Here is a 142,909-nt window from a genome sequence, read left to right on the forward strand (position 1 = left end):
CAGGCAGTATGACAATTCAACAGGATTCTGTAGTACTGGCCTTAATAAGCAAGATGAAAGTCTTGACTATTGATGCACATCTGGAGGATGGATGAATGTATGTGTGCGAGTATCTTTGAGAGGAGTGTTTGAGAGATACATATTTAGAATTACTGTCAAAGAAGAGTTGATGGGTGCAGGGGTGTTTAAGTTGAAGGGAGAACCCCATAAGTATCTTCATCTACTTTAGGGATTGGCACATAGGAGAGGGATGATGTATTACCAGTGGGCAATAAAGGGAAACAGATTTTAACTCAACTGAAGAATGCATTTTCTGAAACTGGACCTGTCCAGAGACAGAACAAGTTTGTACAGGGCTGAGCTGGTCATTGCAAGTGTGCAATAAGGACTAGATGGTCATTTGTCTGCAGTGGTAATGAAGGGGAGGATGGACCCAAAGAATAAAATATTTTTATTAAGATTTGACCTGTCTAGAATTCCACACATCCTGTGCATGCATGATTTCTACATTTTGCTATTTTTTCTTTTTAGATTTGATACTTCTTAAAGTATTTATTAGCTTTTGTAAACAATGGCTTCAGGCAATAGGAGAAAATAAATTACATAGCCAAATACACCAACTAATTACACTTAAAAAAAAGGAAACCTTAACATTGAAAACATTGACACATGCAATATCTCAACATTTATTATAATTGTGTACATTAATCTGGGTTAAGCAAATGCGATTAAAACACTAGACAATTAAAAAGAAGCAAAAGTATAATGCAACCACCTCTCTTAAGTCTGGAGAATTCTGTGCCTTTTTAGACATGAAAGAGGCTGTTCTGAATAGAAATCAATATTGATCTTACAAGCTATCAATTTCTTGCATATTGGTTCAAAAACTCCGTTAAAGGCAGAGTGTATATTAAAGGTGGAGAAGTCAGCCTATCTTGGACCTCTTTACTCTGTACCCACCAACTGGGTATATACTGACTCAGGGTCAGAACCTCCCATACTAAAGAGCAGCGTTTCTTTCCCTTTTACTCATTCATTTAGCACCTATGTATCAGTGCCTCCCATGTGACAAGTCCTATGCTGTAGACAAGGAATACCAGCTCACATTTAGTGTTGGTACATGACATATTGTACCACTTTCCCCCTCCAGAGCAAATCTAATGCACATCTATGCAAATAAATGCAGTGTTCCTCTCTGATCATTTGGTAGGAAGACAAGTCCACTAGCCAATGTGCATAGGACTCAACCTGGAGAGAGATGGAGACACTTTCTAATTAAATCAATAGAAGAGACCCTCATTTTTCATCAGAAAAACATCTCAGGTTGTTTTTCTCTCAAGGACCTTACACAGTGATGCTGGTCCCAAAGGCAGAGGAGCTTAGTTGAACCTGAACAGAGTATTAGCTTATTGCATGGATGGGCCTGCAATCCGTTTAGACTGCCAACAGGTTTCTGTGTTCCAAGTACTTGGGACCGCAGCAGTTGCTGCTATCTTGGGACAGTCTGTAGTGAACAATAAGTTACTGAAGGACCTGGGCTCAGATCAGCTAGCTTACTGAAACTTTCCCTGGGTTGACAAGCTCTCCTTTGGGAAGGTCTGTGAGTCAAATCTCTACTCAGCAGAGAAATCTGAGTTCAGAAGAGCATCTTAGTTCAGAATTGTTCTCATGGAAAGGGGAGGAGAGGGAAGGCGGGCAGTTGGCATTTGTGGTACTTAATGGGGAGACCTAGGATGCCCAGAGGAGAGGAATGATTTCCTACTTTCCTCTCTTTGTAAGAGTATTCCTCAGGGGAGGCCTGAGGAGGGCAGTGTTACCTATTAAAATGAGGTAACCTCTACACAGTGCTTGGTACACAGTCAGTGCTAAATCAATGCTCGGTGTTGTGGTTACTGTTACTGAACAGAACATGGGTTCTGGAGAGAGACAGCAATGGTTCCACACAATGCAATGACCATCTTCTGAGCCTCAATATCTTCTTTGGTAAATTGGGGACAAGAATACCCTCTGCCTAAGATTAGTATGAAGATTAATGCCACCACTCTGTGATAATGCCTGATATGTAATAAGGCCTTAAGAAATATTAGCTGCTTTTCTCCCTTCTGAATCCTGCTAGAGTCTATGTACCCTAAAACTTACTTTAGAAGATTTATGTGTAATTATTAGGAATTGAGGGAAAAGGTATTAATCCGCAATCAAGATTCAGACACAGATGTCCCTTTGGTCAGTGGCCTCCTAAGAATTTAAACTTAATGGTATAGATTTTCTAATACATGCCCACATGCCTGCAGGAAAAACAAAATGTCTCAATTATAGTGAAAAGTGAGGAGAAGATAATTAAAATCTGATATAATTAAATCAAAAGCAACTAACTACTTTTAAATGTGTATGGAAAGTTAAATATATATATATATATATATATATATATATATATATATATATTTCAAATAGACAAGCCAAATGTTAGCCTATGCCAATCACTAGCATTCAATGTCTGCAATTCACCCACCGGACATCATCAAAAGTCTTCAACTTGGCCCCTCAGAAGCTTTAGGGAATCTCTTGCTTTCAATTCCCAAAGGTACACTTAGAGCTGTGGCCTAGAATGTGGGTTTGCTCTTTGTCCCAAAAGTCAGGACACACTGAAACCCACACTCCTGCCTATCATTCCAGGCCACCTAAACTCATCAGGAGGCCAAGCTGTCTTAGGAAAGCTAAGATTAAATTTTTGTTCAATCCTTTCTTTTCCTTGGGCCTGAAATAAGATCATGGACATAAAGTGCTTTCTAAGCTATAAAAAGCTACACACACAATTAATTATCATAGCATCATTAAGATACTCTACTGGATGTAAGCAGTTCAACTTGAGAGGGGAAAAACATGAAGAAATCAAATGGGGAGAGAAAAGAGTGAGGGAAGAAGAGCCAGCAACTTGGGGCAACTGGGGACAGCCAAACTTGTCCAGGAGTCATCAGCTTCTTCTCAGCCTGGAAGAGCTAAAAGAAAATAGTAGTAGCCATGAGATTGGAAATACAGATCCAATCCAATAACCAGTCAGAGGTTCTTGAGGTGGTTGATGTCTCCAAGCATTAGGAGTAATATCCAGGTTAATATGTCTTCTAGAGAGAATGCAAAACAGGCTTGTAGCTGGTGGATAGCCTGATTGCTACCCATTCCCACTGCCTTCAAGGTAGATATTCTGCTCTGTGCTTCTAGCTGAGGAGGTGTTAAGGAGGAGGGGCTGCCAGGATCTGGAAAGGCAGTGTCTTATAGGCACTGGGACCCATGCAGCTCAGACACGGGTCCATTCTGCTGGCGTTTAGCATTCAAACCTGTCTTCAGGCAGTGTTGAAAATGCAGTCCAGAGGCTGCCCAAGCAGCCCTTCCTGGTTAGGCCAGCTCCAGGATGACACCATCCCCTCCCACATATGCCCACTTATCCTGGCCTTTACCTGCTGCTGGCCACCTACCTGTATCTTGTTTTACTGAATACCTTGGTTTTTGAGTCCTGATCTGATGCTATATAAGCAATGGTGGAGGTGGTCCAAGGGAATGTAGCAGAGAGCCCTGGATTTGAATTCGAAGTCCTGTGTTGAGATCCTGATTCTGTCATCATCCAGCTAGGTATTTCCCCAGACCATTTTCCTTGTTAGGTCTTTATTTGCTTGTCCTCAAATGAGGCTAACAGCATAGGCCTGGCCAGCATCCCAACACAGCTGGAGGGCTCACCTAAGGTGGTGCATGGAAGGTGTTTCTTGAAAGAAAGAGACCATGACCCCTGTAACTTAGAAGCATCTGTGGAGAGGGTCTTTGTGCCACCTAAAATTTCAAAGTCACAGGGTTTCCCTAAATATAAAGGTTAAGACAGCAGTATCCTGGGTTGAGACTTGGGGAGAGACCAGGGCACATTTCCTTTCCCTAATAAGTTTCCTTGCTACTTGGCACCCACCTAGAAGAGCTTCTCATAGCATTTTCCGCAGTGGATGGTGTCATGGTGAAGGAAGATCTGATCCAGGAGCTCACCCATTGGTTTACTGCAAATCCCACACTGAAAAAGAAAGCAAGCTAGAAGTCAACACTGAGCTGATGGCACATCCTGGACTTTGAAGCAGATAATAAAAAACAGTAGAAAACAGAGACAAACCACAAACAAACAAACAAACAAACATTCACATAAATTGGCAGGCAGGGTGATCACATAGTAGTTAGGAGCCTAGGCTTCAGAAATGGGCCTGGATTTTGAGCCCTAAATCCACTACTTATTATCTGGGTGAGCTTGGGCAAGTTACTGAGGCTCTCTGAGCCTCTGTTTCTTCCTATATAAAATAGGCACACGGGGATCCCTGGGTGGCGCAGCGGTCTGGCGCCTGCCTTTGGCCCAGGGCGCGATCCTGGAGACCCGGGATCGAATCCCACGTCGGGCTCCCGGTGCATGGAGCCTGCTTCTCCTCTGCCTGTGTCTCTGCCTCATTCTCTCTCTCTCTGTGACTATCACAAATAAATAAAAATTAAAAAAAATTTTAAAAAAATAGGCACACTGGAAAGTTATCATGAGGGTCTGGTGAGGTAGTCCACATAGGGTACTCAATCTGAGGTCATACATAAAGTAAGTCATTGCTGTCATAGGAGGGCTGTAGGACTTTAATTGTGATGCGTAAGGTCCAAAGAAGGTGATACCAAAATCTAATAAAAAAGGAAGGCTATTACAGGAGTGTAGCTCTGCTGTCCTCATGACTCTTAGACCTGACACTTTAGTGAACACCTAAAGGACAAGAGTGCCCTGGGCTGAGTCTTCTGGTTTCCAGTTTGCAAAGGATGCTGAGCACAGTGGAGAATGATTGCTGGCATCGTCAACCCCCTCTGCTCATTCAGCTCCCAGTCCTGCGAAGGATCTGATGTGGAGCACAATCACACAGAGATCAAGACTTCTTTACACTCTTTGATCCACGAAGCTCCCTAACTCTGGACAATGTTAGCAGCACCACCCTTTTTCCTTACCTTAAAGCAATAGTCATGGCAGCAGATGCCAAGATGCTCTAGAGTAATCTTTGGACAGTCTCTGATCTCCTGGTTGCAGTAAGTACAGATCCCTCCACTTGGTCTGTGAGATGAAAAACAAGAACCTTGCAGTCAGGCTGGCATGCAGACTACTGATGTGATGCAGCAGGACCTGGCTTGACACAGCTAGGCCTAGATGCCTAGATTCTCAGGCTCCTATCTTTTTCTGTAGTGTGCAATTAATTGCATATCCCTGGGCTGGACTGGGCCTCAGCCCACTATAGACCCTTATGATATTTCCATAAATTGGTCATATGTCTTTACCCTACTCATAATCATATGAGGACCACAGGACCTCCTGGTATGATTCTTATTCCAGACAGCTTGCCTCTCCCTGACCCCTTGCCTAGCATATTGGGGGCACTACTTCCCTCTAGAACAGGAAGACCCATGTCTTCTTCTAAAGGGACATGCCCTTGTATGCCCTATCTGGTCTCCTGTTTTGATCATCCTTCTCTTCACGCATGAGACCACTAAACTCTGCCTCTTACACCCTATACTCTTGGATCCACTCTGCCCCGTGATACTTCAAGGAAAATCACAAAGACAGTCTGGCTGTAGAAACATGGGACCTCATATTGAAGTTCTACACACTGACTTCTAGGTTGAGTATCTCCCCACTTCGAGGATCCCTGCTTTTTTTCCTGAGTCACCCCTGATTTTCCTCCTCAGAGAGAACCTACTAAAAGTGCCTGCCTGCCCTCATCCTTCAGGTGTAAATTGGGAGTGCTTTATTCCAGAGATTGGGGTATGCTTTTGACAGGAGCTAGAGGTGGTGCTATCAACCTGGAGTCACACAGGCTCCTCCCTTCAAGGGCCCAGAATTACCATGAGTATCTCAGGTTTAGTCCCTCATCATGCCATTGGCTCAGGGCTCAATCTCTTGACAGTGTTGCTAAAGACTCCGACCTTCATCAAAGCCCTGTTCCCCCCATGTATTTTACCATCATCAGTTTCAGCTCATAGTTAGTCAGATAACACAGTAGAAATATCCCTGACCTAGGAGTAGTCAGGGACCTGGCCTTTTTGTCCTGGCTTTTCCACTTTGCAAAGACCCTTTTTAGGTCTTTATTTGCTTGTCCTCAAATGAGGCTAACTCATGAGGGGAGATACTCAACCTAGAAGTCAGCATGTAGAACTTCAACTCACTGTGTAACGTAAGTCACATTATTTATTCCTTCCAGGCTTGTTTCTTCCACTGTGACCTGAGTGAATTGCATCTCTAAGATCTCTTTTTCTTGTATTTCATGAATTTTAAAGTAAGACTTCGTGGGATGCCTAGGTGGCTCAGCGGTTGAGTGTCTGCCTTCAGCTCAGGGCATGATCCTGGGGTCCCAGGATCGAATCCCACATGGGGTTTCCTGCATGGAGCCTGCTTCTCCCTCTCCCTATGTCTCTGCATCTCTCTGTGTGTCTCTCATGAATAAATAAGATCTAAATAAAATAAAATAAAATAAAATAAAATAAAATAAGACTTCTTTATCATTAAGACCACCCTATGACCACTGTCATCTAGTGACAGCTTTTGAAACTGCTGAATGGAGCATTCTCTGCACCTTCATTCAATTCCAGTGAATGGCTCTCTCTTGGTTTCTTGATGATAGCAACCCACTTTTCTTCTTTTTCCACCCACTACTCTCTTTTGTAGTTTACTTTTTTTTTCTTTCTGGTCATATGTGCAGGTTCATTAAGTGATCATTTATGTTCAAACCCAAGGGCCTCTCCTGCTAACATGAGCTCCCTGGGCTTTCGGACACCACCATTTTGCTTGTCAGTAGCCTTCCGAGTTTGCCCTCTGGTCCTAGGTAGACTCAAAGGTTGCTACAAGTGTGACCTCCCAATAAGGGAAGCACCATCCAAGCAGTGGTTTGACATATCTGCAAGTGGATCAGAAGCAGCCAATGAGAAGACAAAAGCAAATGGATTTAGTGTGGAAATGTCCCTCAGCTGTTTCTTCTCTGTAGACCTGAGAACTCCCTGGTAAGATAGTAGACTTACCTCTCAGAGTACAGAGAGCTGTCACATGCAGGTTTCTTCTCCATGTCACATGAGTCCTCGATGCTTCTAACACTGCAGAGAGTGTGATGGGGAAGAGGAGGGCAGAAGATGGAGCCAGATGACTACCACAGTCATGAGTGGAAATGCTTTGCTAATATTATTAACCTTGTGGCCACAAGCTGGGACATGATTCTGCATGACCCACCATCGTGTGTTATGCTGAATGGCAGGGGAAGCTTTGAACTTCATGCCAGGAAAGCGTAATTCTCTTGGAGAACATCCCTTGCATGGGGAGCAAAGAATACTCTTATGCTGAGGAAGATGAGAAGAGGGATGGTTATGATTCACTGACCAGTAGGAAGGGATCAGGGCTTTTGTTCCCACATATATATCTGGGGTATAGTGTGACAGTCACCAGGAGACCATTCACAGCAGAAATCAGACATTAGAAATGGGAAGAAATAAAAGAACGAAACATTCTGACGTATTACCTGTGCTTGAGTTACAGGGGGGATTGAAGGGTTTTCTTTTCCTTTTTGCATCTTCATTTTTCAATAATATGACTTTTGATAATAAACACAAATGTTTTAAAAAAACAAAAAACAAAACCCTATTGCCAGGAAAGCGTGAGTAGCTACAAGCCACGGGACACACTTTAGTGATACTGCCATTCTTGCAGGAGCCATGTGGTGGCCCTTAGAGGTAGCCAGAAAAACTGCTGCTCAAAACAACTCTGTGAGGTGGATACTGTCTTTAACAAGTGAGGAAACAGACACAAACAGATGGAGGGATGTGCCTAAGGTCACAAATGCTTTGGTGCAGGACTTTTTATAAAAGTGCTGTAGGTAGGAAAAAGAGACGTAGGAGGCCAGTAGTGGCTTGTGGGGTTGGAGCAGTCCGCCAGCTTGGCCTACCGCCCCCCCACACCTCCACCCCTGAGTCCAGGGCATAGCCGTCTGGCCTGTCCAGGCTGCTAAGGAGGGTGGGAGACCTACAGCGACTGTTTTGCACTTGGGGAGGGAATGTGAAAAGTTGCCTCCTGACTTTCCAGCTTAAAATCTAGAGTTGGGATGCATCCCTAAAAAGTCACCGCCCCCCCCAGCCCTAGTTCATCCCTTCAGAGCCAGGCTGCCAGACATTCCTCCTTCCTCCATCCTGCTTCACAAAGCCTTTGCAAGGAAAATCCCACACCTTCTCAGCTGCTCATTGTCATGCCCACCTCATTTTCAGGAAGTTTCCCTTTTATTTTGCTCCAGCCCAGCTCTCTACAGTCTGGTTACTCTTTTAAAATGGAGATGGGGGCAGCCCCGGTAGCTCAGCGGTTTAGCGCTGCCTTCAGCCCAGGGTGTGATCCTGGAGATCCAGGATCGAGTCCCACGTCGGGCTCCCTGCATGGAGCCTGCTTCTCCCTCTGCCTGTGTCTCTGCCTCTCTTTCTCTGTGACTCTCATGAATAAATAAATAAAATCTTTTAAAAATAAATACATAAAACAAAATAAAATAAAATGGAGATGGACAGGGAAATACAAATCAAAACCACAATGAGAAAAAAAAAAAAACACAATGAGATACCACCTCACACCAGTGAGAATGGGGGAAATTAACAAGGCAGGAAACAACAAATGTTGGAGAGGATGTGGAGAAAAGGGAACCCTCTTGCACTGTTGGGGGGAATGTGAACTGGTGCAGCCACTCTGGAAAACTGTGTGGAGGTTCCTAAACGGTTAAAAATAGACCTGCCCTACGACCCAGCAATTGCACTGCTGGGGATTTACCCCAAAGATACAGATGCAATGAAATGCCGGGACACCTGCACCCCGATGTTTCTAGCAGCAATGTCCACAATAGCCCAACTGTGGAAGGAGCCTCGGTGTCCATTGACAGATGAATGGATCAAGAAGCTGTGGTCTGTGTATACACTGGGATATTCCTCAGCCATTAGAAACGACAAATACCCACCATTTGCTTCGACGTGGATGGAACTGGAGGGTATTATGCTGAGTGAAGTAAGTCAATCGGAGAAGGACAAACATTATATGGTCTCATTCATTTGGGGAATATAAAAAATAGTGAAAGGGAACAAAAGGGAAAGGATAGAAAATGAGTGGGAAATATCAGTGAGGGTGACAAAACATGAGAGACTCCTAACTCTGGGAAACGAACTAGGGGTGGTAGAAAGGGAGGTGGGCAGGGGGTGGGGGTGACTAGGTGGCAGGCGCTGAGGGGGGCACTTGATGGGATGAGCACTGGGTGTTATTCTATATGTTGGCAAATTGAACACCAATAAAAAATAAATAAATAAATAAAAATAAAGTAAAATGGAGATGGAAAATAAAATAAAATAAAATAAAATAAAATAAAATAAAATAGAGATGGGATTGCCTCTTCCCACTTCAGGCAAGAGCCTGGGCTGCATTTCTTTCTCATTTTTTTTGGTCAAACATATGCGTTTTTACATTTTTTCGTTAATGGGGGGGTTGACATCTTGAATAGAAATGATAGAAACAAATTAAAGCAGTGGTCATTTTTGAGTGCACCTTTTTGCCTTTCTACTCCCTGGGTTCTGAACACTCCTTGGGTGGGCTGTGTGCCTTCCCCCTAAAGACTGTGAGCCTGGAAGATTTCTAGGCTGAGTAACCCCTGCTGTTGCTGCTGCTCCTCGGTGTCATCTTCATCTTCTCTAATCTCACACCTCTCTGGAGCCAAAGCCAGGCCAGGCCAAGGCAGTGCAAAGAGTTTTCCTCCTTGGAGTAGACGCACCACTGGGTGTGTGCATGCTGGTGCATGCTTGAGGTGGCCCAGGATGGCAGCAGGTGCCCTTGTGGGCTGGAGCCCCCCAGGGGTGATTTATTTGACTCATACGGTGTGTAAAACTTTTTAATGGGGAGCTAACATTAAAAACTCAATTTCACATAAAAAAAAAAAGAAAAAAACTGCAGCTCAGGGGTTAAGTGACCTGCCTAAGGTCATGCTTAGAGTAAGGAGTGAGCTAGAGTTTCAGCCCAGGTTCTGTTTTTTTTTTTTTTTTTTTTTTTTTTTTTTTTTTTTTTTTTTTTCCTGAGCGTTAAGCTTATTTCTAAACTTCCTGGGAAGGTAAAGCAAAAGGGAGAATCACTTTAGACTACACAATTGTCCAATAAAGAACATTGCTGCTTTTTTCATAAGATATAACATTTTAACTGAATGTAAAATTCAATTTTAAAATAAATTGTCAGACTGTAAGAATTAAACTTTGCACAGTGGTGAGAATGGTAGAAGAAAAACCAGGAAATAGAGTACAGTCAAGTGACACTCATAGAGGCAAATGCTAGATGGCAAGGACAGTTCCCTTGCATACATTATTTCTAATCTCAAAACCTCCCTGAAAAAGTCATAGAGACAGAAAATAAATCAATGGTGGCCAGGGGCTGTGGCTGGTGGTGTGGAGGGTTGCTAATGGCTATGGAGTTTCCTTTTGGGGTGATGAAAATGTTCTGGAATTGGATGTGGGTGATGGTTGCAAACATGGCGAATGTACTAAATACCACTGAATTATACACTTTAAAGAGTGAATTTTATGATATGTGAATTATATCTCAATGAAGTTATTGACAGAAACTACCCTAAGGAGTTAAAGATGAAGAAACTGAGGCTCAGAAAGATTGAGTATCAAAAATGACCCAACCAATGGGATCAGGCTAGGGCTCAAACTTGACACCCATGGTCATTATATTCTACTTTCCAGTGAAAACTGGTTCAGAATCCCCAGAGGCCCAATCCTGAAATAAGGCCAGGGTGCTCCCCTCTGTTACTAAAAATCCTCATCCTAGCAGTGAGATGATATGTCATAAAAAAACATTCCCAGAGGAATCCTGTCCCAGTGTGGATTACTTTTTAACTGAGGTGCATGAACGTATCTTTCCATGTGGCACCAGGAAGCAACCAGATGAAGAGATGATGAGTGAAAAGTGATGCATATATCAGGACCTTCAGTCAAATGTGAGGCACCCTGGCATACTGGAAAGAGCATGGGAACTTAAGAGAGGAGCCCTGTGCTCTGAAACAGGATGGAATTAACTAGGTAAAAAGTCCCTACGGGCCTCACCAGCTCTGTAAAGAGCAATGCTCACAAAATTATACTAAAGAAAGCTTGTCTACCAAGAAACAAAGCTAGGCAGAAACAGATGACATGGGAAATGGGATGTATAATGAATTAACAATAGAGGGGGAACACAAAGGCACTGACTTAGGTAGAACAGCTTGAAATTCATAAATCATATCTGTGAGCAATTACATCATTCATCCATTCAATAAATGATTATATGGAAACAACTCTGGGCCAAGCCCTGGATGAGGTACTGGGGATTCAGGATCATGGAAGAATCTGGGACTTGCTCTTACCTGCCGTAGCATGAAGATGCTGCCTTCCCGGAGGATACCTCACTAGCATTGATGTATTCCTTCACAAAGAGAATCCCTTTGCTGTAGAAGGAACACAGTACAACAGAAAGAGGTATACTGAAAGATTCCAGGGGACTGGGCCTGGCCCAAAAGAGGGGTCCAGGGCTGGAAAGGGTTCCTACCTGGTTTGAAGGAAATAAAGGAGCTAATGGTAAATCCTAGGCGTAGAAATGCTGATGGGCTGTAGCCACTACCAGGCAAGGAAATGGCAAATAGGAGCTCCTGCACTGCTGAACCCTCTGTAGACTGCGCTGGAATTGAACCTGTGGGTTCAGCTTGCTATGTGCAGATTTGATAACCCTAGAAGAAGCTCAGTACACCTTCCTTCTTCATGCAGATCTCTGTGTTGTGGGAAGCTTGTCCTCCACCTCCCCAGGCTACAGTACAGTGAACTTTCCATCCTCCCCTGACTGCATTTTCTTTCCTTTTACCCGGGCCCAAGAGAGCCTCCAAGCTGCAGCCATAGACTGTTGGTCCTGGTCACTCTGTATGACTCTCCACCAACAATCTAATCTCTCCCTTCTCAGTCCTAAATAGGTCCTGGTGACATTGGAAGTCAGCCTCATGTTGCGCTCACTATGCCCTTGGATTTGGCCTTTACCAAGCTGGCTTGATGTTTTCAGAGGGCCCTCTGATCTCTCTGCACCCCCTCCATCTCACTCAGCCTCCCTGCAGCTAATATTTCAGGAGAAGCACTGGTACACCTCTCCTCACAATGAGTAATGTGAGAGAGACAGACCCTGGTCTCAATGGGCTCTCTCTGGCTTTTCCCATACATATTCCTCAAGAGATATTATCAGCAGGATCCTACAGATGGCAGAGCACTAGAGTGCCACCTTAGCTTCTCATTGGGATAAGGGGAAGGGGATATGATGGGACTCTGTCCAGGCCCACAAACAGGACTTTTTTTTTTAAACAGGACTTTATATTGGAGAGGTTTGGGCTACATCATGTGGCCCCTTGACCAGTGAAATTCTGGGAGTCAGTGCTAACATCAGGGAAGTGACATGGGATAAAAATCAAGTCCTTTAGCTAAGATATAGCCCAGAGAACATCTCCCAGGTTGTGTCTTCTTACCTGGTTGAACTGGAGTCTAATTCACTTGGGGAGGCTGGGATGTAAACATGAGGCTGCTCAGTAGAGGCAGTGACAGTAACAGTGACCATACAGCTTGAGGGGTTTCTCACCCTGAAGGAAGTAAATGGAGGGGTGGGCATGTAAACACTGAGAGCTGACATCCTCCATGGTCAAATAGGGTTTTGGGGGCTTACTCCTGAGACTGCCACTTCAAAGAGTTTTAAAATATGCCAATGTTTTTAAACAACTCATGCAAATCACCAAGCTTGTGTTTTACAAGGCTCCTGATATCAGTGGGTAGAACCATTACTTTACAGATAAGAAAATCCAGGCTCAGTGACCCAGGTAACACTGTAAGTCAGTAGCAAGACCTTAGTCTTACAGTATCCTCCTCTATTACAGTCAAAGGCTTTGGCCTGTGAGTCACTTGGTTTGAGGAGAGCATGAGGCAACCAGGGACTTGACAGACAGTTCAGCTCACCTCTTCGCTGGGTGGGACAGCCCCTTGCTAGAATCAGTTCTACCCCCCATCCTCCAGTGAACTCTCTGGAGAACAGAACACCAAGGGAAAGAGGAACAAATGAATTTAGGCAGCACCAAAGAAGAGACTTGGATGCACCTCATTCTGGAAGGCATCTGCCATGAGCAGAGGCAAGAAACTGACAGGTATGATGGTTTTTCTGAATATCTACCACTTGGCTGCACATACAGCCCTAGGCCTGGAATATGACCTCCTAGCTGGCTCACAAGGTTTTTCTCTGGCCCAGCCCTTACTTGCTCTCACTCTGCCTGTTTCTGGGTTACCAGTCCCATACCAAAAGCTGCCACAGCTGCCCGCTGCAGTTGAGGGGATTCTGTTTAGAACTACCACTGCCCCCTCATCTTGTGCCATCCACTTTACATATACCCACTCTCCAGTGGTCTTGGGAAAGCTCTATGAGCACACACTGTCCTGAACTGTATTTGCCTTCTCTCCAATATATTGCTGCTCAGACCAAGCTCTGGATGGGGCTGCTTCTACCTGGCCCAGGCTCTGAGGCACCATTCCATTGTTAGATAATCTAGTGCCCAAGATTTTAACTAGTTTAAGAGTGGGGGGTGGGGAGAACAATCATGATCTTGCCCTTGCCTAGCTCCCCAGTCTCTTCTTCTCATAATTTGTCATATGTACCTGAATCTTTAGCCATACTGACTGATCTGTCTCATACCTTTGTACATAACACCACCTTCTCCTGTGGGAAGCCCTCTGGAGTACTTGCTCTCTCATCCCAGGCTGGGTGAAGTATCCTGTTTCAATGTGCCCAGTCATCCTGTGCCTATTCCTATGTCACCCTATGATATAGGAATGAACCATTGAAACTGTAGGAGGTGGACTGTAGGAGATGGACTGTTACAGGTGGACTGCTCCCTCGGCTCTACCATCCCTCTAATTACTGTGCTGAAAGGTAAAAAAAAATCCCATGGGGATCCTTCTAGGACTGCCATGTGAGCAATGGCAGACCTCCACTAGGAGGGCTCCTATCCCTGGTCAGGTAACATCTCATATCCCTTCCATAGCCTCCTCCTTCTAGTCTACAAGGTCCAGCCCTGGCCCTGCCCACCTGGTCTCCTTCCCCCTCCTCACCTCATTTCCTACCCTCCAACCACAAAGCCCTCTTTCAGTCTCTTATCCTTAACTCCCTTTCCCACTGGTCTCTGTACCTGTGTCTTCCCTTCTTAGCAGAAAAGCTTTCCCCAACCATCCTAGCTTCAACACCCCCTGTCCTGGCTTCTCTCCATCACAGGACCCAGTTTCCTTCTTTTCTGGGCTTATCACAAATGGAAAGGCAACAGATACAGCACAGCGATAAACAGGTTCTGGACTCTGTCCGCTTTCTAATCCCTGTTAGGCCACTGCCTGGCTGAATGATTGTTGGCAACCTATTCAACTTCCCTCTGTTTCAGTTTCTGTTCTGTAGATCTGAGATAACAGTACCTCCCCTAGATGGCTGGGATGAGAATGAAGTGAGTATACATAAAGCGTAAGAATAGTGTCTGCACATTTTTACTACACAGCAAAAGTTCATGGTTATCATTATGATGTTATCGCTATAGTGTTTATTTGTTAGTGCACCATGTGCTCCCTGAGGGGGAGTGGGCAGGGACCTTGCCTTCTTGTTCAATGTGTTTGTGGGTGCTACCTGCAACTGGCTCACATGAGGTACTTATATATTGTGTCTAGGCCCATAGCTCTTGGTTATTTCCAAACTCATAGCCGTCTTGGGGGAAAATCTCCAGAGAGTAAAGGGAGCACCCAAATGTTGCCATACAAGGCCACCCCGGCTGGCAGTGTAGCAGTGGAAGAAGAGTTCATCCAACATCATTTATTTGTGGGGAGCTCCCATCCACACCAGGACACACTTTCCTCAGAGACCTTCCATTTCTGTTAATAGCAAAGCTATTCCATATCCTCTCCTGACCTAGGTTTTCATGCCCCAAATGGCTGCCGTAAAACATGGTACTCCGTGCACTTTTTCTGTTCCAGGCTTGGTCTAACAGATTCGATACTATAGCTCCAAACTGAATCCCATGAAGATCTACCCCTAGGGCATTCATTGCTGGTCACCTTCCCACTACCTCCTAGCCACTCATACTTAAAGAGAGTAACAGGTTTGCCTAACATGTTAGGGTTTGTTCTGGGTGGCGGCCCATGCAAAAAACCCGGGCTGTAGCAGGAGCCCAGCACAGTACAACCCTTACCTGCTGGCCTGGCTGTGCAGTTCCACAAGCTGCTCAGGTCTTCTGGGGCTGCTCTGCAGCTCTGGGGTTCTGGGGGCTTCAGGCTCCTGGGAGGGTGCAGCTGGGTCTTCCTGGCCACTTCTCAGGGATGTGGGCTTTTCCTCCCAGGTCTCTCCCACCTTGGCAGCTACATTCTTCTCTTCAGAACCAGCCAAGATGCTGAAGAAGAGTAAGTATCCTTATGGAGCAAGTGCTTTGGGACCAGTCCTCCCTTACCACTGCCTGCTGATGTCACCTCCTACAGCCATAGTGGGCTCCTCTTCCAGAGAATGGCAAGAGAAGAGCCCATCATGACCCCCACCCTAGAGACCAATCTTTCTCCTCTTTGGGAGAACCCCAGCACCACTGCTCCCTTCCCACTTGAGAACACATAATGACTTCAATGAAGTTTTAAAAAACAGATTTTTTTCTAGCTAGAAACAGTGGAATTCATGTCTCCCTATTCCCACTGCCATCTTTCTTTTCTCCAAGTGTTCCCCATCCCAGTCCCTCTGTCCTGACTAAAAAGCCTCAAGCCATCCAGTCTTCAGCCCAGACCCTGGAAGACTTAACACAGCCAGCCCCACAGGGGCCCAGCTCTCTCGGAAGGAGCTTCCCCCCTAGACCCCCTTGGCGGGCTAGGTGAAGGTGACAAAAGGGAACACTGCCACATGCTCACTGATTTTCAGAGGCTGGTGACCCCACAAATGAGTCACCAACACCTGAAGACTCCTAATCAGACCAGAAATGTGTGACTTGGCCCATTTGTGATCCTCGTGCGCCATCTGGTGGACAGCACGGGCAAAAGTGCAGCACACTCCATGCCAAGGTCCATTTTGCCCAGGGCAGCCATTTTCCTTATTGATTGTTACATGTCCCAGTGGGCACTGCAGTCAGAGCTCCAGGCTGCAGGAAATGGTGGCGCATGCCGATGCACACAGGCTGAAATGTGTAGGAGCCCGGCACATGCACAAGCAGGTGCAGACGTATTGGTGTGGCAGCTTTATTTTCACAGTGAGGAGTAATTTGTTCTTTATTGCTAAGTAATCACAGCTATTATTACGAGGCAATAGCATTTTCATCTTTTTTTTTTTTTTTTGCATTTTCATCTTCTTTTTACAGATGAACAATTTGGGATGACAGTCCCTTTGTAGCTCATAAATGGCAGTCAGCATGGAATTTCAACCCCCTCCTGGTGCTCAGTCTGACCATATAGCCAGTTCTACACTTTCCATCAAGTGAAGATGAAAGTGGGGTAGAAGCAGAAACAAAAGTTCATCCCTTTATTTTTATTTTTTTTAAAGATTTTATTTATTTATTCATAAGAGACACACAGAGAGAGAGAGAGAGACAGAGACAGAGACAGAGACACAGGCAGAGGGAGAAGCAGGCTCCATGCAGGGAGCCCGACGTGGGACTCGATCCCAGGTCTCTAGGATCATACCCTGGGCTGAAGGCGGCGCTAAACCGCTGAGCCACCCAGGCTGCCCAAGTTCATCCCCTTAATATTCCATTTAAAATAAACAAAAAGGCCCCTTTCAACCTCGGTTTCCTCCCGGACAACAGCCAAACATTAACAAAGAGCTGTCTACACTCACTCTTGTGACTTCTTCACTCCCTTTTCCTTGTTAACTCTCCCCTGAAGCTACTACTGCTTCCCAACATCCCAAATTATCTATGCCTAGTGCCACTATGTGGTCCTTTAGGCCCCTCTCCCCACTGGGAGCTCTCCAGAATCTTGGGGATCCCAAAAGCAACCATGTGATGCTGAGAAACCTAATTTGAAATGCTCTGGATATTCTATCCAGGTAGATGAACCTTGGAGACACCCCAAGGGCTGTTTCTTCTTGGTCCATCACTCCAAACTTAGTCTACAGTCTCCATACAATTACTATCAGGACAAAAAAATAGTCTTAAAAGCCACCTTCTCTACAAATTAGTAGGAAGCTTTAGTCTTCACATTGAGCAGGTAACCTCAATTTGTCCCATCTGCCAGAAACACAACTCTCATAAAAAAATAAAGTGGGGCAATGGTGAGAGCCAATGCTTATAAAACCAGTGAGTTCTGGGTTTCTGTGTTTATAACTGACTCATGGCTGAAAATTTAGAATTAAAGCTATGAGATCTCTTTTCATGTCTGTCTGAATGTTTATATATATATATATATATATAAATATATGTTATATATGTGTAATATTTTCCTATCTCTGGAAAGTATACCAAGTTCACTTACAAAGCTCCTTATCCAAAAAAAAAAAAAAAAAAAAAAAAAACAAAGCTCCTTATCCTCTATTCCAAATGACTTAGAAATAAATAAGCACTTACACAAATTAAATATTAATAAGACTTTCATAAATTAAACAATTTCTAATACTTTGAATGTAAAAAACCAGTATTCTTATAAAAACTATCCCAAATGTTTTAAAAATTCAAGGTCAAAACCTTTAGCTAGATCTTTGGGAAACAAGACTAGTTTAATAAAAACAGCCATGTCCTGTGAGTAATCAACCTTACATATAATACAAGCACATATTTTTATTTTACTGGAGTATAATCTTACTAAACTTAATGGGTTTACTAGCCAAATAAGCTAGTATTACATCTACTAGATGCTAAGGATTACAAAAATATAAATTAGCTTTTAATCAAACTGAGTCATTATTCTGACAAACTCTATTTCAACAATAATTATGTTTTATAGTATGTCAGCTTAAAGACAGTTTCCAAGATCTTTTTGGAAATGTAAAACCTTACATTCATGCTAAACTAAATTAACAGATACTCACTAACTATCTAGATCATTTCTAGGTGAGATAAAATACTGAAACATTAGTTACTAAGCCTAAGTTTAAGTTTATATACTATTTGCTGCTTATTTTTTATAGTACAGAGGGGCTGTAGATAGATTTGTTAAAAAATTCTTCATTTGCCCACACTGAAAAATTATACTATAAAAAAGTATATAACTATAAAATGGTATGAGATATATTCACAAGCTTTACTAGTCTATTGTAAAATGCTGGTATACGAGAAACATTTCAAAATGATCTACCTCTTAGTTTTCTCTGTAAAATAGAAGTTACTAATAGTTAAAATTGTAATCAATATGTATAAATGACGGGATCCCTGGGTGGCACAGCGGTTTGGCGTCTGCCTTTGGCCCAGGGCGCGATCCTGGAGACCCGGGATCGAATCCCACGTCGGGCTCCCTGCATGGAGCCCGCTTCTCTCTCTGCCTGTGTCTCTGCCTCTCTCTCTCTCTCTGTGACTATCATGAATAAATAAATAAAATCTTTAAAAAAAATATGTATAAATGACATTACTAAAAGTAATAATGGCAAAGGAAAACAACTTTGTATGTAAAATATGCAAATAAGTTTGTGTTAAGGAAAAGGAATAGTTTTGTCCTAAAATAAAATAACCAGTGGTTTTAAAAATTTTGCAAGATGAAATATGAACGGATATTTTTTAAATTATAAAAGGTTTACAGAAAAGAAATTTTGTTTTTCCTGGTCAAAATTTATTTAAGTTTAGTGAGATTACTTATAATATTTTCAAAAAGAGCTCTAGTATCAAATATTGTAGTGATACAAAACTAAAATTTGGCTTTCTCTCTGTTAAAATAGCAAGATTTTCCTGGGGCACCTGGGTGACTCAGCTCAATAAGCATCAGACTCTTGATTTTAGCTCAGGTCCTGATCTCAGGGTCGTGAGATCGAGCCCCATGTCAGGCTCTGCACTCAGCACGGAGTCTGCTTGGGATTTTCTCTCTTTCCCTTTCCTTCTTCCACTCCTCCCAATAAATAAGTGAAATCTTTAAAAAAAATTTTTTTTTTCTTGGCTCATTGGCCTTGTCTTAAATAAAAGGCTAATAGTCTTTCTTTTTTCCTCAGTAATCTCTTGTGGAAATTAATAAAGGGAAACTGCACTAAAATGGAGTCAGGAGGCCAGAAGTGGAAGTGCTCATGTCCTACTGTTTCTTCCCACCTTTGAAAAGCAACAGGAAGAAGCCTGTATTTTACTACTCCAGCAGGAGGAAGATTTCTCCTTGCCTAGCAATAGCCAAACCCATGACAGACTGTCACAACTCAGCCAATGAGAAGCCACTACACTTAGAAGTCGCAGTTTATTCCAATGGACTTTATATATATATATATGCCCTCCCACTATGTTTACCTTTCTTCTATTAAAAAAAAAGTAGGGACACCTCGGTAGCTCAGCAGTTGAGTGTCTGCCTTCAGCCCAGAGCATGATCCCGAGATCCCGGGATCGAGTCCTGCATCGGGCTCCTGCATGGAGCCTGTTTCTCCCTCTGCCTATGTCTCTGCCTCTCTCTCTCTCTCTCTCTCTCTCTCTCTTTCTCATTAACAAATAAATTTTAAAAATCTTTTTTTAAAAAAAAGTGTTCCTCTCCTTTGTTCTCAGTCTTGGTTTTGCTATAGTTTTTGTGTCCCGAATTACAATTCTCTGCTATTCCCAACTAAACCCATTTTGCTGGTAAAATAACTGCTTATTTTATTTTCAAGGTTAACACTATCTAAAAAGCTAAGTTTTCATGTCTTATCAAACTAATGTCCTATTCTTTATGTTGACATTATCATGTCTTCAATTTTTTTAAAAGATCTTATTTATTTATTTGAAAGAGAAAGAAAGCACAAGCAGGCAGAGGGGCAGAGTGAGAGGAAGAAGCAGGCTCCCCACTGAGCAGGGAGCCGCACATGGGGCTCCATCCCAGGACCCTGAGATCATGACCTGAGCCAAAGGCAGACACTTAACCCCCAGAGCCGCCCAGGTGCCTCTGTCCTCAATTATTTTTAAAAGGCCTTAATTTTAAAGGAGCTAAGGGTCTTTACAATCATGTTTTCTCCTGTTTACTTCAAAAATTTCGTCACTTTGATTTAATAGATAGTATTATTTCTCACTATCCCATAATCTTAATCAAATGTTCAAACCTCCTGATAATATTTGACATTTTGCCTTCTCAAAATCAAGTCTGAAATATCTTTTACACCTAAAACTGACTTTGGGATTTCCCAGAGGGACAGTTTATTTGTTTCTTCACTTTTTAACAAGAGAAATGGTAAAAACTAATTAGGTTAATTTAATATTGTATAAATCTTATGGGAAGCGTTGTCAAATCCAAAAATAATAATAATAATGAGACTTTCCTAAATTAAATTTTAAGGAGTAAAATTTAAACTATATAAATATTTCAGAAATCATATAAAATTCCTAGAGATTTGTTAGTCCCTTCAGTGTCCATGATATGCATCTATTTCTCAGAGTCCTGATGCTGCATTGCCCAACATCAAACAACAACAGCTCAATGTTACCAGTCGTAATTTCAATCATTTTTAAAATGTAACTTAAATATGTTCTTACTATCATATATCTGTTCTCTCACTAGCTTGAAAACTCCCCTTTTAAAAGGGCCACTAGAAGGGGAGGTGGGCGGGGAGTTGGGGTGACTGGGTGATGGGCACTGAGGGGGGCACTTGGTGGGATGAGCACTGGGTGTTATGCTATATGTTGGCAAATTGAACTCTAATAAAGTAAAAAATTAAAAATAAATAAATAAATAAAAGGGCCACTAATGTTGCTAAACTTTTGTTAGAACAAGTACACTCACATGGGGGATTTTGGCTCTTTCAATTGACTCAGGAATCCATTTTGTCAGTTAAGTCATCTAAGAAATCCAACAAGTTCTTCCTCTATCCCTCAATTTTGGTGTCCTTATCATTGTTGGTCATCTGAAATGCTAGAGCTAATGAACTCTAAAAATTAAAGCTTGCCAGGGCACCTGACTGGCTCAGTCAGTGGAGCATAAGACTCTTGATCTCGGGGTTGAGAGTTTGAGCCCCATGTTGGATGGGGAGATTACTTAAAAGTAAAATTTTTAAAAAATTAAAGTTTTGCTAAACTGAAAGAAGAACTCCACCTCCCATGGCCTAAGAGTTTACACTTAGCACTGACTGTCCTCTGATCCTCTTCTGCTGGGTTACACCAACTCTCCCCATGTGAAATAATATCTGGCCTACCCAGGAGGAATTTCTATTCTGTATGGGCTCTGGAAAAGTTTAACCTGGTCAATTCAGACATTCTAAAATACAAGGATTTTTCCAATCCTCTGTCCACTCTTCTTACAATTCTGCTGTTACCATTGCCTACATCCCTGCAGTTCTCCCTCTGCCTCCCTCTGCACTTCCTGGAATCTCATACTAATTAAGCCTTGTCCACCAGTAGGTTTGCACTGGCTGGCTTTCCTCCTGGTGCATGCCGAGACTGGGGCTGAGGGACTGTTTGCTACTTTGGACTGTTAGCAGTAGTGCTCCTTAATCTCTTGGCCCACAGACTCCAAATGGCACTCTTCCTGATGAGCCTAATCTACTGAGATGCCATAAGTGGTCATACTTGAAGACTGGAAATAAAAAAGCCAGCCAGTTCTAGAAAGAAGACTGTCTATAGTTTTACCCAGCACACTCCAGGATTTGGACTACTAGGAGGAAGAAAGGAAGGTCACTTGCAGGGTGTTGCTGCACATCTTGGAAATAAAACAGTGTTGCCAGGGCAACTTGTCCAGGCTGGCCTAGGCAGAACTTTCATCTGCAAGCCAGAGCCTTGCCTCAGGTGCCCTTGTCTGACAATTTGTTTGAGTGTGCTGCCTTGGCTTGGTATCTCCACATACTGGGCATTTGCTCTGTTGGCTCCAGGCAGTAAAGTGGTATCTTGGAAATAACCTGCCCACAACCTGGGCCAGAAGGGGTCACACACTGCACCTTGGCCCATGAACCACAAATATGGCTTTCTGACCTAACACTTTCCTTTCCCTCACTGCTCCCTCAAGTCTTATCAGTTGCCCAATTCTGAGTCCATTATACTTATTTCATACTTCTGTCTCCATATCTATAGCTAGTAACTGAGTTGGGGCCCCTTCATCTCTTATTTGGTGGGCTGGAACCACTTTGTAGCTCTCTTCCTTGCCTCCACTCTTCCCACTTTCACTCTAAAGCACCACTCTGACCATATCACTCCTCTGCTTAAAACTTTTCTGGCTCTGTATATAAGAATGTAAAATGGTAGAAAATAGCCACTGTGGAAAACAGTAAGGCGGTTCCTCAAAAAATTTAAACATAACAATTACTCTATGATCCAGCAGTTCCACTTCTGGATGTATACCCAAAAGGACTGAAAGCAAGATCTCAAAGAGATATTTGTACACTCATGTTTATTGCAGTATTATTCACAATTACCAAAAGGTGGATGTAGCCCAAGTATCTATTGGCAAATGAATGGATGAACAAAATGCAATGTGTCTACAATATGCAATACTAATCAACCTTAAAAAGGAAAGACATATTGGCATATGCTACAACATGGATGAACCTTGAAGACATGATGACAAATGAAAGATGTTAGTTACAAAAGGATACATACTGCATGATTTCACTTCTATGAGGAACCTAGAGTAGTCAAAATTCATAGAGACAGGAAATAGAATGGTGGACGTCAGGGGGTGGGGAGAAGGGGGTGGGGAGTTACTTCATGGGGATAGAGTTTCAATTTTGCAAGACAGGAAGCGTTATAGAGATTGATCATACAACATGAATGTACTTAATGCCACTGAACTGGACACTTCTAAATGGTTAAGATGCTAATATTTATGTTCTGTGAATTTTACAACGATTTTTTAAAAAAACTTTCCTGACTTCTTGTTCTCTGCACAAAGTCCAAGTCCTTATTAAGGCATAAAGATCTGACTCTGCCCATCTGTGATCATGTGCCTTTTGTCCTTTATTAGACTGATATGGTGTGTTGGTGTCCCTAAGATCACCCCCAGGGTCAGTGATTCACTAGGAGTACTCCCAAGACTCAACATATAGTCATCCTCAAGGCTAAGATTTTATGACCATAAAAGGATGCCAAGCAAAATCAGTGAAAGGAAAAGGCAGTGCTTTCATTCACAGCTCAGGATTATTCGTGGAGACTGGTCACATGGGCACCTTCTGCCTGGCATGTACCAAAATTCCCAACTCCCAGGAAGCAAGCAGAGATTCAGCATAAAGTACACTGTTTGCACTTTTTTTTTTTACTGTTTGTACTCTTACCTTATCTCTTATCATTTAGGGAAAGGTTCATATCAGTGTAGAGAACTGTTTATCTTTGCAAGTTCCCAGAGGCACATATTGCAAGCAGCCCTTTCTAAAGAGAACAGCCCCAGGCCTGCTAGCTTAACTATTGCCTGTATACCCTCTGCCCAACATCAACTCTTCCACTGCCTTCTCACCATAAACTACAGCCATATCAAACCACAGGGTGCTTCTCAAGCAGGCAACACTGCCATCTATCCTTTAGTACAGGAAATTCCCATTATTCCTGGGCCCCTCCCCTTCACCTTCTCGCAAAGTTCTTCAAGAGGAACATCAAGTTGTCACCTCTGCAAAGCCTTCTGTGATTCAGTGAAGCCAACCAGGTCACATAGTCCTACTCTGCTGCTATTATACTTTACCCATACCTCCTTGAGGTCAAGGACCAAATCTTATTTGTCAGTATCCCTAGTACTTAGTACATGATCTACTAGTCATTCAGTAAACTTTGGTTTAATTACAGATTGTGTGGCTCATTAACTTACAGAAAAAATCAAGTAGCCCGCATTACTCTGCATATGCCTTCCACTGCCCTCCAACCTACATGTGCACTCATCCTTCCCTCCTGTCTCTAAAATAGAGCCATCTCTTTCCTTCCCAAGGCTCTAGAACATACCACCCTAAGCCCTCACCATAAATTCAGTGACATTTCACCTTTGGGTTTGCTCACTCTTTCTTCAAATATCAAACTCTCTTTACCCAGAGTGTATTTCCTTCCCTGGGCACATAAGCATACACTTTAGAAATGTATCCCCATCATCCTATAACTGATTTATATGGTCACGCACCCAATCTCCATCACTTCCTGGCCAACATTTCAGAAACAGTTGTACTCCTCCACCAACTGCACCACCTCAGTGCCTACTTCTTCAATCAGCTGTAAGTCAACCGTAACCTTTCTGCTCCCCTGACCTGCCTCGTGCTTAAGGCAGCCATAAACTCCATTTTAACAAATTTGTGGGCTTATTTAAGGGCCCATAGCATATTGGAAAGTTAGTTCAGTCTGCCTTGGTTTCCATGATGGGACTTTTTTCAGGTTCTTCCATTTGTCCAAAACTTTCCTTCTCAATATCCCTTTTCAGGTCCTCTTCTGTTACAAGACCAATCTCTCTCTCTCTCTCTCTGTCTCTCTCTCTCTCTCTCCTCTCTCCATCTCTGACAGGACCATTTTATACACACAAATAACCCCCATCCTACTTGGGATGCCCATCCTGGGAAACCTTCTTCCTGCTCCACATGTCAGGATTTAGCCAAGGTTTCTTATATCTGGGTGCATACATATGCTCCTATCATAGGCACTATCCCAGCTATTTGCACCACAGGAAGCCCCTCAACATTGTTTCATATGCAAGGAATCACCATCCTAACTCTACTCATGGGGCAGAAGTTTAAGCATCTGGGTGTGTGAGTGCCAGGCACTGGCATAATCATGGGGTAAAACTGGATCCCACCCAGGGCACCTGTGTGGCTCAGTCATTTGAGCATCCAACTCTTAGTTTCAGCTCAGGTCACGATCTCATGGATCATGGGATTTTTTTCTTTTTTTTAATAATAATTTTATTTTTTATTGGTGTTCAATTTGCCAACATACAGAATAACACCCAGTGCTCATCCCGTCAAGTGCCCCCCTCAGTGCCTGTCACCCATTCTGGATCATGGGATTGAGCCCCACATTGGGCTCCACACACAGTGGAGAGTCTGCTTGGTGATTCTTACCCTTTCCTCTCCTCCACACTCTCTTAAATCAATCAATCAATCAATCAATCAATCAATCAATCATTTAAAACAAAAGTGAGTCCTACCTGGGTCATGGCCCCTGACATAATTTCAGCTCAGGCAGGCAAGGGCCCAGAATAGCATTAACCTTACCTGCTGGCCTGGCTGTCGAGTTCCACAAGCTGCTCAGGTCTTCTGGGGCTGCTCTGCAGCTCTGGGGTTCTGGGGGCTTCAGGCTGCTGGAAGAGTGCAGCTGGGTCTCTCTGGCCCCCTCTCAGGGCTGTGGGCTTCTCCTCCCAGGTCTCTGCCACCTTGGCAGCCACATTCTTCTCTTCAGAACCAGCCAAGGTGCTAAGGAAGAGTAAGTATAATTATGGAGCAAGTGCTTTGAGATCAGTCCCCCCTCACCTACCACCAGCTGATGCCACCTCCTGTAGACATCGTGGGCTCCTCTTCCAGAGGATGAGGAAGAGAAGAGCCCAGTATAGCCCCCACATCAGAAACCAGACTTTCTCTTCTTTGGAAGGATCTCAGCATTACTGCTCCCCTTCCACTGACAAAAGCAGTCCTAATTCATCCTAGAGAAAGCCTGAACTTCTTATTCTCTTGCCATCCCCTGAATCTGGTGAGGAAGAAGTGGCTTCTCAGCTATCCTACATGTCAAGCTCTATGGGAGATCTTTCTTCCTCCCTGGCCTCATGTCACACCTACACTTGCACAGCGTTCTCATCACCATCCCCATCTGAGGTGCCTCCAAGGGCCTTGTTCTTTTTCCTGGTGCCTTCTCCATGACCTCTATGTGTGATGGCGCTGCTGCTGGGAGGCCTCGAGGATGTTATATGCCCACTAGGCCAAGGACATTGAGTCGGGTTATTGACAGCATGAGCCTAGCATTCTAGAAAATAAAAATCTGGGGATCCCTGGGTGGCTCGGTGGTTTGGCGCCTCCCTTCAGCTCAGGGTTTAATCCTGAAGACCTGGGATCAATTCCCACATCGGGCTCCTTGCATGGAGCCTGTTTCTCCCTCTGCCTGTGTCTCTGCCTCTCTCCCTCTCTCAGAAGAAAAATCTAGTTCACCATCACCTTGATCCTGGCTCAACCTGAACTCAACCCTCTCCACATCAGCAGCATACCTCCAATTGCTGGTGGGGCTACCCTGAGACAAGAAGATAACACTACCAGTTACCTCTAGCCCTGGGACTCTATTCATAGAAGTTAATCCCATAATAGGTATGCTCTCTGCCTTCAAGCTGAAATAACAAGTGAAGCAGTGGCCATGCTTTTGGAGTATGCCCTGGAAGCAATGTGATTCTTCAGCCTCAGCCTCAAGTGACATGAACCTAAATGCCCCAGCAGGGATAATAAGCTTATTACCACTTCCAGATGCCCAGGTAGATCTGCAGGCAAGTGGGTGTTGTGCCTCTTTGTGATGCTTCTACCATGATGGTCTGCTGCAACCCAGCCAGATACCAAAAGTGGTCTGCTCAGACAATGCTAGTCACTTAGCCTGTAGGATATCCTGACACACTCACCTCACCCCTACCTGTGACATACATGTTTGAGCCAAAGACAGATCTAGAAGGCCTAAAGAGTTTGTTTCCTGTCTCTGTAAGCCCTGAACTAGCTTTGCCATGGATTTAACCAGAATCCTGTCCAATCTCCTGTCTTATAGAATTATGGTAACAGAGGTTGTCATCAATTTGTGAATCAAGTCAAGGTTTTCTGCAAAGAGTAATTTAGGCATCTGTTGCAACACAGGGACAAGTGAATGAATAAGGTTCCCTTTCCCTAGGCTTCAGAGCAAAGTCATTCCTATTATAGAAGGTATAATCCATGTGACCTATAAAAAGGAAAACTTAGTAAAAGTGTCAGAGGAATCTTACTGAGCAATGTAATACCCAGGAGGCCTTCCATACCCCTGAGGAATTGCCTGAAAGTCAAGTGTTTAGAGAGAGACAAAGTAATACTTCTGGCTGTACCTCGATCAAAGATTCAGTAGCCTAATACAGCTACTGCCAATTCTGGACACAGTCACACTCTACACATGGAAGATAACACCCTCTTCCATTCTTACACTACCTCTAAAAGACTCCTCTGCTGGTTGACAATGGTTGCCCACAGCGAATATACGTGCTTAAAATTTATCTGTTCCTCATACATAAAGAACATCAATGTGGAAAGCCCAGACATGCAACATAACAAAGAGGAAAACAGTCTATGCTTTAGATGCAAAAATACCAAAAGTCTGGTGGGGAGGGGATGAACTATTCTGTGTCTTATTAAAATAAATCAGGCCAACAAAACTGTAAAGGGGTACAGCTGCCAGCTTTCCAGTGTTTTTGAATAGCTCTAGTAGGAGACAATCCTTTGGGGCTGCTTTATTTAGCTTGAAGTTTTTTGTTTTGTTTTGTTTTTGTTTTTTGTTTTTGTTTTGTTTTGTTTTTAATAAAAGGAGAGTTTGACATAGTACTTTGTGCCAGGAAATGTCCTACATGCTTTACACAAAGAAACTCACTTAAACTTTACAACAACCCTGTGTGGTAGGAACTACTATTACCACTATTCTATAGGTAAGAAAATTCCAACAGAGCATAACAGGAAGAAGCTTACCATGTGTGAGTCCATATTGCTTCTATTTTCCTTGCTACTGTGACGTATAGGTTAGAAACTTCTGTTCAGTCCTGCATATAGGCATCCTACAGCTAAGATTGAGAACCGTTGTTTACTCAAAACTGTGCATGCTTAACTCCATCTCCTCTTGGTTCTCCTTTTAGCTAGCTTTATTTTGCTTATTTTTTTTAATGAAGCTTGAGTTCCATTACAAGGGAAGATAGTTCCTTAGGATAACAGTCCACCATATTCTTGGTTTGCTGGCTTTCCTGATAAAGTCACTTTCCTGACCCTAATATTTTGCCTCTCCACATAGTGGCTTATCTTGCAGTAAGCAGAATGAGCCTGGATTTGGTTAGAATAGATGAGAAGATACCCAAGGCCACATAGTGAGTGAGTTTCCATGTGAGCCCAATACACAGGAATACATGTTCTTGATGACCACACATAGGACTCTTCGTGCACATGTAATGAAGCAAGATCAAGTTAGAATAGGGAAGAGTTCCTCAAGTTTTGGACAGTTTGCTTCACCAGATCTCCTTGCCAACCCCTCTCACCCTTCATCACCCAACTCTTGGGAATTAAGCCATCTTTCTACAGAGCCACAGAGCCCTGCCCTGGCAGATCTGCCAGGCGATCCCTCATGGATGGAGGATCAGCTGCCCTCATCGGGTGTGCACAGCCCCTGCCCCAGGGCAGCTCTGAGATCAGTGGCCAATGGCCAGAGGCCAGAGACTACCAAGTCCAGGTCACCCTGCCGAACAGGAGCCCCTTTCGGCTGCTAGCGGGCACTCAGCTCGCTCCCTCTCTCCCGCCTCCGCCGGGACTGCGGCGATGGTCCACACAGGGTGAGAGGGGCCTGCTGCAACCCCACGGTCGCTGGCACCACCACAGCTCACCAGGCCAGCGGGGTTCAGGGCAGCCAGAGCCCCAGGCAGACGGTCCGGCCCATTTATGATCCTCGCGCGCCATCTAGCGGCCAGAACCAGCACGGCAGCAGGAGAAGCTACACCGAGGCTGTTCTAGTCCCGGGCGGCCATTTCGCTTGAGGAAGGTCGCATTTCCCGATAGGCACTGCGATCTGAGCTCCGCGGTACAGGAAATGGCGGTAGGCGCAGGCGCAACACAAGCTTCAGCGAGCGAGCTCCCGCTGCGCAGGCGCGCAGAAGGCGGTATCGCGCTCCACTAGGCGCGCGCCTCTGAGTGTGCCAATCAGAAGCGCATGCGCGAAGCCAACAATTAGTCTCAACCTAGACTGCACGTGAAAATAAACTAAGAGCTTTTAAGAAGACATTGATGGCGTAAGCCACCCCACAACAATTAAATGTAAACCTCTGCATGGGGCTCATGACGCTTTTTTTTTTTTTTTTAACACTTTCCTGGTGATTCTCAAGGGCAGAGTTTTCTCCATTGTCATATTGCGTAAGAAGAAGCCAGATCCTGCCCCAGGTTCGGGGAATATTAGATGACATCATGCAGACAGGGTGCTTTACACGTTAACTAGCTATGAGTTACTGGCTCTGGATCTTGAGAATAAGGTTCAAACAACAAATTTCATAAAATCGGTTTTTTAAAAGTTTTTCCTTAAGATTTTTTTTAAGAGGCTCTTGCGTTGTAACTCAGCTTTGCCACTTGTAAGCACTTGGGTAAGTCACTTAACCTCTCAGTTTCCCCAGCTTATTCATTTCATAGGGTTGCTGGAAAGATTGTAAAGCATCCAGCCAAGCACACTATAGGTGTCCATTATGATTTTCACTCTGTTAACTGCCAATGCAATTTGAACCCAAAAAGCCACATAATAGGACCTCATACCTCATAGCTTACAAAAGCCCTGATCCATTCATGGTCCCTGTCACTGGTTAGGCTCTAGCCACTCTATGCTTTGGAACATGCTAGCATGCTCCCACTTTGAGGGTTGTCTGCAGTTCTGTATCTGCTCTCCTTGCTCATCCTCGAATTGATTCCTTCTCCTCTTTACAAGAGCTTGCCTGATTTACCACACATAAATAGTAGGCCTCCTGACTGCCACCACTCTACCTCAGCACCCTATTTCTTCCAGAGCACTGTTCTTCCCAGGAGGTACAGATACCTAGGTTCCAGACTTTTCTTCATCATTCTAATTAGGTGCGAACCTCACAGAATTGTGGGGGAGCACTGTATAAGACACAGTGAGTAGAGAGATTTGCATACATTACATGAACCAAAGTTAAGTGGTTGTTGTCTTTAACGGTATCTGGTATTTTTTAATTATTTTTTTATTAGAGTTCAATTTGCCAACATATAGCATATCACCCAGTCTGGTATTAAAGGCCAATCAACCCCTTCATACCTTGACAAGCCTTCTATTCTACCACTACCCAAGGATCCAAAGTAGTAGCCACCCTCGACAACATACAGTGCCCAGCAAATAGCAGGGTGTTTGGAGTTCTTTGCACATCCTGTTCCTTTTGCTTAAAGGACCTCTATTCACATTTCAGTATTTGGCTCAAAAGCCACCTACCCTACAAAGCTGTCCTGAGTCTCCCATTTCCCTGCTCCTGCATAATGTATTATTCCAGTCTGGGCCAGGCTATGCTTCCTATCAGCCATATCTGTGTGCCTCCAGCACAGGGCACGTGCCATTTGAGTGATTGTTGACTGAAAGAATGAGTGACTTCCTGATTATGGAAGACTTCTTGGATGGTGGCAACAAGGCATAGTAGAAAGCTTTGTGGCCCCAGAGGCAGAGGCCAGAAGATTCTAGCTGGGGCTCTAGCTCTTGCCACATGCTTCTGGCCAGCTCAAAGGCCTTGCTGGCCTCACCTTCCAAGCCAAAGGCTAATGCATACCTGAGCTGCTCAGCACTGTTGCCTGATGCCTTACCCTTTCAGGTGTGCCTCCCTATCCTCCAGGTCTGCTGGACTGTCACTCTTCCAATCAGCTGGTCCAATAGAGGCCAAAGTCACACTGGAGCTGAGGGAGGAAGCACACATGCCCAATAAGACCTCAGACCAAAGGATACTGGGGGCCCTTCCCACTTGCCTTCTCACAGGAAAGGAAAGGGGAACCTACATCTGCCAGTAAAGGATGGCCTCTCAGTTGTGCTCTTAGTGTGGTATAGATGCCACTGTATATGATAACATCTTGTGACCTGTGGCCTTAGCACCTGAGTTCAAGATCAAGCACTTGGGATTCCTGGGTGGTTCAGTGGTTTAGCGCCTGCCTTCGGCCTAGGGCATGATCCTGGAGTCCCAGGATCAAGTCCCACATCAGGCTCTCTGCATGGAGCCTGCTTCTCCCTCTGCCTGTGTCTCTGCCTCTTTCTCTGTGTCTCTCATGAATAAATAAAATAAAATAAAATAAAATAAAATAGATCAAGCACTGCCCCTGATCAGCTTGGAGGTCCCTGGGGGACGTCTTATCTTGGTCTTGGGTCCTAGTATCCTTGCCTGACCTACATCTCCTGGGGCTGTGTGGGAGTACAAGAAGATTGTTCCTTACTAAATGCTCCACACACCCAGAGCAAACTAGCCACTCCTACTGGTGGACTGGTAGGTGAAATAGGACAGAAGCCTGCTGCATAGGACTGTACAACCCCTTCCCATTGCACCTTAGCACCTCTGGAGCCATGTGCCCCTCTCAACCACCTCCCATGCTGCCTCATAGTGCAGTTGGCTGTCCCTGGGATTCCTACTCCTGAATCCTCCTTTGTGGGTTGGGCTGCAGTCCCTACAGGAGCAACCCTTCCCAAGCTCTGCCTCCCAATGGTGTCCCCTCTGCCACTTCAGCTTGGATCCTTGTAAGTAGGTGCTGGGATTGCAAGGCTGAGAGTTGGCACCATGTGCATCCTGATTACGCAGGAAAGGGGAAAAACAAGTAGCTGAACAGTCTGTAGAATGATCCAAGCCTGGTCTGGGTTCAGAACTTTGTGTCTGTATGTCCATTCCCTCCCAAAAGGATGGCTTCCATCTCCCAACAGATAATGAGAGCTGAAGGCCTGCTCAAACAAAATGCTCAAGGCACAAGACTCACTTAGATCCCACAGCTGCCTGAGACTGGGGCACTCTGTAGGCTCCCTGGAGGCACACTTCCTGGGTTCAAATCAGCACTTTTCTACCTCCCAGCTGTATGACCTTGGACACATCACCTGATTTCTCTGGGCCTCAATTTGGTCATCAGTGAAATTGGGATGATAATTGTGTCTGCCTTGTAAGTGTTCCAAGAAGAGTAAATGAGCTAGTAGACACCAAGTACTTAGAATAATGCCTGAGCCCTAACACGTGCTAAATTGTTCTCGTTATTATTACTGGGGCCTGTGGCCATTTATAGAAGCAGCATCCCTTTGTATTCCATCTATATCCATCAACTTGATACAGACTGACCGACTGAGCTGCTGTCTTACACAGTCTTCTCAGGAGTAGGATGCATTCTTTATCTCTCTGTAAATCAGACACACTGATGCTCACAGCATGTTGAGTAGTCACAGTTCATAGAGCACCTCATTGCCTGTGTAAGCCTGCACTTGAGTAGCACACTCACTAAAAACTCCTCATGTTTGTTCCCAAATCTGTTTATCCCCGTTGTACTTGCAACCATTACTACTAAATTCAATTATTAAACTTATAAAAGTGAATGGAAAGGGAGTGGTTGTTTTCTGCACGAGAAATAACATTTTCTGGGGCACCTGGATGGCTCAGTTGGTAGATCACATGACTCTTGATCTCAGGATTGTAAGTTTGAGCCCCACATTGGGTATAGAGATCATTTTAAAATAAAAAAAATAAGATCTTAAAAAAAGAGACAACATTTTTTTTGAAATATAATAAATGCCAGTTTCTTAAAGATAAATGTCAAAATAAGAATAGGATAAAAGTCATAAAAATCTAGATTATTCTTCAGATTATTCTGCAGCACTATTTGATATTTTATGTCATTTTAAAGAAACTGAAAGCAGAGAGCAAAGACTTCATTTATGAAGATGTGTAAGCAAGAAGGATAATCTGGATCAATATTCAAACATGAAGCAGAGGTCTACAACAGCTTCCAGCAAATTCAGTTAATCTGCACAACTGTGCTGACCGGCACACAGTGAGGCAGGCTTCAGGATGGGCTCTCAGTCCTCTCCACTAGTGGCAACTCAAAGAGCCAAGGTCCTAGCCCAGTGGCCTTTCCTTGCCCCTCCCTGAATCACCTGAGAAAGTGGTCCCTGACTCCACCCAGATCCAGAAACTGAGAGCCCAATCAGACGTGCTTCTTTTCTCAGAGGGACCACTGCTTTTCCTCTCACTGAACCACAGAGAACTGTCCAGGGAAGGCTGGTGGGGCAGGAAAAGGAGCTTTGGGGTTTCTGGAAGGGAAAGGAGAAAACAGAGGCGAAGGACCTCCTTCAATTTGTCCTTAGAGCTCAACAAAGAAGAAAGAAGGCACAAATTCATCCGTCGTTTGGTCATTCATTTGTGAGTTTGTCCCTTCACTCATTCCCCACACATTCATCCTACCTCCAAGTGCCTGCCCAGGCAGGGGCTGGACTTCCAGCTGCAAGTGGGCCATTGTGCATGCTCTGGAGGATCTTGAGAGCCAGTGGCAGAGGGTAAAAGGAGCAAGATTCAAGCATAGGCAATTCCCATAACTGGAAAGCCCAAGGACAAAGGATGTGGTGGAAGCCACTGGAGAAGCAAACTAGACAGAACTATGGGAAATGACCAGTGCTCAGTCCCCAGCAACCCAATCAGTTTTGGCAGCTTGACCCTGGCCTGTCACCAGAGACATGAGAGAATCAATAACTTGGGACCACTTGCCTCCCCTAGGCAGCTTACCCTCCTATCTCAGAGCCAATGTCTGTTCCAGTTATGCCTTCAGATGGGAAGCCAATGGCTCTGGATCCCACATTGTCATCATTTGACTGTGCACTTGACCTGTTATGGGAAGAGAAGCATTTGCTGACCCTGATTAGGTTTTAATCTAATATAACTAAGATGTCCTGAGAACAGGGCTCAAGGACTAGAAGCCCAGGCTCTCAGCTGCCACCCTGTGCTGTTCCAACTAAAGCCAACCTGACATCAGCAAGTATTTCTGCTCTTCTTCCAAACTTGATGGACTGGGAGCAAGAGTGGAACCAAAAAAATAGAGCAAAGTGACAACTCAAGAGGAGGCTGGCACAGTGGAGGGATCAATGGCTGACAGAACAAGGGGCAAGGCATTGGGGGCTATTAATAAACCACAGAGCCCAGACATCCTGGGTTGCCTTCTCTCATTTCCATGGCTGAGTCCTCACTGAAGGTCCAGAACTCCACACTGAGAAAATGGTGGCAGGCAGGCAAGGTTGTGGGCTCTTACCCATTACTGGCTACTAGCATCCCATTTAAGACATATCTAACTCTCAGCCACTGCTCACCACATCCAGGCTTTCACGGTATAGCTTGGAGGACAACTCAATGAGATGGTCATAGGATGGCTGGGCACAACCATCCCTTCTGGACTCATCATCCCCCACTGGCTCTGCCTCACATCCTTGCCAGCCTCTAACATGTCTTCCTTTAACCACAAGTCATCCTAGAAGTCCATGTTAGATGTTCTGTTGAAGCTCATGCATCTTTTGGTCACTGACTTCCCCAAACTGCTCACTTGGCAGCCTTGCCAAGGACTGTGAAAGTTGGGCTAAGGGCTGGGGTGGGGGTGGTCTGGCCTGGAGCTTTGTCCAGCTCTGCAACTGACTCCCTGAGGGATCTTGGGAGGGGCCTGCCCCTCTCCAGGCCTCCTGTATTCCTTCATTTATTCTTTCAACAAATATTCACTGAGGACATGTGCTGCCCCAGGCAGTGGGGACACAGTGGGGAACTGAGCAGTCCTGGTCCCAGGTCCATCCACTGACCTTAGACCAAGGGCCACATCAGCTCTATGTCCCTGCATTGAGTTACCTTTCAGGATCTGGATTGGGGCCTTTGCGGATCTCCTCACCAACCGAGTCTCTCTTGGCTTCTCTAGGGCTGGGGGCCTCTTTGTCTTTGGAGCCCAGGGAAGAACTATGGAGAAAAGAAATATAAGTTAACCACCCAGTAGCCACCCACACTCAGATGAAGGCAGTTACCTCATCCCTAAATGCCAACTGTCTCCAAGGAACTTAAAACTTGAGATTGCAGGACTGGCCAATTCTCAAAAATCTCATTACTAAAAGCCACTGTTGATTGAGGGTCAGACTCCATTCCCATAATTCTGCATGCATTAACTCTCCACATAAATCCCAATATATGAGTACTATATTTACCCATGTTTACTTTCCAAATAAGTGAATGAAGGCACAGATATCCCAAGCAATTTGCTCCTAGTTCCTCAGGTAACAAGGGGAAGAGCTAGAATTGGAACCCAAACAGTCTGATTTCAGAGTTCTTGACTATAACCTTCCATATATTAAGACTGCTCTGAACCTCCTAATTCAACCTCCCTCTGTTCTCTCTGACCTAGTGGGCCACTCCAGCCTTCTTTCCCCCACCTGTCTGTCATAACTCTGTGACACCATCTCCTACTTTCTTTGCCATACCTTCCCAGTCTCTTTCACCCTTTTCTCCTTTTCTGCCTGGTAATTTTGGTGTTCTCAGCATTCCTTTCCATGTGCATGCTCCACTACCTTGCCCACCCCCTCTGCTCCCATGGCACTGACTACCACCCGCAAACCAGTGATTTTCTTTTATTTTTTAATATATTTTATTTATTCATGAGAGGCAGAGAGAGAGAGAGTGAGAGAGAGAGAGAGAGAGAGAGAGAGAGAGAGAGAGAGGCAGAGACACAGGCAGAGGGAGAAGTAGGTTCCATGCAGGGAGCCCAATGTGGGGCTCGATCCCGGGTCTCCAGGATCAGGCCCAGGCCGAAGGCAGCACTAAACCACTAGGCCGCCGGGGGCTGCCCAAGCCAGTGACTTTCGCTTGTTCCCACCTCTCTGTGCTCCTGACCCATACCTCCAATGCCTTTCAGACTGGCCCTCGGGCAGCTCACCCTCAACATGGCTAGAACTGACTGCCATCCCAGACACCTTTAGAGGGCATGACCAGGTAGTTGCTACCTCCACGCTGGGGTCTTTGCTCTGCCTGCTGGCCCTTCTCTCCTTCTTCCCTTGATATTGTACCTTATGTAAACACTGACATGGAATTCCATTATTTCCCTTTCATCTGTCTGCATATAACATGGAAATTTCTGGGAGAGTCCTAACCTCTCTCCCAAACCTCAACTACAAACCCTCAAATGTCTCCTGGGAATGTGCATTTGGCTATTCACAAGTAAACTCATCATATATTCATTAAAAAATACCAAGTATTTATATCACTCCTCCTTGCCCCTTCATCCTGGTCCCCAGTAGTGTACTGAATTATGGAGCAAAAGGCGCATAGTAGGAGTCAAGCAGCCTGGGTGAGAGTCTTAAATCTGCCTGTTCTTAACCATATTACCTTGAGCAAGTTACTTGACCATTTAGAATCTCAGTTTCTACACCTGTAAAAAGGATATCTGGGGATATCTGCTAGACTGACTGTTGGGACAGGGAAGGGCTTGGTGAATTCTAGCTTTCCCTCTTTCTTCCTTCCCCAAATTGATTCTCCCACTGGAAAATTGGGGAAGGGCACCCCATGGAATCTCAGTTAGTTGTTGTAGCTTTGCTAGTCCCAGACAAAGTACCAGAAGCCCTGTGGGTTCTGAAGACAGGAGACACAGCAGGGATGTTCATTGGAGGCAACTTGGCTTCCTCCTGCCTCTCTTGATAGCACTTTCCCTTTGTTTCTCAGAGATTGGTCAAATTAGGGAAATCAATGAAGCGGCTTCCACTGTTGTCCTATTAAAAACATCATCGCACTGGATGATGCTCAAACATTACAGTAACAAACACTCCCACATTTCTGTTCTGGGCCAAAAGGAACCTACGGAACACTTAGCTGCAGCCCCTGCCCTCCAGGCACTCAGAGTTCTTGGGGAGGACTGATCTATGAATGGGCAACTGTGCACAGGTGCCATATGGAAGCCTAGGAGGCTGGAGCTGAGGGCCCAAGGAGGGAGGATATATGAGGGGTAGTGAGTTCAGGCTGCAGAACCCAATCAAGGTAGGGGGCATCTCAGGGTTTTCCCCAGGGGGCTGGCATGACTACTTCTGCCCTTTAGAAATCTCACCCAGATAGAGATGTGGAGTTAAGGGTAGAGAACCCAGGTTCGGGGATCCCTGGGTGGCTCAGTGGTTTAGCGTCTGCTTTTGGCCCAGGGCGCGATCCTGGAGTCCCTGGATCGAGTCCCACGTCAGGCTCCCGGCATGGGCCTGTTTCTCCCTCCTCCTGTGTCTCTGCCTCTCTCTCTCTGTCTATCATAAATAATCTTTAAAATAAAAAAAATGACTTTAAAAAAAAAGAGAGAGAACCCAGGTTGACCATGTCTCTCGCCAAGCAGCCCATGGGCCTGATCGTTTGCATCCCTTCCCTGCTGACCTCATCTTTAAAATAGTGCAGAAGGAGCCCAGAAGGGCCCCCATACCTCATTCCTTCCAGGTCTGGGGCCATCAGGCGGAGTCCTGCCCCAGGTGTCATGATCTGCAGGCGGACAATCTCCTCACCTCTTGTACTGCAGCTAAGGAAGAGAGCCAGGGAGTTGCTGGTAAGAGAAGCCTCGCTCTTCCCTATCTGTGCCAGGGGTCCAAGGCCATTCTCCCTCAGGAGCCTCCTGGCTAATGCAGTGGGATACTCAGACCCATTGCCTTTTTCTTTTCCTCTCGTCTCCTCTTTGGCCATAAACTTTCTTGGTGCTACAGCTGAGCATGGGCCACTGACCTCCAGGCCCCAGAGGAAGGAAGAGTGAAACATCCTTTTACCAGTCCCCCACCCATGAGCCTAGACCTCTTCAGTCACAGCAAGGGGCCTTCTGCATAGAAATGGGATCACCCAGCTCCAGTGCCCTCTCTGTCACTACTGCCATGATGTTGCCATTCACTTGCAAAGGTGAGTCCTGGCTGTGGTCCCACTGGAATGTCCAAAGTGGTTATTTGTGAGGCCAGTGCGATTTCTGGATATATGGACTGATGGGGACTGATGACAAACAAGATACTCTGGAAATCTACAGACCAAATTGGGGTGAGATAGGATATCAGAGACTTGGGGGAAAGAAAGCAAGTGACCAGGTGCCTGTGAGCTGGAGCCCACAGAGGACCAGAAATTCTCAACACTCAGAGGGCCCCTGTGAGGATCCCTGTGCTCAGAACCTGGCCCACAAGTGTCCACACATATCCCTCCAAGTCTGATGTGCTTTTTGGTTCTACTTCAGGGTCTGATACCTAGCAGGCTTGTGCCATGGTGATGGCCAGAGCCAGAGAGAATCTAGAGCTTTTTGGCTTTGTGGGAGTGCTCTTCATCCCAAACCTCCCCAGGTCCACAGAGTGAGGCCCAAGCCATCCTTTAAGACTCAGCGCACTTATACGAACTCACTCCTTTCTTCAGCTACCTCTGGGCACTAGGCTGGGCACTGGGGCACAGATGAAGAGGAGCCCCAGGCCTGCCCTGGTGAAGTCCCCAATCCAGTGGTGGGCAAAATGTGGGCACAGTGGCATGGGTCCTGAATGTACTAAAGTGTAAGACTGTACACAAATCCAGTTCCAAGGACACCTGAGAAGCTTCATGGATATATAGCCTCTGCTAGAGGTGAAGGCAGAGAGATAGCTTTGAGTGAGCCAGAGTAGCTTGGCTGCTCTCCTTGGAAAGTCACCTTGGAGTTGATTCTGACACCTGGCTCCAACCTAAACTAGGAGGCCTTAGAGGACCGAGTTCAGTGGGCTACTTGTCTATGTCCTTTCTGGGACCTGGCTGAGACCTAGCCATTGGAGATGAGGGAAATAGAAGGGCTCCCAGGGACAGGGCGTCTGGTGTATAAGGGCAGCTCTGATTTCTGTCTGTCTTCCCATGATAGCAATGATGACAGCATAAAGCACCTGGTTGGGACAGACCCCATTTGGGAACATCACAGGCAAGGAAAACATTCTTCTTCACTGGTGTTTTTTGTTATGTCAGAGAGAAAATAAGAACAAGGTGTCACCCAAGTCTGACCAAGCTAGTGTCTCTTCTTTAATGCCATCCTCCTTCTTTGTCACCCCCTTGAGTAATTCTTTCTTGAAGGCTCAGCTCAAATGGCACTTCTTCCAGGGGGCTATTATGGGTGGCATTGTGTTCCCCTAAAAGATATGCCAAAGCCCTAACCGTACCTGTGAATGTGCCCTTATTTGGAAACAGTGCCATTGCAGATGTCATTAACTTAAGGTCATACTGGAGAAGAGTGGCTCTTAATCCAATATGACCGGTGCCCTTATAAAGAAGGGACATTTGTACACAGACACATGGAAGGAATATAGCCATGTGAAAACAGGGGCAGAGATTGGAATGATGCATCATAAACTAAGAACCAACAAGGATCGCCAGCAATACCAGAAGCTAAGAGAACAGTCCAGAACAGATTCTCCCCCCAGAGCCTTTGGAGGGAACATTCAGCCCTGCTGACACCTTGATTTAGAACCCCTGGCTTCCAGAACTGTGTGAGTATAAGTTTCTGTTGTTTAATCCACCCACTTTGAGATAACTTGTTACAGCAGCCCCAGCAAATTCATACAGGGGCCTTCCAGCCTCTTCTCTGGCAACAGTCCACCAGCCTCACCCCCTTACCAGACCTTCAACCACAGAGAGCTCTAGTACAATCAAGTTCTCAGCTAGGCTGGGAGCTTCTGGAGATCAGGGGCACTCATCTAATGAGGCCCCAGCTGCCTGTGGCAGTACGTCTTTCGCACCCACAACTGCATTTCCTTCAGAGGCTAGCAAGGTGGCAATATTGGTCTCTTCATTTGAAGAAGGCCATGCAGATGAGCAAGCCTATTCGTGGGAGCATCTAGGCACTGTACCAACGACTTTATATGCACTATCCCATTTAGAATTTGAGGCAGCCTCAGGAGGTAGGTATCACTATATTCACTATTATATATATGAGGTAACTGAGGCACCAGGGGTAAAGTGGCTTGCTCAAGGCTAGTATAAGGCCTTGTGCCAGAAGCTGTGCTTTTACTCACTGTTCTCCAGCTTACTGTTCCATACAGCATGCTGGGCTACAGCCCACAGGCACTGCCATTACTGGGTGAGGCAGAAAGCCAAGGAAGCTTGGCCAGTGCTGTGATGGGGAAGCAGCCAGGCCTGGGGGCCCTTGTGCAGACCAGTCTCTCTGGAAGAGGGTATTTGAATTAGCTCAGTCCACAAGGTGGGTAGGAATTATCCCACAATGAGAGGGTTAAAGACAAGATGAGCCCAAGAAATCCAGCCCCACAGTGCATGGAGGCAAGGCCCATGGTTGAACAGGGGGAGTTGGAGGGGTGACAGTAGAGATAAGTAGATCAGATGTGGACACTTGGAACTGAAAGGCTTTTGGGATGCCAAGTAGGTCTGGTGTCTAATGGAAAGAAAGTGACAGGTGGACAGACCCAAGGACACAGCCCGTGGATGTCCTTGGGTGGCACTCTTTCCGTCACAAACTTTCAGCCCTCCCTGAAGTCCCTGAAGGGTTCAGCACCTAAGACAGGGGCTTCCCGCCTGATTGGCCTACTTCATGAGATGAAGAACCTATATCAGACTTGAGTCAAGTGGGGTGGGGCAGGAGCAAACCTAAGGAGCGGGCAGGCTCAGCAGGGTCACGCCTGAGGACAAGGCTGTGATGCTCTCTTGCTCCAGTCTACCATAAACCAGCTTTTTCTGAAGTGCTATATAACCCAGAATTTGGCTGAGCTCTCCTCAACCACTGCTCCCCACGGGGCTGGGCTCCTTCAAGGCCACAGCCAGGCCAAGAATTCTCAAATAACCAGGCAGACCAAAGCTGGGTGTAGGGAACTGATGGTGGCTGCCTCACCTGATCAGTGTAGGACCTGTCTGATGCAGTGGGGTCAGAGAGGAAGGCCACCCAGGACTAGCCAGCAGCTCACCTGGAAGCTGTCTAGGGGTATTGTAGAGATTTTGTGACTGCAAAATCTGAGGGAAGAAACACTATGAGAAGCATTCTAAGCCTTCCTGACCAGCCTGTTCAACACTTCTGATGAGAACGCCTTCCTTCCCGTTGTGGGCTGCCCTGTTGTGGGCTATCTCTGGTGTCTGGAACATTCCATAATCTCGTCCCAGTTCTGCTTTCTGGGGCCTCACAGGCAAGTTTGACCTCAGACTCCTGGCCTCCAAAACTGTAAGACAATATATGTCCGTTGTTTGAGCCACCAGTTTGGGGGACTTTGTTCCTGTTGCACTAGCAAACCATTGCAGCCACCTTGCTATGACAGACAGATGATGGGTATTAAACATCCAAAGGAATTTTCTGGAATAAATGTTAAAATGACTCTCAAATACATGATATAGCATGACCTAATTCTTCTATGTTCTCTTTTTAAAAACACCTGAGGGACGCCTGGGTGGCTCAGTGGTTGAACGTCAGCCTTTGGCTCAGGGCATCATCCTGGGTTCCTGGGATCAAGTCCTTCATCAGGTTCCCCGTGAGGAGCCTGCTTCTCCCTCTGCCTGTTATCTCTGCCTCTCTCTGTGTGTCTCTCATGAATAAATAAATAAAATCTTTTTTAAAAAATACAGAAAAAATTATTTTAAAAAACCCATCTGAAACCATTCATTGCTTCCCTCACCTCTCCCCCGCACAAAAGACAAATAAGGAGAAATCAGAGATGTGCACTGTTTGGAGATGAATTATGTCCTCTCCAAAACTTATACGTTGCAGACCTAACTAACCCCGGGACCTCAGAGTGTAACCTTATTCGGAAACAGGGTCATTGCAGACGGGATTAGTTAAGATGAGGTTATACTGGAGTGTGGTGGGCCCCTCATCTAAAATGACCGATGTCCTTGTAAGAAGGGGAGATTAGAACACAGACCACACACACAGAGGGAAGCGCATGTGAAGAGACACAGGGAGAGATGGCCATCCATAAACCAAGGAGAGGCCTCAGAAGGAACCACCCTGCTTACTCCTTGATGTTGGACTTCTGGCCTCCAGAACTGCGAGACAATACACTTCTGTCCTTTAAGCCACCCAGTTTGTGGTACTTTGTTACAGCTGCCCTAGCAAACTAAGCCTCCATGCCCTATCAGTGCCCAAGTCCCATCAATGCTGCCTTGTGAAGAGCTCTCAAATATTTCCATTTGTTTAAAAGTTCTCAAGGACAAAAGTTCACACACACAGGGAGGATCAAGAGAGGAAGGCAGTAAAGAAAAGGGGCAGTCCTCCTGCTGGTGCAATGACCTCAGGCTGGCCTCACACTCCTAGCTTCCTCTGAGCAGAGAAGGTCTGCAGCCTTACTGCCCTCCACCAGACTGCGCTAGGGCAGGCAGCCCTATCTTTCTCCTGGCACAGAGGAGGTGGCCCCAAGGGATCAGGGTCACATACAAATGGTTGTGAGACTTGAAATGGGGAGGGGAGTAGGGGCTCACAGGGCATTACGAGAGCTGGAACAGTCCCTGAGGTCCCTGAAAGTGACCTGTAAGGACAGGCACTCTGCCCCTCTAGCCTCGGGATCTTCCCAGGGTGCCATGGAAACATACCACTTAGAAGACTTGGATTTGGTCACAGCTGCCAGGCTAGGCAGGAGCTTTAGACAGCAGCAACAACAGGGAGGTGGCGCTCTCAACAGAACTTAGCTCAATTCACTGTGAAGTACAGGGAGGTGTTGATTGCTCTCCATTTGCAGACAAGTGAGCACCATTATTTGCCCGGACACTCAGGGCTCAGAAATCAGAACAAATCGGGCCAGTCTGCAGTGAGGTCACCAGTCCCATGAGCCCAGTCCCAGTCCCAGACCCTCCCAACTGACTGGCTCCCAGGCCAGAGCCAACTCATGGCACCCACCTGGGTTCCCAGCTCCTTGCAGAGCTGGGCAGACTCGGCATGCGCTCAATCCAAATGGCCCGAGACACTTTGGCTCCACCTCCATCCGCACTGGCAAAGAAGGCAGCTGTGAGTGGGGCTGGGGACTGCAGAGCCTCCTTCCCCAACAGGAGGCAGAGGACACAGCTGGCAGGTTGACCTTGGACAACTTACAGCAGAGCTATAAACAAGCCCAAGAACGGCAGGGCTAGGGCTTCAGAGGTTAAGCCTTCTCAGACCCTCTGGTTAGCACATTTTCCTAAGATGTTGTGGCTGTAGTTGCATTCACATGACACAGATGAGCATTAAGCAGACAAGAGTGACATACTCTCTCCCTGGAGGCCAGGCTGTTTTGCTCCTTTCAGCCCCAGGACATCCAGCCAGACAGCTCTTACTGCTTTCTGTGCCCCATCTTGTCACTGGGCACATGGGGACACTGACCTGAGGCCCTGCAAGGCAATGACCTGGCAAAGGTTCTACAGTGACAATTACAGTGACAGGGCAAGTCTTGCGACCACCAGCACCAGGCAGAGATGATTTAATAATTACCTGCTTGAGCCAGGAGGGGATCTTGCTAGAGCAGGTGGGTCCTGGCTCTTCTCAGAAGGCCTGTCTTCATCCACCACCTCAACCCTTTGGGCAAGAAGAGAAACAGATGCACTGCCTGTCAATGTGGCATGCTCAACTGCCCTAGAGCTGGATGCTCCTGAAGGACATTCAGTGGTATCTATGGCTATGGGGTGGCCCAGTCTGGAGGCTCAGTGATTCCAGTTTGGGAGAAGAACAGCATATCAGGTTGAATAGTGTGCCTCCAAAATTCATGTCTGCCTTGAACCTATGATGTGAGCTTATTTGCAAACAGGGTCTTGGCAGAGGTGATCAAGTTTAGATTCGGTCAGTCACACTGGAGTAAGGTGAGCCCTAAATCCAATGACCAGTGTCCTTATAAGAGGAGGGAAATTTGGACAGAGACACAGAGAAAAGAAGAAAAGAAGGTCATAAGATGGCAGAGGCAGAGGGGAGCCTGGGTGGCTCAGTTCATGAAGAGTCTGCCTTCGGCTCAGGTCATGATCTCAGGGTCCTGGGATTGAACCCCACATCGGGCTCCTTGGTCAGCCGGGAGCCTACTTCTCCCTCTGCCCTTCCCCCTGCTTGTGCTCTCTCTCTCACTCATTCTTGCTCTCTCTCTCTCAAATAAATAAATAATATCTTTAAAAATAGATGATAGAAGCAGAGATTGGAGTGATGTGTCTACAAGCCAAGGAATGCCAAGGGTTGCCTGTGGTCACCAGAAGCTGAGAGAGAAGCCTGCAACAGTTCCTCTCTCAACAGCTTCCAGAAGGAACTAATCCTGCTAACATCTTGATCTTGGATTTATGGCTTCCAGAACTGAGATACAATACATTTCTGGGGTCAATGCCACGCAGTTTGTGATACTTTGTTACAGCAGCCCCAGGACTGGTTGAACTTAATACAACCAGTAAGAACACACCATTATCTGTCACTTCCTTTGTGCTGCTATTACCCTTTCCTGGCTGGATTCCAGCCTTCAGCTTGCTGTTCCACTTCATGATGGATGTCTTCCTTGTTTACCTCAAGGAATATCCCAAAAATCCTACTGTCCAGTAGTTTCTTTTTTTTCCAGTAGTTTCTTATCTCTGTTCCCCAAATATTCTCCTCTCTCAGAAGATGTTCTGTTTCAACTAATGGTGACACTCCTCCTTGACTCAGCCGGAGTGTCCTAACATCCTGATCATCCTTTGTTGGACCCTTTTCACCCTTTAGGGCCCATCTCCAATGTCACTGTCACCTCCAAGGGCCTGGCCAGGCAGAGGCTCCCAAAGACAAACCTTTGGAGCCCAGCCCAATAATCCCTCCTGCCAAGGCATTGTCCATCCTGTCCCTGGTAGAGTGGGACGGAAGGGAACAAGTCCTTTTTACCCTGGTAGCTACTTTTGTTTCAAAACCTCAGAGGCCCTTGGAAACACTATCAGGGGTCAGGGGCAGAGCCCTGTTAGCAAATGGAAGTTTCCAGCCACAAGCTATATTCTATCAGCCAGATCCTGCCTAAACAGACCCAGCCATTGAGGCCACAAGTGCCACCACAGCCACCTAGTTGCTCGCCTGGCCTCCAGACAGAAGCCGCCAGCCCCTCCTAACTTCCCGTGCCTGGGTATGGTGGCCCCTTCCCACTCTGCACCTGCTTTCCACGGTGCCCATACTCCCCCCCTGCCGGCCCTTCCCTGTAACCAGCAAGAGGCTTCCCAGGCTTCCCTTGGTGACACTTACCTCTTCGCAATGAACGGGGCCTGCATCTCTTGAGTAGGGCTGCTGGAAAGGAAGCAGAAAGTCAACATGTTGGACAGAATCCATGGACAGGCGACATCACGGCCACTTTGCCTTACAGGGTCCCGGGCTTTTCTCTCATTCCCACTATGTCACTAGTCCTGATGGCCGGAGCCAGACCTCTCTGTCTTGCAGAAGGTGCATGTCCAGATCCCTGAAGGTCCGGCTACGAGGGTTCTCTCAACCAACCCCTCACTTGCCAAAGGGACACTGGAGCACTGAGGAGAAGTGAGCCACACGGTAGCTGAGCTGGCCTAGACAGCAGGCCCTACTGTGTCTCCTGCTCTGCGACTCACCTGGCACTCTTCTTGGCTGCAGACAGAACATACGAGTGCTCCCGGGGAGCCGTCTTCCTCACCACACTGCTTGCAGCCTCTGACCTGCGGTGGTACAGGGAGGGGGCATCTAAAGGCATAAGGAAGACTCACTCTGCCAGCCCAGCCCAGCAGCTACGGGGCCACCCCAGGGAGGCAAGCACAGGAAGCCGAACGAGCACCTGAGCCCAGAACTATGCAAAGGAAACACAGAGACCAAGGGAAGGGCCGCCCACATTGACAAGGCCCAGCTGTGTGCTAGACACCGCCAATGCATGCTGAAACACTGAATCCTTACAACCCACGAGGGTGGGTGTTTAGTTTCGCCCACAACTTACAAATGAGGAAACTGAGGCATGGGGAGCTTTAGTGACTTTAGAGACCACACACTTAGCCAGTGGCAGAGTGGGCAGTCAATGCCCAGCAACCTGCCTCCAGTGCTTCTGGCTCTTGCCCTGTACCTCCCAGGCTCAGGGACCTCTGCCCTTTGGATGGCCCATCTGCCAGACCTTCAGCACAGGAGCTCCACAGAGTTCCCTAAGGCACAGAGAGCTCGACAGACATTAGCACCGGGGTCAGGCCCAGCCCATGGGACTTTATTTCCTTAGGGCCCAGCTGCTGCCAAAGCACCTGGGCCTCATTTGGGGGGCGAGGGGCACTGGCACATCCAGACCCTGGCCCTGCTGCCCAAGCACGCAGGCCCTGCCCAGACTCTGTACACACAGCATACACAGAGGGCTCCTTCCCGGGGCCTATTTAGGCCCAATTTGCTTAGAATCCTTTTTAAGAAATTGATATGAAGTCCCGAAGCACCTCCCTCCCTATACTCGGTACATTTAGATTTGAGGCTTTCCCCAGACCCTTATTACCTAGGTTCTGCTCCATAAAGTGTTCCTAAGAGGATCCTGTGAGCTGGCCCAGCACTGACTGGGTGGTTCTGGGACTCAACAAATGACACCTGTTGCTGGCAGCCACATCTCCAGTAAATGGGTCAGCACTGACATTATACATGCTGTGAATTTCATCACCCCAACTGGCACAATTCCCATGTCACCAGTGCACACAAATCTGGGCCCCTGCCCTACCCGTGGGATGCCCAGCGGGCACCGTTACCTCCGTTTCTGCTCGTCCGACGAGAAGGGCACCTCCTCCTCTTCAGCAGCCCCAGATGCTGAGCTGCGCCTGACATTGTAGGGTGCCCTGAGGGAGGGGAGAAGGGTGGAGAATGCTGTTGGTCATGGCCCCCCGCCCCCTATCTCTGCCCCTGCTCCCTGTCACAGGCTGCCACCCTCGGCAGCTTGGCTTCCTGACTTCAACAATAGCACCTGTTGGCATTATTGCCTCTGAGCCTTTGCTCATGCCCCTTTTTCCTCCTCAAGACCAGCCCTCTTCTCTCTCCTTATTCCAACCCTAACTGTCCCCCAAGACCCAGCTCCAGCCTCTCCCCTTCTCCAAAATATTTCCCAGCTGCTCCATGTCATGGGATGATTGTGACAAGGGATATAAAGCAATATGAAAATGTGGGACCCCTGGGAATTACAGGCACAACCTGCACCTCTGGCCAGGATCCCCCCTCCCTGAGCACATAATGGGGGGGCTTCTTTGATAGGGCCCAGAAGGGAAGCCCCAAAGGTTTATGTCCAAGGAACAGCTCTGATTTCAGCACAGAATGCCAATAACTGATAGGCTGCCACAACCATCAGGACACTTAGGGTCATCAGGCCCCAACCCAGCCTAGCCTGAACCCCAGATGGGTGAAGAGGCAGTCCAGGAAACAGAGCCAATCAGCAGCAGCCCCAGAGCCATGACCCATGACTCTTTCTCCAGATCCACCGGCCCCTTCCATAAGCTTCTTACAGTGACTGCTTAGCCTCAGATCAGAAGTGCAATGTGTACGGCTATCCGACTTTCTGGGGTTTGTCACCCTCTTGGTAAGCTCCAGGTCACAGTGGCAACTGGCAGGGATGTCAGGCTGGTGGGACTGGCACTCCAAGGCCACACTCAGAGGCAAGCAAGCAGCTGCCCTCAGCAGGCCTGGTGTTTGGGCTGGTTCTCGGAGGAGAGAACTGAGCTGGGTGTGTGATCGCATACTTACAGCTTCTTGTAATCCTCGGTGGTCATCTTATAGCCAGAGGAGGAGGGGCGGGGTGGTCCAGTAGGTGCTGCTCTCAGCAGACCTGTAGCACTGGAGAGGAAAGGAGTCTTCATGTGTCCACTCTCAGGCTCCCTCTTGCTTCCTAATTTGGCCCAGGGGGCCCAGCAAGCATGTGACTGGTGGCCTTTCCTCTTCTCTCTCCAGCCGCCCAGACACCCAAAACATCTGTGCCATCCTAAGCAGGACCCTCCTGGGAGCTCACTGTACCAGCACTGCTCTCCAGGGCCCTGACCTCCACAGAAAGCCAGCTGCCATCTACCACCCCTCTTGCCCTCACCTGCCGTGACAGGCAGAGTAATCTCTCTGCCATGAGCTTGGCCTAGGCCCTCACATCTGGTGCTTGGCCTAGGCCCTCACCCCATGGACACACACCTTTTTGAAGCTCCATTGGCCTTGGGGAAGTGCTGCTGGGGTTGACAGGAGCTGTCTATGGGCTTGGTGAACACTCCCCTAAAAGAGAGCCCAGAAGTCATCCAGTGAGCTCCCCTGTGCGGAGATGGGGAGCAGTGTGGGCAGGCATGGGGAAGTGGGCGGGGTCCTGTGGTCACCTACCGGATGATGTAGCCAGTGGGAGCCCTTGCGCTTGGAGACCTACCAGGGAAAAGAAGGTATGAAGTGAAGCCAGGGTGCCCTACTTTCTCCTGCAGCCAACGATAGCAAAGTGGATTGGCTGGTGGGTGTCCAGGTGCGGTCAGAGTGAGGTGAGCAAGAGTGGCTGGCTGCTTCCCAATAGGGGCAGCCACCCCTTCACCCCACAGAGCGTCTCTTCTGCTTTGCCTATCTCTTTCATGCTACCCAGGAAAGGTACTTATGGCTGATTCTTCCAGGACTCGCTCAATATGGTCCAGGCTCACACTAAGTGCCTAGGAAGGTGTAGTTCATGGCTGAGCATTTGCTGAAGAGGAATCTCCTCCAAATCTCAGCTTTTCCCTGGCCTGCCAGGTCCCAGCAGTCCCTTGAGAGAGAGGGCTTTTGGGATTGCTGACAGCCCTCCGACCCTCTACTCTCAGGACTGCAGACTCCATGGTCAGAGGCCCAGGGCTGAGACATGGCAGGGAGCGCCCAAGGCCCCTGACCTGACACCTCTACACAGCCTCCTTTGGAGAGGTTCATGAGAGCCCAAGAGGTAGAACTAAAGCCAGCTGTCCCTCCCTTCCTGCTCCTTGGGACCTCCCTCTTCCAGCTCCTGAGATGCCCACATCACAGTCTTGATCGAAGTTTGGGACCAGAGGGCATGGCTGGAAAACGAACCACAGAGACTGGGCGCCTCCTGCTTGGGACAACTGAGGGGGCCCAGAGGAATGGCTGTGAGTTTGGGGAGCAAGAGCAGGAGACAAAGATTTGGTAGATGGCCCTTCTGTCTAGGAACAGAGGAGTTTAGGGCTGGAGCACGGGGTGTGGGTAGTGGATCTAAGGGAACCCTACATAAGCAGGTGGGAGGGGCATCAGAGAACCCCAGTGTTCTCCATGTTGACAGACCCTGTCCTAAATAGGGACAGCCTTCTGGAAGTAGCAAAGTTGCATGAACACTTGGGGTGGGACCTGAGAAAGAAAGGTCACTCTCGCCCCATCTGGCCACACAAAAATTTTTGGCTAAAGTACCTGTGCCTAGGAGAGAATGGGAGCCAAAGTCTATGTAGACTTTCAGGTCTCCCTGCTGTGGCCCAAGTCACGGTGCCCCAGGATGTGCTTTCCACATATACCCCCGAAGAGAAGCCCAGGGTGAGAACACCACCCAAAGTAAACAAGCTCCTCGCTGGGTAGCTCAGCTTCCAACCATCCTCAGGTCTTCCCCCAACATCACCAGCTGCAGCAAACACAACCCATGATTCACCTTTCTATGTTCATCTCTCCACTCGGGTCATGCTAACATGACAGTTCCCTGAGGAGTGAGCTGTGTTCTCTGTGCCAAGCCCAGGTCCTGGCTGGTAGTGGGTGCTGAATCACCAAATGGTGGCGATGGTCAAGTCCACAGTAACCAGAAGCAGCTCCCGGGACTTAGCGATGAACTTGGACCCCTCCCTTCCAGCTGCTGCTACTTCCTCGACCAACACCCGAGAAAGGCCCTGGCCCTGCACTTGCTGCCAACTGCCAGCTGTGTAACAAGGCTCAAGCAAATGCCGCACTCCTCGGCCCTCTTCTCAGGAGCCTCAGAGCATCCCATGACACCGCTATGCAAAAGTCCTCAAAATAGAGAGGTGATGGCCTGTTCCCTTTGGCCAGCTGTCAAAAAGGTCATCCTGAACTTAGCAGACAGTTGGAACAAACGTGTGAGTCTCCTGTGACATGCTGATTACCAAGTGTACTCAGCCATCAGGGCTATCTATGGGAGAGGGTCACGCGTGACTCTCAAAGCTGCCTGAAGCACCTCAGAGATGTTGTCTCACCCCTTATGGGGGCTTCTCAATGTCCAGTAGACAGCCAGAACCATGGAGGCCCATTAGGCAGTCAGCTTCAAGGTCACACAGCCAGGCCAGGGACCTGAACCCAGCAATTCCTGCATTCCCTTTCCCAAAAGGGTACAGAGCAGAAAAGCCCGTCCTTCCTGTGGATTCGAAATGACTCACTGCAAACCATGACATCTCTTCCAAGCTTGGGCTCCTCCTTATCCCCTGAACACTGCAGTATGAGCCCCACCCACCAGCCATCTGGGCACCACCTCTTACCTGGCCTTCGGGACTTCCCCAGGGGATGAAAAGGATGTGGCACGACTCCGACCAGTGGGCAGCTCTCTGGGGAAAAAGGGTCGCGATGATCCGAAGCAGGTGAAGTGGGGTGTTGTAAGTGCACCTCAATAATTTGGCCCACCATTCCCATCTCACCTTCGCCTTCCCTGGCCTGCCTCCATAGTCCACAGGCATGTGTGTACGTGTGCACTCAGCACCCAGGGCTTTCGCATCCCATGACCTTGGTTGAGGCTGGGCCTCAGCTGTATTGCCTTCCCTTGCTCCGCCCACCCGAGCTGGCCTGTGGCCACATGGCCTGGCAGAGGTCTGAATGGTAGAAGCCCCTGAGCATCCCTGGGTACTGATGGGCCCCTGTGGGTCGCAGCCCCACTGCACTGCCTTGTCTCTGGCCTCCCAGCCTCCTGCACTCACAAGGTGTGGCCGTCCGATTCATCCTGCTTGATGATCCAGCTCCTGTCTCCCTTCAGCGTGGTTCGAACCTTCATCTGCCTGAGAACATTCTTGCGTTCCTCCTCACCTGGTGGTAGTGGCTTCCCTGGAGGGGGCAGGGCCAGGCAGCCTCAGAAGGGGCGCTCAGTCCCAGCACCCTGAGGCCTCCCAGTCCTCCCAGTATGTCGCTCTCACTCTGCTGCAGGGCTTGTGGCCTTTGCAGCGCAGGCTACACACCAAGCTTGGGACAAGAGGGAGCCCAGGCCTCACCTTTGGTGCCGCCTCCAAGAGCTGAGATACTCATGGTGCTTGCTCTGCAGATCCCTTCTCACTTGATTCAGTGGGGCTCCTGGGGGCAAAGGCAAGGACATGGCTCGTCACTTTATACATTTATAATGGCTCACAGGTCAGCATGTGGTCCCTGACACACCAACAAACACCCAGATTGTGCCAAGCCCAGGCATGGGGAAGCAAGAGTTGGTGGAGTTCTGGGTGGTTGGCAGAGGCTAGGGAGTGAGCATGTGTTGGATCTGCCACTGTCAGGCGGTATATCCACCTGTCTGCCCAGAGCTGCTCACCTGAGGAACACGGCCTGGGCTGCCAGGGCTGTCTGTTCAAGAGATAGCTGATAAGGGCAGACCACAAACCCTCCTAGAGACCTCTGATGGTCAGATTCCAGGACCAGGTGACTGTAGGAGGGGCAGTGGCAGCTGTGGAGCCTCCACAGGGCAGGCTTCCTAGGGGCCGGCCCTGATGGACTCAGAGAGAGGAACTAGGGGAAGGGGGGGATACTGAGGGACCGACTGCTTTGGGTTGGACCATCATTCTCACTCTTGAGTAGCTGTCTGACAGGCCTTGGGCTGGTCAGCTAACTTCTCCAGTTAGCCTCAGTGTCGTCATTTGTAAAATGGGATTTTACAAAGTCTGCCCTTCAGGACTGCTATGAAGGCAGAATGCACCAGGGTTCTTACAAATGTCTGGCACCACCCGGCACAGCAAAGAGCTCAGGGCAGTTGGACAGGAGCCAAGCAGTGGTGACTCTCAACCTATCCTCACTGGGAGAGGGGACTGTTGGCGGTCTTCAACCTGAGGGGGTGCAGCTCTGTGTGGCTCAGCGGTTGGTTCCATCTCTGGGGGGGGAAAGCCTGGGGTCCCTCTGCCAACTTCTAGCTGTCCTTGGGGACCAGGCGAGGGTGGGGATCTGCTAAGGACCTCCTGCTGTGCTCTGCTTTCTCTTCTTCTCTGTACTCCTGCCCTACTCTCCCTCCCTGCCTCTTCTCTGCCCTTGAGCCATGTGCTTCCCGCCTGTGGCCATTGAGGGGTGGCCCATCATGGTCAATGAAGGGGCTGGGGCGAGGAAGACAACTCTCCAGGCTGAGACTGGCCCAGCATTTCAGGGAGATGGAAGGTCCATGTGGTGAGTTTAATCCCAGCCCTGGCCTGCCACAGCTGGCTCCCCCTGACCTCAAGAAAAGGGCTGGAGATTCAGGCAAGTGGGCACGATGGGAAGGAAGGGCTGTGGCTCTGGCAGCACAGTCCTGAGGCAGAGCGGTCTTTCCCTTAGGAGCTGCCACCCTCTGAGCCCCTCCAGGGCCAGGCCCTGCTTCCAGCTGGCAAGGCTTGCTCATGTTTCCTTAGAGGTCAGGGGCACACTAAAATAGGTAAGGCAAGGGCCAAGAGCAAACCGAATTTGCTGCATCAGCAAGAGCTGGCTTTCCCATAAACCACACTGAATGAGCAGCCCAGGAGGCCCAAGCCTGCTGCGTGCCAGGAATGGCACCTCATCACAGCGAATGGCAGCCCCACTGCCCAGCCCCTGACCAAAGCTGCCACGTCAGAATTTGACTGAGCAGAACTCATTCCATAGGTGATCCTTGGACCTCACAGGCCCAACTGTCCCATCCCAGCAGCCCATGGAGTAGCCATACTGGGCAGGGCACACAGACAGAGTTGCCACCTGGGATCTTGGCCCTTTGGTCTCCTGGAGCTTTAGACTGACTGTGAGACCTTGGGCAAGTCCCTCACCTTCTCTGGGCCCCAGCTCAGGGCCTCCTACTGCTGAGTCTCGTTCCTTCAGGAACTCATCAGTTTCACCCTGACAAATCTGTTGCTCACATTGCCTGGAAGTTTTCTGCTAAATCAGAACCAAAGAAGTCACCTCCGAAATCAGGACATATGCACACACACACAGAATGACAGAGGCAGAGGGGCCACTGGGAACCCCCTGGCCAAAGGGGCAGGTACACACATAAGAGCCCACAGCAAGGGAGGCTGGAGTTGCCTTAAGTCCCATCTTTACAGCTAAGACCTGAGCCAGAAGACTCAAGGCTTATTGCCCCACATCACCAGGCAAAGAGCAGGGCTGATGCTGCATCTCAGAAGTCAAATGTCCTTTTTAGATGGGACAAGAAATCTAGAAGAGTGAGGAAACAGAGTCTTCCCATTGGATTGAAGAAGGTAGCTCTTGGAACAAGGAGCTTTTAAAATGATGAGCCCCAGGGGATCTCTGAGTGGCTCCGCGGTTTAGCGCCTGCCTTTGGCCCAGGGTGTGATCCTGCGGTCACGCGATCAGGTCCCACATAGGGCTCTTTGCATGGAGCCTGCTTCTCCCTCTGCCTGTGTCTCTGCCTCTCTCTCTCTCTCTCTCTCTCTCTCTCTCTCTCTCTCTGTGTGTGTGTGTGTCTCTCATGAATGAATGGATAAAATCTTTAAAAATTATTAAAAAATAATAATAAAAAATAAAATAAAATGATGAGCCCCAGCCAGACAGGTGGACACATGAGGTATAAATTCACGTCCCAGCTGCACAATGGGCTTTTCCCTCCTTCACCACTCCCTCCTCTCCTTGCTCCACACAGCCCTGGACCCCTGCTTTTACCTGTGCCTCATTCCTGCAGCTCAGCCCACATCAGCCCTCGCTTCTCACTTAGCTTCTGCAGGATCTCCACTGTGTCGAAGCCCAGGGGCAAATTCCCAGTCCCCTGACCCAGCTACTTTTCTCACAAATGCCACTCGATGTTGACATTGTGCTCCAAGAAGACCGCGTGATTCAACATCCCTGGAAAGTGGCCCTGCCATGGTAATCCCCATGGCTTTGCTTACACTGCTCCCCACCCCGCCAGAATGTCCTCCAACCTCTTCTGCTGAGCTAAGCCCTGCCCCTTCCTCAGGGGCCCACTTGTCTTGTCTCTTTCTGCTCCTATTGGGCTCTGCCCTCTTCTGACCTGAGTGCCTTGCACTGTTGATCAAAGTCTTCCCAGACAAGACCTGCTCCCTCTACCAACGTCATCAAGGACAGAAGCCAGGCATCCCCCTCACACTTCCAAAATGCACCTTGCACTGATTACCTGCACTGGAGGCCACCCCTCCTTGGACCCAGGTCTCTCAGACCCACCATTCCCCCCTTCATCCCCAATCAGGAGATAGCTGGGAAAACCTTCACTACAGACAGGCAGCTCCCATGCACTGCTGGTAGACAGGTCAATGGATGCCTCTTTTTGGAAGACAAATCTCTATATGTATTAAAAACCTTAGAGAAGGTAAGACCATTGGTCTTTCAGTTCCCCAATCACAGCATTCTCTCCTAAGGAGACAAATGTGAAAGCAGAAGAAAGTATGCAAGAGTGGAGACATCCCAGTATTGATACTCAATGGTGAAAATTAGGCAATAATCTAAATTCTTAACAGTCATATTTAAACATATTATGATCCATTATTCAAGCAAATACTATGTAATCATTATAAATGATATTGATATATAGTGCTATTTAACAAGCCTTCGTGTATATGGTTTTCTTATACAATTAAGTGAAAGCTTAAAAAAAAAAAAGATGTGTAGAGGGGGACCTGAGTGGCTCAGTCAGTTAAGTGTTGACTCTTGCTTTTGGCTCAGGTCATGATCTCAAGAGTTGTGACATCAAGCCCTGAGCCAGGCTTCACACTCAGGGCAGAGTCTACTTGAGATTCTTTATCTCCCTCTCCCTCTGCACCTCCTCACCCCTGCTCTCTGTCTCTATAAATAAATAAATAAATAAATAAATAAATAAATAAATAAATAAATAAAATCTTTTAAAAAGATGTGTAGGATGGTGCCATTTACTTAAAAATCTATGTACCAAAAAAAATCTATGTACATTACAATGCACAGGGAAAGAAACATCTGAATGGATAAATACCAAAATATTTTGCTCTTCTGTGTATTCTATTTTTCCTATAATGAATGCGCATTGCCTGTGTGATAAAGACTAAACAAACAGGAGCTTAACCAAATGAAATGGGAGCTGGGGCTGTTTGGAGAGCTAATGATGGATCTCAAAACTTGATGCCAAGTGAGCCATGCCAAGGAAGGACTGGGAAGTGAGGAGCCAACGGATGCAGTTGGGGAATTCTCTTCCCTCCCCCAGGGTAGACATCCAGGGGGCATATGTGCCCTGGGCCTCTTGAGTCCCTCTGTGCTGCTCCGAGAAGACCCTTGCTACCCATGGGCACACACATGACTTCCTCCAGGATCCTGGGTCCTCTTTGCCCACAGCTCCCATGAGAGGGAGAACAGGCATGTGTTTCAGGTGTGTCTCCCACCCCCTACTTCTAATTTTCCTCTTCTTCTTGGCACTTGGGCTCCTTTCAAACCCTCCTTGCCCCCCTGGGCCTGACAGCTCACATCTTTGCTGTTCATCCCTAAGTGGCTTCACATGGCTGTGACATTGTCCCACTATCTGGGCCTCAATCTCCTCATCTGTAAAGTGGTGTCATGCCACCAAGTTCATGACCTACTCACTGGGTCTCCTCCTGGTAGGATACCCCTAAGCCTGAGCACGTGTCACTGCCTAGAATTTGGTGCCAGCTCTTTTCCATCTCATAGTTTGGGTATCCTGATGTTGGTGGTTGTTCTCAACTCCAAAATGGTCTGTGAGAGTGCATTTCTAGTCAGGACAGCCTCTCTGTGTACCTTTTCAGTGTACAGCTCCTGTTCCTACTTTGATATGGAGAAGTCTCCTGGTACTTTAGGAATTGCCATATTGCCCTGCTTAGGGGCCTGGCCTGGGCCACCAAAGGAGCAGGTGGCTTATCTGCCACCTTTTATCTTAGCTATGCCTCATAGAACAACTCCTTGTGTCAACTCCAAGCAAGGCCCTACACTCACACTATAGCAGCCTGTCCCAGAGCAGCTCAGGACCAAGTCCAAGTCCTCCTGAGCAGACCAGGCCACCTCAGACACTAGATGGGTGCCTCCAGCCCACTTTCTTGGCTCTTCACACCCTTCTTTCTCCCTCTTCCATTAGCTTGCAGATGTCTCTTGGGGCAGATGGGGGGGGGCATCCTTAGCAAGAATGAGTGGGGTAGATGGGGACAGGCCCTCCCTAATGGAGATGACCTCCGAATGCACCTTCCTCCCTACTGCCAAAGCCTCTCAAAGACTTTCCAGCAACTTCCCAGGAAGGGGCCTCCAGCCCTGATTAGATAGAGAGGAGCAAAGAGCCAATGAGGGAGCACAAGGAGCCTGTTTCCCCCAGGCCACAGCGAGCCTGGTGTGGTCAGAGAGTGGAGCTGGAGCTGATGCCAGCAGGAGCTGATGCAGGCAGATTAGCAGGAGGGAGGGAGCCAGGGAGTTGGAAGACAGTGACGCAAATGCTTGGCTGATGCATAAGGAGACAGAGCTGGAGAGAGAAGCAGCAGGAGGAGGGGCGTCCCATCACCCCACAAGGACAGGGCGTGCTCTGCCTCTAAGATTAGAAGACTAATTCAGAGACAATTTTCCAGAATTGTTACCCTGTTGGACTTTCCATGTTTGGCCTGCCCCTTTTCTCAGGCAGGTTTCGCTATCATTGCCCTTGCAGCTATCTCCTTGCCAAATGACCTGGAGCCTCAGCCCAGGCAGCATCTCCCAGAGGAGCCCTCAAGTCCCACAGCCCCTTGACCAAGGAACACGGCCCGGTCCCATTGTTAGTCATACTGCATTAAAAATGTCTGCATTTTCCACTGGCCTAGAAGGAAAAGGGAACCATAGGAGGAGAAGAAGATATAGAGGTCAGAGAGCACACACAGTAGGCCTGGAGGGGCATCTACCCTGGTGGCCCTATCCAGCCCCTGGGTGTCACCCATCCTGGAGCCCTTACTCTAGAGGTACTGCTGTGCCCATGACGGCCTCCTGCCCCCAGGACTGCAATGCCCTCCCCTGACCCCCCAGGCACAGCTGGGACAGGCTGGCTTCCTCCACACAACTGGGGGAACACCAACCAGATGGCAAGGCAGCTGCGCTGCGAACACAGGCAGCCCAGCCCTTGTTCCAACCCCAGTCCCCGGGACCCTGGCCTGGGATCTTCCTGCCAAGAGCTTGTGTGAAAGATGGAAAGTCAAGCAAGTGGGTGGCTGGGGAATGGGGAGTGCTGGGTGCCAGGCAAGGGCCTCCTAGGCAAACCAGGATGGAAGAGGAACAAAACACCCTTAGCTTCACACACGAAGGAGCTGCAGCCAAAGTATACAGGTGTTGGGGCTTGTCTGAATGTGTGTGTGCTGGGCGCTGGCCATAGTGAGCAAGCATGAGTGGGCACACCACAGACAGAAGAGCAAGGGGCAGGACTTCTTTCCCAGAGGTGGGTTTTGACAACCTGTACCCAGAGGGCTGAGAGGGAGCCCAGCTATGTTTCCCTTCGTGTACCAACTTCCTGTGCAGGGATCCCCAGTAGGGATCACATGTAGTTCTGTCTTTTGGAACCCAAGCCCACACTTCAACTCTTGGTTGACCCCTTAGGTGTAAGTTAGGGATTGGCTCAGGAAGCAGTGGGATAGGACAAGAGGGCACAACCCAGAGCATGGCCCATACAGTCAAGCCCAGTGACCAAATACGGATGTGGCAAGTGACATGTAGATAAAGGCATCAAGGCCTTAGGCCACCCAGTGCATGGGCCCATTGCCAGGCCAACTTCAGCCCATGTTTGAGTAAAACTCTGTCCCTGAGCATTTTCATGGGGCTCCAAGGCATGGAGCCCTAACAGAGGCAAAGCCCCAGAATCACTTCAGCAAAAACATGAGTGCTCCCATCTGGGTCATGAGAGAAGAGGTGTAATGAAGAAAAGCCACATGTCTTTCAACAACTTGTTTCTAAGATGGGTAAACCCAGCCAGTTCTGATCCTTCCACTGGGCACTGTCAGGCAGTCTCAGAGAAGACAGCTGGCTTGGCAGAAGGAGACTCCTTGCTCCCATGGAACCTTGGCTCCCCATCATTGGGTGAGGGTGTCAATGACTAATCTATGGAAAGACAAAACCTGCAAGCAAAATCCCAGCTGTCATACCTGTATCCTCTTGCCTTCCTATAACAGCCTGAGTTGGGCTCTACAACCCCAAGGATCTGGGCTGCCAGGGCCCACGTGGCTCCCCAGGCCAGAATCCCTCCATGCTTCCCTTCTGGCACAACTGGTGATGGGGGATTCTGAGCATGGGGAGGATGCCCCTGCTCATTCTCACTGTCAATGTTCCCTTTGGACAAACGGCCATCAGTGGCCCCAGGATGTGGGAAAAGATGCAAAGAAAAGACCCTGGGCCTTAGATCCACTTTCCAGAATGGGCATCTGGGTCCCTTTTGGGTATGTTCCAGGCAAATGCCTTTGAGCTTCAAGGTAACAGTCCTCCCTTGCGCATAAATGCCCATGAAAGAGCCCCCTCAAACTTCTTCATTTGGGGGTGGTCTGGGTTACCATGGGAGGGTAAAACGAACGTAGCCAAAGTCTACCTGCTAGAGAACCCTACTTGCTACCTTTTCCCTCTAAGCAGTAGAAACAGAATCTAAGAAGGGGGTAGGAGACAATGCTTGTTCAGAACACTGTAGAGCCAAGCCAGCTGGGCTCATTATCTGTCATTTCATGGGTGGGGCACACTCATGGTGTTAGAGATGAGGAGAACTTGGCCAACACCAAGAAGGCACACATCCATGATGTCTCTTTCAACTCAGGTGCAAATGAAAGAGAACTAGACAAGGAGTCTGAGTCCTAGTTCTGTTAAAACAAGTCATGGGACATGTGACTTACTCTCTGGCTGAATTTGAAGTCCCTAGTCATGGGTGGGGGAAGGCATGAGATTCAGTGCTCCTCACCAGGGCATGGGACCCCATAGTTTTTTCAGAGCACTTCCCTTCTTGTTCTGTCTTCCCTCTAGAACATCCCCTGGGGTCAAAGGCCTAGTGTCTCAGGGAGTGCCCAGGCCATGGCTGGCACGTACTCCACATGCCAGGCTGAGAAAGGCCTGGACAGAGAGATGAATGGAGTGAGGCCACAGGCAGCATATAGCACAGAGTGTGAAGGGGCTTCAGACACCAAAAGTCAGGGAATGTGACCTCCCCCACCTGCTTGGGTGCCCTCCCCAATCCTTTCTGAAGGCACTTGGCCTAATCTCTAAGTTTAGACCCAGGCTAACAACACCCAGGCCGCCAAGGGCTGGAATGATCAAAGGCTTTATGAAGCAGCCTCCTGAGGCCAGACTTCACAAATGAGGACATTCTGATTTCCAGTGTCAGCATCTGGCAAGAGGACAGTACCCAGACAACTTGCTCTTCTCCAGGAGGAGTGGAGTGGGCAGTGCACTGGTGCACCTAGGATTCCCAGGATCCAGAGAGTCTTGGCAGCACTCCAGGAGTAGGGGGCCCTGCAGAGGCCCACCAGAGAGAGATGGCTGAGCAGCTGAGTCATGTCAGGCCCCCTGCCCGCTCAGCATGGAGCGTCCAGCAGCCCCAGTGGAGCAGAGCACCTTGACTGCACATGATGCTGCAGTGCCAGGAACTCCGGCATGGAGGCTCCTAGGGCAGGAGGAAGGAGGCGCACCACGTGGAAGAAAGAGCTGGAAGAGACTTGGATGACAGAGGGAAAAATGTAATGTGGAAAAAGAATGCGTGTGTGGGGGGAGAGTATTTGTAAATGTGCTTTACAGGTAAATGACTTCTACATGAAAGTCTGGAATTTCACCTTCCCCCAGCCCACCCCCAACATCCCAGAATCTAGACTTCTCGGCGTCAGTGCTGGAGGGCCCAGGGAGGCAGCTGTCTGAGGGTGTGAGGAGGGCCAGCTCTCTCCAGAGGCAGTGGAGAACTCAAGCCCCAGGGGGGCAAGGGAGCCATGGCCGAGGGGCTGGGACTTGTCCTGGCTCTCCTGTGCCCATCTTCTAGTTCTCTCCAGGCTGGATACAAGTGACTGCTTGGGGTGACTGAGCCGTTTCAGGGGTGGCTTAGCCTCAAGGGCCAGCAAGGGCTTCTGGGCAGGGCCTTCTGAGATGCTCTGTGGAGGCCAGGGGTCTGGGCAGGGCTAAGATGATGGGGACAGCAGAGCCCATGAGGCCTCACTGCAAATAGAACCCCTTGCCGGAGCCACCCATATCAATTATTCCCAGTGTTCCCAGGGCCTCCACCTCCCCTGCGGTGGCATGAGAAGGGACCCCGCAGAACCCTGGGCATTCTTCAGGGCCTGGGCTGGCTCTGTCCCCCACTCCTTGCACCCTTGTAGCCTGGGAAGCAAGGTGTTCTGAAGCCCATCCCAGTGGAGCAGAGACAGTATCCCTGTCTGCACACAGACACCTAAAGGGGTTGGAAGGGACTCAGGAGATGTGGGCCCACTCCCATCCAGCTCGACCAATGGCTTCCTCAGGAACAGCCCTGAACCTTCACTGTGACCACCTTCTCAGCCTTTGGCAGAGCAGGCTCGGAGACCAGAAAGTTCCCCCTGCCCCAACTTGCCTCTGACTAACATTGGTCAAAGATTTCCTTTTGTCCTAGTTACAGGTGATCATGAGTAAAGCTCAAGAGGAAAAGAGGTACCTAGCCCCCTCTCCCCAGCCAACAACACCTCCCACCCAGGCCAACCTCAGACAGGCCTCCTCCCAGCTATTTTCTCCCCTCCTATCCGCCCCAGACCCAGTTTCCCATACTCCACCCTTACCTATCACCACTGTCCCCATTTTTCTATAAGAATATGGAGACTAAGAGAGGAGAAAGCATTTGCCCAAGGCCACATTTTCATGTATTCAACAACCACTTATGGAAAGTTGGCAGCCAGGCTGGGTGCTGGGCCTACAGATAGACAGACAGAAGGCCAGAGCAGCCCTTCCAGGGCACTGCCAGAGTGCTACATTTCCCAAGGAAGTGCCCTCAGCTCAGGCCTCCCCCAGAGAATGAAAGAATGACTTAGGAGTTCACCAGGCAAAAGCGGTGTAACAAATCCTGGGTTTTTGTTCTGTTTTTTTTTTTTTTTTTTTTTTTTAGTCTAAACCAGGCACTGCCTGATGTAAGCATTTTCACTCGTTCTTGTGATTGGAACCCCTTGCCACGTCAAGCTCTCTGGAAAAATGACCTAGTCATCAGAAAATGGTGTGCTGAGCCAACGATCACAGGAACCAGACTAAGGGGTCCAAGGCCAAGACCACCACCAGTGACAGCCTGCAGCAGCATGAGGCCTGTCCACCACTGGCCCCAAAGGCCAGGTCTCCTCTCTGTCCCATGGCATGGCCCTGAGGCTCCACAGCCACTTCCACCACCACCACCACCACCACCACCACCACCACCACCAGCTCCACTTCTTGGCTCTCTCTTGAAGTGGGAAGTGAGCAGACTTCCCACGGGAAAGACCTAAATGGTGCTCCTGAAAGTGGCCTCTGGGTCCCTGTAGAATCCTGCACCTCTGGGATATGTGCTTTAGCTGGAGGCTCCTGCCTCCCCACATTAGACTTTGACAATGAGCCTCTTAACTTTTCATTTGCCAGGCCTCTCCACCCAGACCTGTCCCTCCTGCTCTCTCATCCCCACCCTTCTCAGTTCTCACTCACTGCTGTGCCCCAGAGCCCAACACAGGCCAGCAATCAGAAAACACTCACCAAATGTGCACATGCTCACCTGTGAGCCAAGGGAAACTGGCTCCATTCCTAATCCTCCAATGAGTCTTGAGCGAGTACCCCTCTGTGCCTCAGTTTCCCTCTTGGAAAAAAGAACTGACACCAGCCCTGCCCACCCCCAACCCCTCCAATGGCCACTCCTCCACGAACGTTACTGTCACTCAAGTGCCACCATGTCACCTTCCTCCACAGCAGGGAATCCAGATGCGGCATTGAGGGAGTTCTTTGTACCATTCTTACAACTTTTTGGTGAGTTTTAAATCGATCCAAGATAAACGGTTAAAAATGAAAACGGCCAACATTAAAAAAGAAAGCAAATCAGATTTCAGGAGGCATCCAGAAATGATCTACGAATGAAGTGTGCTGTAGCAAATAATTTAACTGTAGGTAGATACTATATGCATCATCAGAACAGACTAGCAGTGATTTTTAAACCATTTTTTGCTAGGTGGGGAGCCCACATTCCTCCCAACCTGGCCCCAACCTCACCCCTGGCCACCATGGCCCCGGAGGAGGACACGGCGGTCCTGGCTCAATCTGTGCCCCTGGCTTCAGCCTCCCTTCTGTAGAGGTGACAAAACCGAGGCCTCCGGATGCTATGTGATGTGCTCGGGTTGCACAACTGGACGATGGCTGAGCTGGGGTGTAAACTCAACCTGACCTCTGAGCTGCTCTCTTACCACTGGGCTGTGAAGGCACCTCCCTGTCCCATCACACAGTCTCCCACCCTTCACCTCCCCGCTCCACGTCGTGAATCTCCGGCCAGCTCACGGGCCCTCCGAAACAATGATGCCAACCTCTCCTGAGCGTCATGCTCAGGCACGTGGGCCTGCCAGGTGCGCTGCCCCAGTCCTGCCATCAGGCAGCTCTGTGCAGCACAGTATAAATGAATGCAGAGTCCTGGGATCCCGGTGGATCCCAACCACAGGAGCCTGGGGCACCGTGGGGGTTGCTGTGCGGAGCTCCGAGTCATGGCAAACAGCTCTCCTCTCCTCCAACCACAGTCCTAGCCCACCCTGGGAGGGCCTGGCAGTGGGGGCAACGTCAGAGCCCAGCAAGTAGCAAGCAAGCTGGTGTTATGCATGAGCTGGCACCTTATGGGCTGTGGCTTGAAGCAAGATCCACACCAAAGGGATCAGTCACCCGTGGAGGCTGAGTGGAGAAGGAAGAAGGCAGGCTTCCAGTTTCAGAGTGCACTGAGCCCGTTTTGGGACTTTTCCTGGCATGCGACCGAAGACAGTTCAGGAAGCAGGTGCTGATGATGTCTGCCTGTCCTGCTAGATCTTAGGAGGGCACCCCTGGGATCACTGCCCTCAGGCAGAGGACTGTCTGAAATCTGGACCCCGACTGAAGAGGAAGTGAGGTGGGGACGTTTCGATGCTGGTGGTAGCTCCCTACTGAGTGGCCATCCATGTCCCCAGCTAGACTGTCACTCCCTGGGGCAAGGCCTGCATCTGATTTCTCTCCAGACCCCCACAGCCCAGCTCTGGGTAGAACATAGGTTTAGGAAGAACTGGCTTTGATTGCTTGGGAACAAGAGGGAGGCTAGACTCATGCAGCTCCAAAGGATATGTAGACCTTGACCTGGCAGCCGCTGAGCTCCTCCCCTTACTTCCAACCCCTCCTCCTTCAGGAAGCTTTCCCTGATCCTCCCAGTCAGAGCTGCTCCCTTGCTCCAAGCTCCCACAGCCCCTTGTGTTTATGCCACTCAGAGCTGCAGCACCTGACATGGTCACGGGCCACCTCTGTCACTGACTTGTGAGTCTCCGAAGGGTGGAGATGAACAGATCTGGAGCACCTGCTGTGTGCTGCTCTGGGTACCTTCCATTAGCTTTCCACAGCTGACTATAGAGCCCTCAGGCAGGCCGGGGCATCTGAAGTCCAGGCCAGGAAGGCACAAGCGCTGGGGCTGACAATTGATGGAAGGAGGGAGAAGGGCAAGTGAGGTGGATCTGCTCCTTCCCATCCTGGGATGGCCCACAGGTAATGGGACAAACAGCACAGGTACACCCAGCAAGCTGGCCCCTGGCCCATGCATCTATGCCCCAGCTAGATGCTTCTAAGTGGCAAGCAGGGCCTCGGAGCTGGCCTCTGGGCTGCCCCTGATTTTTCAGATGGGGCAGTGGAGGCCTTGGACCGTAGGACCCTCCCCTGCTTGCCCTTCCCCCTAGATTTGCCCTGCAGCATTATGTGAGCTGGTAAGCAGGGAACAAGGAATCCAGGGTCCTTCCCCACAGCCCAGGCTTATCAATCAGCCCAGGGCACCCTGCTTCCTGTCCCCAGCCAGGTACCATGACCAGAAATCTGAAGGACCATGAGAGGAAAGCAAGAGTGGGTCCAGGTTCAGGAGGCCTCAACCACTGCTGGATGGATGGGGTGTGAGGGGCTCTCTCTCAGGGTTCACAGATCGTGATCCGGAGATGCACAGTGTTCCACAACGTCCAAACTAAGTGCAAACAGCCCAGTGAGAACACAATTCCTACCGCACCTCAGATGTTCCAGAGCCCTGTTGCAGTCACACTGACCTCATCTGAGCCCTGGGTGGAAGGAGGCCCCGTGTGTTATCTCCTTGGACTGACGGAGCTGCCCAGGTGCCCCCCGCCCCACGCCGGGCTCACAAGTGGCAGAGCAGTCAGAGATGCTGAGGGTTCAGTCTTCCCGAGGCCAGGTATCACTCTGCCTCTCCAAAGAGGACAAGGCTCTCGGCTCCCCTGCCCCCATCGAAACAATTCAGCCACAGAGCCAGCTTGCTGCAGATCCCGTTGATAACACCCAGTGACACTTGATTCGGCGCCTTCTGTCTGGGGCAGCTACCATTCTGGTAGCCCTCCAGGAGGTTGCCCTGTGCCCAGCACATGCTCATCACAAGCAACCCTCAAGTCCTCTGCTCTGGCCTTCAGGGTGAGCCAGCCTCTGGGTCTCAGTGTTGTTACCTATAAAATGGACACGGTGAACCAAGCTGATCTGTAGAGCTCTGACTCTTCCCTGCAGTCAATGCTCAGAGTACCCCGGCCCGGGGCAGTCACTAACAATCAAACCCCCCTCTTCCAGACAGGTCGAGGAGGCCAGCCTTTTTTGACTCTCTACCTTCGTCTCTTCGCTCATGGTGCAAACCAGAAAACCAAGTGCACTGCCTCCTTGCTGGAAACCCAAAAGGAATGCCTGGAGCCGGGGAGGGTCATGGCAGGGGAAACTGAGGCCCTGAGCTGTCCCTGCCGCCTGCCGGGGCAGGGGCCAGGAGCCCTCCCACCCCCACCCGGGCCCAATGCCTCTCGGCCGGGCCGCCCCGACGGCGACTCGACAGCCCTACCTGGCACAGGTGCTCGGCTCGCGGGGCGGGCAGGGGATCAGGCGGGCGCGGGGCGCGGGCTCCCTCAGGTGGACAGCGCCCAGTCGGGCCGGGCCGGGCCGGGGCGCGGGCGCGGGGCGGCGGGCGGCGGGTGCAGCCGGGAGCGCACAGGGCGGCGAGAAGGCGCGGACTGGGCTCCACCCGCAGGAGAACAAACAGGTTTTCACCGGCGCCCAGTGCCTCGCCCCTCGCCCCTCCCCTCGGCCGGCCCCCTTCCCCTGCCCTCTCTTGGGGTAGGTAGATGCGCCTGGCACATTCCGCACATTCTCCCGCCAGTGTCCTCCGCCCGCCCGCCCCTTCCCAGCCCCGCCCCGCGGGGCTGCTGGAGAAATCAAGGCCGGGGCTCCCCACGCCGAGCCCAGAGCAGGCTCCAGAAGCCTCTGCCGCGGTGGAAAACTTCCAGGCAAATTCCTTCGGGCGCGCGGCCCTGGGCCGGGAGGTCTCGGCCACATGAAGGGCCCCGGCTGCCTATTGCGCACCCGATGCGATCTGGCCCCTGCTCAGGGCCGATGACTTCTACAGATGCTGCGGGTTCATTCTGTTGAGGACTACTGTTCCTAGATCCATTTTACAGATGAAGATCCCAGACAGGGGCGGGGAGGGGGGCCGGGGGGCCAGAGGCTGAGATCATACAGGAAGTCCTAGAGGCTGCGAAGGAGGAGAAGAAAGTGAGGGAGCCCGGGCAGCTCACAGAGGGAAGGAGGGAAGTTCTCTCCCTGGGAGGCCACACCAGGAGCACCCTGTCAGCAAGCTGGGCCACCTCACAGTTGACACTTGCAGACCCCTGGGGCCAGTGCAGTTTGACAGGTGTCATTCATTCATGCTCTTTGAGGATGTGTGTTATTGAATCATGCTTACTGAGTACCTGCTAGGTGCAAGGCACCAGAGCTACGTACTAGGAAGGAGGGAGCATCAAGGGAAGCCCCCACCCCAGGTGTGGGTCCAGGGAATGCCTCCAATGCGAGGGGCCGCCACATCAGTCCTACAGAGGCATAGAGTTGGCCAAAAGTTGGCCTATCAAGCTGACAGGATGGAAAGGATGTGTTCTGGCAGTTCCTCCTTCCTCAAGCCCCATCAAGTCTGTATCCCAAATGGCCCTCTGATCCATAGACTTGTGCGCATGCCCACTGCCACCCCCTAGTCCAGGCCTGCTTACCCTGCCTCTCTTTTGCCTTCCTTCCCATCCAGTCTCCACACAGAAGTCAGTCTCAGGGTTTACATGCTTGCAACTCTTGGATGGCTTCCCATTGCTCTCGGGATAAAAGCCAAACGTCAAGGGGGCCCAAGGATAGGTGGTGCCCACCTCTCTTTGCAGATCAGCCACGCTCCCCTCTTGCCTTCCAAATACATCATGAGTCCTATCTCCTTGGGGCACTTGCTCCTGGCACTCAGACTGCCTACAGTGTCCTTTGTCCCCTTGTCTTAGTTGTTCTCCAAACCTTCACTCAAGTGGCTGTAGATCTTCTGACTGCAGCCCCCCCCCGCCCCCCCGCCCCCCCCCCCCCCCCGCCAGGGATGTGGATTGCTTCCCCAGTTCCATCCTCTGACATTGATCTAGCATAGTGGTCATGACCCTTTATTGTTCTAGATGGTGAGCTCCAGGAGGGCAGAGCCTGTCTGACTCATCCCTGGGGCACAGAGACAACACAAGGGGTCAGAGAGGAATTGCAGAAGGAGGGGCCTGAGGGGTGATTGAAACTCTGGAAGCTGTTCTTATTTTCTCTTCCTGGCCTTTGTCAGGTAGGGAGGAGGTGACCCTGTGTCTGTGTGACTATGTGTGGAGGGGTGGGGATGGGGGAATTGTATATAAAGTCTCTTCAGTTCATCTGTCTCTTGCCAGTCAGCATTTTTCTGCTTCCAGTCGGGTGACCAGCATCTAACACCTTCCCATCCCCCACCTTGGGCTGCTGGTGGCCATGGATTTGGCTTGGCATCCTAACTCCTAAATAACTGTATGACCTAGGGTGTGTCACACCCCCTTTCTGGGCTGCATCCCTTTCAAGAACCCCTAGCTTAAAGATGTAGAATGTAGAAGGCATGGTGACGGGTTCGATGGCAGGGTGAGGGAGAGGGTGGCCCTTCCCTCCCAAGGCCACCCATGGGAAAGGGCAAGCTTGATCCAGACCCTTAAGTGTGGGTGCACCAGCTTGAGAGTACAAGGAGAATGGGGTCCCAGGACACCAATGGCTAGTCAGGGAGGTCAGCCCTGGGGTGGGCTGCCCTGGGGCCTTGTGCTATTCCCATGTCCCAGGTGATTCAGCCCTTGCCCAGGCCAGATATGCCACAACAGTGCCAGTCTAAGAGACCAGCCTTTCCTCAACTCCTCCCTCCCTCCCAGGCTGCCAGGCCCTGCAGCTGATCTCACCTACAAACGGGTTTGACTCGAATGGTAACTGCCTTGCCCTACCCTGCCCTGCCTTGCCCACCCGTTCACTGCCCCAACAGAACCCCCGACTCCTGCCAGGGCCACCCCCAGCCACCTCAGCCAGGCTTCAAGGCCCAACTTCATCAGCATCTTCTTTGACTGCTTGTTGTCAGACACCCAGGACCAGACACACCAAGCGCTTTCATACCACTGAGCCCCCTGCACAAGGTGTCCCCTTGGTGGTGACCTTCCACTCACTCTCAGCCACAACATTGGCTCCTTCATGAACTTCACCTTGGCCTACAGCTTGAGGGTCAAGACCCCATGGCTACCCCTGCCTGGCCTGAGCTTGGCCCTGTCCCTCTCTGTTCTCAGCTCAAGCCTCCAACTAGGATGGGCTTGAGAGCAGGGTTAGGCTGGGCTGTTTGGGTAGGCAAAAGGCCTGGAAGGTAGAGGCAGGAGAACGCAGGTGACAACCCCTCTGGAGGGTGTGGGGATCACAGCCCATGAGCAGGGAAGAAGACAAATTCTCTAGGAGAGCGGGTCGAAGTAAGCAGATGAGTAGGGGGTGAGTGGCTGTTTGAAAAGAACTGGCCAGCAGAGCTCCAAAGCTCTCGGGAGGCTCCAGGGCTCAGAACAAAACTCAGGCAAGCCAGTGTAGCCAAAGAGTTCCCAGGCTAGGAAGGGGAGTAATGGGTGGGGCTCTGAAGGCTGACAGGCTCCAGAACCAACCAGCCCCCCAGCAGAGTGTCCTCATATTGGAGGGGACTGGAGACGATACACTGACACAAACTCTTGCCATTGTACAAATGGGGAAATAGGCCCAGACGGGGATGGCATCTAGCTGGGGCCACGACACAGCCAGTCTGCGGCAAAACTAGGACTAAAGCTAGGTCTCTAGTTACTCTGCAGGGAGCCCTTGTCCAGGTAGGGTGCTCAGGTTCCCGTGTGGGGAGGGCAGGGTTCCCGTTTGCACCCTAATCCCCTTCTTCCCTCCCTCCTTCCACGATCACTGTGCTGCCTCAGCCTTCTAAGCTCTTCAACCAGTTTCCACTTGCTGGGTGACTCTGTCAGCTCCAAGCAGAGTGGGTTGCCTGGGGGCAGGGGTCGCCAGGTGGGGCTGCACCCACGGCAGCCCCTACAGAGCTCAGAACCTGCAGGGCCAGACCTCTGAATCTGGACCCAACTCTCCAGGTTGCTGGGAACCGGTCCGATCTGTCCATGAGACTCTGCTGGCCCAGCCTTGCCTTCGGAGGGCGGTGGGGGGGTTGGTGGGGAGACCGCCCTTCCCTCAGCCTGCATTCTGAGGGGCTGGTCCCCTTCCCTGGCACGAATGCATACTCTCCCTCACCAAGTGTCCCCTTTGGGCCTCCCATTCCCCACCACACTGCCACACCCTCCACCCACTTAGACACCAGTCAGACCCAGTCCTGGCTTGGAGCAGCTCCCAGTCCCATGGGAAAACCAAACCAGTTCAGCTCCAAGGGGCAGAATCCATGCCTTGAGGTTTCTTGCTCTGTGGACAGTGGCCCCAATGGGAGCAGGGAAGTCAGGTCATGCAGGCAGGCCTCCGTAGGTCAGGTTGACATCCCTCCCCCCCCCAGGGTGACTCTCTACCGCCTTTTGGATCTACTATTTTGAATGAGTCCGGGAAACAGTCTGCCATCAGTTCTGGCCTATGTGACCTGATGCCCCAGAACTCAGACTGCTTCTCGTCTCTGGCTCTGAGGCAGCCCCAGGCCAGGCCTCCAGAGCACGAGTGCACAAGCTGAGCCAAGGCCTCGCTGGCAGATAATCCCCGCATGCCCTGAAGAATGGCTTTTTGCTGCTGTAAGAATCATCCACAGATCGGAAAAAGAATGTTCTAATTGGAAAACCTCCCCGCCATGGTTTTCCGGAGTTTTAGTACAGTTGGCCGGCAAGGAGGCTCCTGGGATGAGGAGGAAGGGAAGTCATGAGGAGGAGACAGTGGGCTCCCTGCCCAGCGCCCCCTCATCCCCAGGCTCAGCCGCTCTGGGCAAGGGGCCATGCTGAGGGTCCCAGTGACAGGGGAATGTGGAAGCTGTCTGGCCCTGCTGGGAGCCCCTCCCCCAGACCAGTTCCAAGCCCTGCCCCTTAGAGGCCCCGCTGGCTGCCACAGAAGCAGCCCAGTCTCCCAGGACCCTCTTGAAAGATTAATTCCCACTGGGCATTGTGAGCACTGACCCAGAAGAGAAAAGGTGCGGAAGCTAAAAATAAATAAATAAATAACCTGAGAAGGCCAGAGTCGGTGTTGGGGTACATGTAGTGCCCCTGACCTGACTGGTGCCCTGCGCTGGGAGACCTGGCAGCAGGGGATACAGGCTGCAAGGGAAGACTGACTTCTGGGCAGCTCGATCTGTCTGGGAGGGATGGGAGCTCTCCCTCAGGGACTCTGCTAAGGCTGGCCTGGCTAAACCCCTGGCCAGTAGAGCTGAAGCCACAGCAACCTGAGGGCCTGGCTGGGTGCAGGAGTTTCCAACTTGTTCCTTTTGGTTAAGCATGGGCTTGCACTTGGGAAATGCCCACCTGGGAAGGGAAAGTACAGTGGATCCTTGAAGGTCTTTTACACAGGAGAGCCAGGTTGCTGTGATTCATCTCTTTCAGGATGTCTGCTTCTCTAGTAAGGTTTCTTTTCTGGAAACCTTCCTGGGTGCTCAGTTGCCTTGATCTCCTCAAGGGGACCAGCCTTTGAGAGATTGGAGGGAACAGTTCAGAGGCTGTCTCCTCATCTATCTGAGCAGGATCAAGGGGCCACTGGCCAAAGCCCCCTTTGGTGGAAACCCACATCTTCTCAGCATAGTGGGAAGGGTCTGGCTCTCATCACAACAGGATCAGAAAAGCCAGGATGTGGGGCATACCTGTCCCCTGTCCATTCCACTTGGGCCCAGTAACCTCTACCTGTACCTTGACCAAATGGCTCTAGGCTCCCCGGCATAGTGTCCTGTGCCCCTGCTCATCCTTCCCAACCTGCCCAGTTGTGACCTTGAGGACTGCAGCTCCCTAAGCAGCACATTTGCCTAGAGCTCTACTAGCCATCACAGTGGCCCCTGGCTGCATGTGGCTATTCAGATTCAAGTATTTGCAATTAAATAAAATTGAGAATTCAACTCCTCAGCCACAATAGCCACATTTCAGGTGCTCAATAGCCACATGTGGCTAACAGCTCCTGTAGAGAAAGTGTTTCCAGCATGGCAGAAAGTTCTATTGTACAGAGCCACTCTAGCTGCTCCGCTTCTACTTAGAGAGAACCTCTCCACTTCCTCCTTAACTGAAATAAGTGTCCCTGCAGCCCAGTTCTGTGGGAGCTCTTCCTTCCCCCACACCCCCTCTACCTCTAGATAGACTAGTCTGCCCTCGGATAAAAAGTTCTGCACGGTTCAGGCCAACGGGCTAACACATCATCCAACATGCAGGCAAGTGTTTGCACCTGGCTCATCCTGATTTCCCACCCAGATCACATGGATGTGCAAAGGTGACTGGGACGTGGAATAATAAAGCGTGTGCCTCCAGCATCCATGCCTGTGGACCATTCATCACCCCCTTTCAGGCCTCCCAAGGTCTTTGACCTTGACATCTCTGAAGGTCCTGTCAATTCCACTGCAGCCACTTCTTCAAACAGGCACAGTCTCCATCCTGTTACCTCTGGAATCTTCCACTTTCTGATCCCTACCTCCTGTCTTTCTAACAGGCTTGTTGCTCAACTTTCAATGAAAGATAGCAATGACTACCTTTCCAGGTCACGGAGACCTCCCATCTGTTTGCTCCTTTACTTTTTTCCCCATCTGTTAGCCTTTTCCTCTGTTCACTTCTCTCCCTATACAGCTCAGAGACAATGGCCCAGCACTTTGACGACTCTCTTGTCAACATCTGAATATCCTCTACTGCACTGTCCAATTCAGACAAATGTAAACATTTGCTTTCTTCATGCCTTCCTGAAGGCAATGATGGTGCTGGCACAGGTCACACAAATCTGCAGAATAGTATCAATATAAATTTCTGGATCCTACCACTTGTCACAGTCACAAGGACTCTCCTCTTTCTAATTATCCCATTGTCTCTCTCATCATTTGGAGCATTTGCATCAGCTTTTAAAGATAAAAGACGAATCTCACTTAACCCACTCCCACCCCCAGTTTGTGTCCCTTTTCTCTGCTCTACTGAGCAAAACTATGAAAGAGGTATCTACACTCGCTGTCTCTACTTCTCCAACTGTCTCATAAACCCATTTCCATTAGGATTTCAAACGTAACACTCCCTTAAAGTGTTGTCAAGGCTACAAATGATCTTCATGTTGTCAGACCCAGTACTCACATCTCTGTCCTTGCTTAACCTCTTAGCCATAGTTGATCATGCCTTCATTCTGGAAAATCATGATGCTCATGGCCTCCCTGGCACTCCACTTATCTGGCGGCATTAAAGATTAGGAGCACAGGCTCTGGAACTAGACTGTCTGGGTGCAAATCATGGCTGTGCCAATTAACAGCAGTGAGACCTTAGGCAGATTATTTGCCCTCTCTGGGTTTCCTTTTTTTTTTTTTTTTTTTTTTTTTTAAATTTTTATTAATTTATGATAGTCACACAGAGAGAGAGAGAGAGAGAGGCAGAGACATAGGCAGAGGGAGAAGCAGGCTCCATGCACCAGGAGCCCGACGTGGGACTCGATCCCGGGTCTCCAGGATCATGCCCTGGGCCAAAGGCAGGCGCCAAACCGCTGCGCCACCCAGGGACCTCTCTGGGTTTCCATTTGTAACCTGTACAAGAGATATGAGAATACCCACATCTGCCTCCTGGGGTTGCTGGAAAGATTACATAGAAAGTACTAAGAATAGAGCCCATTACATGGAGAGATGCTCAATGAAATCATATGGCCATGCACAGGATTTAGGACATGCTACCCCAAAACACAGCGCCTTGGTATATTGAATATTTTAAGATGAAAGAGTTTGAGAAAACAGCAGAAGCAAGCTTTCCCACCTTCTCCCTCTCCTCCCCATCCTTCCTCCACTGAAGCAGATCTTAAGACCCTCATGTGAGAGGTACCCTCCCTATACCCTGGGGAAAAGAACATCCAAGGGGCAGGGGAACACCAAGAAGAACATGAACAAACAGGCCTTGCTAAGTTCCCCCCAGTTTACTACACTTAGCTCAAACCCTTTATCCTATCCTATCTTTTCACAACTTTCTATTCTTCACCAAACCTAGAGTGAAAACACTCAGGTTTAATCATTTCTTTGGGTACTCACTTCCTTAGGAGGGCTCCCATGTCACATGAAACTTATATTAAATAAATGTGTATGTTTCTCTCTTATTAATCTGTACATGCCAGTCTGTTTCAAACCCAACCAAAGACCCTAAGAGAGTCCAGGAAACCTGTCTGTTCTTGGCGTTCTCCCTGAGCACGTCTGCCCACTTCTATTGCCACCACCATGCAGTCCAAGCCAGTGTCCTTCCTCACTTCCTCCATGTCTCCCAGCTTCCACCCTTGCCCTGTGGCATCTACTCTCCACAAGTCAGCCAGAGCCATGGCCCTCTAGGATCTCAGTCTGAGTGATAAGGTAACCCCATTCACCCAGCTGGTTAAGCTGGAAAGTGGGGTTCCCTTTGAGACTCCTCTTTCCTTCTGCTATTCCAAGACCCATTTAAGTATCTCTTCCCGGGCTGCCCTTCTGCCCCAGCACTCACTACTCTGCAAAGTCGCTGTCTCCTGTCTCTTTCCTTCCTTCCTCCTTGATGTGATAGGAAACTCATCTCCTGCTTGCCCACTGACCCAAGCACCTGGTACAGTGTCTGATGCGTACACCAGAAATCTCTGCCAAATGAATGAAGGAAGCGATAAAGGTTCATTTCAAATGCAGTGTATCATCAAGGTGGCATTTCCTATCAGTGGATAAAAATTGTATCATTCAATAGATGATGTCGGAACAACTGGCCATGTGGAAAAACAAGCTGGATTTCCTACCTCGCTCTCCCCACTGAAATAAACTCCAGATGGCTCAGAAATTTAACGTAAAAAAATTGAAACCATAAAAGTACTAGAAGGAATCCTGGGGTGTGGACGGCCTTTCTAAGTATGTCATGAAAACCAGAAATCATAAAAGAAAAGACAGAAATTGAAAACTTCTGTATGGCAAAACCCACTAGAACGGTCATTAGACAAATGACAAATGAAGAAGAGTTATTTGCTATTTGTACCACACAAGACAGGGAAAGGCTTAATCTTCCTAGAATAAAAAAGGGCTCCTTTCAAATCAAGCAAGAGGAATACAAGCGGCAAAGAAGGGAGCAAACCATTCACAAAAGAGGTTCATTAACATATGAAGGAAATGCAAATGCAGTCAGAAATTCCAATCCTTCCCTCAGATATGAAAAAGGGAAAATGGGGTATGGGAAACTGGTCCCTATCAGGACCTAGGGGCCCTAGGGCTGAGAGGATTCATTGCTGCAACCTTTTTGGAATGGCCATCTAGAAATATCTAACAAAATGAACAACGGAGACTTCCTTTGACCCAGCAATACTAACATTTAAAAATTCCTTTTATTATCTAATATGTAAAATGGTAATATATAAATTATATGAAATGTGATGCTGATAAACATCTACCCACTAGCCAACATCATTATCTATGCCTTCTGCCCTCAATCCTGGTACTAACGATGACCTATCCTGGCTAAAAATGAAAGGCCAACTGCTTGAGCTCTTGATCCTATCTCCTGCCACCCACTCAGGAACATCCCACTAACATTTCACCTTTGCTCTTGGGTCATCAATTATTTCCTTCTGGCTGGATCATTCAGATCAGTATGCAAGCATGCTATAATTTTTCCCACCATAAAAAAAGCAATTTCTTAGGGCACCTGGGAGACTCAATGGTTGAGGTCTGCCTTCAGCTCAGGTCATTATCCTGGGGTCCTGCAGAAGCCTGCTTCTCTCTCTGCTTATGTCTCTGCCTCTCTCTGTGTATCTCTCATGAATAAATAAAGTCTTTTTTTTTTTAAGTTTTTTTCTTGATCGCATCTTTCTTTTCAGCTACTCTCCATTTATTGCCTTTCTCCCCTTCTTAGGAAGAATCCTGGAGAGAAGCCTCCACATTCTCTGTGCCTGATTCCCTTCTATCTCACTCCCAGCACTGAACAGAGGTGGCTTTTGTCAAAGCTACCAGTGCTTCCCACGTTGCTAAATCAAATGGTTTTCATTTTTTAAAAGATTTTATTTATTTTTTTATTCATGAGACACACACACACACACAGAGAGAGAGAGAGAGAGAGAGAGAGAGAGAGAGAGAGAGGGGCAGAGACACAGGCAGAGGGAGAAGCAGGCTTCATGCAGGAAGCCTGACGCAGGACCCGATCCTGGGACTCTGGGATCAGGCCCTGAGCTGAAGGCAAACGCTCAACCGCTGAGCCACCCAGGCGTTCCAATCCAATGGTTTGTAATTCTCATTTTACCAGACAAGTCAGCAGCATTTGATATAGACACTCTTTCTGTAAACACTTTCTTTTGGCTTCCAGGATACCTTACTCCCCTGGTTTCCCTTCTACCTCATTGGCTCTTTTTAAGTTTCCTTTGACGTCTTTTCATTGCCCCTACCTTGTTCAACTTAACTTTGGAGGGACCCAGAACCATCATGTCTTTAAAGACCATCTGAAGGCTGGTTACTCCCATATTTACATCTCCAGTTCAGCCTTTCCCCCTGAATTCCAGGTTCCTATATCACAAGACCTATGCAATATCTCTACTTGCATATCTCTTAGGCATTGTACTTGGTGTCCCAAGCCAAACTCCTTATCAGTCTTTCCTTCCAAACCCACTCTTCTCACAGCTATCCCCGCAAAGTTGGTGGTAACACTACCCTTCTCGTGGCTTGGGCCGAAAACTTTTTTTTTTAAATAATAAATTATTTTTTATTGGTGTACAATTTTCCAACATACAGAATAACACCCAGTGCTCATCCTTGGGCCGAAAACCTTGATGTGATCTTTGACTCCTCACTTTCTCTAACCCCTCACATCCAATCCATTAGGAAATCCTTCAGCCCTACCTTCCCAATAGATCCAGAAATCCACTGACTTTTCCCCATCTCTACCACTTGGTAAGTTTCTGGTTGTCCTGATGTTAAGAACAACACTGCTCTAAACATTCTTGTACATATCTGATCACCCAGGCAAGACATTCTGTAGATGAGCAGTTCTCAAGCTTGGGTGGACATCAGAATCCTCTGGAGGGTTTATTAAAACCCAGAGTTCTGGACCTTACCCCCAGAGTTCCTGATTTGGTTTGGGATCCATCTGCATTTTTTTCTTTTTTTTTTTAAGATTTCATTTATTTATTTATGAGAGACGGGGGCGGGCAGAGACACAGGCAGAGGGAGAAGCAGGATTCATGCCAGGAGCCCGACGCGGAACTCAATTCTGGGGCCCCAGGATCACGCCCTGAGCCAAAGGCAGGCGCTAATCTGCTGAGCCACCCAGGGATCCCCCATCTGCATTTGTAACAAGATCCCAGTTGATGCTGATGCTACTAGTTGGAGAAATTACACTTGGAGATCTATAGCTCTAGGGTATATTATACCCAGGGGTGGAAATGGTGGGTCATAGAATAAGTGCATGTTCTACATGACAACAGAACACTGATCTTTATTCCCACCAGCAGTCTGTGAGAATGCCTAGTATTCTATAACCTTGCCAACACTTGATGTTGTCAGATGTGTTAGAATTGCTACAGTAGTAGACACAAAGTGTCAGCTTTTTGTGGTTTTGAGTTGTATTAGTGGTGTTTATCCTCAGGTGGCAAGTGCATGGGATATGGGGTGGGGGACAAAGTACAAGTATACTTGTAACATTCTTTATAATATTAAGAAACTGGTAACAATCTAGGTTTCTATCACTAGGTACTATCAAAATTTACAACAGGATAATATGTGACTGATCAAGATGATGATTATAGGTCTCTAGTTATGGACATGGAAAATGCCTATAATACATTGTTAAACAAGAGGGCAAAAGGAGTTTACATAAGATACATGACAGCATGTATAGTGTGATTTCATTTCTGTAAAATTGTTCAAAGGAATTGAGAAACACCTCAGAGAACGTTAATACTTGTTATCTTAAGGAGATGAATTTGGGGTTGCTATTACTTATTTTCTTTTTTTTAAATTTTCTGTGATGGTGATTCTTTTTAAGTGTGTATATCTCCTTTTTCTTTAAAAGAGTGATTTTGAAAAAAATACATTCTTGTATTTCTGCTTGTATATGACAGAAAGTATCTGGAAGGTTTCACATGAAACTGATCAGAATGGCTGCTTCTAGGCAATGGGTTAGTGTGGGCCGAGTGGGAAGGCACTTTGAATTTTCTCTTTATTCCATTCTGTACTCTTTGATTTTTATGACAGTGTATTACTTTCATAATAAAAAACACTAATAAAAACAAAAAAGAAAAGAGAGCTATTCTTAACACCCAAGCCAACCCTGCCAGCCCCTGCTGCTGCCAGCCCAGCCCAGCCCACCTAGTTCTGCTGAGGCTCCAAAGACTTCACAAGGAACCCACTTAAGTCGTGCCAGACCTCCTCTGGCCAGGGAGCTTTCAAGCTGTGGAGCCAAGGCCAGTTGTTGGGCCGCCCAAGAAAGAGTTTCTCCTGCTTCTGGGTGCTGCCTTGAGCCAAAAGCAATGTGTCACCCCCATAAAGCCTGTGGCTCTAGGCTCCCTCACCCTCTGTGCTGGAAGAAGAGGCCAGCCCCCTAGAGGGCCCAGAGAGAAACCATTAACACAGCCGAGGAGCTGACTGTCAGAGGTGGGCAAGCCCCAATGATGAAAACCTGTTTCTCTAGCAAAGCACTTTTAAGTCTGTAAAGATCAGAGGTAGGAAGAAATAAATTCTACAACATCAGGAAGATGTAGAGATGGTGAACATGAGCTTATCTACAGGACACTTGGATGGCAGAATCAGAAATCTTCCTGAACTGAGAAAGAATTAATTTGACTTAAAATAAACAAAGACTTCACACAGGGACTGGATCTACAATGGGACTGTTTACAGTTGTAGTTTCCCAAAAGCCACCAGAAAGGGATGCTTTCTCTTCACCGCAGCCTCTCTGAAGGCTCTGGGTGACTACCACACCAACACATATAGCTCAGTCCTTTCATGGAGTGTATCATGTGGTCGTCATGTGGTTTTCCTCTGTCTCCGTCACAGCCCACAAGCTCCAGAAGGCAGAAACCAGCTCTCATTCCTCTCCTGCCTCTTTGTAACAGGCATGGAGCCTAGCACACACTAAGCACTCAGTAAGTATTGTGGTAGTGGAACAGGATCATCTCCAATGTAAAAATAAAACAAAGGGCCACCTGGGTCACTCACTCAGTTAAGCATCCGACTCTTGATCTTAGTTCAGGTCTTGATCTCAGGAGTTGTGGGTTCAAGACCCGTGTTGGGCTCCATGCTGGCTGTGAAGTCTACATAAAAAAAGGAAGAAGAAGGAAAGAAAACAAAGATGCCATTTTGCAAATGCCCATGTTCCAAAATCCAAGTTAGACAGTCATAGCTGGATACCTCCAGCATCACTGCCCAATATGCTATGGTCCAGTACACCCATCAAGCAGGTAACACAGGGGCTTGGCTCAAAATGCTGGGGTCTAGACCAAGACAGCCTCCCTGGACAAATTCCTCTCCAGGGAGTGGCTTGGAGGAGGTGATACTCTTGAATATATACTTTCTCCTTAATAAAACAGCCATATAAAACAATAACTGAAATCTAGTGATGGGACTTCATGGTGCTTCTCCCCCCTACCTCCACTGGCCTTTAGCTGTCCTTCCATGATTGTATTTGGCCACTCTTAACATTTGTGTGAGGATAATATTTGTTCACAAGCAGGAGCCCAGTAAATACTTGGTGTATATTTAAAATAGGTTCAATTGTGCTTTTTAAAGCTCTTTTAAGAGTCATATATATTCACTGTAAAGTATCAAAACTGTATCAGACTGTATGAAGTCACCCAGAAGGTGCTCCCTGAGATCCATCCCTTGTCCTCTCCCCGTGATACAGGACAGAGGGAAATGAATCCAGGGGCAAGTTTCATGTGGCCACACATATGTTCTGAATGCCTACTTTGGGCCAGGCCCTGGTCCCAGGTGGCCCTGTCTGGTAGTTGATACAAAAGTTCCTAAGAGGCTTAAAATGTCACTGAGTCCTGGGGCAAGACTAGCCACTAGAATGTGATGGGAGCCAGTGGGGAGAGGACAGAGAGATGTTTGGGGAAATTGGAGAGATGGTGCTAGGAAGAGGAGCATGGAGGGGAGCCTGAATGTGACAGAGATCATGCCCATTTAGAGCCTCAGACCTCAAGGAAGGATGAGGCAGAGGTAGAAGGTGACTTCAGGTCACAGGTCTTAGCCCCTGGCTGTGTCCACAGAGGACATGGGTTGCTCTGTCGTCTTTTGCAAAAAGAGAGAAAGAAGGAGGGAGAGAGACAGAGAGGGAAGGAGGAATCTCCTGTCATGGAAATGCTCACCACCATCTGATCAAGGCTCTTTGCAGCTCATTCCCTATGTGTAAAAGTTGGACTCAATGGCAGTTTTTTTTTCAAGATGAATAAATCTTTATTCATTTACTATATTTCCCCAGGGAAAAAAACAGGGCAGGGAGAGGGCCAGTATCTGCTTCAAAATAATAGAAGGAAGAAAAAAAATAATAGAAGAGATAATCTTCAATGTCATAAACCAACCTCAATGGGGTTTGGGTGAAGAAGAGGCCTCCTGCCCCATAAGCTTGGGAAAGAGAGGAAGGGATCAGGAAAATGGTACAGGCAGGGTGCCTCCCAATGTGGCCAGGACTCCACAGAAAGTTAAGTAAATGTGGCCTCACATTCAAATTTTATTAGCTCATCTGTGGCCACTTTGATGCAGGTTTCTTGCACCAGCAGAAACTTTCATATATGACTATGATATATTTTTATCTCCCCTTTCCCTGGCTGCCACTCCCAGGTTCAACAGGGGAGTCCCCCACTAGCCCTCTCCTTCTTCAGTTTAGAGGGGTTAAAGTGTTGTTAGGCCTATGCACAAAGAGGACGTTTGTTGCTCATTAGAACATGGAATGGGCTTAACCCTGAGGGAGTTTGGGCTACAAATGAGAAAGAGAGAGGGTGCCTACTTGCTTAAGTTATTTGGACTAATCTTTTACTTGGGAATCAGATGTATTCATGTGAAATAATTGAGAAAGGGAATGGGGTAGGAATTTAATCTTCAGGACCACAGTTCTGAGGGGAATGTAATGAAAATGGCTTGAGAGATAGTGAGGCTGAAGGGCCCATGTGACAGCCAAGTGGAAAAGAGGAGCTGGCAGTAGGATATCATGGGGCTGTGGCTCAGGAAGACTGTCCAGAGTGGAGGCCAAGTGTGGTGGGTTAGAGGCAATTTCCAGTGACCTCCGTGGAGGCCACAGAGGACGTGGCAGCATGGTAATGTATGGTATGTATGGTATGGCTGTATGGTAATGGCTGAGTGCATGTAGAATGATAAGAAAGGTCAGGGAGGAGCCCTGACCAGCTCCACCAAAAGTTCCCTATGAGGAAGGAGCCTGGGAAGAAAAGGTCAGAGATCAGGCATCAGGAGTCACATTTGCCAAGACACATCCTATTGCAAGGAACAGAAACTCCTAACCTCCACTTCCATTAGCTCCATTAGCCAGTACATGCGGAACCAGGTTGGGCGTGTTTGTGGGAGCTGCACTAGTCACACCAATAGTGATACTAATATTTATTGAACTGTTACTATGTGCTAGACACAATGCTAAGTGTCTCTGTTACTAGATGTCCTGGGAAAATCCTTTTGAGGGCCTCAGATTCCCTTTTTCTGCCACTTTATAAGGAGACTTTTTTCCTTTGGTCAAAAGTAAATTATTGGAATTGTGTGGGCTTTAAATAGAAGAGAGGCTGATGCAACTTGCTGCTTATGTCAGAGTTTAAACATTTGTGCAGAAAGCCACGTTTGAAAGAAAGCATGTGATTGGCTTTTAGCAGGATATTTCTAGAGAGATCAGAGGATGACTTGCATTTGGGAAGCCCAATCTTAACCATCTGGCTGCTTGCAAGGAGAGAGAACTACACAAGATCCAGATGAGGGCACTGAAGCTCAGAGTATTGAGGTCATTTGCCCATGGCCACTCTGCTCAGGAGTGGGTGAGCCTTGAGAGCAATCCAAGGTACCCAGGGCCCTTCAGAAAAATATCTCTGCTGGGTCCCAGTAACTTTCCCCAGGAGACTCAGCTGCCTGACTCTGAAAGTCCTACAAGGGACAGTACACACACATGGATGCATACCTCTGTGTTTGTGTGTGTGGGTTACGAGAGACTTCATATTTTACAGATTCTACTCCCTCTGTCAGACTGAAGGTCAAAGTTTATCCTGAGAGCAACCTTTCTGAAGGTGCAGGGCAGGAACGGCAGGGACAACCTTTGAAATATACACAGGTCCAGGCTCTATCGTCAGAGCTCCAAAGTCTTTGAGATGAGGTCTGACTATTCACATTTTTAACAAATGTCCTGAGACTCAGATGTACTCCAAAGATTGAGGACCGTGGCTCCTGAGTAAGGCATCGGGGTGGGGTAGGGAGTTTCAGGAGAGTAATGCAGGGGTGGGGCTGGAGCAGCTGTAGGGCCTGGAACCTTCATCAATCCGGTTTGTCAGCCTTGGGTCTTGGGGCATGAAGGTGTCAAGGATACCAAGGATATGAAGGTAATTGAAGGATGTTACTTGAAATGCAGTTCATTAGAAAGTTTGACTATTGGTGTGTTATTGTTCTCAAATTGAATTTCATTAATCATTTACATCATTTCATTATAATTTACATTAATATGAGTTGATCCTGCAAGACTTGGTTTGCAATTGCAGGATAATCTAGAAGTTTCAAACAAACTACAAATTCATAGGGAAAAATGTAATACAGAAAGGTCCAAGTAGTCCTATAACCTTTTAAAAATTGAATAAGCAATTAAAAGTCTTCTATCCCATAATGGTTGATGTTACATGCCAACCTGACTAGGCTACCTTCCCCAGTTACTCAATCAAACACTCTTCTAGGTGTTGCTGTGAAGGCATTTTATTGATGTGATTAAAGCCATAATCAATTGACTTTAGGGAGATTACATTGGATAATCTGGGTGGGCCTGATTGAATCCATTAAAGGTCTTAAGAGCAGAGCTGGAACTCTCTGGCAGGAGCTGAAGCTGCCATTTCCAGGAGGCCTGCCCTTCTTCACAGCCTGTCCTATGGATTTCAGGCTTCCTACTCAGCCCCTGCCATGATGTAAACCAATTCCTGCTAATAAATCTCTTATATAGCTAGTACTGATTCTGTTTCTTTGGTTGAACCCTGACTGATACACTTCCCCTCAAATTTTTTATGTAGTATTTTCCATATTAAAATATTCAAAATATTTTCAACTTTCCATTATGATTTTTGACCTACAGTTATTTAGAAGTATATTGCTTAATTTCCAAATATGCCAAGATTTTCCAGCTATGTTTTTATTATCAATGTGTACCTAATTTGTATTGTTATCAGAGGGCACATTCTATATGGTTTCAATCCTGTTCTCTGTAAGTATCTTTTGTTTTTCATTCATTTCCTTAAACATAGTAAATGTAATTCTTTTATAGTATGTGTCTGATAAGGAATGGTGTCACAGGTGAGCCAGGGAAAGTGACTGACAGCTGAACTGTGGAGCTAGCATCTCCCTGTGGAGCTAGGACATGTTACTGGGGGATCGGTATTCCCCACCCATCAGTTATTTACATGCTATCTTCACTAATTTTTGCCATACCGAAGTACCACATAATTATGGACTTAAAATGTGTTATTTCAATTCACTAAGTCGTTAAAACTCATATATATTTACATAAAAGGCAAACTTTACATTGCTATTGCAAATAGAAAATTAGTCATTTGTCATAAATAGAAGGTAAACCACAAAAAGAAACATTACAATAAAAAGAGAAAAATATGACACATCATCTAAAATACTGTGGTTTTGTGAATGCTTTAAGGCTAAGGCCTGCCCTCTTGCTGTGAAAATGGAAGATTTACCAAGTATTAGAGGACTTAATGAAATGCTAGCACCACAGGAGAAGGATGGACTTTCTTTCTTTTTTTTTTTTAAGGATGGACTTTCCAATAAACTTTATAATACGATATTAAAAGCACTTTTCTTGTCGTTTTGCAATCATCATTGCAAAATTCATCAATGGATGCTGAATATAAGAGGAGAAGGCAGATTTTGTTTAAATTATTTTCATGAGGGTAAATGTAACCATACAGGGGAGAACTTGGCTATCACTTTGACTGGATGATCAAAATGAACATCATCTAGATGATACTCTTACAAGGACACAGCATCACTTCATTGTATACTTGTTTTTTGTTTGTTTGTTTGTTTGCTTGTTTTTGTTTTATTTTTTTTTATTGGAGTTCAATTTGCCAACATATAGCATAACACCCAGTGCTCATCCCGCCAAGTGCCCCCCTCAGTGCCCATCACCCAGTCATCCCACTCCCCACCCACCTCCCCTTCCACTACCCCTTGTTCATTTCCCATAGTTAGGTGTCTCTCATGTTTTGTCACCCTCACTGATATTTTCACTCATATTCTCTCCTTTCCCTTTATTCTCATTGGGTACTTGTGTGGAAAAAAATGTCCAGGGATCTTGTTGCATATCATACAAAAAATTAGTTCCAGGCAGATGGCAGATTGAAATATGACAGGTAAAACAACAAGTATTTTATGTATGTATGTATGTATGTATGTATGTATGTATGTATGTAGGCTCCATGCCCAGCAGGCAGCCCAGTGTGGGGCTTGAACTTATCATGACCTGAGCTGATATCAAGTGTCAGATGCTCAATCTCAACCAACTGAGCCACCCAGGCACCCCAAACAACGAATCCTTTAAAAGTAAAACAGGAGATGGGTGGGGAGATGGGGTAATTGGGTGATGGGCATTAAGGAGGGTACTTGAAGTGATGAGCATTTAGATGTTGTATGCAACTGATGAATCACTGAATTCTACCTCTGAAACTAAAAAAAACAAAGATGTTAGTATAAAGATGGTTTCAAGAAAGAAAGAAAGAAAAAGAAAGGAAGGAAGGAAGGAAGGAAGGAAGGAAGGAAGGAAGGAAGGAAGGAAGGAAGGAAGGAAAGAAGGAAGGAAGGAAGGAAGAAAGAAAAAAGAAAGAAAGAAAGAAAGAAAGAAAGAAAGAAAGAAAGAAAGAAAGAAAGAGAAAGAAAGAAAGAGGGACGCCTGGGTGGCTCAGTGGTTGAGTGTCTGCCTTTGGCCCAGGGCGTGATCCTGGAGTCCCGAGATCGAGTCCGGCATCAGATTCCCTGTATGGAGCCTGCTTCTCCCTCTGCCTGTGTTTCTGCCTCTCTCTCTCTGTGTCTCTCATGAATAAATAAATAAAATTTTTAAAAAATAAATTTTTAAAAATTAAAAAAAAAGAAAGAAGAAAAGACAGGAGAATGTCTTTGTGAACTTGGAGTGGTCAAAGATTTCTTGACCATGACACAAAAAGTGATAAATATAAAATAAAAACGTGATAAACTGAATTACATGCAAATGAAGAACTTCTGTTCTTCAAAACACATTGTTCAAATGCAAGGCCACCCCAAATATGAGAGGAAATCTTCAAAATACAGAGATCCAACAGAACATTCATCCGGAATACATCAAACAATCAGACAAATAAACAACTATTATAAATCAACACTAAGGGTAGGCAAGCCAGTAGGAAAGCAGATAAAGGATCTGAACAGGTGCTCAGTCTCAATAGTTCTCGGGGAAAATGCATATTAAAGGTATAAGACCTGGGCAGCCTGGGTGGCTCAGGGGTTTAGCGCTGCCTTCAGCCCAGGGCATGATCCTGGAGACCCGGGATCGAGTCCCACATCGGGCTCCCTGTGTGGAGCCTGCTTCTCCCTCTGCCTGTCTCTCATGAATAAATAAATAAAATCTTTTAAAAAAAAGGTATAAGACCTAACATTGAAAAGACAAAGAATATCAAGCATTGGTGAAGCCATGGGGGCAACTAGAGCACTTATACATTGCCAGGGAGACGGTAAGTTGGTACAACCACTCTGGAAGATTGTTGGTACTTATCTATTAAAGCTAAATATATGTGTTCTCAGAACTGGCAATCCCAGTTACAGGTATTATTAGGAGTTGAACCGTGTCCGTCCAAAATTCATAGTGAAGTTTTTTCCTCTGCCCTGTACCTCACAATGTGAGTGTACTTGGAGCTAGGGTCTTTATAGACATAATCAAGTAAAAATGCAGTCATTAGAGTGGGCCCGAGGCCAATATGATTTTTTCTAAGACATTAGGATACAGACTCGCAGGGGAGAAGATCATGTGAGGCCACAGAGAGAAGAGAACTGTCTACAAGCCAAGGGGAGAGGCCGCAGAAGAAACCAAACCTGCCGATATCTTGATCTTGGACTTCTAGTTTCCAGAACTGTGAGAAACTAAATTTCTGTTGTTTAAGCCACCCGGTCGATGGTACTTTGTCATGGTAGCCCAAGCAAGCTAAAATGGATACACTCAACACGATTGCATATATATATTTGACAAAAGGCATACACAGGAAACAGCCACAGCAGCATTATTTGTAATAGCCAAAAGCAACCCCAATGCCCACTGTAGTAGAAAGAACAAGTCATGGTATCATGGAGAATGGACTACAACCACAAAGAGCAGTGGAGAATGGACTACAACCGCAAACATATGAATGCGGAGGGAGAGAAGCCAGATGTGTAAGGGCACATATAGTGTGGTTCCATTTACATAAAAATGGGCAAATCTAATCCCTGCTGCAACTGTGTATGAGAGTGGTTACCCATGGAGAGGTAGTAGTAGGGGGTGCCCAGAGAGGGGGCTTCTGGGGAGTTAGTCATATTATGTTTCTTGATCTGGGTGCTTTTACACAGGTGCATTCTCTTTTTGATTGGTGTTCAAAAATATATCTTTTGTATGACATGCATATTCTTTTTAGTGTCTATTTTGCTTCACTAAAAAGTTTAAGAATATTTGCTTCACTAAAAAGTTTAATAATATAACAGCACCAGACTTGGAGGGTTTCCTTCCCCCATAATCTGTAGCATTGGAAAAGAATGAAGCAGGAATAGTCTTTCTTTATTTGTTGTAAGTACCATTGATGAGGCTCCAGCCTACCTGCTGGGGACACACAGAGTGAGAGCAATTGGCAGCCTTCGCCTGGTGCTCAGTGGGAGATGGCAAGAGCAGATTACCTGTTCATGCAGCCCCTGCTGTCCCCTGGAGGACAAAGGGATCCCCAAAAGAGTCAGGGAGACCTGGGACGAGGCTGTTGACATCATCCAGGTTAATCAGTGGCACGGTTGAAGGCAGGACTCCAACTTGGTCCCCTGATTCTGGACACCACAGCATACCCACTATCTATCCATGGGGGACTTGCCCCAGCCCTGCCTGTCCCCACCATGCCTTGCAGACCTTGGTCTGGAACTCTCCCCAACTGTGACTTGGAATAGGCTCCTGTTTCCAGGCCTTGCAAATAGCTACTTGCCCAACTCAAGTACTTCTCATCTGCTGGGGTCCTGAACATAAAGGGTAAGGGGATTGTTCTCCTTAGTTCTACAAGGAAAGGGGTACACAAGCCCCGAGGATCAAAGAGCGAGCCCCACAGGGCTATTTTGTGGAGTATTTGAAGATACATCTGAGTTTTTGTAGGCTTTTGTTTAGAACTTCCATTAAGAGCATTTCAGTTATGTGGGACAGGGGTGTGTAGTTCAGATACAGACACATACACACATAATCACAGAAGCCATCTGTGTCACACGTACTTGATGGGCCAAGAGTGCCTATAGCTGCTCATTTCCTGAAGGCCATGGAGCTGAGGAGGGTAGAGAAGGCCCTCCCTGATCCGTGTTCCATGGGACAGTTGCAGAAGGCATAACATGTTACCACAAGACGAGGCTCAGAGCCCAGCAGTCACCAGACTGCCTGTGGCTAGATCTGGGCACAGAATGGAAATGATGTCACTAGAGCTTCACATTATTTCATCCAATTAACTGAGACTTAATTAGTATGTGCAAAGTGCTTTGAAGCTGAGGAGAGCTGTTTATTTGGGATTGGGGTGAAAGCGGCAAGCTCACAGCAGCAGTACAAGGAGCACGGACCTTCGAATGGAAAGACTGGCAAGGCTTCTGCTTCTCTCTTGCTGGCAGGAGCTAGGGGACCCTCCTACACAGTGTCCCCGGGCTGCCACAGTCAAGTGCCACACGCTGGTGGCGGTGGCGGGGCTAAGACAACAGACATTTATCCTCTCACAGCTCTGGAGGCCGGAAGTCTGAAATCAAGGTGCAGGCGGGGCAGTGCTCCCTCCAAGGGCAGAGCCTTCCTAAGGCTTCCAGCTTCCGGCTTCCGGCTTCCAGCTTCCGGTGCTGCCCCAGGCACTCACTCCTTGGCTCTCAGTCCCATCACTGCAGTCTCCACCTCTGTGGTCCCCAAAGCTGTCTTCCCTGTGGCTGCGTCTCTATTTCCTCTTCTCATAAGGGCTCCATCATATTGCTTTAGCACCCACCTAAGTTACCTCATATTCATGCACGTGATAAAATCCCATTTGAGAAGAGTAGCACACCTAGAATCTTTGGTTCTCTCAGCCACTCCTAGGTTCTTGTGCTGAGGAAAGGGCTCGAAGGAGGGAAATTCGCAGGCATGAGGGCACTCACTGGCCACTAGAGATCCGATGGGCACTGTTATGGGTGGCATGATGTCTCCCCAAAAGATATGCTGACAGAGTGGGGACAGGTGGGCTCCAGGGAGCCAGTGCCTGTGCTGGCACTGCAGGGGTCACAAGGAAGTCCCCAGCAGGCACTGCCTTGGTGGACCCCTCAGTGTGGAGGAAGGCAGGTACAAGAACCAGGAATCTTATGCTAGTGTCATTGGTGGAAGCAGCCCCGGGCAGGCACCAGTGAGAGCCTGGGAGAGAGCATACCATGAGCTTCACCTGGCCTGGCTGCCAGCCCAGTAGAGGCTTGTAGGAGTCAGCCAAGCAAAGAGGCCAGGAGGCATTCCAGGGAGAGGCTCTCACACGCTGCCATTAGCAATGGGCTTCCCGGCCCAGTGGGAGTTCCTTTCAAGCTCCTGAGCAGACTGCCTTTGGAGCCCCTGGCCCTTTGACATGTGGGCCACAGATGTCAAAGGTTATCTTGGACCCCTTCACATGGAAAGCAGCTTCTTAGTCTTCAGTAGTCCGGCCAGAACTGACTTTGGAGAAGGGGGCAATCAGATAATCAGCCGTGAGCAGGTTGAGGACCTGAGGACCCTTGGTTCTGCAGTAGCATGGCATGCCCACTGCTGTACAGCCTAGTGACTTGGGGCCTTGCATGTAGCCTCTGCCTCCCTTGCAGGGCCTCATCTCTGCAGGCTTGGCCTCAGCACCACCTAGGCCCATGCAGGAAGTCCCTTTGGCTGGCTGTGGCTAGAGGCCTCTGAATGGCCTTAGCTTAGCTTCTGAGCTTCACTTCCCTAAACACTAATCCCAGCCCCAAAGATGGCACACAGCCTACTTCCTCTCCTGCCAGGACATGAGACCCACCCAGTTCCAGGATCAGAGGCCCCAGTCCCAGACCTGCAGGCAGTGCTGGGTCCTAACGCTTGCTCACCTGGGCCACTGGATTCTCGGGCCTTTCTAAACCCGCCCTGTAGATCCACCCACATTTCTCAGCACCTTCTGAGCCAGCACCATCCTATTAGTGACCTCTGTACAGGTTTCACAATCATCGGTGGGTGCCAAACTAGCCCAATGAATTATGTGAATGGTATCTGGCAGACAGGGCTACAAGGATCTAGCAGTTTGCTGGAAGCCCCGGGCCTGTGTCTCCCTGCCAGTCTGGTGAGGGGATACCCCTCCCTAGATTCACAGCTGTTGAGCCTGTTGGGACTTGCCTGTCCTTTGGTTCCCTCCCAGCTGGAGGCCTGCCTTGTACCCAGGCCTCAGGACCTTCCATGTAGGCCTCAGACAGGGCTATATCTGGACAATGTCTTAGTCAACTCCTGAACTTGCACTTGGATTTGGATAGAACCTCATACTTGTCTGGTTTTGCTAGGCCAACCTTCGAGGACCAGGAAACTCCTACCCTGCTGAAAAGCCCAGAGGGGTGCTTTTCTAGATCTCATGTACCTTGTTAGCCACTGTGGTAGACTGAAGAGTTGCTCCCCAAGATGCCCACCTCTTGAGCTGTGTTGATGGAAGTGGAGGTTGGAATGATGTACTCTGAAGACGGAGGTGGGGCCACAAGCCTCCCTCTGTCCCCCGTTCCCGCGCTCTTCCCACCATCCAAACACACATGCCACCACGTCTCTCTTCAGATGGCAATCGAGTCCAAGCTCTGTGACCCACATTGGACTTGCCCTGTTTGATTGATTCATTTATTTTTTGAGAGTAGCCAACCTCATGGGTGTGAGGTAATTTCTTATTGTGGTTTTGATGTCAATTTCCCCGATGATGAGTGATGCTGAGCATCCTTTCCTGTCCCTGTTGGCCTAGCAGTCACTCTTTAGCAGAGGTTGGCAAACTTTTTCTGCAAGGTGGAGGGTAGGAACTATTTTAGACTCTGTGGGTTACATGATCTGTCATACGTGGTCAACTCTGCAATAGTAGCATGGATGCAGCCATAGATGCTATGCAAACCAATGGACGTGGCTGTGTGTCAGTCACATTTTACTGACCAAAGCACAGGCAAACAGGATTTGATCCCAAGTTCACACATTGTGGACCTTTGCTCTTAAGGCAAAGACCACTTGGGTTATTACTTTCTCTGTGGGACTCTCGGAAGGGGAAGTGCTCTGTCTCAGACACTTCTGCATCCCTCTGGACTTAGCAGGTGCTCAGTTCATATTTTCTGAATTAATGGTCCTCACAGAGAACAAAGCCAGTGGTGTGTGTGTGTGTGTCTCCTAGTACCTACCAGAGAAGGTGTCTCACAAGAGTTGCAGTACAGAGCAAAGGCTGGGAAGCTTTCACATTCTTCCCTCCTTTTTTCTCCTACCCAGGTCACTCAGGGAAGTTTTCTGGGCCGAAGGGGCTAATAATGCAAACACATCTCCTGTGGCTGAGTGGGTGAAAGAAAGACCGGGCTAAGAGAAGGCTCTAATTGGGTCCACTATCATTTGGAGTCTTCCATAATTGATGCTGAGGAGAAGAGGTGTATGCTGTTGATGGAAAGTTCTAGTGTCTCTCCACATGCCTCTGTTTGTCTCACTTCCTAGCTCTTTTTTTTTTTTTTTTTAATTTATGATAGGCAGACAGTGAGAGAGAGAGGCAGAGACACAGGCAGAGGGAGAAGCAGGCTCCATGCCCCGGGAGCCCGACGTGGGATTCGATCCCGGGTCTCCAGGATCGCGCCCTGGGCCAAAGGCAGGCGCCAAACCGCTGCGCCACCCAGGGATCCCTCACTTCCTAGCTCTTATTTGTGCCCTTTCACCCCTTGAGGTTGCAAAGCCTCAGATCAGGGCACCTTTGCCGTGTTAGCTGCCTGAATCTAGATGGGTAATGTGGGGTGTACTGGCCTAGGGGATCGGGGGCTTGTGGTTTAGCCCGGGCTCTGCTAATTGCCTGAGTGCCCTTGGCGCCATGGTGGCTTCTCTCTGGGGCTCCCCCAGCTGGTCAATGTGGGTGTTAGTAGCTTTGTCCTCTTCATGCCCTTTCATTCTGGTCACACTTATTGGGCAGAGAAACAAATCAAAAGCCTTTGGCCCTCAGGAATGTAGTAGCTTGTTGGAAAACTGGACAGCTAAGCCAATGACTGATGGCAATGCAGGCTGGGCTCTGTAGGAAGCCAGAAGAGAGAGATGGAGGGAGGCGGGGGGAAGCTGTGAGGAGTAAATGATGTTGGGGATGAGGTTTGAAAGAAAAGGAGCTGCCGGCCCAGCAGGACCAGATACCCTGAGGTGAGCTGTGCAGATGCGAATGCAGCTAAGGAGCCATGAGGAACTTAGCTGATGCTAATGAAGCCTGGGATCCCCACTCTGGCCCTTCCCCCTCAGCTTGTTTCTGTTGGACCCTTCCTCCAAAGCAGGCTTCCCTACAGCTGCTGGCACCCACCCCACCCGCTTGCATTTTGTATTGGGCCGCAGTCATCTGTGAGAAGCTAATCACAGCTCTGTGCCCTCTCCCAAAAAAAGACACACACACTCACGGATGCCCCCAAGGCAGTGTCCAATTCATGAGGTTCACAGACCTGCCAATTTCATGTCTGAAAGCCAGCCCTGGAACCTCTGCTCCAGCCAGTGTCATTGTTGCTGCTGTTACTCTAGGATTTCAGGCCAGGCAGGCGGTTACCCACATTTCTTGAGCACCCACTCTGCAGGGACATTGGTTGGCTCTACCCTCAGGGAGCTCCTGGCCTGGTGGGGGTGGATGCACTGAGGGAACACACTAAACAAAGCAAAGATTGAGAACTATAGGCTGGGAGCCCAGAGCAAGTAGATGATTTCCAATTGGGAAGATCAGACTAGGCTTTTGTGGGGAAAGGGATCTGGCCATTCTGGATGTGGGGACATAACAGGGAGAGGACACGGAGGGCAGCCAGGGCAACCTGAGTAAGGGGATGTCTGACAGGGCATGAGCAGTTTGGCTGGTGCACAAGAAGTGAAGCCTAGTGGAAGAAGCTGGAAAGGTGGACTGAGAACAGGTCATGATAAACTGGCTGCAGAAGATGTTTAAGAGAAAGTTGGGGCCCACTGAAGTGTTTTTGACAGAGGAGGGACCGATCTAGGTCTCTTTTAGGAAGGACAACCTGGAGATACATACAAGCTGGATCAGGGGAGGCAGACAGATCAGCTTGGCTGCTTCGGTACACCTGGCCCAGGTGCAGTTAGGGCCAGGGGGCGAACTAGGTCAGTATCAACGCGGAAGGAAGAGGGACTGAAGTGAGAGACTCAACGAACATGCAGAACTGGACATGGACTTGCAGCTGTCCTCAGCTGGCAGAGAACTGCCTTCCTTCCAGCCTGATGCTACAGATGGATGGATGTGCCATGGGGAGGTGCAGGCTGAAGTCAGTTCTCCAGGATGTCATTTTAGGGAAGTGTGTTGCAAGGTTATCAGCCATCAGAAAAGGGAGGGGTTGCCATGGCCTGGGGACTTAAGCTGGTGAGCAGGACAAGTTCAGCCTTGCCATGGCTGAGGCAAGGTTCCAGCTGGACTTGGTGACCTGGCGGGAGTCTGCTTCGGTGGTTTGGAACCACGGGTGGGACCTGTAAACAGACTGGCAGGGCCACTGGGTCTCCACTCAGTAGGTCTGAGGTGGGGCCCCATCATTTCTAACAAGCTCCCAGGGGGTTGCGGAGGCTATGCTTTCTGGGCAGTCGGACTTTCTCCAAACAGATGGGGGTGACAGAGGTCTGAGTCAGGCATGCAGGGCAGAGCAAGGAGCAGCCATAAAAGCCATCTGTGGTGGGGAGGGTGGTTCCACTGCAATATCAGCTCCAGGCTGTGCCTGTTTTATTCACCACCGAAGCCTAGGCGGTGCCCAAGAAACGTGTAGAAAGAACGGGTGAACAAGACAAGTGAGCAGGCAAGAGGTTCCCTGAGGAAGTAGAAGATATGAATGGGTTGGACAGTGTGGAGGCCCATGAGGGACAGCTTTTGCCAAGCAAGCTGGAAGGACAAAGCCGAGGGTCCTCTGGTCTGCCAGGCACTCTTCTAGGCCGGAGACTCTCCTCCTAGCAGCTCTGAAGGTAGAGTCTATGGGTCCTATGCCCTGGCCTCCTCTTCCCTCCCACTCCTCACAGGAAATCAAGCAGCGAGCTCTGAATCCTTCCCATGTGCTTCCACTAAGGCTTCATTTGTATTTCCGTGGCTGCATCAGTGCCCAGACTTTTGTCACTTCCTATCTGATCTCCGAGGCTCCACACAGGGTGGCAACAAGGAGTTTCTCGATTTTTGCCTGCCACCACGTAAAGTGTCCCTGGTTTCCCACGCCTACTGGATACAGTGTAGCCCTCTTGGCTTGGCATCCTCAGCCCTGCTAATCTCTTCAGCCAACCCAACCTCCCACTGCTCCACGCCGCCCACCCCAAGCCAGGCTGGTCACTTCTGTAGTTCATGGAATCAGAGGACAACACACGGCTGACTCTGAAACTCACCTTTCAGCCTGAAGTGCCACCTACAGGCCTGTCTTGCCTGGAAGCTTCGTCTCCCCTCCTTGAACTTACACCATGTTGCCTCAAACCTGTGCACCATCTTCTGTCTGGTATTACAGGGGCTTGTGAACGTATCTTGAGCTCCTCAAAGTGCCTCAGGGGTAAAGAACTTGTCTTACTTCTACTGGTGCTTCCCTGCCCCTCAGCTCAGCACACTGTCCCCCCAGGTGGGCGTGATGCTCCTATCACACAAAGCTCATGACCTGTACAACACCTTCACTTTATTCCAGTGTCCCCGGCTACCTCTCCACCTTCTGGACAAAGGCAGAGAAGAAAACAGAAGTCTTTAACATTACATTTCGATTAGTCTGGGAAGAAACTGGCTTCTGTAAGCAGAACATCACCAGAAAGCTGGGAACACTGAATCCTATGTGCTTTGCCTTTTGGAAATAAGCCCAAAGGGTTCTGAGTGTGAGCTGCAGAGAAATAGCCCTTCCTGCATTGTCTCAAGGAGTTTCTGCCAAACCACGAGCAGATAACGAGTACTCTTCTCTCTGACCTTTTCAGTGCTTTACTGGCAACAAGCCCCACGTCCCATGTTAGAAGAGGAGGCGGGCCCCTTGGGCACACTACCACCTTGCAAGTAAGAAGGACCATGGGGCCCCACTGATAGAGAGGTGTCTACGAAAGAATGTTTTATGAAAAAACAATGCAGGCAGGCACATCAGCTGTACCTGAGAACTTGGAAAACTTATAAGGAGGTGGCCAACCAGCAGTCCCTTCCCTCTGGAGATTGGTGGGGGGGAGGGGCAGCAATGATTTAAGCCTTTAAAAAGTTTTTGCTTTAAATTCTGTATCTATTTGAAGTTTCACCATGTATTTCAGACTTCTGCTTTTTCTTTCTTTTTAAAGATTGCAAGATTGCAGTCAAATCATGCATCTTTTTTTTTCTTTTTTTAAAAAGATTTTATTTATTTATTCATGAGAGACACACAGAGAGAGGCGGGGGGAGAGACACAGGCAGAGAGAGAAGCAGGCTCCACGCAGGGAGCCTGATGTGGGACTCGATCCTGGGACTCCAGGATCAGGCCCTGGGCTGAAGGCAGTCAGTCGCTAAACCACTGAGCCACCCAGGCGTCCCCTCTGCTTTTTCTTTTAGGGTATATGTAATATGTGGCTCCTTGAACAGGCTGTGGCTTCTCTCTAGTACTGGTTTGCATGGAAGTTAAGTCTACTTTCCCACCATCAGTCAGCAAGTGGATTTTTTTCCCTATAGCTTCCTCAATTATGTAGAAGGACATTGGAATGATAAGTGACCCAGGAGAGAGGAGGGGTGGGGGTGGGGGGAAGGAGAGACGGAGAACACAAAACAGTAGAATATGAAGCTGCCTGCTTTAAGAAATTCCAATCAAATCTAACAAATGAGAGACATGTCTGCTGTTTCCTCCACCCTTGTGGTCATGGAAGAGCTGGGTGTGCTCTCTTCTAACTGGCAGGAGGAGACCCAAGCTCAGAATAAATTCACTTGAAGGAGGTTAGTTTGTTGGTCCACAGGGGAGAGTTAGCAGCCAGGGAATGCACCGAGAGGGCCCAGTCTCCGGGTGGCATCACTCAACCTTCCGCAGGTAGTGAAAACTCTGCACGGTCCTTTCTATGGCGTCATCCATGGTGACCAGCGGCCGGTAGCCCATGACCTTTCTGGCTCTCTCACAGCTGTAATAGTGGAACGTGCCAGCCAGTGCGACCCTCATTGGTGTGAAAGTGGGCTGCAGCTGGATGACAGGACTGAGAAGCATCACCAAGAGGGACACTAGGAGGGCCAGGTAGTAGGCCACCCAGTAGGGGATGTGGTACTTGGGGGCCTCATAGTTAAGGCCTGTCAGGATGCGGGACAGGAATGTCCAGAAAGGGATGGGTTCATCATTGGTGATGTGAAATGCCTGGAGAGAGAACAAGAAGTTAGAAAATGCTCCCCAGCTAGAGAGGTGGGCAAGTGATGCTTGGAACTTGGTGCTCAGGCACAGGGTGATGGTTCAGCCCAGGGCCAATATTTTGGGAAGCTAGCGGCCTCTTCCACCCAGTGTCTCCAATATGCAAAGGTCAGCCAGTGGCACAGATGCTTTTTTGATCTGGAGCTATGGGCAACCTTAAGGTGCAGACAGGAAAGGTGAGTTTTATCCATGGGCCAGCCAGGATTTTTAAGTGAAGCTTAGACTGCACTCTGGAAGGTACATTGGTTAATTTGACTTGATCATGTTAGTCATGGTAAAGCTCCTTATCTTCAGATGCAACGAACAGGTCACATGCCATTTCTCAAGTGTGTTGTGTTTTGGTCTAAACCAAAAGCCATACACCCACCCTACCCTCACCACCCTAAGCATCACAGGACTGGGAAAACAGCAGAGGTTCAGGAGAAAAATGAGACCCAAATAGGGGGTTCCAAAGGCAGTGGTGAGAAACCAGGAAGATGGGGGCCCTATGACCAAGAGGAGAGGTGAGAGGATCTAATGTGCTTCCTCCTCTCTGCATGACAGCTCACCTCCCCTGACATGTCCATCTTGCCCACTAGGTGCCAAATGCCGGGAGACTGAGATATATCCACCCCTCTGGACGGGGAGGGGCACGAACGTGGGTGGGCAATGGGGGAGAGATGGAGAGATTTCCAGAATGACTGGGAGAATAAATGAGTAGCACGCACCCCCACCAAATATACATGGGACCCTGCTGAGAGCAGTCACATTCACAGTGGGTATCCACGTCATGTTACATGAATGCTTGGTCAATCCCAGCTTACTGGCTATGGACTTGGCCTGTCCCGATGCAGCCCTGCAATGTCACCACACTCCCGACCACAGGGGATCAACCTCAGACCAATGGGATCCTAAAGCAGATCAGCCAGGATGCAGGATCAAGAAGGCAATTTGCCAATGAATCCAATCACAGGGACATGCAATCCCAAGACGGGCAAACATGCATGGGGCAGGAGAAGCAGGTGCCTTACCTTCCCACTCACGGCTGTGTCTTGGGACAGGTGTTCTGCAGCCAGGATGTGTCCGTGCACCACGTTCTCCACAAAGGTGAAGTCCACCAAATTCTCCCCGTTTCTGTGGGTATACCGGGCATGGTTCCACTGTTAAACATGTGCAGGGGCCAGGATTCCTGGGGCCCTCAGAGGCTCTGGGATATGTAAGGGCCAAGCAAGGAGCCTGAGAGCCCAGTGCCAACATGGATCATGTTTGCTCTAGGCTTCTATTTGAACAGCAACCCTTCGACTTCCCCTAGGACACTCTAGGCTAATGGCTTGCTTTGGCCCTGCACTTTCCCACCATCTCTTCCTAATCCCTCAAAGCAAGAAGTCAGGGTGGCAAGGAGGTGGCAAGGGAGGAGAAAATAAAGAGAGAAAAGGGGAGAAAGAAAGGAAGGAAGCAAAGGTGTACTGGGGAAAAAGCCACACTCTGTCACACACTCTGTCACCAACCACAAAGGCCTTGCCATCTATACTTTCCTTGAGAAGGAATGCAAACACCTCTACCTGCCTTCCCAGATCCAAGGAGAGTTGAAGGCCTGGCCCTTGACCCTGTGCCGTCTCCCCCCCCACTCCCCGAGCATGTATCCTCAACTTTCAAACAGGGACACAAATATTTTTCCAGGCTATGTGATGGTATACTATACTGAACAGTGTCCTCCCCACCCCCCAATTCATGTCTCCTTGGAACTTTTGGATGTGACCTTATTTGGAAATACGGTCTCCGAAGATATGATCTACAAGTTAAGCTGAGGCCATACTGGGACAGGTTAGGCCCTAAATCCAATGGCTGGTATCTTCATAAGAGGGGAATTTGGATATGGACACACAGAAAGGATGCTCCCATGAGAGTGGAGACAGAGGTTAGAGTGACTTACCTACAAGCTAAGGAACATCAAAGACTGCTGGACACTACCAGAGCTGGGAGAAAGGCTTGAGCAGATTCTCCTTCATTTTCCAGAAAGAACTAACCTCTCCCTCCCCACTGCCAACACCTTGATTTCAGACTTCTCACCTCCGAAACTGGGAAAGAATTAATTTCTATTGTCTTAAGCCCCTCAGTTTGTGGTCATTTGTTGTGGCAGCCCCAGGACACCAACACAGAGGGCAGCAGAGCAGGTGCCATTAGAAAAGACCTAACCAAACAACACCGAGCCTTGTCAGGGGGTCAGGGAGAAGGCCAACTGTAGGCCAACTTACCCAATCATGAACTTCATCTTGCCTTTCCTGGCTGCTTCAATGAGGATGGGGACCAACTGGGGGTCCCTTGGGCCGAAGATGCCATGAGGGCGAATGGCCATGGTTAAGAAGTTCCGCTTGGGGTCATTGGCGTCCAAGACTGCCTATAAGAAAGCAGAAGGGGCATGTACACAGCACTGCTCACAGAGGACACAGAGGCTGCCCTCTGCTCTGCTATCATTTGGGGCTACTTCGGGAGCCCACCCACCCAAAGCACCCAAATTTGAAAACAGGACAGCTGGGTCAAAACCAGTGTGATCAGGGTGCCTGGCTGCCTCTTAATCTCAGGATTGTGAATTCAAACCCCACATTGGGCACGGAGCCTACTTTAAAAACAAACAACAAGAGTATGATCAAAGAGAAAGGCCTGGACTTGGGTACAAAGACTAGAATGCACGAATGCAGCCAGAGGAAGATGAGCCATGGCAGCTATTCATGGAAGAGATCGGAGGGTTCCAGTTGCTGAGTTAGCCGTGAGCCTCCCACCCCTCCTGCCTTAAGCTCCATGTGCTCATTTCTACCACTCCTGATCTGTTCTGCTCAGTTTGGGGTACCACCTAGGAAGGGATTCTGATGAACCCAAATGGGCCAGGAAGAAGAGACCGAGAAGGTAAAGGGTCTGGGAGAAACAGGACAAGTCTTTAGATGTGTTCTGTGTGGCTCAGTGGACAAACGAGAACTTGAGGGCTTAGAATACTAACAGGTTGGGCCTCAAAAGTAACAAAACATCCCGAATGATTTATTATGTTAATGGGAAAAATGGGGACCGTTACAGTTCCTAGCTGGATGGGGCTGTGCGCTGACTGAGATGACTCACATCAACTGTTTCAGGAAGTATGTGTTTGATAAGTAGACTTATTGTATCACCTCATCTAGGATTTCCATTCTATGGTGGCAAAATTCTTGTGCACATTTTGGCCCCAGTTAGTTTAAGCTACTTGACTAACTTTATTACCAGTTGAGAGATCTGAAAGCCAACAGCGAGTTGCGTGCCAACAGTGGCTGACAGGGGGCTCCAGGGGGGTTACTGTTGCAGGCCTTTAGAGGCTTTGCTTACTCCCACTTGAGTGCCCAAAAGTTAATGAAAGTGAGGCCCCATGGCTGTCACCTGCAGCTGCCGAGCACAGGGGGTGGGAATCCCAGTGCCTTAGGTAAGAGTACACAGGGACCCGCAAAAGCCTCAGTGCTTCTTGGGCGAAGTCAGGTGGGAGCTCTGTGAGGCTCTCTGTGCTCCAAAGAGCAGGGTGCCAGAACCTGGAGACAGGACTCCTCCAGCTTACAAAAGGCCAGGCTTCCACGCCTGGACTGGGGAGGCCCTTGTGTCTTCCTGTACACGATTCCTGGGACTTTCTGACCTGGAGTAATAGCACACAGATGGGAGACAGCTGGCTCTCCGGCAGCTCAGGAACTCATGCCAATCCAGCACCAAGCTCGGGTTCGATATGTATTGGCTGTGAAATGCAACCTCAGTGGGCTTGACTGTGCAGTGAACACCTGGGAGAAGTAGACTCACAGCTTCCCCTGCTAAGGTAAGCTGCTGGTGGTCAACGAGCATCCATGGTCTGCAAGTGGGTATGTCCTTATGGTAATATTCTCCCTGGATGTTAGTCCTGGAGCTAGCTGCCATCAGGGTCCCTGGAACCCTGGAGTCCAAAGGCTTAGTGCCTGTTACTCAACCCAGCCTACTGTTAAAACCAGGTGCTCCCCGGCAAAGTTGGTCTGCCAAGTGGAAACCAGTACCTTGTCAAGTAGTTTTCCTTAAAATAAAGCAAGATCTTGTCATGTTTAATTTAAATAAGGTAGGGGGGGCAAGAGTGCCACAAGGAAGGTGTGTTCAAATGAAAATACTTGTATGTTAAGTCCAAGTTCTGCCGGAGTGCTTGGGATCTTCATAAATCACCTCTGATTTCTGTGGCAACTGAGTAATGTTGCATGGCACAGAGGTTGAGTGCCGGCCCTGGAGCTAGACTGTGTGGGTTCAGCCACCTGCTAGTTGCACAGCCTCAGGAAGAAACTGAATCTCTGTGCATCTCTAACCTGGTGGTGATAATAGTACCCACCTTTGTGGGGTCATTGTGAAGTTTAAATGAGGCAGTTCCTAGGCAGTACTCAGAGCCGAGTCTGGTCACATTAAGCTACAGTTATTCTTTTTAAAATTGAATTTCAGCCACAATTTTACTTCCCAAGTTAGGTCGGCAAGCCTGAGAACACTAACTTTGTAAATGATTTTCTTAAAAATCTAAACTCTCCAGATGTTCATGGCACTTGCTCGTCACTCAACCAGTTCTCAGGTACATACTCTCTCCTGTAAGATTTTTGTCTCCGTGTAATAGTCAATGGGTTTCATGGCATAAGGCAGGTCTTCAGTTCCATTCTTGATGTTGACGCCCTCAAAGATGACACTGGCACTGCTGGTTAAAATGAGTTTCTGGCAGAGGAGAAAGGAAGGTTAAAAAAAATACAAGTAAGAAATGATCTTTATTAAAACAATCCGATGTTCATTCATGAAAGAAGATCAAATGGTGCCTGTTTGCAACACTCATACGCAAGGCACCGTATAAATGATTTATTGTGAGGCTTTGCTTTTCAGCCCTTCTTAAAATAATTCACAGATCACCATCTTTTGTAGCTACACGGATTCTGAGATGCATTCTATTTCATTCTAAAACAGTGGATTTCACTTTTTTTTTCTCTCCTATCACTACCGAGAGGTGGAACAGACTTCCTTTATTTGTATTATCTCAGTATGGGAATGATTCCCCAAGGGAGGATAGTGCACAAACTATGAGGGAGATACCTGTCTGAAAAAGATGCCTCGTGATTCTGATACCAACCCTGGCAGGTCAGCACATGTCTGCAAGCACATGCGGCACATGCCGACTTGAAACATGCTGTTTGAAAGGAAATGCTTTCTTATGAGGGTCCTAGCTTCTAGCCCTCTGGTTAAAGGGAGCCCATCCAACATTGAACACCATTAGCTCGAACCGTATCTTTACCGCTTTTATTCATCATTTTACTAGAAGTCCTAGCAAGTGTGGTGGGTTAAGACACACAAGGAATAATTTGAAAAGAAGAAATAAAACTATGGCCATTCACAGATGCTAGAAATGTTGACATGGAAAACATTATGAACATATGGAATATACTACAGTTAGAGTTCAGCAGAACTGGTGAGGACAAAATCAACATGCAAAAATCAACTGTGTCTGCATTAGCAATTTAAAATGTAATATGAAAGATACTATTTCAATAACCAAAAATTAAGTACATAGGGATAAACTAAAAAAAAAAAAGGATGTGAAAAACCTTTCTAAAGTAAAGGCACTAAAGAGAGAGAGATTATGTGTTTATGGATACAAAGACTTAACAGTGGTAAGGTATTGATGCTTTCACAAATTACCTTTAAATCTGATGCAACTACAATAACAAATCCAACAAGAACTGGACAATCTGATTCTAAAATTTATGTGGATGAGCAAAGGGCTACGAATAGCCAAGTAAATTCTGAACAACATGATTGGAGGGTGACTTGTCCTAGCAGGTACTGAAATTCATCCTAAGGCTTGCTCAGTGAAGGAGGAGCTTGGTGGCATGGGGACAAGTGGGAGCCAAGTGGGGGAAGGACAGAGCTGGGGACAGACCCATAGGAGGCAGCAGCACCTGAGATGTGCTGGCTGGCTGGGGCTCTGGTTGGGGGGTGGGGGTGTCGCATAATAAATGCTGCTGAACAACAGAAATTTAACTGCTACCTCAGATCATACACAAACATAAATTCCTGGCAGATTAAATATTTAAATGCACAAAAGATCAGTTTAAACCTTTGGGGAAAAACCCCACATTAAACAATCTTTTGATTTCAGGGTTATGAAAGGTTTCCTAAATATAATAGGAAAAGCCATTTTCTTTTCTTTTTTTTATTTGAGAGAGAGAGAAAGAGAGAGAGAGGGAGGGAGGGAGGGAGGGAGGGAGCACTAGCTAGGGGGAGGGGCAGAGGCAAAGGGAGAATCCCAAGCAGACTCTCTGCTGAGTGTGGAGCCTGACGTGGGGCTCGATCCCATGACCCGGAGATCACGACCTGAGCTGAAATCAAGAGTCAGTTGCTCAACCAACTGAGCCACCCAGGTGCCCCATGAAGAGCCACTTTCTCCACTGTAACACACTAAGCTATTGCACCACCTCAGTGAATATACTGGAGATTATATATATGATGGATAAATCTCAAAAACAATGCTGGGGGAGAAAAAAGCAAGTTGCAGGAAGATATACTCAATATACCATTTCTATAAAGTTTTTCACATGCAAACCGATAACTTATATTGGCTGTACATGGAGCGAATGGCGGTGATAAACCCGAATTCAGAACACTGATTCCCTATGGATAGCAAAGGCCTTGAGAATGGATACCCACGAACTTCAACTCTACTGGTAATGTTACCTAAACGGTGTGAAGATTATATTGGTGCTATGTAATTCTTGAATCTTTTCTGGATAACTAGCCTATTCCATTTAACAAACAGCAGCAATGCAATTGACAGAGCTCTAGTTATACAAGCACGTTATAGACTAAGGAGTCTGGGATTTGACATCAGAGAATTCGATTTGAATCCCACCTCTTTCTTTCATTTATTAGCAAAGAGATATTACTTAGCCTCCCAAATCTGCTTCTGTCACCTGTCAAGTGATATTTGTAGCTCCTGATTACCTATGGAGAAGCAAATCAGGTGACAACCATGAGGCAAAGTGTCTTGTCATTTGCAAAGCATAAGGGGTCGCTATTACATAATCCCTCCTTTCCAGGGCACTGAGCCCCGAAGCTGGTGAGGAATGAGTGCTGATGATGCTGGGTGATCCCGAGAACCCAGCTTTATAACAGAGCAGCAAGCTATGATAGGGTGGAGATTTATATCTCAAGTCTGAGTTATAACAGGTCTCTATTAGCGAAAAGTTAATAGTTTATTCTTTGAAAACAGAAGCAAGGGCTGGAAAAACAGTACAGCAGTTCCTTAAAAGGTTAAACACAGAATTACTGTATGACCCAGGAATTCCATTTCCGGGTATTTACCTCAAAGAACTGAAAGTACAGGCTGGAGCTGATATTTATATACCTAGGTTCCTAGCAGCATGATTCACAATACTCAAAAGTGGAAACCGCCCGAGAGTCCACTGATGCATGAATTGCTAGATAAAATGTGGTCTGTCCACACAATGGAATGTTATTCAGTGGTTAAAAAGAAGGAAATTCAGACACATGCTACAACATGGATGAACCTAGAAGACATCATGTTGAGTGAAAGAAGCTAGATATAAAAGCAGATACCATGAGTCCAGTTCTTTAACATCTCTAGATTCATGGAAACAGAATGGAGAATGGTGGGTGCCAAGGGCTTGGAGAGGAGGGGTGGGGAGCTGTTGCTTAATGGGGATAAAGTTTCAGTTTGGGAAGGTGAAAGTTCAGGAGATGGTAGGGATGTTTGCACAGCAATCGGAATGTACTTGATGCCACTGAACTGTTAATTAAAAAATGGTTAAAATGGTCAATTTTATGACATTTACTTAACCACAATAAAAAATGAAAGTAATATTGATTTTATGGCTCTTTAACCAAAGACTAATAATAAGCCTTAGGGTCCTAGATGGTCTATTGAGATGCAGCTCAAACTGGCCTAGCAGCTCCTAGGATTCAGTTTCTAGAATCTTCACAACACTTTAGGATGCAAGCCTGGCTTGGCCCAGGAAGAGAACAAGAAGAACCCTGGCTCCCACACACTTAGAAAGGGCCATGACATGTTCCTGACAGCATTCACTCCAGCTTTCCCCTTACCTGAACCCCAGCCTCTTTGCAAGTTTCAATGACATTCTTGGTGCCAATGTAATTCACTCTATAAAAGAGTTCCTTGTTGTTACTGGATGGTGGGGGTGATGCACAGTGGAAAACTGTGCTTACACCTTTCAGAGCTGGGTAGAGATCCTGGAAAAGCAAACAAAGACAAAAAAAAAATCACTCCCGCTTTAGATAAGTAAACAGCCTCCTCACATTCCCACTTTTTAATCTGTGGCATGTAGGTGTCCTGCCCTTTTATAATTCTATAATTAACATGAAAATACATCTCACTGTAAAAGATTCAAACAATACAGAAGTACCTAGGATGGAAACCATGTTGTCCCTTGAATTGCCCCTCCCCATTGACTGGCTCCCAATAAAAACTGGGTCTAGCACATATGAAGCCTGTGGGATCCAGACAAAGACAGTATCTGTACCTCTGTGTACCATGAGGGTGGCGGTGCATGGCAATTCAGGGCACCTGGGAGTAAAACTCCTGGGGAAAATGAGCTCAGAGATACAAATTATGAATCATATGAAAAAGTCCCACACCATGAAAGACAGTACAAATAGCCAACACACAAGAGTATTCCTTTCTGTAAAAATAGATACAGAACAGCAAGCTGAAAGGGAATGAAAACAAGTACATTTAATTTGCTGCTAAAAGGAACCAGAGCTCCTGGGAGCAATGGCTGATTGCAGATATGGGGCAGGAAGTAGACAAGAAGAGCCAGGAACATCTTGTCAAACCAGAAAGTAAAGAAGCTAACCTAGACTCCTGGGGTCCTGTTAAAAGGACTCAAGAGTCAACTTGAAGAGGCTCTCACTGGCCAAAGAAGGGACAATTTGATCATCAGTAAGAATAAGAATTCCTGCTGTAAACTAATAAGGGAAATGGTCAAGCATTTAATCTGCATAAGGTACAAAGAACTGAATTCAGAAACAGAGAGAATGACAGCGTGTCTCCATTTTACAAAACGCTCATTAGGTAATAAGATCTAGGAACGATCATCAATAGACTAATAATACCAAAAGAAAGACAATCATGAATTATGTGCTTAGATTCACTGATAATATTTTGCCATTAATTTTCTTTGTGTACATATAGACACATGATTTTTTTTCCTGAAACCATTCGAGAATAAGTTACAGACAATGTGCCACTTTGCCTCTAAACTCTTCTAACAACAAAAGACTTCCTCCCAAATACCGCTAAAGAATGATCACACGCAAGAAATGTAACAGGATAGGACACTCTTATTATATAATTAGTCTATATACAAATTTCCCCCATTGTCCCAATAATGTCCTTTAAAGGCATTTTTATATTGGGATCCAGGATCCAATCATAGATCCTATTGTACTTAGTCCTCCTATCTCTTTCGTCTCTTTGAATCTGGAACATTCAATTATGATTCTTGCCTGGAACACTTATTAACATATTGGTTGTAAAATGTTAAATCCTAATTCCAGCATTCTTTTTATTTCTATTAGTTGCCATTTCTCGGTAATGTTCCCCTTCTTCTATACTAATTTTTCTTTCTAGCATTTCCGTGGACACATGGATTCTTTTAAGATTTTTAAAAAATTTATTTATTCATGAGAGACACAGAGAGAGGCAGAGACACAGGCAGAGGGAGAAGCAGGCTCCATGCAGGGAGCCTGATGTGGGATTCGATCCCAGGACCTCAGGATCACGACCTGCGCCAAAGGCAGATACTGAACTACTGAGCCACCCAGGCATCTTGGACACATGGATTCTTACTTTATTCAATGCATTACAATCCACTACTATTGTCTTTTGCAAGGCTTAAAATACCCCAAATTTGGCCAGTGGGGATTCTTGACGTTCCTATATCCTTTTGACATATTCCCATTGGAATATGAACACTTTCTTTTCTTTTTTTTTTCAAGTGGGCTCCACGTTCAGAGTGGAGCCCAGTGTGAAGCCTGAAATCATGACCCTGAGATTGAGACCTGAGCTAAGATCAAGAGTTGGATGCCTAATGGACTGAGCCACCCAGGTGCCTCTGAGCACTTTCTTAATTTTGTCCTAAGACAATGTCTCAGGCTCACTTGTGCTACCCCTGCTCAGAGTCCTGAATGGGAGCCCTGGTTTCTGAGCATTAGATGTGCTGATTGCTATCAGTACCCCCAGAGAAAACAGCTGAACTGGAATCAGATCCAGCTTTTAGTCCACTAGAAGTATAGTCCAGGCACAAACTTGATTGTAAATTTAGTAGTACCCACATCAAAAAAGTCAAATGAAACAGATGAAAATAACTGTAATGTATGCTATTGAACATAGTATTATCCAAAATATTATCACTTTGACATATAATCAATAGAAAAATTATTACTGAGCTATCTATAGTCCCTTTTTCTATACTATGCTATCCTGAACAGGCACAGTCCTAGGTCTTCCTGCTTATAGGAAACACTAAAGGACAGAGGGACATGTCACACAAGTCCGTGGGGGTACAATCTGCTAAATTCACTCCATGGGAAATGCTATGGGACAATAAATATAGTTTTAAATAAACATTATTCAACAAACAAAATGTGAAGGGGAACTTTTATACAAGAGACCTAGTTTAACTAATTTCAATGTCTTAATCTTTTTGGTTCCTTATTTGAAAAGAAATCTACACAAAAATACTTACAAGACATTCATGGATATTTGAACACAGGCTGGAAATAAAGGAATTGTCAGTATGTTTTAGGTGTGGTCATGGAGCTGTGTCTTTAAAAAGGCTCCTTTTGGCGGGGGGGCCTGGGTGGCTCAGTCAGTGAAGCGTCTGCCTTCAGCTCAGTTGTAATCCCAGGGTCCTGGGATAGAGACCCACATTGGGCTCCCTGCTCAACAGGGAACCTGCTTCTTTCTCTCATGCTTCCCCTGCTTGTGCTCTCTCTGTCAAATAAATAAATAAATAAATAAATAAATAAATCTTTTTTTTTTTAAGGCTCCCTTTGGGACACCTGGGTGGCTCAGCGGTTCAGTGTCTGCCTTCGGCTCAGGGCGTGATCCTGGGGTCCTGGGATTGAGTCTCGCATTGGGCTCCTCGTGGGGAGCCTACTTCTCCCTCTGCCTATGTCTCTGCCTCTCTCTCTCCGTGTCTCATGAACAAATAAATAAAATCTTTTAAAAAAATAAAAAAAGGCTCCTTTAAATCTTAAAAATAAAGGTGAGGGCACCTGGGTGCTACTGTCGGTTAAGCATTCAACTCTGGATTTTGGCTCAGGTCTGACCTCAGGGTCATGAGATGAAGCCCCACGTTAGGCTCTATGCTCAGCATGGACTCTGCTTGAGATTCTGTCCCTCTAGCTCTGCTTCTCCCCCACCTCATGCGCTAAAATCAAAAAATATATCTTTAAAAAAGGCTTATCTTTTGGAGACAAACACTGAAATATTTGCAGAAAAAATGATAATGGTGTTTAGGATTAGCTTCAAAATAATCTGAGGGTGGGTGGGAATATGGTGAAACAAGAGTGTCGGTAAGTGGATATGAAACAGAGGAAATCTATAAAATGTTATGAAGACAGAAAGTGAAAGAACACATGAAGGAGAAACTAACAGACATGTACATTATAATGACAGACTCTACCATATGTCTGGTAAGGCTTCCAGAAAGAAGAAAAAGAGAGAATGGAGGCAGAGTCAATACTTGAAGAATTTTCCAGAAGTGAAAGGCATGAGTCCTCAGGTTCCAAAGGCCCACTAGTTGTTGAGTAGATTTTATTTTTTTTTTATTTTTTTTTAAAGATTTTATTTATTTATTCATGATAGTCACAGAGAGAGAGAGGGGCAGAGACACAGGCAGAGAGAGAAGCAGGCTCCATGCATCGGAAGCCCGACGTGGGATTCGATCCCAGGTCTCCAGGATCGCGCCCTGGGCCAAAGGCAGGCGCCAAACCGCTGCGCCACCCAGGGATCCCTGTTGAGTAGATTTTAAACACAAAACAAAAACACAGAAAAACCTCCTAGACAAATTCTCTACAGAACAGACAGGATAAGAAAGAAAAACCTAAAAGGCATGAGAGGAAAACCCAGCTGACCCCCAAAAGAATGATGGTCAGATGGAGCGTCAGGAGGACCAATTATGAACCTAAAGTTCCACCCCCAGCAAATAAGCATTTATGAGAGAGGGTGAGAGAAAGACAGTCTTAGGCATATGAGGACTCGGAAAGTTTAGTGCCCAGATATTCAGTGGGGGATGCTAAAGGAAATGCTTCCGGAAGAAGAGGAAGGAAGCTGGAAGAAAGAAATGGGAAACAAGAAGTACTGGTGAACGAATTCAGGAATATGGCACAAAATCTAAGTAGTGACTTTCAAACCCACTTCTTTTTTTGAAAAAGGTTTTATTTATTTATTCATGAGAGACACAGAGAGAGAGGCAGAGACGCAGGCAGAGGGAGAAGCAGGCTCCATGCAAAGAGCCCGACGTGGGACTTGATCCTGGATCTCCAGGATCATGTCCTGGGCTGAAGGCAAGTGCTAAACCACTGAGCCACCAGGCTGCCCTCAAACCCACTTCTACATGTCCTTCACCCTCCTCAGGTCCTCCTTGGCTTGGACTTCATGATCCATCATTGCAATCTGGGCCTTGCCCACGCCTGTCTTTATCAGGTTGCTCTGGCAAACTCTCCTTCTCCCTGCTGGTACCTAAGAATGACACAGTAGGGTAGTGGGTCTCACTTTAAGTTTGTGTTAAACAAAATTTGGGTGTGCCCAGGTGGCTCAGTCAGTTAAGTCTGCCTTAGGCTCAGCTCATGACCTTGGGGTCCTGGGATCGAGCCCCGCATTGGGCTTCCTGCTCAGCGAGGAGTCTGTTTCTCCCTCTGCCCCTCCCCAGCTCATGCTGTCTCTCTTACTTGCTCACTCTCTTCCTTAAATAAATAAAACCTTAAAAAAATAAACAAAAATTTGGGACGTCTGGGTGGCTCAGTGGTTGAGCGTCTACATTTGGCTCAGGTTGTGATCCCAGGGTCCGGGAGGGAGTCCTGCATTGGGCTCCCTGCGAGGAGCGTGCTTCTCCCTCTGCCTATGTCTCTGCCTCTCTCTCTGCGTGTCTCTCATGAATAAATACATAAAATCTTTTTAAAAATATTTCACCTGATTTCTTTAAAAAAATCTGTAAATAAATACTAGCAGCAGTATCACGGGAGTTAGTAGGGATTTGGAGGAGCAGTTTGGAGGGAAGTTGAAATTTGCTAAGGAGCCTCATATTCTTTGAGGGGTCTCAGTGGTGATCAAAAGGAATATTCCTGCCTTCAGGGAGCTTACCTTCTCTGGGGGCAGCGGGCAGATAAACGAGTAGATACAGAGTACAGTTACTACCAAGTGCTATATATAGAAACCTACATAGAACAAAGGAGACCTGGAGGGGCTTGCTGCTTAGCATAAGTTGGTTAGTGACTCAAACACATTTAGGGAGCAATCTCTGTGGTTCCCAAAGAGCATTCCTGGCAGAAAGAGCAGTGAATACAAAGGTCTGGAGGCAGAAAGTCAGTTCACGAGTCTGAGGAGTAGTAAAGAGGCCAGCATGCCTGGAGCAGAGCAATGAGAGAATATAGGTGAGGGTGAGGCCAGATCCTGTAGGGCCTCAAAGGTGATGATAAGGGCCTGTATGTTTGCTCCAAACAGAACTGGAGCACTGGAGGCTTATGAACAGAGGGGTGTCATGATTTGACTCATGCATTAAAAGGGGGTGGCCTGGACCAGCATAGCATGGTGACAAATGAAGGAGCGAGAAGCTGCTGAACTGGGGATCTATTCGGAGAGTGCAGTCAACAAAATCTGCTGATGAATGAGATGGAGGGTATAAGAGAAGGGAATCAAGGGTAAATCTAATGTTTTTGGCCAAAGCTATTGGAAGAACAGAGTGGGCCATTTATTGAGACAGACAGGACTTTAGTAGGTTTGCTGTAGCAGGGGAGGGGACTTGCAGCAGGGAACCAGAAGCTGAATTTTGAATATGGCAATTCCAAAATGTCTATTATGTATCCCAACAGAGATGTCCTGCAGGCAGCTGGACAGATACGAATCCAGGAGAGCTATAGGCTGCAGATCTCAAGCTGGGAGCTTGTCAGCCTCTAGATTGTATTTTGTCTGTGAGCCAGGGGAGCGGGGCAGGAGGGGGGAGGAGCGGGTTCGCTTGGACACTGAGTGTGCTCAGAGAAGAAAAGAGATCTAAGCAATAAGCTCTGGAGCCTGCCACATTTAGAAATTATAGAGATACAGAGACAGAATGGCAGGAGGAGAAATGGGCAAGTCAGTGTCCTACGCTTGACCACTGGATCTGGTCACCTCCAGGTCCCTGGTGGCTGTGTCTGGGCTGTTGTTGACAACCTTGCTGGAGTATTTGGGAGAGACAATGGAATGAAGCGATCAGAGGTGGCAAGTGCAAATGGCTCTTTGAGCCCTCCTATGACAGCAAAGAGAAGGGGACAATAGCTGGGGTGGGACCTCACATCAGGGCATTTTGCTTTCTTAAGATGGGTGATCCTGCAACATGTCTATGTGCCGTTGGCTATGACTGGGTAGAGAAGGTGCAATTGCTGATATGGGAGAAAAAGGCCAGAATCCCCAGCGGAATCACTGAGTAGGAAGACAGGGGCTCCAGGTGGCACTGGGAGCATTTGCATGGATGAGGCACCTGCAGAGCACAAATGTGGTCACAGGCAGGTCTGCAGATATGGTGCCAGGAGGTACCACGGAGCCGGCTTGGAGGCCGTGGTCTTGCCGAAAGAGGCAAAAACCCCTTGTATTTTCTTTTCCTGCCCCATTCAGCTGCCCAGAAGCTCCCAGGGAGGAGGGAGGATCTGATTTAAGCAGGGATGGGGTTATACCTAGGACACACAGCCTGATGGAGAAGTTGAGGTGTGCACTTGGTGAGGCTCCAGGGTTGTTATTCCATGGAACACTGGTCTGGGTGCTGCTGTAAAGCTATCTTAGAGCTGTGGTTGGCGTCTATAATCAGCTGACTTTAAGTCCAGGAGATTATCCTCTATACTCTGGGTGGGCTTCCTCTAATCACTTGAAAGCCCTTTAAGATTAAACTGGGAGGTTGCTGTAAGGAAAACTCCTGCCTTGGAACTGCAGCATCAGCTCCTGACCGAGTCTCTAGCCTGCTGGCCTATCCTGTAAACTTCAGTCTTGCAAGCCCTGCAATCACACAAGCCCACTTCTTCAATCAGATCTCATCCTCTCCCTCTCTCTGCCTCTCTCTCCCTCTTCCTCTCCATCTACACACACACACACACACACACACACACACACACACACACACACCTTACTGGTTGTTTCTCTGGAGAACCCTGCCTGATGGAGACAAGAAGAAAGGGGCAAGGGGGATAAGTATCACACAAGGGAGCAAGTCAGTCATGGACTCAAAGGCAGTGAGGACACAAATGGGGTGAGAGACAGTGGCAAAGAGCCAGATGTCTGGGTGTGGTTTAAGAACTGGTACAGTGCAGGCAGTAGTGGGCCAGCACTAGAAAGACAGGAGGTGGTGCTCAGAGTGGTGCGCCTGCAAGTGAGAACATGGAGAGGACACATTTACCAGTGAGAACAGGCTCTGGGGCAGGGGATGCCAACAGGCTAGGAGGCCAAGAGGAGTGAGAGGAGGCCAAGAAGAGGTGAGCTGAAGGTACTGGCAGGGTCACGTGGGTGAATACTGAACTCATCAATAATTATGATGAAGCTGACCTTGGCCAGGAACCTAAATCACTAAGAAATGAGATGGAGCCCCCCGGGAAAGGGAGCAGGTGGCTCGGGGTGATGGTCACAAGGGCAGGCACTGGGGTATGCCCAGCCTGCCGGCATCACCTGCATGGCCAGAGGGATCTTAGGGCAGCAAGGAAGTGGCAAGGACAAACAGGGAACATGTCTACCCTGTCTCCAGGCTCAGAGGCGTGGGTGGTGTGGGAGAGAAAACAGCCTGTGGGGGAAGCTGTGTCCTTAAAAGTCAAAGTAACAAAAGCACGGCAAAAGATGCCAAAGCAGATGGGCTGAGGGAAGCTATCTGTAATAAAGCCCTGCAGATAGAAAGGAACTACAAATCTGTAAGAAAATCAAGGTAAGGCACAGACAAATGGACAAAGGCCACCGACAGCCACTTCACAGAGGACCGAGAGAGAGCACTGGGCCTGGCGTCCCGCATAGGGAGGGCACGTGACTGAGCCTCAGCAAGGTCCCACTGCACCCTCTTTGGAATGCAACACCGAACAGTCTAACTGCATTGAGTATTAGCCAGGACATACAACAGCGGTGGTCCTACCCACTCCACTGCTGGCGTGAATGGCAAACTGACCTAGCGGCTTCGCTGAGCAAATTCGGCACTGTCTAACAAAACCCAAAATGGTCATACCCCGTGACACAGGTAAAGCTTACAAACATGATGCTCAGGGAAAGAACCCATTGATAAAACCACAGATATTACATGGTTCCACTTCTATGAAATATCCAGATAGACCCGTCCGTAGACACAGGAAATGACTGGTTGCCAAGGGCTGGGAGGGGAGAAGATGAAAAGAGGAACAACTGCTAAAGGAGCTAGGATTTTCTTTTGGGATGACAAAAACATTCTGGAATGAGATAGAGGTGATGGTCACGCAACTTTGTGAATATATTAACAACCACTAAATTGTGTATTTTTAAAATGTTACATTTACAGACTGTGAAGCAAATCTCAATTAAAAACAAAACAAAACAAATGTGTGGGAAATATCAGAAAGGGAGACAGAACGTAAAGACTGCTAACTCTGGGAAACGAACTAGGGGTGGTAGAAGGGGAGGAGGGCGGGGGGTGGGAGTGAATGGGTGACGGGCACTGGGGGTTATTCTGTATGTTAGTAAATTGAACACCAATAAAAAATAAATAAAAAAATAAATAAAAACAAAACAAAACAAAACAAAACAAACAAACAAACAAACAAAAACCTGGGCAGCCCGGGTGGCTCAGCAGTTTAGCGCCGCCTTCAGCCCAGGGTGTGATCCGGAGACTCGGGATCGAGTCCCATGTCAGGCTCCCTTCATGGGGCCTGCTTCTCCCTCTGCCTGTGTCTCTGCCTCCCTCTCTCCCTCTCTCTCTCTCTCTCCCCCCGTCTCTCATGAATAAATAAATAAAATCTTTAAACCCTAAAACCCAGCAGTTGTACTTTTGGGCATACAGGTGACCCTTGAACAACCTGGCTTTGAACTGCATGGGTCCACTTATATGCGGTTTTTAGATAAATACAGCACAGTACCATGAATGTATTTTCTCTTCCTTATGGTTTTCTTTTTCAAGTTTTTGCTTAAATTCCATTCTTTATGGCTTTCTTAATAACATTTTCTTTTCTATAGCTGACTTTATTATAAGGATCTAGTATATAATACATACAACATACAAAATGTGTGTTAATTGACTTTATGTTTTCAGAAAGGCTTGTGGTCAACAGTAGGCTATGAGTAGTCAAGCTTTCAGGGAATCAAAAGTCATGCACAGACTTTTCAACTCCAGGGGGCTCTGTGCCGAACCCATGTCGTTCCAAGGTCAACTGAATATTCTGGTAGTAAGCACATTATAGCCTGTGGACAACTTTGCAAATAAAGTTTTGTTGGCACACAGCCATGCCCACCCATATCTGTACTGACCATGGCCACTTTTGCAATACCAGGGCAGAGTGGAGTTGTACTGACCCAATGTGGTATAAATTCTTTCCTGTAACTTTAAAAATTCTTCAAAAAAATAAAAAATAAAAAAAATAAAAATAAAAAAATAAAATTCTTCAAAAATAATTTTTTTTGAGGGGCACCTGGGTGGCTCAGTAGTTGGACGTCTGCCTTTGGCTTGGGTCCTGATTCCAGGACCCTGGGATTGAGTCCCACACCAGGCTCCCTGCTTCTCCCTCTGTCTGTGTCTCTCACGAATAAATAAAAAATATATATTAAAAAATTTTGTTGAAACACTGTGGCTGACCTCTGAGCTGTAGAAGCCTGGTAGTTTCCTTTTGGGGGCCTGTGGAAAATTGGCAAGGCTGAGTAGTCCCTTACCTGTTGGCTGCAGAGGTCACCCAGGAAGAACTGCACCCGGGGATTATCAAACCCTTGCCGCATATCAAATACATTGACAGTGTAGCCTCTCGCCAGCAACTGCTCCACCATGTGCTGCCCCAGGAATCCAGAGCCTCCGATCACTGTGCACTTACTGGCCTGCAGAGAGAAAGAGGTGGTAGGTGGTATGTGAGAATTGGAAGCTAAAAAGAGCCTGGACTCACATCTTCGTGAGCCACCATGATGGCACGTCCATCTGTTTGTTTGCAATTCTTCTTCCATCCAGTTGGATGGTTTATATAATTCTGGTGTTCTATTGCCAGTGGCACCCTCCTCTCCTGGGATCCGTTGAGGAAAGAGAGATAGCAAATGATACTTAAATAGACTGTGGCTGGACTGGATGATCTGATATGTGCATGCTGAGTGTTTAACAAAAGGAGCAGGAGGCATCTTTGAAAAAATGAAACTACCAATGATCAAAACTGGTCAATGCAAAAAACCCAAAAGTGTTACCTTCTTGCTCCTAATAATAAATCCCTGGGCATTTTTAAGGCAAAACAAACAGAAACCCAACAAAACCCAACACAACATGCCACCTCCTCAATTGACAATATACATTTAAAATATCAGAAAGAAGAAAGCAAAGTCTCTATACTTTCAGGAGAAAGTCGGCCTCTTTTCTTCCCCAACCATTACAGGGCTGGCCTGTGTGCCTTTAGGCTTGTCACCTACCCCCTTCCTGCCTTAGCATATCCAAGACTGTTGCTGACTGATGGGCTCTCCTGGAGGGGTTGCAGGGAGGATCAGTAAACTATTAATCACCCAGGCCCAGGGATTTGCTTTCCCTTCTCTGAGCAAGTTGAGGCATCAGGGAAGAGCTATGGTGTTTGCATTTCAGCTTTTTGCATTTCAGCAACACGTGCACTTTCTTGGCTAAATTCTAAATCTGGCAACTGGGGATAATGGAAGGACAGAGCACCAGATGCAGGCACTTCAATATTCTGACACCAGGGAGGAAATGCAAAACCGTGTCTGTTGTATACTGAATAAGCTGGCTACAAGTATCTCCAAAGGAGACCTGTGATATCCCTCCCTCCCTGGGGTCTAAAACTATATCTGGGCTTCCTGAAGATAACAAAGCCCCATTTTCCCTAAGCTTATGTACAGTCAACCAAAGTTGGGAATGTGGAAACTGAAGATGTTAGAGAAATTCTGTTCCTGATTAGAAAAGAAACCAGCAATCCTCCTATTTATTCCTTAAATATCTATACAATTGAGATATGCAGGAGATCAGGAGGTGCCAGGGCCCCTTCTACAGATTCACCCCTTCCAACCCGGTGTCCCAACTAGACTGGCATTTTTTTTTTTTTAGACTGGCATTTTTACTGGAGTCTGCCAGGCCACTGGAGATGGCTCTGGAGCTTTGGCATCATTTGTTCAGGCATGCATAATCTACTGACATAATGAGGCTCACCATTCTACTTCCCCCACCAAATAATCTCTTCAACCCATTTCTGTCTAGGTTTTGTTTTGATTACTCCCATATACATGTAATCAAACCATGCTAAATGATTTGCACCTTGACTGAAATTTCCCAGGACACAGGCAAATTAAATCTGCAAATTCCATTTGATCTTTGTTTGGTCTAGCCCTTCTCCTTTCCCCCAAGTCAGCTACACAGGCAAATAGGGTTTATTATTATTATTATTAATGAGAGACACAGACGTAGGCAGAGGGAGAAGCAGACTCCATTCAGGGAGCCTGGTGCGGGACTCGATCCTGGGACCTCGGGATCACGCCCTGAGCCAAAGGCAGATACTCAACCACTAAGCCACCTAGCCATCCGCAAATGCAGTTTTTAAAAAGAGCTCTAAGCCTTTCTGCTCCCCAGATTGATTTTTCATGGTTTGGTAAAAGTTTGCCTGAATCCAGAGGTTCAGACTAGACATGTTTAGATAGTATCCCAAAGGATTTCAGATTCTCTTGTTTATGTTATCTGGCATCTCTAGTTACAGTTGTTTCAAAGTTTGGTAGTCTAATTAAAAAAAAATCATATAATCTTTCTATTATGTCCAGTGCAATTTCATTTCATGATTTTAAATGTGGGAAATCCTTTTATTTATTTGAGAGACAAGGAGTGCCTGTGTGCAAGCATAGGGCCAGAGGATAGGGGGGAGGGAGAAAGAGATTCCCCAAGCAGAGTCCTCACTGAAAGCAGAGCCCAAGTCGGGGCTTGATCCCAGGACCCTGAGATCCTGACCTGAGCCGAAATCAAGAGTTGGATGCTTAATTAACGAGCCACCCAGGCACCCAAAAGCCGGCAATCCTTAAATCTTCTCTTTGACAGAGTGGTGTGGATTTTATTATACTGAAATGTGGTACCAATATTGCTTGGAACAAGCAGGCCAATGGCTAGTACACAGAGTTTTTTAATGATGAGAACTTAACTGGCATTTGCCCCAGAGAAGTCAGGTATGTGATGGGACAGTGTCTTTTATCACACCTGTAACACTATATTGTTAGAGATCATGTGAAATAACTACTTGCTTTTTGTGGCCCTGAAAGATGATGCAGAGGAAGTGGGCACAGCAGACAAGAAGGAATATGTACTAACAAGTAAAAATAAAACTCCAAACTGAAAACAGGTGGTGAGACTCAAGAATGGGTGACTGAGGGGAGTTATAAAATCAGCATCTTGGAGAGTTTTAAGAATAGAAAAGAAAGCCATCCAAATGATTTTAATTGCAATATGATCTTGAGCTAAGAGAAGGGTCTAGCCTGGCTAGACCTGGGCTTCTTTTAACCTGATCTGTTTTTCTTTGTCGCTAGCAGCAGGCCTCTTTTCAGAGAAGTCTTACACAGAACATATTATGAGGTAAGATGAAAGTGTTGTTTATATTTTAGTAGTTTATAACTAAATTTATAGTTTAGTTATAAACTATAAGCACCTGCTTTCAGCACAGGGCATGATCCTGGGGTCCTGGGATCGAGTCCTGCATCGAACTCCCCACGGGGAGCCTGGTTCTTCCTCTGCCTATGTCTCTGCCATTCTCTCTCTGTGTCTCATAAATAAACAAAATATTTAAGAAAAATTTATAACTTCTCCTGAAGTCAGTTGATGAGAAAGAACTCCACTGATACAATCATTGAAATCTATATTTTCTGGGGGGCAACTAGACTGTCACATAAATGTTCAACTACAGACGCACAGAGGAGGCTTTACTCTGAATAACGCACCAAGACCAGGGTGATCTGGTGGCCCAGGGAACCTCCTGGGCATTGTTAATTTATTAACATTTCCTATAAATACACTTGACCTTGGTGTGATTTCATTTCTGCACTGTTAGCATTCATTAAATGTGACTCAAAGAATCAAGCCCAACATCCACAGATGTCCACAAAGAACCTCCAGGGGGCCCGATGATTTCTGAAAAGTCCTTTCTGACACTTGCAACACTAGATCTTAGGAGTCCTGCCTACTGCCATTATGATTACTGGGGAAGCCTTCTGCTAAGCCTAGCTTAGTGTCCTGGAGGCCACATGAAGGCAAACTGAGGCACCTAGCTGACAGCCAGCAGTTACTGCCAGGCATGTGAGTGAGGCTGTGTGGAACACACACCTCAGGGAGTCCCCATGACTGCATGTGTGTGGGGCAGGGGAGATCATCCAAGGATCCCCAAGCTGGGCCCAGCCCGAATCACAGAATCATGACCAAAGAAATGGATGTTGTTGTAAACCATTATGCTCTGATATTGCCACACAACAACAAGTAACTGATAGCTTAAATAAATATATGTATCTTATATAAAAAGTCAACGTCAACTGATGTAATAAATGTGCCAAATACAATTTTTGACCACAGCTAGTATCAATGGTTTGCTGGTGTAGATGCACTTGACTTTCCCCTTATCTGGTTTTGGTTGACCTTCTTTGTGTCAGTACTCACATTTGGAAGGCCTTCTGTCAAATGTGTCCGTGTGACCTGGTCTCTCATTGGCTCACCAAAGGCTTGTTCCATTTCAGCTCCAAATATGGTTATGTTTGCAATGAAGGTTTCTCTTCAGAAAGACATATTTAGAGAGAGACATTTATGTTATATAAAATGAAATATCTTTTAGGTTTTCATGTTTTTGTGTGGTTGCCATTCCCGTTGAGTTCTGACAAAGACCTGAACCATAGCTGTAGCTGTTAAATGAAGCCCTCCACTTAACGCTCCTGTGACATGCTTCTCTCTGATGCAAGGGTGTAACTGGGCCGAGAACTCACTTCACAGTTGGATTAGAGGCAGAGTGGGAAGCGAATCAAATGACCTCATTCATCATTTACCACAAAAGGAAAACCTGTGGCACTATAGCTTTTTCCATGGCACTTGCATGCTCTAATCGTGTTCTTTCTGTTGTGTTGATCATCATCACATCGTGGAGGTGCAATGGGAAAATGGACACACCTACGGAGTCCTGGATTCTGGTGCCAGTCCCACTGCAAACTAGGTAAATCTGTTCAGGTCCTGTCTCTCCTGCAGCTGAGTGTCCCCATGACTAAAATGGACTAAGTGCTAATCCCCACAATACTAGGGCAGGGGGTGCTGGGAGTGGAAGGGTGTAATAGGAGACAGAGCTCTTCTTGGTGAAATTAAAGCCACCGTAACTACATGTGCAAGAATTTGGTGTCTGGGGCCATCAGAAACCCTCAGCAGGTGGTCTGGGTAGTGTGGTGACCGTGCACTTCACAACTGGGAGACAGTGAAGCCTATCAGCTGACACAGACCCACAACGCTGAACAGAAGAGCAGTTTATAAGAGAAGCTTTTGTAATGGCCCTTAGGATATGCTCCTCTCTTCACTCACCCATAGTACTGACTCACAAACAAAAAGCAGCGTTCAAGTCTGGGTTAGACATACTTGGTCTTAAAACTGTTTTCTTCATAGTGGTCTACGTACTTAAGTCATGGATCTCCTAATATCTGGAGATGGTGAAATATGGGACAAAGAAAACAGTGTAACTGCTTGCAAAAAGCTACATTTAGAGAATGATCATAATGGAAGTTATCAGGAAAATGTATTCCAAAACTTCACTTTTCATGGACCTTTTCAGATGCATATTATGAATAAGCAAAGTTGACTTGTACTTCTAGGCCTATCCCATCCCTCCCTCCATCTCATAATCCTCTTTATGTTGGCAAGAGGCCCTGTCACTTGCTCACTCTAAACAGATATGACTGGTAAGCTTTAACCCATTTGGCTCAATGTGTATCAGATGGGGAAGGAGGATTTGGGCACTTTTGGGCACTTGTAAACAACTCTCAGAGCTCTGCCTGTCTTGCTTACCACTGTATTTTGGCGTGAAGCACAGGGCCTGGTCCAAAGCAGACACTCATATCCACTGGACTCAGGAGTACATGCACATGCAGATCACCTTCTGCTCTCTATCACACAGACACCCAATTAAGATGCAGGAGCTTCACTGGGGGAGAATGGGTTGATTATATTTTGGCAGTGCTACCCTCACAAACACCCACTGCTGGCTTCTAACTCTATTTCCCAGATACTTGAAGAAGCATGAGAAAATGAGAGGATAGATGGCATTGGGAGTGATGTAGCCATGAGCCAATGAACACCTGGAGCCATCAGGAGCTGGGAGAGGCAAGGAAGGCCCTCTTAGAGCCTGCAGAGGGAGCATGGCCCTGCAGACACCCTCATTTCAGACTTCTGGCCTCCAGAACTGGGAGAGAGGAAATTTCCGCTGTTTTAAGCCACTAAGTTCGTGGTCGTTTGTTACAGCAGCCACAGGAAATCAAAATGAATATTCTTTGCACTTCTAAAATCCTAACAGCATAGTTGCCAATCCCACAGCCCCTGTACTACTAGAAAAGCAAGAAGCTTTTAAGCTTATTCCCCTACTTGATCTCTAGGGGAAGATCTAAGAGGTGAAAGAAGAAACTCATTTTGCTGCCATTATCCATACCGTTCAAACAGTGCTCACCGAATCCTCAGCAAACCAGCCTCCTGTGGAAACAAAAACAAAATCAAATCTACTTTGTCTCAAATTATATACAAATTATTTTATTTTATTTTTTTATATACAAATTATTTTAAAGTCTGTATATATACTATGAGCCAGTTCAGAATGTTGGTGATACTTTAGTTGTCTTTAGGGACCAGGGTACCCAAGACTAGCTCAGGAAATGTGTTGGATTCCCCTGGCAACCCCCTGAGCCTAAATCTGCCATATGATATTCCCTCAGATAAAAATGAACACCAAGAATAGTCTGATTGTAGACATTTCTTCAAAAAAAGATATACTTTACAGATGGCCAATGAGCAGACAAAAAGATGCTCAATATCACTAATGATTAGGGAAATGCAAATCGAACCCAAGTGAGGTTCTATCTCACACCCTTTAGAACGGCTATTATCAAAAACAAAACAAAACAAAACAAAACAAAAAACCCAGAAAACAGAAAATGACAGGTGCTGACGAGGCTGTGGAGAAACTGGAAGCCTTGAGCACCACTGCTGGGACTGTGAGATGGTGCAACGGCTGGGGGAGACAGCATGTGGTTCCTCAAAGAATGAAACATAGAATTACCATAGGATCAAGGAATTCCATGTCTGGGTATATAGTCCAAGAAATTGAGAACAGGAATTTGAACAGATATTTGTACATACTTGTTCATTGGCACCACTATTTACAATAGCCAAAAGGCAGAAGTAACCCAAGTGTCCATCAATGGACGAATAAACAAAATGCAATATTATTCTGCCTTGAAAAGGAAGGAAATTCTGGCAACTGTGGAATGGGAGAAAACATCTGCAAACCACATATCTAGTAAGGGTTTAAAAAATGGGCTAAGGACTTGAATAGACATCTCTCTAAAGAAGATATATAAATGATCAACAGGTAAAGGAAAAAATACTCAGTGTCACTAATCATTAGGGAAAGGCAAATCAAAGCCATAATGATATCACCTCATTCCTGTCAAGAGGGCTGTTATCAAAAAGTCAAAAGGTAAGTGTGGGTGAGGATGTGGAGAAATTAGAAGACTTGCCCACTGTTGGAAGGAATGCAAAATGGTACAGCTCCAATGGAATATGGTATAAAAGATCCTCAAAGAGGGCCTGGGTGGCTCAGGGGTTGAGCATCTGCCTTCAGCTAAGGTCCTGGTCCTGGGACCTCGGGGTCCTGGGATTGAGTCCTGCATCAGGCTCCCTGCTCAGTGGGGAGTCTGCTGTCTCCCTCTATGTCTCTGCCTCTCTCTGTGTGTCTCTCATGAATAAATTAAAAACAGAACTACCATATGATTTAGTAATTCTACTCCTGGGTATATATATCCAAAGAATTGAAACCAGGATCTTGAAGAGATAGACATTAGCCTTCCTATGCTCATTACAGCACTATTCACAACAGCCAAGATGGAAACAACCTAAATATTCATTGACAGGTAAATGGATAAAGAAAATGTGGTGTAACCATACAATGGAATACTATTCAGGCTTAAAAAGGCAGGAAATTCTAGAATATGCAACAGCATGGATGAACTTTGAAGACATTACGCTAAGTGAAAGAAGCCAGTCATAGAAAGAATTAGTATATGTTCTACTTATATGAGGTATCAAAAATAGTCAAATTCAAAGATTCAAAGAGGAGAATGGTGGTTGCCAGGGGTTGGGGAAGGGGGGCAGTGTGGAGTTACTGATCGATGGGCATAAAGTTTTAGTTTAGCAAGGTAAGTAAGCTCTAGAGATCTGTTGCACAACTCTGTACCTATAGTCAACAATATATTGCACATTCAAACATTTGTTAAGAGGGTAGATCTCAAGTGCAGTGCTCTTATCACAATTAAAAAAATGAAAAAAGGCAGGAAATTGACACACTACGACATAGATGAACCTTGAAGACAGTATGCTAGATGAAATCAGCTACTCACAAAAGGACAAATACCATATGGTTCTACTTATATAAGGTATTTATAGTAGCCATAATCATACACCTAGAAAGTAGAATGGTGGGTGCCAGGGGCTGGGAGGAGGGGGGGAATTGGGGAGTTAGTGTTTGGTAGGTATAGTTTCAGTTCTACAAGATAAAGGGTTCTGGAGATGGATGGTGGTGATGATTGCACAACAACGTGAAATGTATTTGATGCCACCCACTGTCCTCTTGAAAATGGGTTCAGGGACGCCTGGGTAGCTCAGCGGTTTGGCGCCTGCCTTCGGCCCAAGGTATGATCCTGGAGACCCGGGATTGAGTCCCACATCAGGCTCCCTGCATGGAGCCTGCTTCTCTCTCTCTGCCTCTCTCTCTCTCTCTCTCATAAATAAATAAATAAAATCTTAAAAAAAAGAAAAAAGAAAATGGGTTCAGAATAGCTCTGAATGGGAAGACTCCAAAGAGCAACACTCAGGGGGCTGAGATTGTTAAGGTTCACATACCAGAATCCTCAAGTCTTTGTCCTTTACAGAGTTACGTCTTTGAATCTATTAAAAACCAGTATGTATGCCTTCCGTACACACAGGGACAAAGCCTTAAACTAAGAAAAAAAAAGTCTAGGAAGAGACCAAATGAGCCCAATCTCCTCCTTCCCGCTGGGGCAAGTCCCCAAAAACTGAGTCCTGGAGTCAGAAGGAAGGGACAGTCTGTCCGCTTCAAACCGGATAGAAAGACAAGTGTTTCCTCCTTTGAAAACATGGGAGATCAGCTTCTTTGTAAAGATGAAATGCAGAGCAATTCAGAAGGGTTGTGTTAGGGTACACAGGGGTAGTTGGGGCCCTGCCTGTTGTCTTCCATGGAGTCCGTGCTAGAAACTAAGATGTGGCTAACCACGAGCTCATCACTCTAGTCTGTGGATGGACAACGCCTGTGTGCACAAGAAAATGGCAAACAGAAATCAAGGCAAAAGGTATCTGGTTGTTTCTGTTAGGCATTCGCCTCTATGCTTGTCTATTTTTAGGATACAGAAAGGCTCTGGCTTTGAGTTCATGGTGGCCCCTGAGAAAACCATCAGTAGGCCTTCAAGTTTTAGCTTGTGCTGTTCCCTCCACCTGGAATATCTTCCTTCTCCTTGTTGAGTTCCTGAAACAAGCCCCAAAGGCAAAAGGGAAGCTGCAACTTGTAAAGGAGCCCTTGAGTGTTACTCACTCACCGAATGCTGGCCATTGCCAAGCTGAAAATGCACAGGACACAGTGCCACACTCGCGGGAGCCCACCACAACCCATGGGAGACAGACTTAGCGGAGAACGGCGGCAGCGCTTCTGAGCCCTGATGAAGGTAAACCCAGAGCAGGGAGGCTGGCCCGAGGTGATCCCTGAGCCAAGTTCTCGAGGCCAGGGAGGAGTGGGTCAAACACAGCGGTTGGGTATCCTAAAAGACATTCCACGGCCAGGGATGGGAAGGACATGGGGATGACACAGAGGCAGCACGTTCTGGCAACTGTGACAACTTGTGTCACAATGAGTGTGGAGTGAGATGGGGAGCAGAGAGAAGAATGTGAAGGGACTGTGTGTCAGGTTAAGGGGTTACACTAAGAGGAGATGGGGGAGCCCCAGGAAGTTGTAAGCAGAGTGAGTGTTAAGAGCAGAAGCATCACTCTGGCTGCGGTGTGGAGGAAGGATGTTACCCAAGTCTGAGTCTTTGGGCATGCCGGGCAGGGGAAAGAACACATTGAAGAAGAGAAATCATACTGCTTGGAAAGCTGCTAAAGGTCAGGTCCCTTCACATCTAAGCATAGGAGACCATCAAGCTCCCCAAAGCACCCAGTGAGGTCTCACTCAACAAAGGAGAAACTCAGGCTCACAGAGGTCAACTGACTTGCTGACAGTCCTGCAGATGTTACACAGCCAAGGCTGGACTTGCGGTTGTTCCTTCCACTCTGCCAGGCTGCCACCCCACACACTGACTGGGAAACAGGCTGTGGAGAGACCCGATGTGTAGAGACCAGCAGACACAAAACTGCGCAGGAGGCTCAGGTGCCAGGCTGAGTCTGGACTTTATTGAGGGGTCACAGGAAGCCTCTGAAGGTTTAAGGGCAGGGGAGGGTGACCTGACCAGAGCTGTTCACCAGCAAGATCAACCTGGTGAAGCGGGTAGACTAGACAGGTGAGAGGCAGGCACAGGGAGATTGTTCAGCAGTCATTCCATGAAGCCTTACTGAGCACCTACTACATGCCCCTCACCGTTCCAGGTACTGGAGGCCCAGCACTGAACAAAACAAAGATGCCTGCCTTCATAGAGGTTACCTGCTAGTGGATGAGCAACAAGAAAATAAGTAAGTACCACGGGAAAACAGCAGAGCAAGCTACAGGACTCCAGCATGCTGGGGGCTATGGTGCTGAATCGGGTGCTTAGGGTGGTTCAGAGAAGGTGACAGCAGAGCGAAGACCTAAGGGAGGGAGAAGAGAGGAGAGGAGCAAGCAGGCAGAGGGGGGGGGGCTGGAGCAAACATTCCAAGGTTGGAGTGTGCTGGAGGGCTTGAGGCCCAGCAAGGAGCCTTGTCTCCCAGATGGCGGAGCCTGGGGAAAGGAGGGGCCTCATCCTGCCAAGCCTTGCAGACCACAGGGAGAACTCTGGCCCGTAGGTAGTTGGGGGGCTGCCGACAAAGGCCTGAGCTGGAAGAGGAGCAGCAGAGGTGGCCAAGAGAAAAGGAATGATACCTGAGTGGGAGAATTGTGGGAACTTGGAGGGTGGGTAATGGGAGGGACAGGAAAGAGCCAAATATGACTGAGTGGTTGTGGACCTGGTTCATGCTGTAAGAGGAAGGGTTAGGATTAGATAAAGGGCAGAAGGTCAGCAAACACTTTCACTTAATGGACGCTAATATAGTTCAGGCCTTTCTCAGCCAAGCATACATGAAACCACCAGCTTTTCTTTGAAAAAAAATTGACAAAACTGATAAACCTCTGGCAAGACTCATCAAAAAAAAAAAAAAAAAAAGAGAGACCCCAAATAAGCAAAACAACTAACGAAAGAGAAATAACAACCAATGCCAGAGAAATACCAACAACTATAACAGAATATTATGACAACCTATATGCCAACAAACTGGACAAGTCAGAAGAAATGGATAAATTCCTAGAAGCATATAACCTACCAAAACTAAAGCAGGGAGAATTAGAAAATTGGAACAGACCAATCACCAGCAATGAAATTGGATCAGTAATAAAAAAAACTCCCAACAAACTAAAGTCCAGGACCCGACAGCTTCACTGGCAAATGCTACTTATTCTTCTCAAGTTATTCCAAAAAATACAAGAGGAAGGAAAACCCCAAATTCATCCTATGAAGTCAGTATCACCCTGATACTAAAACCAGATGACACCAGAGAAAGAGAACCACAGGCCAACATCTCTTACAAATATAGATGCAAAAAATCCTCAAGAAAACCTTAGCAAACGGAATCGAACAATAAATTAAAAAAAATACACCACAATCAAGTGGGATTTATTCTTGGGATGCAAGAGTGGTTCCATATTTGCAGGTCAATGAATGTGATATATCACATCAGTAAGAGAAAGGATAGGTGGCTCAATGGTGGAGCATCTGCCTTTGGCTAAGGTCGTGATCCCGGGGTCCTGGGATCGAGTCCCACATCGGCCTCCCTGCAGGGAGCCTGCTTCTCCCTCTGCCTATGTCTCTGCCTCTCTCTCTGTCTTTCATGAATAGATCAATAAAATCTTAAAAAAATAAGAGAAAGGATAAAAACTATATGATTATTTCAATAGATGTAGAAAAAGCATTTGACAAAGTACAACACCCGTTCATGATAAAAACCCTCAACAAAGTATGTCTTGAGAGAACATACCTCAATGTAAAAAGGGCCTTGTATGGAAAGTCCACAGCTAACATCACACTAAATAGGGAAAAACAGAGAGCTTTTCCCCTAAGGTCAGGAGCAAGAAGACAAGGATGTCCACTCTCACCACTTTATTCAAGATACTACTAGAAATCCTAGCCACAGCAATTAGATAACATATATAAATAATAGGCATCCAAACTGGTAAAGAAGTAAAATTCTCACTATTTGCAGATGACAGGATACTAGATATAGAAAACCCTAAAGACTCCACAAAAAAACCTGATAAATGAAATTAGTAAAGTCGCAGGATACAATATCAATGTACAAAACTATCTGCTGCATTCCTACACACTAATAATGAAGCAGCAGAAAGTGAAATTAATAAAACTATCCTATCTACAACTGCACCAAAACAATACAATATCTAGGAATATACTTAGCCAAAAAGGTGAAAGAGCTGTATTCTAAAAACTATAAAACAGTGATGAAAGAAATTCAAGATGATGCAAAGACTGGAAAGACATTCCATTCTTGTGGGTAGGAGGAACAAATATTGTTAAAATGTCCATACTACCCAAAAGCAATCTACACATTTAATGCAATCCCTATCAAAATACCAAAGGCATTTTTCACAGAGCTGGAACAAACAACCCTAAAATTTTTATGGAACCACGAAAGACCTCGAATAGCCACAGTAATCTTGAAAAAGAAAAACAAAATTGGAGGTATCACAATCTCAGATTTCAAGTTATATTACAAAGCAGTAGTAATTAAAACAGTATGGTACTTACATAAAAATAGACACAGAGATCCATAAAACAGAATAGAAAACCCAGAAATAAACCCACAACTATGTGGATCTTCGAGAAAGCAGGAAAAAATATTCAATGGGAAAAAGTCTCTTCAACAAATGTTATTGGGAAAGCTGGACAGCCTCATGCAAAAGATTGAAACTGGACCACACTTCTTACACTATGTAGAAAAATAAACTCAAAATTTGGATTAAAGACCTAAATGCATGACCTGAAACCCCAAAAATCCTTGAAGAGAGCACCAACAGTAATATTTCTGACTTCAGCTATAGCAACATTTTTCTACATGTCTCCTGAAGCAAGGGAAACAAAAGCAAAAATAAACTATCGAGACTACATCAAAACACCAAGTTTCTAGAAACAACCAACAAACAGCAAAGGAAACAATCAACAAAACTAAAAGGAAATCTACAGAATGGGAGAAGATATTTGCAAATGACGTATCTGATAAAGGGCTAGTATCCACAAATATATAAAGAACTAATACAACGTAAGCACCCCAAAACAAATAAACTAATTAAAAAATTGGCTGAAGACATAAACATATATTTCTTCAAAGAAGACATTCAGATGGCCAACAGATACATGAAAAGATGCTCAACATCACTCATCACTAGGGAAATGCAAATAAAAACTACAATGAGACATCCCCTCAGCTGCCAGAATGGCGAAAATCAACAACACAAAAAATAGCAGGTGCTGGCAAGGATGTGGAGAAAGGGGAACCGTCTCCCGGTGTTGGTGCGAATGCAACCTGTGCAGCCACTGCGTAAAACAGTATGGAGGTTCGTCAAAAAATTGAAAATAGAACTACTCTCATGATCTAGTAATTGCACTACTGTTACTCAAAGAACACAAATACAAATTCAAAGGGATACATGCACACTGATGTTTGTAGCAGCATTGTTCATGATAGCTAAGATATGCAAGCAGCCCAAGTGTCCATCAACAGATGAGTGGATAAAGGAGATGTGGGGTGTGTGTGTATGTGTGTGCGTGTGTGGGGAATACCATCCAGCCATAAAAAATGAAACCTTGCCATTTGCATTGACATGGATGGGGCTAGAGAATATTATGGCAAGTGAAATGTCAGAGAAAGACAAATACCATATGATTTCATTCATATGTAGAATTTAAGAAACAAAATAAATGAACATTGTGGGGGGTGAAGAGAGGCCAACCAAGAAACAGACTCTTAACTACAGAGAACACACTGATGGTGACCAGAGGGGAGGTGGGGGGGGGGGGGAATACGTTACATTGGTGATGGGAAATAAAGACTGCACTTATCATGATTAAAGAAAACAAAAGAAATTTAACAGAGTTTTATAAAAGAACAGTCTCCAGGCACCCCTCACACTTTCAAAACTCTTGTGTGACTTTGCTCAGTGTCTCCGCCCGAGTGGGTGTCAAAAAGTACATTTTGATGACCTCTCCCCTCATGCTCAGTCATATCTGTTTCACTCCCTCAAAACTCCCCCTCAAAGGGAGAGTCTCAGCGGGATTCGGTTTCTAAGTCGCAGCTGTCCACACCTCCTCGACACTCCCATTCCCTTCTCTGGCTCTGCTGTCCCTTGAGCACAGTCTCTGCTCTGACCCTCAAGGTCACGGTCTTCTCTGGCCCCTCTTTCCAAATTCAGTCTTAAGCCAGACCAGAAAGCCCCCAACCGGAAGGCCCCACCCGGCCCCCTACCCTCCCACCCAGTAGCGGATAGAAGGCAGCCTCCGAGGGTGAGGTCGTGACCCTTACCCGTCCGTAGGCGACCCCCCGGCCAGCCTCCGCGCGCCCTCAGCTTGCACCCAAAGGCCTCGGGCCGCTGGCGGTCACCCTTTTCTCCCCACCCGCATGAGCCGAGGATCGGCCGAGATGCCTCCGCCAAGGGGATTGGCTCAGCTCGGCGCCGGCTCAGCCAATCGGCGCTCACAATGTGATCCTGTCCAATGAGGCCAGGCCTCGGCTGTGAAAGCACAGCCCCCTTGCCCTGGGCCTGGCCTTTGTCCGCTTAGCCCCACCCACCACGGCTCCCCGCCAATGGGGAGCAGCGGCGGCGAGCGGGCTGCCAATGGGGAGCGGAGCCGCGCGCGCGGGGCGGTGGGAAAGGCGCCGAGTCAGTGTGTACGTCGGTTGCCGTAACAACGGGCCGCGGAGTCCATCGGCAATGGTGAGTGGGGGCCGCCCTTTGGTGCCCCGCGGCCAGGGGCTGAGCCCTTCTCAGGCTTCGTGTGGCCCTGCCGTCGCTCCCGCGCCGCTCTCGGCTTTGGAGTGCCCCTACTTCCTCTCGGCTCGTTCCCGGAAGGGTAGGGTAGAGACGTCGGCCGCCACCTGGGCCTGCGGTCCTGCGCCGCCTCCCCTTCGTTCAGTCTGCGCCCACCCATCCCTCGGGCGCGCGTGGCCTTCCCCTGCCAGCCCCCGCGTGACTGCCCCTGGTCAAAGAATACTGGGGTTACCCGCAGGCTCTGACCTCTCAGACCCTGACCTCCTGGTCGCTTCGTGCTACCAAAGTTTACCCACAGACCTGGGAGGAGGTTTATTATGTTTGATTGTTAACGTGCATTCTGAATAAATACAGGGATCTTTCGGGAGACGTTTTGATCTAATTAAAGTAGGCACAGACCTGCCTAGTGGATGGAATTTTATTATACACCTTAGCAAAGTAGTAATATTGGGCCAAATGTAGAAGTAATCACAAAGTTGGAGTACAGAGAGGAGGAATACTGCGAGCCAATGTTGTAAGGGCTTTTCTTGAATTAGGATCGCCAAATTCAAGGACAGCTGATCATCTGTACAGTTATCCACAATCAGCTCCTTGGCTGGATCTCTTTGGGGATGATTTTCAGTAAGAGATGTGCAAAGGAACACGGGATCTCCTTGCTTCTACAAAGAATAGGAAAAAAGAAGGAGGGATAGCGGTGCACGGAAAGATTGTTGTTTCAAGTAAAGCCCTGTTATCTCTCCTATTAAGCAAAGCTGTGGAATTGCTTGGTGTAAATATTTTATGTAAATATTTGTAACTATTTTATGTAAAATATGGATTGCATCACTTAATATCGTACTTCTGTGTTTGTAAAACACCTAAAGGCCTCTAACTTTAAGAAGGCAAGCATGGCATCATCTGCCCAACGAAAAAGGATGAGTCCTAAGCCGGAGCTGACTGAAGAGCAGAAACAGGAAATCCGGGAAGCTTTTGATCTCTTTGATGCTGATGGAACTGGGACCATAGACGTAAAGGAACTTAAGGCAAGCCCTTTACATTCCCACTGTACTGCCTTCCTTTCCTCTACTTCTTTCTCTTCTTTCCTTGTCACTGCTCTACCCCTTTTGCCCTCTTTTCCCTGCAAAAAGTTTTCCTGTTTTTCTATTCTCCTGTCTTTATTTACCTCAAGTGTTATAAAATAAAATTGAGCACAAATATCAATCTGCATAACGCTATAGTGTTTCCCAGTCATTTTAACATGATTGTGTCAGATGCTGGCCTCATGCTCTCACTGTCATTTTTGTTCCTGCCAGGTTTTGATGTGCATATTGACATGATCCTGTTTTCATTGTAGGTGGCAATGAGGGCACTGGGCTTTGAACCCAAAAAAGAAGAGATAAAAAAAATGATAAGTGAAATCGATAAGGAAGGGACAGGAAAAATGAACTTTAGTGACTTCTTGACTGTGATGACTCAGAAAATGGTAAGTTACTAGGATAATCAGCCTATTTTCCACCCATATTGGTGAACAAATTTGAATCTAGATATAAAAATGTCTTCACTGAAGAAAGGTTAATACCAACTGGAGGGTTCTGCTGAAAAAGGGCAGTACTTATGACTGACAGGATGCTTAGGTTCTATCTGGCTCTCTTCAAGGCCACAGAATCACAGGAAAAGTCAGTTTACCCTTTGAGTAAGAGAACTGCTGTCACTCTTTTGTGATTATTTTTTTCCAACTGATGTGTTAACGTGCTGACCACAAGCAGTAAAACCTGTAAACACCAGCAATATTGCACTGCCTGACAATATGAAATGCCTATACTTTAAAGGTCAAAATTCTTTTCTCTCTCGTTTCTGATTCTGGGCGGCTCTAGCCTGAGGGCGGGTGACTTCTGACAGCTGTGTTTTCCACTACACTGGGAATTTGGCCTTTCAGCACTTTCATTTTTTTTCTTTTTTTTCTGATTTTATTTTTTATTTTTTTATTTTTATTTTTTGGAGTTCGATTTGCCAACATATAGTATAACACCCAGTGCTCATCCCACCAAGTGCCCCTCTCAGTGCCCATCACCCAGTCACCCCAACCCCCCGCCTACCGCCCCTTCCACTACCCCTGTTCATTTCCCAGAATTAGGTGTCTCTCATGTTTTGTCACCCTCACTGATATTTTCACTCATTTTCTCTCCTTTCCCTTTATTCCCTTTTGTTAACTTTTATATTCCCCAAGTGAATGAGACCATATAATGTTTGTCCTTTTCCAATTGACTTACTTCACTCAGCATAATACCCTCCAGTTCCATCCATGTTGAAGCAAATAGTGGGTATTTGTCGTTTCTAACGGCTGAGGAATATTCCATTGTATACATAGACCACATCTTGTCTATCCATCCATCTTTCGATGGACACCGAGGCTCCTTCCACAGTTTGGCTATTGTGGGCATTGCTGCTGTAAACATCGGGGTGCAGGTGTCCCAGCGTTTCACTGCATCCTTTCAGCACTTTCAAGGTTGAAGTCACCCATTCCCTAGTGCCTCACTTGTCCCCATTTTATTTTTTAAAATTTTATTTATTTATTCATGAGACACACACACACACACACACACACACACACACACACACAGAGGCAGAGGCAGAGGCAGAGACACAGAGGGAGAAGCAGGCTCCATGCAGGATCAGGCCCTGGGCTGAAGGCGGCACTAAACCACTGAGCCACCGGGGCTGCCCACGTGTCCCCATTTTAAAGGATCCAGAGGATCAAGAAAGACTATAATATGTCACTTGAACAATCCACCTCACTCCCCTGAGTGTCCTCCCACCCAGGATGTATGTTTATGTTCCCCTTGGGCCATTACTTTTTTGATGGCTTTTGGCTCCTCTTTTGTGTGGCTTGTCTATGCTCAACTGGCCTGTGGAAAAGTAACTCCTTATGTGTCTCAGGTCACAGGTCTATGCCTACTCTGATGATTCTTTAGCTTAGAAAACATCTAATCATACCTCTATATTTTTTGTCTGTATTAATTTAAGAGATCAGGAAGCCTAATGTTCTGTAACTACCTAGTAAAGCCATCCCACATTGAAGGTAGGTTCCCAAATTGCTCTGCTTAGAGTTCTTTTTTAAAATATTTTATTTAAATTCAATTTGCCAACATATAGTATAACACACAGTGCTCATCCCATCACATGCCCTCCTCAGTGCCTGTCACCCAGTTTCCTCATCTCCCTACCCTCCACCCCTTCTGCAACCCTTTCTTTGTTTCCCAGAGTTAGGAGTCTCTCATGGTGTGTCTTCCTAATATTTCCCCACTCAGTTTCAGAGGGGTTCTTTCTATCTTCAGCTTCCTTTCAGGAATTCCTGGAGTTTGAGTTCTTGGAGATTTCCTCTCTTCCTCTTTCAGAGTACCTGGGATCCCAGTAACTCTCTGTGATCTCATAACAAGTTAAATGCCCTCTCTTTCCTCCCTGCGTCTCCCTACCCCCTCCAAGAGGATCCCTCTTCCACCAGCTTAAGCAGTATATTTCCCCTAGCTTTAACTCTACCCTCTACTCCTTTTTCTCTTTGGTTTGTGCAGAAAGAATGTTTTAAGTCACTCTTTTATATTTCCTTTTTAGCCTCCGTGTTGATAATAATGTCACTGAGTTTGTCCTCTTCTACCCTGGATGGTGTTTGATCCCTGTCATAAAGGCCATCAATCAAGACCACGTAGAGGGGTTAGGTGCTACTGTGGCTGCTGCATGAGTAACTGCTCCTGTGTTTTCTCTTTACTTGTTAAGTCTGAGAAAGATACCAAAGAAGAAATTCTGAAAGCTTTCAAGCTCTTCGATGATGATGAAACTGGGAAGATATCATTCAAAAATCTAAAGCGTGTGGCCAAGGAGTTGGGTGAGAACCTCACTGACGAGGAGCTACAGGTTTGTGAAGCATCAGATTGGAACTCAATTCCTGATCAGAGCCCCTGTATGACTTTTCTGAGTTATATTTTCTCTAATGTGAGCCCCACTTTGAAGGAAACGTAGTGTTCTCTTGTCCCTCTGTTGACCACTTTATTTCCCCTTTGATAGCATGACAAACCTACGGGCTCTGCTCCCAGAAAAATGAACACTTGTACAATTTTTTAAAATATTTATTTATTTATTCATGAGAGACACACAGAGATTGAGAGAGAGAGAGGCAGGCAGAGACACAGGCAGAGGAAGAAGCAGGCTCCTTGCAAGGAGCCTGATGCGGGACTCAATCCCAGATCGTGGGATCAGTCCCTGAGCCTAAGGCAGACGCTCAACTGCTGAGCCCCCAGGGGTCCCATCACTTGTACAATTTTACTTACTATTTTAAGTTTTAGGAATCCCCGCGGTCAGGGTGATCTTCAGGTTCCCTTCTCAATGATATGTGTGTGTGTGTGTGTGTGTGTGTGTGTGTGTGTGTGTGTGTGACAAAGCATTGCTTGATTTTCAAATCACTTTTTGGGAACCAAGCTGTTACAAAAAGTGCACATTTGCATTGGGTGGACCACAACTATCTATTCATGTGACGTTAGAAAGACTATTGTCTAGTCATATTTGAGTTTCGTTTATGAATGAATCTAAGCTGAATCCTTATTGTCCTGCAGGAAATGATCGACGAAGCTGATCGTGATGGAGATGGAGAAGTCAATGAGCAGGAGTTCCTGCGCATCATGAAAAAGACCAGCCTTTACTGAGCTCAGTCTCTTGCTTTCCTGTTGTGTGAAACCTGGGTTCTGAGAACGTAAACTATTTTCTCCTACTGACCTCCCTGTTTAACTTTAGTAACAATCTTGAATATCTTTTAGGTATTTGACAGTCTTCTTTGACATTTCAGTTCTTTGTAAGGTGACCTGCTGATTGCTTTAATTCCCTGAAGCAAAACGAGAGCACACTAGGGTGGTAGAGGGGTCTTAAAGTTTTCACCCACCTGCATTTCTTTCTTGTATCACCTCACTATTGTCATACATTTCCACGTGTATACCACCACAGAACGACTTCTTAGACAAGCACATGTTGTACCCATGCCACCAGAAGCAGGGGGTGTTCCTTGATGTTTCTAGTTCTAACTGACACCTGAGTGCAGTTTTCTCTTTTATATAACCCAGTGAATTTACTTACTTGTATTTGGATGTGTGTTTGTGCTATTTGTCTTAAAAAATAAAGCCTTTCTTATTTTAAGCTTTTGTTCTCTATGGATGAGTTCTTTAGCCTTGGCTGTGAGTTAATCTTCTAAACCAGTATGTTGAAGGCAGCCCCGGAGATCCCAAACTCTTTCCCAGCCCATGGACAGAAGATGAAATTATCCCTTACTATTGATTTGAATTGTTTCTTGCCTTGGGAGTTTGTCAGGGTTAAAAATAGCAGTTTCCATTTCACCTCCACCTAAATGCTGCCTTAACAATAGTTTGGGCACAGCATAAGGCTGAGAGGCCTGTTGGTAATTTGTGCTTAAACAAATCAGGGAAAGTCAAGTTGCTGTGACAGTAGGTTGACTGTAGCCGACCTCTGGCCAGTGTCTCAAAATTAAAGTCTCTGCCTGAGGCTGATGGTGGAGAACAAAGAGGGCCAAGGGGAGATGGAGAGAATTGGTTTCAAACTTTTGGGGAGCATCCTAATCCCAGGATAGGGTTGCCTGATTTAGCTAGTAAAGAGAACACCTAAGCCAATTTGAATTTCAGGTCAATTTTTTTAGCACAAGTATATCCCACTTGGACTTTCTGTTTATGCATTGTTGATCTGAAATTTAACTTTACTTGAGTTTCCTGTATTTCCAGTGGTAATCCCAAATGGGGAACAGGTAAAGAGGCATGACCCTCATCCCTGGACCCTGGCATCCTGGAGGACTTGGGCACCCTCCAACATTCGCCTGCAGGGGGATCATTCCCTGAGAAACCCTGGCATGTGGTGAGAGGAGCCAAGAGCAGCCTCAGACCTGAGTCCTCTCACCGGCTCCGCCTCTTCCTGGCTGCTAACTGGGGACAAGCTCCTCATCCATGTGCCTTGGATTCCTTGTCTGTATAGTGAGGAGAAGAATTGTGCTTAAGTCAGAGTCACAGAGGGCCCAGGGTAGACTCACACAAAGGGCCAAGAAGGCATTTCAGAAGTGTTTGTTGTCAACCTCATTTCCTTGGTCTGGTTGTCACATAGCTTCGTTGTTAGATGTGGGTCTGTGAAGCTTTTGTGTTTACTGTCCCCCAAAGCTGAGTTGACAGCATTTACCGGGAGGGTTTGACCTTTGTCATACTGCTGTTTTCTAATAAGAGGCGTATGATCTGATAAAAGACACACAATATTGGAAAGGAGTGAGAAGACTGTGCCTGACTTCCCATTTTACTATTAACTGCCACCCTGGAAACATTCTTATCTCCTCCTCCTTAATGTTCTCATAAATGAAATAGAATCAGGAATGGGGGGGAGGGAGAGCGAGAAGTAACGTGTCGTCAAGCATAAAAAAGAAGCATCAGGTGCTCATCATATAGGTGCCCGCCAGCCATTTGAAAACGGGTTTGCCGTTGCTCAGTGGAGGGGATGGGGACAGAGGGAGGGATCAGTGGGTGTGGGACTGGCACAGAAGGTCACATGGGGGTCAAGAATAGGGGGACAGAGAGGCAGCTGGGACCACTTTGTGTGGGGGCAGAAAAGAGAGCTGCAAGGGAGTGGGGGAGTGTGGATGCAGAGAGGGTCAGTTTATGTAGGGATGGACCAGGTAGTTGAAGGGAATGGAAGGGATGGGAAGAAATAGTAGGAGAGGTCAGTGCAGGTGCAGATGATGCAGAGAGTTGTAGAGCAGGTGGAGGGTGATGGGGAGGGAGGGGGCAGAGTCAGCTCAGGTAGGGATGGACTAAGAGGGGTAAGGGAGATGGCAGGGGGTGGGGACAGAGAAGTAGAAAAAGTTTCTGTGAGATCGGACGAGGGAAATGGAAGAGGAGTAGTGAGGTAAGACTTGAAGTGGGTAGAGTGCATAGGGAAGGTGAGGCAGAGTAGGTCAGTTCCCGGGAAGGATCTACAGAGCTAGAGAGGAATGCAGGAGGCTTCGAAGGCAGAAAAAAGGAAGCAGAGTCTACTAGAAAGTAGGGTAGAGTGCAGTGAGGAAGGTAGGAGAAGTCAGTCCAAGTGGGGACATTTTAGAAAGACCCTGGAGAGGGACGCCTGGGTGGCTCAATAGGTTAAGTGGCTTCCTTTGGCTCAGGTCATGATCCCAGTGTCCTTGGATGGAGACCCACATTGGGCTCCCTGCTCAGCGGAGGGAGTGTCTGCTTCCCTCTCCTTCCTGCTCATGCTCTGTATTGCTATCTCTGTCGCTGTTTCTTTGTCTCTCTCTCTCAAATAAATAAATAAGATCTCTAAAACAAAACCAAACAAACAAACAAAACCCAGAAAGATCCTGGAGAGTGAGAAGGGGCTGAGAAGTAGAGGGCCCAAGGTCAGTCCATGAGGAGAGGAAAAAGTGATTCAGGCGGGGGGGGGGGTGGGGGGGTGGGAAGGGCACAGAAACAGAGCAAGGGTTGGTTTCTATGTAGATGGTCCAGCACTGTAGGGGCTTGGTGGTGGGGTGCTTGGGGGTGATGGGGAGGTGGAGGAAGCAGAGGTCAGTTTTCATGGGGCTGGAGGGGTGTGGGGGTGGGATTTGACACCGAGAGCTCAAAGATTGGTTCATGACAATTGGGAGGAAAGGGGGGGAGGGGGGAAGAGATTCCTTCACATGGAGTTGAGGGGAATGCGAGAGAGGTTAGTTCATGTGAGGGTGGAGTAGAGAAGTTTAGGGGTGTAGTAGGATGGAGAGCAAGAGAGAGAAAGAGAGAGACAAGGTATTCCGTGTTGAGCTGGGTATCGGGAAGGAGAGGGAGATGAAGCTGGTGATGTAAGATGGACCAGAGAGAGGCATGCGGAGGTAGCAGGGATGTGGGTAAAGAGGAAGCAAAAGTGCCTTCCTATGGAGCTGGGGCAGAGAGTTGGAGGGGTGGAGGGGTGGAGGGGTGGAGGGGTGGAGGGGTGGTGGGGTGGAGGGGTGGTGGGATGGGGATGAGAGGGAGCTGAGGTCACTTCCTACAAGGATGCAGCAGAGAGATCCAGGGAGATGGTGGGAGTGGGGACTTTAGGGGAGGGTTGGAGAAGGAGAAGTCAGTTCCTGTTGGGCCTAGAGGACCTTCTTAGTAACTCAGGGACGTAGGGAATTTCCTTGAAAGACCTCTCCAGTGGAGTAGTCTTTTCTTTGCTCCAAAGTGTTCCAACTGCTAGCAACAAGTTCTTTAATCCATAGCCGTATCAGGCTCCATAGGAGTAAAATCTATCTCAGAAAGTTGTTTAAAGAGAGGAGGGCAGTCCTTGGCTTTCAGACCTGGACTTGATGCTGGAACCAGGAGGTTGATAAGGCATGACAGGGCGGACATGTACACTGGCTGCCCTGGGTACCTCTTGGGGTCTATTTGCCTTCTATCAGATTTTACATGCTGATTTTTGTCACACTTTCAAATACTGTGAGTTTTGCCAACACACTGCAAGGGAGTGATACACTCAAAGCAGCCCTTTGCCAACAGCCACAAGTCAGCCACATTTCCAGTCATCCTGAGACACACTGAAATGTCGCTTTGACTAGAACTGCTTGCACCCTCACGAAGCCAAGTTCCCCCACAGTCCAGGTACCACCTTTTTGGAGCCCTCCATGGCCATTGTGATAAGTGCCTTGTAGCAAGTGGCTCCCTCCTCCACGCCGTGTCTCAGCACCTGCTCAGCTCCACATCCTATATTCTAGAGGTCGCTGGCATATTGCGCATCTTCAGCTGTGGCAAAAGCAATCAGTCTGCACTGATCACAGCTGTAAAGCAGTGACACCATTCTAGCGGGCCATGCTGTGACATAGTGGACACATTTAGTGACCCAAATCTTCATCGGTGGCTCCTAGAACTCTCATAGAGGCTCCAGGTTCATTTCTAAAACGTGACAACCACAACTTGTTTTCTCTAGCTTTTCCCTGCTGACCCTCAGTCTTCTCTTCTAAGTAACCACTGCCTTTCTCCTGCTTTCTGATTGCTACCACTTAGAGGCTTATAATTTTCATTTCCTTTTTCCTCCTTGCCCCAAATGTCTAGTAATGTCACCAAGATGACTCTACAGGAGTCACTCTGATCCACCCCTTCCCTTTTTTATTTCTGAAGCTAGCATGTCAACCCAAATTTGGGTTGCTGTAATGTCCTTCCTTCCTTGCCACGTGGCCCCTGGGATCTCTATGATGCGGTGTCTGCCCCATCTAGACTTCCTGGCAACTGTTCACTCCCTGGAACCCCTGGGATCCAGCAACCTTGCCACTCGCCTGGATTTCCTGCCATCTCGCTTTCCTATCCTCCGGCCTTTTTGAGCTTGAAAAATCAATCCTCTTGAAAGAATATGCCAACAAAAGAGGATTTATTTTCTTTCAGAAAGTTGCTCTTTTTCTTCCTTGCACTGACTAAAAAGCTTTTTACTTATCTGTCCTCAGCAGTTTTTGAAAGCCTCAATCCATTTTCAGCTTTAGCCTCCCTGAGACTTTTCTTTGGGATCCACATCATTGCTTTTTTTTGAAAATGCATTATTTGATGCGTTCTCTCCTTCTATCTTTTACATTTATTTATGTATTTATTCATTCATTCAGCAAATACTTAACAAGCATCCAGGCCTTGACTCAGGCCCTGAAGTGAAAGAGACACACACTTGCTAGCTTCATGGGATTTACACTAGTGCTAGTGAAGGATTGAGAGGGGGCTATTTTAGACAGGGTAGCAAGGGAAGATCTCTCTGTTGAGATAACATTCTAGCAAAGACCTGAAGCCAAGCAGAGATCTGGGGAAAGAGTAGCCAGGCAGAGAAAACAGCAAGTGCAAAGTCCCCGAGTCAGGTGCGACCTTAGTGTGAGTGGGGAAAGCAAGCTAAGTGCAAAATGCCAAGTTGCAGAAGGAGGCAGGGGTTGGGTAAGTTAAGGTCTTGTAAACACCCCAAATGAGGGTTATGTTGTATAGGTTGGTGGTCAGCACTGGGATCTGAGCAGGAAAGTAACATGCCTTACACTGGAGTCTCACACTGGCAGCTGTGTTAAGAATTGCCTACTGCAGTATATATCTTTTCACAGTATGAGCTCATTTAGAGGTCTCCCTGGATAGTTACATGGCTGACTTAGAAAATTTTTTTTTGAATTTGGATTATTTGAGATTGAGAAATTTCTGGGGCAACTTTTGCTCTGAAATGCAAAGTGAGAGAGGCAGATTTCTCCTTCTTAGAATCCCCGTCTTTCACCAGCCACATTCCCTTCTAGGGTCTCTAGCAATGGGATCACAAATTATGCTCTGTGCTATTTTGCTTTCTGCCTTTTTCCTCCTCAGGTCCTCAAAATGTCATTATTATTTTCTCCCAAGTTCTGGTTATTTTCTCAGCCACAGCCAGTTCTTTCTTGCTGGTCACGTGTAATAGATCATTCTAGGGACAGTGGCTTTATTAACTCCAGACCTAGGGTTTCCGAAACTCCTTATGGTTTAGAAAGGACTTGATCCTTGCATTATCAGTATTGGGCATGGATAATTATTATCCCATTTTACATATAAAGCAACCGAGGCTCAGGAAGTTTAAGCATGATAGCCAAGATTTAAGCTCAGAGTTTCTGACTCTAAACCTCATGTTCTTTCTACTCTATCACTCTTTTAAGTAAGACAATTTGATTCTTATTTCAGTGACTTTAAATACTCTTAAGTGGAAACAGGTTGGTTTATCCAATTCTCTTTCTCTCTGGTTTGGCTTACATTATTTCTATCTTAATTTCTCATTTAGAGTTTTGATTGCCTACAGCACCCACTAGGACCATTACTTAAATACATCACAGCTTCCTGCTATGGGTTTAGGCCCCCAAAGAGGTTCACATGACCAGTGCAATGATCAAGTTTATGTATCAACCTGACTGGGTTATAGGGTGTCAAACATCATTTTAGGTGTTTCTCTGATGATGTTTTTGGATGAGATTAACATTTAAATCTATAGACTGAAGGAAACAGATTGCCCTTCCTAATGTGGGTGGGCCTCATCCAATCAGTAGAAGGTATTAATTAAACAAAAAGATTGACCCTTCCCCCAGTAACAGAGAAAGAATCCCTCCTTTGAACTGGGACATTGGCTTTTTCCTGCCTTCTGACTCAAACTGAAACATGAGCTCTTCTTGGATGTTGAGCCTGCCAGCGGTCAGACTAGAACTAACTACACCATTGGCACTGCTGGTTGTTAGACCTTCACAATTAGACTGAAACTTACACCATTGGCTCTCTTGGGCCTCCAATTTGATGATTTGCCCTGCATCTCCATAATTGTGTGAGCCAACTCCTTATAATCCATCCATCCATCCATCTCTCTATGTCTCTGTCTCGATGATAGATAGATGATAGATAGATAGATAATTATATGATTATATGTATATGTACAATCTATTGATTCGGTTTCTCTGGAGAACCCCAACTAATACAGCCAGCAGAGGGCAATCTCCTATCAAACACTGCCTGTTTCCCGTTTGGAACTCTTACACAATTGTTCTCTTCAAAAGGGAAAAAAAAGTCTTCTTTTCCCCTCCAGACAGAAGAAGGTAACTTCAGACAGAGAAAGAAGCATAAAGAGCTGTTGGTATATGTGATAGGAAAAAGTCATCCCCAGAACAGGCCTGAGGCCTCCTGAGAAATGCATTCTGCATGAACTAGACACCAAGGTTCTGCTGGAAATCAAAGACCACATTATAATCAGTGGGATAAGCTAGAGGGCAAGATTTCACAGGTGGAACTTCTCTGACAGAAAGAACAATGGAATGAGCGGGAAGGATGATGGAAACTGACATTACTGACATAGTTTATGTGTATACATTATGTATAATCTTACATCCATTCCTATGTAAGAATGTAAATGCAGAAAACAAAATCTGGAGGTATGCATACCAAACTTTTTTTTTTAAAACAACAGAAGTTTTTATTTTATTTTTTATGATAGTCACACACACAGAGAGAGAGAGAGAGAGAGGCAGAGACATAGGCAGAGGGAGAAGCAGGCTCCATGCACCGGGAGCCCGACGTGGGATTCGATCCCGGGTCTCCAGGATCGCGCCCTGGGCCAAAGGCAGGCGCCAAACCGCTGCGCCACCCAGGGATCCCTGCATACCAAACTTTTAACAGTGGTTTTCTTTGGAGAGAGGAAAGTGCTTGGAGGGGGCTAGAGTGAAATGGAGTTCTTCCTTTTATTCTGTTCTAGGTTTGAATTTCTTCAAGATTGTATTGATGTATGACTTATATTTTTTAAATGTTATTAAATAACACTTCACACATATTATGATGGCTATCCTATAAAAAAAAAGCCAGAAAATAATAAGTGTTGATGAGGATGTGGAGACATGGGAACCCTGATACATGGCCCATGGGAATGTAACATGGTACAGCCATTTTGGGAAACAGTTTGGTGGTTTCTCAGGTTAAACATTGAACTATCATATGACACAAGAGTTTCACTCTTAAATATATTACCAAAAGAATTAAAAGTAGAAGGGGCTTGAAAAGATATTTGCACATCGATGTTCATAATAACACAATTTACAGTTGTCAAAAGATGCAAATTCAAGTGTCCATACACAGATGAATTGATAAACACAATGTGGTATATATACACAATGGAATATTATTTAGTTATGAAGAAGAAGTAAATTTTTATATATGCCAGGGTGCCTGGGTGGTTCAGTCATTAAACATCTTCCTTCGACTCAGGTCATGATCTCAGTGTCCTAGGATTGAGCCCCACATCAGGCTGCCAGCGCAGCAGCGGGGAGTCTGATTCTCCCTCTCCCTCTCCCTCTGTGATCTTTCTCATTCTCATTCTCTCTAAAATAAATAAATAAATAAATAAATAAATAAATAAATAAATAAATCCTTAGATTTTTTTCTTATATGCTATAGCATGGATGGATCCTGAAAATGTGGAAAAGGGCAGACACAGAAGAACAAATATTATATAGTTCCAGGTATCTGATATACCTAGACTAGGCAAATTTATAGAGACAGAAGGTAGAGATTACCAGGGGTTGGAGGAAGGGGGAAAGAGGATCTATTATTTGATGACTATAGACTTTGCTGGGGATAATGAAAAATTTGAGTATAGATAGTGGTAATGGTTATACAGCCATGTGAATATATTTAATGTCACTGAGTGGTACACTTATGAATTGTTAAAATAATAAGTATTATTTTACCTATATTTTGATCACAATATAAAACCTGAACAATTCTTTTCTTCTTTTAAAAAAATATTTTATTTAAATTCCGTTAATTGACATAATGTATTATTAGCTTCAGAGGTAGAGTTCAGTGATTCATCAGTCTGATATAATACCCAGTGCTCATTCTATCACGTGCTCTCCTAATGCCCATCACCCAGTTACCCCATCCCTACCCCGCTCTCCTCCAGCGGTGCTCAGTTTGTTTCCTACGGTTAAGAGTCTCTTTTAAAACCTAAACAGTTCTGGGACAGCTGGGTGGCTCAGTGGTTGAGCGTCTGCCTTCGGCTCAGGGCATGATCCCAGGGTTTCGGGATCAAGTCCCAGTTGGACTCCTTGCATGGAGCCTGCTTCTCCCTCTGCCTATGTCTCTACCTCTCTCTCTCTCTGTGTCTCTTATGAATAAATAAATAAAATCTTTTTAAAAAAATCTTAAAAAAATAAAACCTGAACAATTCTTAAAAGAAAGGGCTGTTGCACTATTTAGATCCAGTTGCATCCTTTCACAAAAAAGAAAAGAGTGGTTTCTAGGGACTATAGAGAGGTGGCCTTGGTTTTATGGATGATGTATTTGGGTGAAGCAGTGAGTGCTAAGGAAGTTTCTGAAAGTTGGAATATAATAAGGAGATGTGAGAATTCATTGTCATCCACTTCATGCTAAACTCCCTGAGAGTGAGTACTGAAATCATCTTTGCTCATCATTGCAACCTTAGAACCTAGTACGGTGTTTGGTGCACCATGGGCACTCAATAAATATGTGTTGAATAAATGAATGAATTTCTGTGATTAAAATTTACTATAAAATACAATTTCTGGGACGCCTGGGTGGCTCAGTGGTTTAGCGCCTGCCTTTGGCCCAGGGCGTGATCCTGGAGTCCCAGGATCGAGTCCCACGTGGGCTCCCTGCATGGAGCCTGCTTCTCCCTCTGCCTGTGTCTCTGCCTCTCTCTCCCTCTCTCTCTCTCTCTCTGTCTTTCATGAATAAATAAATAAAATCTTAAAGAACAATTTCTATCCTATCATTTTAGGCACCATGGTCAATTATTTGATGCACAATGAGAAGTACAAGCCTGGAATTCACATGCTTGGTTGTCATTAGCATAGAAATAGTGTTTTAGTTGGAGCATGCTAACTGCTGTATCAAACCATCTCTGTATCTCAGTGAGCTGAGTCAACAAAGGATTATATTTCACTCATGTTATAGTTCAAAATCAGTGGAAGTAGGTTGGAGAGGGGGTTGGGCTCTACTCCACACCAGCTATTAGAGACCCAGCTTCCTCTATCCAGTAGCTCCACAGGTCCTAGGCACTCCAAGACCTCCACTAGCTTCTTTGCATCTGAATGGCAGATGAGTGAAGACAGAAATCTTCGAGGACCATAAGTGAAGTTTGAGTGTCCAGATCCTTAAAAGGGCATACATCTTTTTTTCCTATACCCATTGGTCAGAACTCAGTCACATGACTACACTGAACACAAGGAATTCTGGGAAATGTGGTCTAGCTCCAAGTAAAGGAGGAAAAGGAAATGGTGTTTGATGAACACGTAGCATCCCCTATGTCATAAATAAAATAGATGTGGGGAGCACTCCTGGGGCAACTGTGTATTGCGCATGGTAAGGGAAATTTGCCAAGGACCAGAGTCCCAGGAGCTTCAGTGCTTAAGAAATAGGAAGAGGAGGAGAGGCAAAGCAAAGAGACTGAAAATAAGGAAAGTGACTGCAAGAATGTTACTAAGCAAGGGGAAAGTGTGTCGAGAAAGATCTTAGAAAGAGCAATGTATGTGGAAATCAGACTGTGGTAGCTTAGGGGTGGAATGTGAATGAGAAAGTAGACTACTATAAAAGGGTAAGAAGAAAAGGGTAGCAGCTAGTGGTCATGCAGAACTGACTGATCATGTAGAAGTGGCACAAGGAGGGGCACCTGGGTGGCTCAGCGGTTGAGCGCCTGCCTTTGGCTCAGGGCAATGATACTGGAGTCCCGCATCCGGCTCTCTGCAGGGAGCCTGCTTCTCCCTCTGCCTGTGTCTCTGCCTCCCACTGTGTGTGTGTGTGTGTCTCTTGAATCTTTTTCTAAAGATTTTATTTATTTATTGAGAGACACACAGAGAGAGGCAGAGACACAGGCAGAGGGAGAAGCAGGCTCCACGCAGGGAGCCCCATGCAGGACTTGATCTCGGGACTCCAGGATTACACCCTGGGCCGAAGGCAGGCGCTCAACCGCTGAGCCACCCAGGTGCCCCTTATTTTTTAATGGGAGAGACTTCAGAATGTTTGAATGTTTAAAGGGAAGGAACCACAGTAAATAAAGACAGTGTGGTATAGGGCAAGGAACAAATAAATGACTATTGGAAC

The 142,909-nt window shown here is 47.1% G+C and overlaps 3 protein-coding genes across 22 annotated transcripts; 1 reads left to right on the plus strand and 2 right to left on the minus strand.

Annotated features, from left to right (window-relative positions):
- Window positions 1-430: 430 nt before the first annotated feature.
- Window positions 431-64,941, minus strand: ZNF185 (zinc finger protein 185 with LIM domain). Of its 17 annotated transcripts, none has more exons than XM_077890134.1 (24): window positions 64,794-64,941; window positions 50,884-50,962; window positions 50,596-50,719; window positions 50,164-50,229; window positions 48,050-48,088; window positions 47,870-47,947; window positions 47,438-47,527; window positions 46,456-46,542; window positions 45,325-45,408; window positions 44,972-45,010; window positions 43,232-43,315; window positions 42,665-42,754; window positions 37,283-37,375; window positions 34,696-34,800; window positions 33,595-33,693; window positions 30,662-30,751; window positions 25,343-25,540; window positions 15,312-15,509; window positions 12,573-12,683; window positions 11,436-11,516; window positions 7,057-7,128; window positions 4,999-5,101; window positions 3,950-4,048; window positions 431-2,996 (listed from the first exon to the last, which is right to left on the minus strand). In XM_077890134.1, the coding sequence occupies exons 2-23, from the start codon at window positions 50,915-50,917 to the stop codon at window positions 3,950-3,952; spliced, it is 2,064 nt and encodes a 687-aa protein (XP_077746260.1). In that variant the 5' UTR covers window positions 50,918-50,962; window positions 64,794-64,941; the 3' UTR covers window positions 431-2,996. The 17 variants fall into 17 exon arrangements, with proteins under 17 accessions (XP_077746260.1, XP_077746259.1, XP_077746261.1 ...); XM_077890133.1 differs by having other exon boundaries at window positions 44,972-45,013; window positions 64,794-64,940; XM_077890135.1 differs by lacking the exon at window positions 47,870-47,947 and having other exon boundaries at window positions 44,972-45,013.
- A 28,371-nt stretch (window positions 64,942-93,312) lies between these two features.
- NSDHL (NAD(P) dependent 3-beta-hydroxysteroid dehydrogenase NSDHL) lies at window positions 93,313-126,998 on the minus strand. Of its 4 annotated transcripts, none has more exons than XM_077889543.1 (10): window positions 126,857-126,998; window positions 118,470-118,510; window positions 117,833-117,968; window positions 116,453-116,564; window positions 112,507-112,665; window positions 102,471-102,617; window positions 98,949-99,077; window positions 96,611-96,753; window positions 95,387-95,489; window positions 93,313-94,325 (listed from the first exon to the last, which is right to left on the minus strand). In XM_077889543.1, the coding sequence occupies exons 4-10, from the start codon at window positions 116,522-116,524 to the stop codon at window positions 93,993-93,995; spliced, it is 1,086 nt and encodes a 361-aa protein (XP_077745669.1). In that variant the 5' UTR covers window positions 116,525-116,564; window positions 117,833-117,968; window positions 118,470-118,510; window positions 126,857-126,998; the 3' UTR covers window positions 93,313-93,992. The 4 variants fall into 4 exon arrangements, with proteins under 4 accessions (XP_077745669.1, XP_077745670.1, XP_077745667.1 ...); XM_077889544.1 differs by having other exon boundaries at window positions 118,488-118,510; window positions 126,857-126,986; XM_077889541.1 differs by lacking the exon at window positions 117,833-117,968.
- A 124-nt stretch (window positions 126,999-127,122) lies between these two features.
- On the plus strand, window positions 127,123-132,479 carry CETN2 (centrin 2). The gene is made up of 5 exons (XM_077889546.1): window positions 127,123-127,268; window positions 128,186-128,344; window positions 128,656-128,784; window positions 131,073-131,210; window positions 131,906-132,479. The coding sequence occupies exons 1-5, from the start codon at window positions 127,170-127,172 to the stop codon at window positions 131,993-131,995; spliced, it is 615 nt and encodes a 204-aa protein (XP_077745672.1). The 5' UTR covers window positions 127,123-127,169; the 3' UTR covers window positions 131,996-132,479.
- Window positions 132,480-142,909: the final 10,430 nt, after the last annotated feature.

This window comes from Canis aureus, chromosome X, assembly GCF_053574225.1.
Source record: "Canis aureus isolate CA01 chromosome X, VMU_Caureus_v.1.0, whole genome shotgun sequence".
NCBI classification, from domain to species: domain Eukaryota; kingdom Metazoa; phylum Chordata; class Mammalia; order Carnivora; family Canidae; genus Canis; species Canis aureus.

Coding starts and splice junctions, on each gene's coding strand:
- ZNF185 (XM_077890133.1), bottom strand. CDS start 50,917: ATGAGTATCTCAGCTCTTGGAGGCGGCACCAAAG. Junction 12,684..15,311: donor CTGCACAGCCAGGCCAGCAG/GTAAGGGTTGTA, acceptor TACTTCCTTCAG/GGTGAGAAACCCCTCAAGCT. Junction 11,517..12,572: donor TTAGACTCCAGTTCAACCAG/GTAAGAAGACAC, acceptor TTCCTTCTACAG/CAAAGGGATTCTCTTTGTGA.
- NSDHL (XM_077889541.1), bottom strand. CDS start 116,524: ATGGAACAAGCCTTTGGTGAGCCAATGAGAGACCAGGTCACACGGACA. Junction 99,078..102,470: donor GCAAAGAGGCTGGGGTTCAG/GTAAGGGGAAAG, acceptor CTCCTCTGCCAG/AAACTCATTTTAACCAGCAG. Junction 94,326..95,386: donor ACACAGCCGTGAGTGGGAAG/GTAAGGCACCTG, acceptor TTCTCTCTCCAG/GCATTTCACATCACCAATGA.
- CETN2 (XM_077889546.1), top strand. CDS start 127,170: ATGGGGAGCGGAGCCGCGCGCGCGGGGCGGTGGGAAAGGCGCCGAGTC. Junction 128,345..128,655: donor TAGACGTAAAGGAACTTAAG/GCAAGCCCTTTA, acceptor TTTTCATTGTAG/GTGGCAATGAGGGCACTGGG. Junction 128,785..131,072: donor CTGTGATGACTCAGAAAATG/GTAAGTTACTAG, acceptor TTACTTGTTAAG/TCTGAGAAAGATACCAAAGA.